This window comes from Halichoerus grypus, chromosome 1 (genome assembly GCF_964656455.1).
Source record: "Halichoerus grypus chromosome 1, mHalGry1.hap1.1, whole genome shotgun sequence".
Taxonomy (NCBI): domain Eukaryota; kingdom Metazoa; phylum Chordata; class Mammalia; order Carnivora; family Phocidae; genus Halichoerus; species Halichoerus grypus.
Window position 1 is genome coordinate 150,974,948 of NC_135712.1, and position 144,179 is coordinate 151,119,126.

At 35.7% G+C, this 144,179-nt stretch overlaps 1 non-coding gene across 1 annotated transcript; it reads left to right on the plus strand.

Moving 5' to 3' along the window:
• Nucleotides 1–22,929: 22,929 nt before the first annotated feature.
• Nucleotides 22,930–23,032, plus strand: LOC118542302 (U6 spliceosomal RNA). Its single transcript, XR_004920517.1, has one exon. It is a non-coding gene; the product is annotated as a U6 spliceosomal RNA (small nuclear RNA).
• The last annotated feature ends 121,147 nt before the right edge of the window (nt 23,033–144,179 follow it).

The following is a 144,179-nucleotide window of genomic DNA, read 5'->3' on the forward strand; positions in this document are numbered from 1 at the left end:
CTGGTTTCCAAGAAAAACAGGCCATTACTTATTTGTAAAGTATGGGTAATATATTTCACCTCACTAAAGTTCACCAGCAGTACACAGTCACAGACATGTTTTGAGTACCTACTATGTGTAAGTGTGCTAGACATTTTCACAAAGAGTATTTTCTTTTATTTTCCAATCTGTCTCCATATAAAATTGGATCAACATTATGTTCTCCAATCTCCTTTATATTATTATTTTCACCAAACGATTTCCCTCCCCACTTCTGTCTCTTTTTCTTTTTGTATACTATATACTAAATGTTATAATTTTTATCAAGCCTGGCAAATGACAATCGCCAATATTATTACTGAAAATCTGCATGCTGGATTCTTAATAGCACTTAGAGTTTGCAGGCTCTTGCAGATTACAAATTACTTTTCAGTAACATGGACACATGCTATACCAATAATTCTAAGCACCAAAATACCTGCTTTAAGCAAGAGTCTGTGATGTACCATGAGGACTACAGGGGGCCTATATTCAGAAGAGCTAGGTTTAAGAGCCTGCATTGGCATTTATCAGCAGAGTGAATCTGAGCAATTTCCTAGTGTCTCTGTGAGTTTCTGTTTGCATTCTATGGGATACCTATGCATCTCAGAAAGCTATTGTGCCAAGGAAGTATAGTGTATTTTAAAGTGTGTGGTGACACGGATTGTTTGTCTTCTCTTGAGATTCTACAGGAACCATAAATCACAGAGTCTCCCTGTATCCCTGTTCTCTGGCTTCAGAGGTGTGTAGATGGACCAGGTTTAGCCAATTAGACTGTCCCAGTTTGTTTGTTTTTCAGTGACGTGTTCAGGAATGAGGAACTCACTAGGGCTTTCTTCTACAACTACTTGTGAAGTCTGAAGTGCTCTATTTTTGCATCGCTCAACATGGTAACCACTAGCCAAATGTGGCTATTAAACAGTTGCAATGTGACATGTGACTACTGCAACTGAGAAACTGAATCTTAAATTAAATTAAAATTAATAAACCCACATGGGGCTAGTGGCTACCATATTGGGCAGTGCAGGTCTACATTTTACCACTTGTTATTTTGTTTATTTTGTTATTTGTTCCTTGTTGCCTTCCTAGAATTTTTTTTTCCAAGCTTTTTTTTTTTTCCTCTATGCCCTGTATAGATAACACTCAAAATACCTGCTCTTTGAAGGTTTTAATAATTCAACTGCGAAAACACCTAGGCCTGGCACTATTTTTAACTTCCTTAATATATTCTGTAATTATTGATCTAGTTATATTTTCTTTTTCTTCTTGAGTCATTTTTTTGTCACTGATGTTTTCTGAGAAACCATCTATTTTGTATAGACTTCCAAATGTATTTGCATGACTTGGAGAATACATCTCACTACTTATTTCCAAATCCCTGTCTGTAATTATTTCTGAATTCTCAGTTCTCATTCTATAAACTTTATCTTTCTTTTTATTTATCTAGTGACTTGTTTTCTTCTCTGTTTTCCAAAGAATTCTCTGCACTTTTAAATCACTTTGCTTGTTATTATATTATGATTATCTTGCTTATAAACAAATGAGTGTTTGTTTTTATATTTGCAAATTCCCTCCTCCTGGGTTTTTTCTTTTTCTTTTTTGTTTTTTAACTTAAACAAATTAAATTTACTATTTTAACACATTTCTATTCTTTCTTCTTCAATTATGTGAATGTTTGAGGCAAAAATTTCCTTTTTACACTGGCTTTACTTTCACTCTGTGGGTTTGGGTATATTTCACTTATATTAAAAAATAAATTGGGGGGCCTGGGTGGCTCAGATGGTTAAACGTCTGCCTTTGGCTCGGGTCATGATCCCAGAGTCCTGGGATCGAGCCCCACATCGAACTCCTGGCTCAGCGGGGAGCCTGCTTCTCCCTCTCCCTCTGCCTCTCCCCCCAGCTCATGCTCTCTCTCTCTCTGTATCTCTGTGTCTCAAATGAATAAATAAGACCTTTAAAAAAATAAAATAAAAAATAAATTGTATGAAAAGTAGAGAGGAAAAGGTTCAGCATGGAGGAATTTTAAGGCAGTGAAAGTACCTTGTATAGCATTATAATGATGAATATATATCATTCTACATTTGTCCAAACCTATAAGCTATACAACACTAAAAGCAAATCCTAACGTAGACTATGGATTTTGGGTGATTATGTTGTGTCAGTGTAGGTTCATCCTTGGTAAAAATGTAGCATTTTAGTGAGTGATGTGGATAATGGGGGAGGTTATGCATATGTGGGGTAAGAGGTGAGTGAGAAATCTCTGCACCTTTTTCTCATTTTTATTGTAAACCTAAGATTGCTCTAATAAATAAAGTTTTTAAAGATGTAATAAATAAATGATAAAAACAGTTCTTGTTTAACTCAAGAATTCTTTGAGAGAGATATTTTTAAATCGTATAGAGTTATTTCAATTTGTTACTACTTTTTCCTACTACTTTTCAGAGGGGGAGACGAACCATGAGACTATGGACTCTGAGAAACAAACTGAGGGTTCTGGGGGTGGGGTGGGGGGATGGGTTAGCCTGGTGATGGGTATTAAAGAGGGCACGTACTGAATGGAGCACTGGGTGTTATATGTAAACAATGAATCATGGAACACTACATCAAAAACTAACGATGTAATGTATGGTGATTAACATAACATAATAAAAAAAAAGATTGTAACATATGCTTTCAGATTTTGGAATTTGTTGTGATTTTTTTGTGGCTTAATATATAGCCATTTTAAATTATTTTAAGAATAAAAGAGCACATGTTTTATTTAAAGAATTATTAATCAAAGCCTCTATAGGCTTACTTATTTTAATTTTTTTCATCCACTATTGGTTGAAAGAATGATTGAGCTTTTAGTTATCCTTTAATTTCATCCAGTTTTGAATCTATATTTTTGATGCCAAGTTGTTTGGTGTATAAAAAGATTCATAACTGTTACATATTTCTGTAGATTTCATGTATTATAATTATAAGGCAGACACCACATTTGTCTCATACAGTGCATTTGGCCTTTAATTAAACTCTCACGTGATGTTAATGTCAGGACCCGTGCTTAATATTTCTTTGCATCTGCCTGTGTGTCTTTGCCAATACTTCTTATTTTCAATAATAATGTGTCACTTTCTTTTACATGTGTCTCTTTTATGAAACAAGAATAACTTTCCCTAAGAATATTTTTCCCATTTACTTTGCCAAATTTTCCAGTTTACTTTTATCATTGTTAGAAGTAACTTTATTTCCTTTGTATCTATCTTTTGTTATATGTATTATATTTGCTATATGGCCTTTGCTTTCCTTTTTATTTTCTCTTTAGTCACTTGAAATGTATAGAGCCTAAATTTTAATTTATTACTGCTTGCCTTTGTATTTTCTAATGAGACTAAAATCTCGATTTCTTAATTGATCAACTTTTTAGTATAATAATTTCCTACTATGAAAGGTAATGAAATTAGTACGTTTAAACTTAACATCCTATTTTTTTCTTCTTTCTGTCTCTCTCTCTTTTTTTTTTTTTTTTTTTTGAGAGACAGAGAGACAGAGGGAGGGGCAGAGGGAGAGAATCTCAAGCAGGCTCCATGCCCAGCCCAGAGCCCCACAGGGGGTTCGATCTCATGACCCTGAGATCACAAACTGAGCTGAAATCAAGTCAGATGCTTAACCCGCTTTGCCACCCTGGCACCCCGCATCCTGTTTTCTTCTATTTACATTGCTAGTACTCTATATTTTCTTACACACCCACATTTTTAAAATTTTTATTATGCCATGTAGCTTTTCTTTAAATATTTATGATACTTACATCATGTTTCTTCATAATTAGCAAATTTTATCTTCAATAAAAAACTTAGATAATAAACTTATCATTCTTCATTCAGGCATCTATCCATTCAGGACAAATTTATTGTGTAGCCTCTCTCTGTCAGACCCTACTGCTGGTGCTGGAGCACAACAGTGCAGTGCAGTAAGGCAGAGAAGACTTCTGTCATGGAGCTTACATTTGGGCAGAGGAGAAACTGGCAAGGACAAAATGAACAAAGGAAATGCCTGCTACTAATACATTCTACATAAAAAGTAACACATGGGAAAATACTAGTCAGCCATGATTCTTTAAATGGGTTGTTAAGGGAAGCTGTTTGGGATTATACAGAATTCTAAGACCCAGTTGATGAGAGAAAAAAGCATTTTAGTCAGCCATGCAAAATATGAGGAATGGGCATTTTATTTATTTATTTTTTTTTTTATTTTTTTTATTTTTTTTATTTTTATTTTTTTTTAAGATTTTATTTATTTGCGAGAGAGAGAATGAGAGACAGAGAGCACGAGAGGGAGGAGGGTCAGAGGGAGAAGCAGACTCCCTGCCGAGCAGGGAGCCCGATGTGGGACTCGATCCCGGGACTCCAGGATCATGACCCGAGCCGAAGGCAGTCGCTTAACCAACTGAGCCACCCAGGCGCCCCGAGGAATGGGCATTTTAAAGGGAAAACTAGTGTGGTATTTTATTGGTTCTATCAATACTTTAGTTAGGGATTGTGCATTTGTCTTTTTCCTTTTAGTTCCCTCACTTATGTTCCATATATTTTGAATGTTGTTACGTATGTACACTTTTGGGTAGATATATCTTCTTGACAAATTGATTCTCTTAGTGTTATAAAGTTCCCCTTGTTTCCTCTGGTAATACTAAGTGTCTAGAATTTTACCTTGATTAATATTAAGAACAACAAATGGTTTTTCATGCTTTTAAAAAATACATTCTTTTCCATCTTTTTACTTTTCAACTATGTGTCATTAAGGTGTGTATTCTATAACAAACCATATTGACTTTTTTCTTTTTAATCCAGTGTAACAATCCTTGCATTTATTTGGAATATTTAGCTCATTTACATTTAATGCATGATGTCTTTGTGATTTAATATAACATGTTGATTTTTTTTTTCCACTGGACCATTCTGTTTCCTGTTCCTTTTTCATTATTTTATTCCTACTTCTGGCTTAAACATGTTACTTTCAACATTTTAACACTTCTATTGACTTTTTTTAGTTGTTGTTATTGATCCTCTGTGTGTGTGTGTATATGTGTGTGTTTTAAGTGTCTTACCTGGGGACTATAATATGTAACCTAACTTACTTCTGTTTACTTAGAATTAATATTGTACCACGCTGTTTAAAGTGTAAGAAACATTCAATGGTATAATTCTATCCCTCTACCACTGTTTTTTTGTGGTAATGTTGCCATGAGCCTTTAATTTATATGTTGTATATAACAACTTACAAAGTTATGAATTTTTATTTAAAAATTTCAATTGTCATATACAGAAATCAAAAGAAAGAACAAGGTATAATATCTTATATTTACTTACATATTTGTCATGTTCTTTGTTTCTCATTTCTTTCTATAGACCCGTTTCCTTATGATGAATTTCCTCTCTCAGAAAAACTTTCTTTAGCATTTATTATAGAGCTTTTTTCTTAGAGAAGTGAGGTTTTTAGGTATAATCAAAGGATAAATAGCAATTTTTTAAACATACCCATTAATAAAGTTTATGTGTACTTACATTTACTGAAACTGAAACATGCACATGGCAAACCTATGATAAAATATGGTTTAAAACCCTGATATAAGATATTACCAATCTCTCTCTCTTTTTTTTTAAATTGAATGTGGCTGAGTGGAGAGATAGATTGATCAATCCAAAGATAGGTCTGGGTTGCAGGTAACCACTTTTTTAAATCTAGTTTAAGTGGTATTTTTACTTTTATCTATGTATCCCACTGTTTATTCGTTAGATCATGAATAAGCCTTGTAGTCAGAGTGAGAGCTTTTGTCAGGGGCAGCCTGAGGAGTATTGATGACCTTCAGATTTGGAAACTTTTCCTTTGATTTACCTATTCTTTTGGTTCACAATGGCAATGAGAAGGACAGAGGAGAGGCTTTAGGCTGATTTTTTATATTAATCACTTATGTATTTTCACACCAGTTGGTAGCAGTTGCTTTTCTCTTTCACCAAGGGTTTTATCTGTTATTAATCTGTCATTTTTACCTGGCTTGGTCATAAAACCAACAGTCAGGAACCAGTGATATTGTGGCTCTGATATAAATAGGGCTTTTAAAGATAAGGTCCCACATGTACCAGTTTGCTTGGGACATTACTGAGCTTTCACTTGTCCAAGAGTAATTAGTCCCCATTTTCAGTCTCAAATATGTCTATTCTGGACAATGAATGACTTGATCACTCTCATTATAGTGAATCCTAATGTTCAAGAAGAACTCAGCTGGAAATACTGATCTATCTCCAAGTACTTGAATTCAAATTCATCCTTTTATAACACACACAATACACTCAGGATGAATAGGGAGAAATAAAGTTCCATGGAGATTTCCATTTACTAAAAAAGGGACATTCTTCCTCTTAAATACACCTTTAGATGGAAACGCAAAAGTTATTACCAAGCACTTTTATTCCATGCCTTTCTAAGTAAAAACACTGAAAAATCAGGAATTTTCCCAATGTCACTCAACTAGACATGAATATATTATCAATTTTTGGCCAACAAAATGTAAGGGAAGGTCTTGTGGAACTATTTTTCTTTTCTGATAATAGAAAAGAAAATCATGTGATGATTCACTTTCTCTGTTCTCATTTCTGCCTTGTTTCTAGCCTTTGAGTGTGATCCAGATACCTGGAGCTATGGAAATAATCTTGAGACAGTGAGGACTTGTAGGCACAAAAAAGAAAAACTGATATCCTGAGGATAGTAGAGTAGAAGCCTAGGAAAAATCTTAGAGATACTCATTAGCTACTTTTCCAAATCTGAAAATCTCTAACTCCAGATTATCTCTTATATAAAATAATTTCATTCTTTTTGTTTTAAGTCACTTTTATGTGGGTGTTCTGTTGCTTGTCATGAAAATAAAATAACTGAAAGTGTTCTACGGGAATGAATCAAGTAGAATATATTAAGGGTCTATCGTATAGTTAAGTTTTAAATACATTTTAGCAACTCCACTTAAAATTTTAGTGTGGAAACCCTAAAAGAATTGTTATTCACTGTATATCTTGTTTTATGGCCCGCGCCCTAGGATAAAGCTATCCCTTTGCCTTTCTATTTCTTGTCTCCTTAATGCTGCTCTATTAAGAGCACAGGTATACTGACATCTGAGCTATACGCTATCAATTTTAGAAATGGATAGAGTGGGAAGAGAAATTTAATTGGCCAAACTGAGACCCATAAGTAATCAGTAGAGAGTGAAGCAAAGAATACCTGGCTAAAGAAACAAATGTATTATAATTAGACCAATTATCCTAGATGTAGTTCATCAGCTTGTAGTGATAAAGGCTGTTAATGAGCTTTGTCACTGACAGCATTACTTTCTAATCTTAATCCTTTTTAGGGTTATTAGCTTTAATGCTACTTGCACAGAGATAAGTTAATTTATACTGAAATTGAATTGAAAAATAACAAGTAATGATTGTTGCATTTGAGCAGAAACTTATAAAGTTTTCTTGCTGACAAAACACTGAGGGCAGTGCAAAAGTATTCAAAAGTTTTCGAGGAGGTGGAGGAGATTCAGAACAATAGAAACATTTGTTAAAGGAAAGACTCATAAATATTTCTGGGGACTGTCACTCGATTTATAATATCATCTAATGAAATGACTGGTAGCTATTTTATTTGCTCTTAAGTATCAGTACCCTATGTTCTATGTGCCACCAAGAAACTTCTTCAAAACGAACTGAGGGTTCTAGAGGGGAAGGGGTTGGGGAGATGGGTTAGCCTGGTGATGGGTATTAAAGAGGGCACGTATTGAATGGAGCACTGGGTGTTATACGCAAACAATGAATCATGGAACACTACATCAAAAACTAATGATGTAATGTATGGTGATTAACATAATAAAATCAAATTAAAAAAAAGTAAAGTAAACCTTAGAAGAGGAGTCACTGAACATAATAACTGCTCTACACCCACAGGTATAGTACAGATGGTCCTTGACTTACAATGGTTTTACTCACAGTTTTTCAACTCTATAATGGTGCCAAAGTGATACACATTCAGTAGAAACTATACTTTGAATTTTGTTCTTTTTCCAGGCTAGTGATATGTAATATGATCCTTTCTCATGATTCTGGGCAGTGGCAGGAAGTTTCAGCCCTCAATCATCCACCCAATCACAAGTATAAACCACTAATACACTTACAACCACTCTGTACCCACACAATCATTCTATTTTTCACTTCCACAATATTCAATACATTACATGAGATAGTCAACACTTTATTATGAAATACGCTTTGTGTTAGATGATTTTGCCCAACTTTAGGTTAATGTAAGTGTGTTGAGCATATTTAAGGTTGGCTGGGCCTAACTATGTTCTTTAGTTTGAGTGTATTAAATGCTTTGTCAACTTAGGATGGGTTTATCAGGATGTAACCCCATAGGGGCGCTTAGATGACTCAGTAGGTTAAGTGTCTGCCTTCGGCTCAGATCATGATCCCAGGGTCTTGGGATCGAGCCCCACATCGGGCTCCTTGCTCAGCAAGGAGTCTACTTCTCCCTCTCCCTCTGCCTGCTGCTCCCCTGCTTGTGCTCTCTCTCTCTCTCTCTCTGTGAGTTAAATAAATAAATAAAATCTTTTAAAAAAATGATGTAACCCCATAATAAGTCAAGGAAGAGCTGTACTAAGATATTTTCACAAATGTGTGAATAGAATCTTTAATCATGGTCTCTATCAACCTTACTCAACCTGAGTTCTTCATTTGAGCCTTAGAGCACAGAAAATGATTACAGTGACTACTTTCCAGGTTCTTCTAATAATGATATAGAACTAGTGCCCACCTAGATCCATGGAATTTCATTCATTGAACATAATAGATGACTTAGGGCATTAAAGCTTAGTCCTTTTAAGAACCACGGTTAAAGAGGTTCTTGGGTGGCTCAGTCGTTAAATGTCTGCCTTCAGCTCAGGTCATGATCCCAGGATGTTGGGATCGAGCCCCGCATCAGGCTCCCTGCTTAGCGGGAAGTCTGTTTCTCCCTCTCCCTCTGCCACTCCCCCTGCTTGTGTTCCCTCTCTCACTGTGTTTCTCTCTGTCAAATAAATAAATAAAATCTAAAACAAAACAAAACAAAATAAAAAACACAGTTAAAAAGGTTTGCTAGAGGTTAGAAGTATTCTTAGAAATATACTTTCTGACCCTTTATGCATTTATTTATTTATTTGTCAATATTTATTAAATCACTACTTTGTGTATAGGTTTAACTATATATAAGTTAACTAGTACTGTGTTTAATATATAATATATATAGCAATAGAGGGTGACCTTAACTCATTCTCAGGTTTTGAATACTCCATCACTAAACATCATGATAGCCATAGTTGTGCATGTGTATGTATGTATGCTATTTTCTACAACAGATTAAGAAATTTTCTATCAAGTTCTAATACACTAAAATCTTCTTTCACAAATGAATGTTAAAATTTATCAAATGAATTTTTGTATCCATTGTGATGATCTTGTGCATTATCTCCTTTACTTTGTTAAGTAATGAAACATGATGGCTCATTTTAAACCTTTATTGAGATATAGTTTACATATAGTAAATTTGGCCTGTTAAAAGCATATCATTTGAAAATTGTAACGTGTATACACTCTTGAGATCACCACTACAATCACAATGATGAACACATCTATCACTCTTGAAAGTTTTATTGTACCTCTTTATCATTTCTCCTTCTGAACATAATAATTGAAGACATAGTGGATGATTTTAACACACAGTAACTCATCAAATAAATGCAAAAAAACCCAAGTCATGTACCAGATTTGAGTAACATGAATAAATGTAACTGATATATAAATCACCAAACCTCAAAACTGTAGAATACATATTTTTTAAGCACACATAAAACACTTAGAAAATTTAACACTATGCTAGACCACAAAGCAGATTTTAACAAATTTCACATGATCGAAACTATACGGAGACACTCCCTTATGGAAATAGAACTAAGTTAAAAATTGATAACAAATAGAACAACATAAAAGTTCAGAACTAATTGGAAATTAGGTCCTATGCTTCTAAATGATGAATGGATAAACGATTAACTAATAATGAACATTAGGCAATATTTTAAACATTGAATTCAGTGAAAGAAACATAGCATATGTGAAAAAAATTGGAAAAGAGCTAAAGATGTGTGTACAAGGACATGTATAGCCTTACATGCATGTATTATAAGAAAAGGAAGGTTAAAAAAATCTATCATCTAGAGAAGTTAGAAATAAAATAGCAAATTAGAGGCACCTGGCCGAATGAGTCAGTGGAGTGTGTGACCCTTGATCTCAGGGTCGTGAGTTTGAGCTCCATTTTGTGTGTAGAGTTTACTTTAAAAAAGAAAAAAGAAAAGAATAGCAAAGTAAACTTAAAATAAATAAAAAGAAGAAAATAATAATTAGATATTAATAAAATATAGAACACTAGAGAAAACCATCAAAGCCAAATGATTATGCTCTAAAAGACTATTAAAAATAAAAAAAATTCTTATAAGACAGATTTTTTTTAAGTGACTGATATCAGGAAGAATAATAGAGACAGAAATATTAATCAACTAACATTTAAAATTTCATAAAAATATGAAATATGGCAATGCATTTGAAAATTGACCAAAAAACAGATAAATACTAAGAACTAATATAAGAAGAAATAAAATATCAACTTATTCTATAGCTATTTAATTGATTCTACAAGTGAGTCATTTGAACATGGAAATCTCAATGCTTACCTACTTTCAGTGGTAAATACTACCACACAGATCTGTGATGTCTTCTTAGGTAACTATGAGTAGAGCAGAACCTGATACCCAAATCCCGACAGAATATCTGAAAAGAAGAGGAATATAGACCAACTTCTCCCATGGATGTAGATAAATCTAATTTAACCATCTTACAGAAACAAATAGAACATTTGATAAAATTTATCAGAAATTTATGAAAAAATAACTCTCAGAAAACCAGAAACAAAAGAGTACTTTCTTAATCTCATATAGCGTTATCTGTAAATGACTAACAAAAACATCCTTTTGAATGGTCTGTTTATCAATGGACTAGAAATCTGTGCCAGTACAATGAAGTAAGTAGAATAATGAAGATGAGTGGATTGATAGGGATTGCATTAAATGTGTAGATTGTTTGGGGTAATATAGACATTTTAACATTTGTTCTTCCAATCCATGAGCATGAATGTTTTCCATTTCTTTGTGTCATCTTCAATTTAGTTCATAAGTATTCTCTAGTGTTCAGAATACAGATCTTTTACCTCTTTAGTTAGGTTTACTCTTAGGTATCTTATGGGTTTTGGTGCAATTGTAAATGGGATTGATTCCTTGATTTCTCTTTCTGCTGCTTCATTATTTGTGTATAGAAATGTAACAGATTTCTGTATGTTGATTTTGTATCCTGCAAATTTATTGAACTCGTGAAATACTTCTAACAATTTCTTGGTGGAGTCTTTTAGGTTTTCTGCATAGAATATCATGTCATCTACAAATAGTGAAAGTTTGACTTCTTCCTTGCTGATTTCCTGAATAGCCAAAGCACTCTTGAAAAAGAAAAGCAACACTGGGGCATCACAATTCCAGACTTCAAGCTATATTACAAAATTGTAGTCATCAAGACAGTATAGTCTGGCACAAAAACAGACATCAGTGGAACAGAATAGAAACCCATAAATGGACCCAAAACTATATAGTCAACTAAATTTTGACAAAGCAGGAAAGAATATCCAATGGTAAAAAGACAGTCTCTTCAAAAAACAGTGTTGGGAAAACTGGACAGCAACATGTGGAAGAATGAAACTGGATCACTTTCTTACACCTTACACAAAAATAAATTCAAAATGGATGAAAGACCTAAATGTGAGACAAAGAACCATTAAAATCCTAGAGGAGAACAGAGGCAGCAACCTCTTTGACATCAGTAGTCGTTTCTTACTAGACATGTCTCTGGACTCAAGGGAAACAAAAGCAAAAACGAACTCCTGGGACTTCATCAAGATAAAAAGCTTCTGCACACCAAAGGAAACAATCAACAAAACTAAAAGGCAACATTAGGAATGGGACAAGATATTTGTAAATGACATATCTGATGAAGGGTTAGTACCAAAAATCTATAAAGAACTTATCAAACTCAACAGCCATATAACAAATAATCCAGTCAAGAAATGGGTGGAAGACATGAATAGACACTTTCCCAAAGAAGACATCCAGATAAGCTAACAGACACATGAAAAGATTCTCAACCTTACTCATCATCAGGGAAATACAAATCAAAACCACAATAAGATCTAACCTCACACCTGTCAGATGGCTAAAATTAACAACTCAGGAAACAACAGATGTTGGCGAGGATATGGAGAAAGGGAAACCTCTTACACTATTGGTGGCATGCAAACTGGTACAGCCACTCTGGAAAACAGTATGGAGGTTTCTCAAAAAGTTAAAAACAGAACTACCTTATGAACCAGGATTGCACTACTAGGTACTTACCCAAAGAATACAAAAATACTGATTTGAAGGGATGCATGCCCCCTGATGTTTATAACAGCATTATCAACAATAGTCAAATTATGGAAAGAGCCCAAATGTTCATCAATTGATGAATGGATAAAGAAGAAATGGTGTATATATAATGGAATATTATGCAGCCATAAAATAGAACAAAATCTTGCCATTTGCAATGACATGTATGGAGTTAGAGAGTATTAATAGTAAGTGAAATAAGTCAGTCAAAGAAAGGCAAATACCATATGATTTTACTCATATGTGGGATTTAAGAAACAAAACAGATGAACATACAGGAAGGGGAAGAAAAGAGAGAGAGAGCTAGAGAGAAACAAAGCATAGAGAACAAACTGAAGGTTGATGGAGGGAGGTGGGTGGGGAATGGACTAAATGGGTTATGGGTATTAAGGAGGGCACTTGATGTGATGAAGTTGGTAATTCCCTGGGCGTTATATGTTAAGTGATGAATCACTAAATTCTACTCCTGCAACTAATATTACACTATATGTTAACTAGATATAATTTAAATAAAAACTTGAAACATTAAAAAAAATATGTGGATTGAAAACAAAACAAAAAGAATGGCATTAATTGCAAAGATTTTCTTTATATAGACAATAAAAAAATTTAGATACATTGTTATAGTTAATAAGTGAATTTTGCAATTTGATGAAATACAATGTCAATACACAAACACTATATTTTATCTTATAGTAATGATCATCAACTAAGTCTGAGAGATGATTAGATACAGCATAAAAATAATCAATATTTAGAACTAAATTTAAAAGGTTGTGTGTAATGTAAACCTTCTACACAAACATACAGCATTTTATTGAGAGAAATTAAAGATTTAAATTAATGGAAGAGTAATCCATATTCATGAAACTGAAAATTCAATATCATAAAGATGTTGATTATATTCAAATGATTTATAATGCAATAATGGAAACCAATTTTGTCCATCTATTGCCAAAATATTGTTGTGTGGGGTGGTACCTCCAAAATACAGTGACATAAAATAACAATGTCCTGTATAGCTCATAATTCTATATGTTGGTGTGTGGGTGTAGCTGGACACTCTTTATCTTAGCTAGGCTCTGTTATGCTTCACAATTAGGTAGCTTTATTTCTAGGGATTTGCTCACTGTTGGTGTTGCTCTTATATCCCTCCAAGAGACTAGTCTGGCAATTCTTTCATGGAAAGGAAGAGGTTCATAAGACTGACTAGAAGTAAGCAAGGCCTCCTGAGGCCCAGATTTGGACTGGTACAGTGTCACCTTTGCTACATTTTATTGGCCATGCAAATTATAAGGCTACCCCAGATTTAAGAAGAGTAGAAATAGACTATTTCTTGAGATAAACTGTGAAGTTACATTACATAGGATGGATTGAGGGAGATCAATAATTAGGGCCAATAAAGAAGTCAGTCTACCACAGAACCCACTCAAAATCCCAGCAACTATTTTTTTGTGTGTGTAAATTGAGTTTATTGTGATAGTTATATAGGTGTACACATATGTAAAATTTTATTAAGCTATACAGTTACTGATATGTGCATTTTACTCTGAGTAAATAATATTTCAACACATTCACAAAAAGAAATGAGCTATGAAAAGCTATGATAATCTTGAGGATGAATTATGTTGGAAGACTTATACTATATACTAAGATATAAAACATTTATATTAATTAAGACAGTATGTTGTCTGGTGAAGGATAAACAAACTGACAAATGAAACAATAGTGTTTGGTAGCAGACTCACACATGTATGAACTTTTGACTTATGATATAGTTGGTAAGTAAACAGTAAAAATGGCAGTCTTCTCACCAAATTGTGTTGGATTATTTGGATATGTACATAGAAAAACAATGTAATGTAACTAGGTCACCCTATATAAAAATCATTCCTGGTGAATTTTTTACTTAAATGTGAAAAATGAAACAATAAATCTTCAAGGACTTAACATAGAAGAATATACTAATGATCATGTAATAGGAAAAGGTATATATAACTAGACTCAAATATCACTAACTACTAAGAAAATAATTTACACATTTGAAGTAAATTGTAACTAGAAACTCATTATCAATTAACTGAGTAAAAAGCCAAGCTCTAAACCAGGAGAAGATATTTGCAACATCTATAAATGTCAAAGGAATCATTCACTATATTTTTTAAAATGCCTATCAATTAACAAGAACTGATATTAAAGAAAAAACAATAAAGTCTGGACAAGAGAAACTAAAAAGGATATCCAAATGGTCATAAATCTATGAAAATTTGCTCAACATCATTAGCCATCAAGGAAATTCAAGATTTCTAGGTAGGATGTAAAAGTTCATTGCAGAACAACAATTTTCCTGCAACAACTAGAAAAAAATATATAAATTTCATAATTTAAAGGCATTGTAGAGCAATGGAAGCAATGAACGTTAGAAATTAAAATTTCACAGGGTAGAGAACATCTCTGAGGCAAGCTAGAACTCTCTAACTTTCAAAAAATTATTCTCAGAAAATTTTCTGTTTCTGGATGCAAGTTGAGGATCCAGCTTGTTCAGGCAGGGAAACTCTAGTAGGAGTTACAGAAATTGCAAATTATTTAACAGTTAATGGTGCTAGCATGACAAATTAGAAATTTGAGAGAACTCAAATCATGGTCAGTTTTTCCTATGGGACATTTGATGGGTGCTATGGCTGCTTGGAAAGCTAGAGATTCAAGTTAAAAGTTTCTGAAAGACAGAGTATAATCTCTTTTGTGCTTCTAAGAAACAAAGACCTATAGCATTAGGATACCAGGAACCTGAGCTGGAAACTCTGAATGACAGATGACAGAACACTGTCTCCTATGGTTTTCCCCCTTCCCACACCCACCTCTGGTCCACCCCTTAAAGCTGAAGCAACTGAGACCCACAAGACACAAGGAGTGGGTTAAAATCCTGGTTGGGCTCATCCAAAGGTTGGTCAAACTCAAAAGATTGAGTCTTTTAAATTATACTGTACCCCTGCCTTAAGTTAATTTAAAATTGAACTAAGTGTATTAACTTCTTTCTCTTTTTTCCTAGCAAAAGTAAAGAGAATTTTCATTGATGAAATACAGAAATCTATAGCTTAGAGGGCTCTTTTGTTACAATGTCTGGCATAAAATTCAAAATTACTAGGTAGGTAAAGAAGGAAATAAATCATTTATGATCAATGAAAGGGCTGACAATATACCTAGCCCACTTAAAAATTACAATTATTAGGTAAAAGGAAATAGAAGAAAAGGTGGATAACAGGGTTGAATTTCAACACAGGATTGGGGTCTATATTAAAGAACTAAAGGGACATTCCAAAAATGAACAATACAATATCTAAGTTGGGAAATATGTTTAAAAATAGAATAGTCACAGTAAAAGGTGGGATTAAGAAATTTGAAAACACTTCAATAGGAAAATGTCCAAAACGAAACAGAGAGGAAAACAAATGTAAAGACAGATCAGAATTTACACATTTAGACAAGTCTAAAGTTCCAATAAAGATCTTAGATATCATTAATACTAATTGAATCCCTCCCTTATTTATGTTATAGGCTGCGTACATTTAAAATTTACCTTATTTTTTCTTTTTTTTAAAGATTTATTTATTCATTTTAGAGAGACAGAGAGCGGATGAGCAGGGGAGGGGCAGAGGGAGAGGGAGAAAATCCTCAAGCAGAACCCCTGCTAAGCATTGAGCCCTATGCTGGGTTTGATCCCAGGATCTGAGATCATGACCTGAGGAGAAATCGAGTTGGCTGCTTAACCAACTGAGCCACCCGGGTGCGCCTTACCTTGTTATTTTTTAACACTAAAAGACACTTAGTGCTGTTGTAAACATTTATTTAGATTTATTCACATATTTACTATCTCCTTTGTTTAACAAGCCTTCTTTCATCTCAGAAACACATTTTTAGATATTTCATCGAGTGTCTTTAAATACAAAAATATATTCAGTTTTTTAAAATGTCGACATTTTACCACAATGTAAGGTTAAATATATATGCAGATTTGCAATTTTTTTCTTTCCATATTTTGATGGTTTATCAGACTGATTTGGGCCTTCTTTTAATGTTTTTGAGAAGTCAACTTTCATTTTATTTATTGTTTTATGATAATCTATTTTTCTCTCTGGTTACTTATGGTTTCTGTTGCTTTGGTATTGTTACTTAAATTATGATATGTTGGTATAGGTATTTTTATTGTTTTATTTTAGTTGATTTTTTTAAAATGAGTTTAGGGGATTCTTTTGTTATCTTGAGTCTGATGATTTCTTTCTTTCAAAATTTGGGAAAATCTTCAGTTAAATATTAACTCTTCTTCCCACTGAGGTTTTCTCCTTAGAATTGCATTTGTCTGAAAGTTAGACTCCTCACTCATCAGTATCATTTAACATTTTTCTTTGTATTTTTGTCATGTCTTTAATGTCTGTAATCTGCTGCATTATCAGACATATCGGCACTTGGCTATTTCTCTCACTCTGTCTAATATGCTCTCTAAATTGTTCATTTCCCAGTTACATATATACTACATATATATAAACTGAAATGAAAATAAAAATTAAAACTATACATTTATCTCTATCTATATCCATGTACATATAATTGTTAGAAGATTTATTCTTTTTTACAAATACATCTGTTAATTCGATGTTATTTATTCCTTCTTCATACATATAATGGAATTTTAAATAGTCATACCAATATGTTTTAATTAAATATATTCTATCTGATAAATTCAAGATCTGCTGCTGCTGTCTTAATATATCTGATCTCATTGTTTTGTTTTTTTAATCTCTCACCAGAATCTCTATTCATAGTGGCTTGGTTTTTTGTATATTAGATATTTTTATTTATTATTACTATTGTTGCTATTGTGAAGTCACACTTACTGAAACCTCATCTGTAAAACATCTTTGGCTCCTGGGTGTTAAGTTCTAAGTTATGTTTCTCCAGGGTATTTTTATTTCCTTTTCTCTTCACTTAGGGGCATTTAACCAATGTGGAATGACCTTCTGTCTTTGAGAGGGGTTCATTACACAGATATTTAAATTTATCTCTATTTTTAGCAACTCTCAAAATAATTGTGTATGTGTGCGCATGTATATTTAATTATATTTACTTTATTATATATTACTATACCCTCCATTCAAAATCAAGGATGAGACACAGCTATCTTGTCCATCTCCCCCTATATTATTTTTTCTTCAGTTTACTATGCGTTTTGGCTTTCATAAATGCAGACTTACTATCAAGGTGTTGTATGAATCCCTCGTGCATTGCATGGATCTCTGGCTTTATCTCCAGTTAACACAGAAAGACTGACTTAAATACTTAGCTCTAGGCCATCAGAGATGATCAATGCTCCGGAAAATGTGCCATAGTCAATATTCAGCACTGTTTTAAATTTCCTTTCTTTCTCAATCTCTAGCCTCTATAGATTGTCTTATATCATACTACATCTTATATTTTATCCAGGACTTTTTATGTACTGTATTTCACAAGGATTGCTCTGGTCACCAAGACCACCATATTGCTAGAACTGAAAATCCAGCTTTGTTACTTTAAAAGTCATAGTTGTCAAAAACAGAATCTAACATATAATTTAAAAATACAGAAAAAACCCCACCCCACAACAACTTCTATTTCTGAGTTCCACACTTTCCCTTCACACAAACATAAACTATAGTTTAAATGAGTACTTAATTATACACTGGTAACGTTGCTAGAGAACTTGGCAGACATTCTACTTTTAGAAGCACTCCACACAGATTTATATATCACATTTTACATAATGAAGACTTCTTTCCCACCTCTTACTAAAGCAAAGTAATAATAATGATAATAATAAGCTTCTTAAAAGAAGGATGGGGATATATCAGGAAGGCTTAGTGAGCTGAGACAAGGAACAAGTTAAGGGTGTTGCAAGTTAAAGGGTGGGTGGTAGATACACTTCAGATACAAGGTAAACGGCTTAAGATTTTGTAGCCCCAATTAGATCATATTAGTGTTTAAAGCTTCCCAGATTCTCTGCATTGTTGAAGGAAAGGCACAAAAGCTAAACATATGCCTGAACTGAACAGCATTTCCCCTGGATTACACCCATGTGGGGTTTCATATATGGCTGTGCTCCATTTCTCAATTTCCAAAATAAGGTATAATTTAGAGTGCTGTTTGAGTAATTGTCTGAATACATGGGTGATATTTCTTATATTTTCTATTGTTTGAAATTAAATGATCAGAAAAACAGAATTTCACGCTTTCAAGCCTGGTTGCTATTTGGTTTCTGTTTCTGAAAATGCTGACTTGCTAAAGAAAGCATTGAGCCCTTTCATGAGCATATGCTAAACTGATTAATTCTGCCTGCAAGCTTGGACATGTGGCAAGATGTCCCCTTTACAAAACTATCTCCTATGCAAAATATAGGTAACAAGAATATTTCCTTTGCGTTGATTATGGCAGAAGTGATTCTATGCCAGTCTAGCCTTTAAGAAGACTGATAGTTTCTGTCTTTTTCTCTTGGAGACCTGAGCCACCTGGAAAATGTTCCATTATTCTGATAGAGAGATAATACAAAGGAACCCTATGATTCCATTGATAGGGAGAGGTTCTAGTTAAGATCAGCCTTGCAGACAACAGCCATATAAGTGAAGCCATCTTGGATGCTCCAGTCAAATCCACCTGCCAGTTAAACAGCACTGAATGACTCTGTTAAAACCACATGGAGCAGAAAAATTGCTCATCTGAGCCCTTCCCACATTCCTAAGCCATAAAATTATGTAACTAAATGAAATTGTTATTTGCAAATAATTTAATAGCAACAGATAAATGAAGTGCTTGTTAAGCAGAACTTATCTCCTTTGTCAATAGTTAGAAAATATAATTATTTTGGATATGGAACTTCCCTCCACAATTACATTGTTCAGGAGTGAACTAGAAATTGAACATTTAGAAGCTGTTTTTTGTTGTTGTTGTTGTTTGTTGTTGTTTTGTCTTGACAAAGACATTATGAGAATTTTTACTTCAATAAAGTGATCAGATTTGAGGTGTGCTATATTCAGGCCTCATCTCCTCAGGTAGCTGCTATTAAGTTGAGCTGTATAAGGAAACTGGAAAGCAAGTAAATGAAGACCATCTGAGATCTCTTTCAAAAATAAATTTTGGTGTGGTTACTCATACATAAAACTGACTGGAAGTAAAAAATAAGAAAATTAATAAGGTTTTGAAGAAATTAAGTTGCCAAAGAACATTAACCTCATCTGAAAATCCTGTTATTATTTTGGCAAGTCTTAAAACAGCTCTCAGTAAGAAGTGGGCTACAGAAGGTGCACAGGTCCCGAAGAAGATATATAACCCTACAGCCATGTCTGATATGCCTGGAAAATAAAAAATGTGGAGAGCCACTCAGGGATTTGTTGCTTTTCCTGCAAAAGTTTATAGCTTTTGATCTTTCAGAAGATTCTTTAAATGTCAATTAATTCAAGCTGATTATGTTGAGTCCATTATATTTGTACTGAATTGTTTTTTTAGTTGTTCTACCAATGACTGAAGGAGAGGAATGAAAATTAATAAGTTTAATTGCAGATTTTTCTATTTCTCCCTTTGATTCTGATAATTTTGCTGTTTGCATATTGAGGCTTTAGCATCAGTATATCTTCCTAATAAACTTCCCTTTTTATCATGATAGAATATTCCACCTTATTTTGGGTAATAAAACTTGTCTTAAAGTATACTTTGCTTAGTATTTTTTCTTCTTGTTATAGTGTGTATGCCATATTTTTTCTATTCTCTTGTTTTGAAGTTATCATGTAGACAGCATATAGTTCAGTCTTGACTTTTTTTTAACTTTTAATTTTAGTTTTTTTTTAAGCCAGTCTGAAGCTCTCTTCCTTTAATTGGAAAGTTTGGTCCATTTATACTTAATAAGATTACATAAACACTTAAATTTGTGTATCTCATCTTAGTATTGATATCTTTCAGCTCCATCTGTTCTTTTTTTCTCTCTTCCTTCTAGGAAGAGCTAGATTTGTTTATTTAAAAATATCCTGATCAGATGAGATTTAACTTTTTACTCCATCATGTCACCAACATTCTCTCATTTAACACATTTCCTCTAGTTTTATGTCAAAAACATCAATTTATCCATCCTGACATATCTGTCAATGGGATGTAGCTAGGGGAAGACATTGCCACCATTAGTCATCCTCCATCACATTGTTCTGCCCTTGTGTCAATATCCTTTGCCTACATTCATAAAACCAGGTATTAATGCCATATATTGTCAAAGTGAGTGGCTCAATTCATCCAATATAATATCAGGAAATATACCATCAAATGTCATGCTTAATCAAATGCAGCTATATGACTAGAGTCTAGTACTTCAGTTAAAGAAGAAAATGTAGTTAGTCTGACAGTTTATTTCTGAGGCTTTATGCTCTTCTTGTTCAATACATCCCCCAAGGGCCATTTCATCTTTTTCCCATAAATTCAGCTTTTCCATAAATTAACTCCTGTGTATGCTACTCTCCTGGATAATTCCCTCTCATTTGTGCCCTGCATATCATTTCCACAGCCTCTACCATCATACAGACCATTGCTCACCTGTATCACCTCACTCACATCTTCGCATGCATCTCCTCTCCGCTTTCCGACCTCTACCCCACCAGCATCAGCATCACCTGGAACTAGATAGAAACACAAATTCTCAGGCATCACCCCAGAGTTACTGGTCACTCTGTGGTGTAGTCGGGCAATCGCTGATGATTTGGAAGCACACTCAAATATGAGAACCACTGCTATACACTAAAGATGATTTCAAATATTCCCTCCTACCAACACGTTATCTTTAACATCAATTGCCCTTTCTCACTGAAGCTGCTGATTGAACAAGAATCATACTATTCCACAGAAAAATCGGGAATATTCTCTTAATCTTTATTTAATTATTACCTATAGTTTTGAAGTAAATCCAGTTTTATCTTTTTTTTATTAACATTTTTTTCAAACACTAGCCAAAATTAGCGAAAATGAATTAATTAACATCCAAGTGTGCTCTGACACCAAAATTGACAAGAGGTGATCTAGTTTAGCAGTCTGTACACTATGATCCATAGGCCAAATCTAGCCCATGCCTTGTTTCTGTGAATAAAATTTTACTGCAACACAGTCAAGCTTATTCTTTTTTTTTTTTTTTTTGTATTATTTAATGGCTGTTTTGATTTATAGTAGCAGATTTGAGCAGTTGTAACAGAGACCATATGCCCTACAAAGCCTAAAATATCTGGCCTTTTACATAAAAAGTTTTTGACCCCTAATTGACATTGTAACCAGGTATTCATTCAACACATATTTATTAAACATATGCTATTAATCAGGCACTGTGTCAGGCACTAAGGATCTAGAAGTGAACCAAGGACACAGACCTCTGCAATTATAGAACATATATCATAATGAGGGAGGGTGGCTGAAAATAAACAGCACACCAATAAATAATTAATAAGATAATTCCAGAAAATCATTTGTGCTGTGAATAAAAAATGGAGGCAACAATAGAAAGTGTCCAGGAAGCAGCACCATTGGGTTAGGTGTCAGGAGGCCTCTCCAAGGAGATGGCATTAAGCTAAAACCTCAATGAAATGATGAAATGAAAAAAAGAAACAAGATGTGCCTAGTTCATGGGAAGGAAATGACCTCAATTTGTCTTAAAAACATAAAGAAGGCCAGCATGGCTAGAGCAAAGTAAGTACTGGGAAGATATGGGGCCCTGGCTAAATGTTTGCAAGACACCTGATCAATGACAAATTGTATTCTTTCATTTCCACTGTGTCTCATAGAAGGAAGTGATATTGATTAAAGATTGCTTACTATTCTTTTTTGTGTTAGTGATTTATGTTGGTTGTGCTGCAAGCATAAATGATCTTTACATCAATGGTGAGAAAATTAGGAACTTCTGATTAAAAATTTTAAAAAAGAGCAAGATTAATATCCCCTTTAGATGCAAGGTTGAAATATTGCTCCTTTTCATCTCTACCTTGATCAGGCTGTTTAACGTGGCATCATTAAGTCAGACCTTTAAATTTTCTACTTCCCTAAACCTAGGGACATGAAAAAGTACAAAACAAAGCAAAACAAAACTCAAAGACTATCAGTAATCAATCAATGGAAAGAGGCAATAACTTGCACGTAAAAAGAAATAAGTTTAAGAATATATGCAAATCTTCTTTTATATTTTTTATGGAAAAAATTGTTGAGTGTAGGTGCATAGAGAGGGATGGTGGTTTGTTGGGAAGAGGAAAATGTGTTAATGAAACACTAAAATTTCAAATTAAGAATCAACAACTTAGGCGCTTGCTTTGGCAGCACATACACTAAAATTAGAAAGATACAGAGATTAACATGCTCTGGTGCAAAGACAACATGCAAACACATGAAATATTCCATATTTTTAAAAATGGGCAAAGGAGATGTATAGAGATTTCTCCAAAAATGATATACAAATGGCCAACAAGCCTGTGAAGATACTTAACATTAGTAATTATTAGGTAATTGCAAATCAAAACTATAATGAGCAGGCACCTCATGCCTCCTGTGTACTGTCAGTAGGAATGAAAAAAGGTGCAACCTCTTTTCTGGAAAATAGCATGGAGTTTTCTCAAAAAATTAAAATAGATCTACTAAATGATCCAGCAATTCTACTTCTATATCCAAAAACCTGAAAGGAGGATCTAGAAGAGATATTTATACAACAAAGTTCAGAGCAGTGACAATAGCCATGAGGTTGAAGCAATCCAAGGATCATCAATGGATAAATGGATACACAAAATGTGGTTTATACATACCGTAGAATATTATTTAGCTCTAAAAGAAAGGGAGGAAACTTTGATACATGCTTCAATGTGGGATGAACCTAGAGGACATAATGCTAAGTGAAATAAGTCAGTCACAAAAAGATAAATACTGCATGATTTCACTTATATGAGGTATTTGGAGTAGTCAAATTCAGAGACAGAAAGTAGAATGGTGCTTGTCAGGGACTGATGAGAGGGGAGAAGAGGAGCTTTTGTCTAATAGGTATAAAGTATTGATTTTGCAGAATGAAAGGGTTTATGGGGATGGACTGTGGTGATGGTTACACAATAATGTGAATGTATTTAACTGCACTGAACTATAAATTTATAAATAGTTGAGATGACAATATTATGTTATGTGTATTTTACCTAAATAAATGTTTTAAAAGGTATCAGTAACTTGTAGAAAAAAAAAAGAAGACATGGTGTCAACAGATTAGAACAGAACTTGGGGTATTATAGATCAGAGTAGGTATTGTTGGCTTGTTAATATCACATGAAAATGTCATGCAGATATAAAAGACTGAAAAAAACTAATTTAAAAATGATTTCACTGACTTTTAAGAAAGGACCAATGTGAAGTAATCATACACAGATTCTTGTTTTCTCCTTTTCATGTATGTTGAGAACCAGAAGCTAGAAATTAGCAAAAGGTGACCACAGCCATTTATGATTTGACTCTGTTTTATGGTTTCAAGTTAAGTTCATATTTATACTTATTTGAAACAACATTATCAGTATCACTTTAAAGATTAACAAACTGAGGGTGAGGCGAGACTGAAGAACTACAAGGGGTAGGCATTTCCAGTCGAGTTGAATAATTGCCTATTCCTGTCAGGGTCTAAAACGTGAGTACTTGGTAATGCAACACTATGTTTCTTTTCTGTAACTTCTATTAGAACCCAATTTCTCCATGCATCTACATGGACTTTGGAAATGCAGAGAATAAAAGACTCCAATTCATAGGAAGTAGCTATTTATAAACTCACTTAAACCATCTCCTTTCCATATGGCCCACCCAGAGAGTTTATTCCTTACCATTTTCCTCAGCATTGGCCATAATCAAAGTCTTCAGGATCAATGCTAATAGGAGACATAATAATCAATGCTACAGGAGACAAAGCCCTGCCTTGGGTTATAAGAAGATGTGGATTCATTACCTGGTTCTGCTATATGCCAAGTACATTAGTGTGGGCAAGATTCAATCACTGCCATTAAGTTTCCTCATCTGTAAAATGATTTCATGTACCTCATAATGTTGTTGTAACAGTTAAGGGAAATAACATGTGTGCAAGCACTTTAAACAATGAAATTGCATATAAGTGCAGGCTATAATTGTCATCTAAGTCCCTGTAAATCCAGGAGGAAGGATCTTAACCAAGAGTTAGAGATTGCAAAGAAAACCTTTTACAAATCCTAAAATCAGGGTCTTTCAATGCATTATCTATTGCAGTAAAACATTCAGATTAATAGAATATTCCTTTGATAACTTATTTTGAGAAGAGTAGGGAAATAAGAGCTTTTCTGTCCCAGAATATTTAATGTTCTAGGTCTTAATTTCTTATCAAGGAAATATATTTTCCTTTTTTTATGCATAAGAAATTATAATTTGGAATCATAGAATCTCACAGTGGGGTCTATAAATATTTTATTTGTCTGTAAAAATTAAATCATGAAACCCTTGATTCTGAGAGATTCAGTATTGTTTAATGCTGGAAGATTAGGGGCCAATCTGGATTCTAATAATTTCTGTAGATGATTTTGATCAAGTTCTTAAATGTTTATAAGCTCCTTTTTATATCTGTTAAAGTGCAGAACAATTTGTTTGGGTTAGTCTGGGTTCTCCACAAACAGTGCCTGAGACATGGATTTGGATACAGTTAATCTGGAAGGTAATCACAGAAAGCAGTGAGCAATGAAATAGTAAGAGAAGAAAAGGTAATGAAAGATGCATCTCTAAGCTAGTTTCCCTGGAGGACAACTAAAACTCAATTGTTCTGGGAATTGTGCAGGGGACTCCATAGAATGCATCTCAAAATGATTCCTCCAAAGGGAGGAAAGCTGAGGTATTTATCCACTGACTCCTGTCCCCCATTGGTTGAGGACTGCTCTGTGTCTGCATGCGGGTTGAGTGGCTCTAAGACTTCAGAGGAAGCCTGGGAGGCAGGAAAGCAGAGAGCCACCAAAGCAGGCATTTGTGGGAGGTGGGTGCTGGCCAAGTGCGCTGAATACAAGTGGGCCAATCGCATATGGTACAGGCACAAAAGAATGTCTTATTGATTGTTGTGAGTACTAAGTACTAAGTAAATTGATATGGATGTACTTAGAATGGTGCTCCAAACATTGTAAAAACCATAAATAGCAGCTGATGTTTTTATTAGACTAAGAGACTTGTTTATAGACACTACTAATTGGTAAGGATTTTGCTCTGGCCCCCCGGTGCTTACTCTTTTTTTTTTTTTTTTTACTATGCCTTCTCTTCTGTACTCTATTACTAAGCATATCTTTCCACGATTTGCATAGATATGTCTCTGTATGAATATGATCACTCTTCTCATTAGCGATTTATACAATTTATTATCTTATCTATGAAGTCTTATTTAAATGGCAACTCATTGAAAAACATGATCAAGTGCTTCATTCAATTTCGTGTAATTGTGAGGACCTACAACAACTTTATGAATAGGAAGATGTTTAATAAATATTATGCTTTTCAACATAGTTATAAGGTGAATGTCTTTCAATTGCCCTTGCCACTGAGTTTTACCACTGTTTAAAACCCATGGCCTTATTACTTCAATGAACATTCAAATTCATAGCTCCCATTAGCATTGCAGACAATTTCTGGCCTACTTTCCCTGGATATTAATGGAAGTTCAGATCTTTTAATGAGCTTGGTACAGGAAGAATTTTGGTAGTCACATAAACTCCTGTCCCTCTCTCAGCCTAGGGCTAGAGAGAAAACAGTCACTATGTTGGTCAGGTAACTTCAAAGATACTTAGCTGTCAGAAAAGCTACTATGTACTGCATAAACAACACATGCACAGTCACCTTTGGTGTATTTCAATGCCAAATTTAACTTCCTGAACACAACTTTTAGGTGGTCTCCTCTTACCTTACTGATAGATCCTTCTGATTCACTTTTCTGTTTCCTCTTTATTTCATTGTTTTTTAAATTTTCAGACATCAGGGATCAGCATTTGGAAAGAATCTTTTCATCAATCTCCATTCACTTGTCAGCCCAGTCTTCCCTCCTGAACTTCAGGAACTTGTGACTGATTATGTTTTCAATATCTCAACTTTGACGGTGTGATAGATTAGACTATTTTTAAAAAGCCACTGATTCTACCCTTGCTTTATATACATCTTTGCAATGTGATGCTGATGGTCCCATCAAGAGGTTGACTCTTCTCTGCCCCACTGAATCTTGGTTGAACCTGTGACTTCATTGACCAGTCGCATGCAGTATAAGTGACATTATATACGATGCGAGCCAAGAACTCAAAGGAACTTGCAGTTTCCATTCTCTTTTCTTGCCCTGAAATTTCCACATAAAAATCCCTGGGATCAGAGCGCCTGGGTGGCTCAGTCTGTTAAGCGTCTGCCTTCGGCTCAGGTCATGATCCCAGCGTCCTGGGATCCAGCCCCGCATCCGGCTCCCTGCTCCGCGGGGAGTCTGCTTTACCCTTTCCCTCTGCCCCTCCCCCTGCTTGTGCTCTCACTCACTCTTTCTGTCTCTCCCAAAGTAAATAAATAAAATCTTAAAAAAAAAAAAAAAAAGCCTGGGATAGTCTGTTGGAGGACAAGACCATGTGGAGGAGAATGATCCATCCCATCTGAGGTACCGTAGGTCAACCAGCCCCAATTAATCCACTAGCCTATTGCAGCTACAAGTGACCCCAAATGAAGCCTGTGAACCACTTGACTGAACTCAGACCCAGTTGATAACACAAAGATTCATAACTAAATAAACCACAAAGTTTTGTGGTTAGCAGTTTGTTACATATTTATAGGTATCTGATACAGATGTTGAGGAGATATTGCTAATTTAAGATATACAACGATGAACCTTTGTTTATATCCCCTAAACCTAGTACTTCACAAGTTCCCTTTTATAAAATATTGGTCAATATCTTCTAATTCCTTAAGCCAGATATTTTACAATCATCCTTACAACCTTTCTTTCCCTCATGTCTAAACCATCAACAAATCTTGATGGCTCTTCCTTAATACCCTAAATTGGAACACTTCTCTCTATTCTCCATTGCTTATATGCTGCTTCAAGGAAGATGACTGAAGTTAAATTCTGAATTGTTTCATTGCTTCTGCCTTGATCCTCTGAAAACTATTCTCCTCATAGCACTAAAAATAATCTTTTAAATCATAAATTATATCAGGTGCTTTCTCTGACCAAAAACCCTTCACTGAAAACAAGTTTTGGTTCCTTACAAAGTTAAATGCACAATTACATGTAACTAGGCAATTCTGCTCCTAGGTATATATCCACAATAATTGAAAACAGGTGTTCAAACAAAAATTGTAAATGAATGTTCATGGAAACAACCCAAATGTCCATCAACACATGAATGGATAAACTAATCGTTGTATATTCATATGTAATATTTTTCAGCCATAAAAAGAAATGAAGTGCTGATACCTGCTACAATATGGATGGACCTCAAAAACAGTATGCTAAGTGAAAAGTAAGTCACAAAATGTCACAGAAAGACTTTATGTATATGAACTATCTAGAATAGGTAAATCCATAGGACAGAAAGTGGATTGATGGTTACCAGGGGCTGAGGGTAGGAAGGCATGGGGAGTAATTCTATAATGTATTCGGGTCTTAGTTTGGACTGATGAAAATGTTTTGGACCTGCATTGAGGTGGTGGTTGCACAACACTGTAATGTATTAAATGAATTGTTCATTTTAAAATAGATAAAAGGGATTAAGAGTATGCTTATTGTGATGAGCACTGAGTAATATATAGAAATGTTGAGCCATTGTATTGTATACCAAAAACTAATATAACACTATATGTTCATTATACCTAAAAATTATTTTTTAAAATGGTTAATTTTAAGTTATGTGCATTTTACCTCAATTAAAAACGTTTTAATGGTTTCTCATGTCATGCAGAACAGCTGCCAAAAGCCTCACAAAGACATATGTGTCCCTGTGTGTTCTAGCTTCCACTCCCACTCTTCCTTTTGCTCTCTCTTCTCCTGCCAGACACATCACTGTGTTGTTTGTCAAACATTCCTTGTGCTCTCATCTTAAGATTCATGCATCCTTGATGTCTCTTGACTAGATTGCTTTTTCCCTAAATAGTAACACAACTCACTCTCCACTACCTTTCAGTTTATTCAGATAGTATAAAAGATTAATTTATTTAATTTCTTGTTTGGGTCTATTGAGTCTGTATAGAAGCAAGGACAGTAATATGTATAATGTCAAAATGTTGGTTGTATCTAGTTCCCTTTGGAACATTTTCCCAGATCCTAAGTTGGTGCATACTGATCTAAGTTGCCAAAACCTCTCAAGAGAAAGAATATGAGACCTCCAAAGGCAAACATCTACAAATCGAAGGTAAAGTTCACAAAGGAAGGCTGAGTTTCTCGATAGGCTACCAATGTCCCAGCTGCTTGAGTTATCTGTTGTTATGGTGATGGGAGGGATTGTGAAATATTGCATGGAGTATTTTAGTTTCATTTTAGTTCCACTCTTTTGACAAAGACTATAAACATTCTAGAACCTGATTTCATTGTACTGTCAGACATCACTGATTTTTTTTTTTCATTCATATGGTTTGCTACATGTTACTCTAGAAACTAAAAATAAGCATGGTCCCTAGTGGCAGTAACATCAACTGTTTCTCATGAAATAAGCCAAAGACAAGTCAAGGTTTAATATCTACAACCCAACGTATTATAAGAGGGGACTTACTAGAATATAGCCTAGAAAGAAACAAAAAAAAAAGCTGGGAGTTGGTTGTAGTTGGAATAGAGAATCTCATCTAAGTTTTAATCAGTGATAATCCAAATCTAGCTTAGCCTATGTATATATATATATATAGTATATATATGTATATACCCATATTAATACCTTTATAAGCATCCTTTCTCTCCACTTTTGTTCTTTTGTCCCTGTACTGATAAAGACACTACATAAATTCCTGGAAGATATTTACATGTTTCGTTGGATGAAAAACTGCTTGCTTCCACACCTTGGTAAGTATAGCAAGCATTATCAATAAGTCATTGTGGACAGGTAGTGAACAAACTCCAAACTCAGGGAGAATGGTGGCACTGGTGCCCAAAAGACACGGGATTTATAAGGAATGGAGGCTGGTATATTCAGAGATCCTTTTTCCATCTACACACCTTCCTCCATCTTCAAGACAATTTACTGTCTTTGACTAGATATCCAGAAGCTCATCTCTAATTTGAAATAAGCATTGCTCTTTGCATGTGCCTAGTTTTCCCTTGATTTTTTTTTTTTTAATTGCTTAAGTGAAACAAGATTTCAACTCTTGAAGTAATTCTTAGCATATGGTGAAGCTTACATAACATCCTGTATACCAACAGAGCTCTCCCTCAATCTCAGGGAGGTAGCTGATCTGGATGTTGATCACCATACTACTAATGAGATCTCCACACATAGAACAGAGCTAATTTCCCTATTCATTTGCAATCACTTATTTTGAATATGCATACACAGGTTAATTTTTCATGAAAAGTGCACATTGGGTCTAGTTTGACAATTATTCCCTTGCTTTAAAATTCCTTTGAAAGAAAAGAGAAAAAAATATTATCAAGCCTTTAGCATATGTGCTATATATATAACGGACAGGTTTTTTTTTAATGGTTTAGCTCATGATTCACTTCTAAAACACATGAAAAACAACAAATTATTGGAGCAAAGTAGCAAGGATACTTTATGACATAAATCATAAATAGTAAGCATCCAATAAGTGCTCAAATCAGTTTAAAAAAGGGGTTACTTTTGATATAACAGTATATATATTTTTGACATAACATTTAATAAATATTTGATGAATGAAGGACATAAGAATAACTTCAGTATGACTTTTGTATGTTTCTCTTGATCAGATACTGAGTTCATTTGATTTCATTCTTTTCATACCCAATAACTTTCTCTGGTATGACTCACATTCAGAAACTAGCAAAAAATATCTATATATCCATCAATTTACTAATTTTACCCCTTCCTCCATTCCATCTTTTATTTTTTCAACTAATGTAGTCACTCTGCAAATATTTATTGAACACTGATGATGCCAACCATTGTTCCAGGTGTTGGAAATCAAGGAACATGGAACAAACAGTGGCAGGATAACATGGCATGTATTAAAAAAAAAGGAAAATATAAATTTTATGTGAGCTCATATTAGAGGCATCTAATCTTCACTTGGTGAACAAGGTCAAGCTTTCAGAAACGAGTAACATCTTAGCTGCAATCTACAAAATGAGTAGGACTTAGCCAAGTGAGTAAAGGTATTGGATGGAAAAGGACATTTTCCATAAGAAAATGGGAAGGAATAACACAGATTTTAGCACATTGGGGAATTGGTGGGAATTCACTATGGCTACAGCACAAAACCCAATACTATGAGGACTCATTGTTCCAACTGGACCTCTTTGGAAGCAAGCTAGTGTTTGACAAACCTTTTTTGTGTATGTGGATGTTCATTTAACATTTATTTATACTTCAATTACAACAGATTTTACAGTGAATTGATATTAATAATTCATGCTTCCCTATCCTCCAAAACAAACCTTCTTAAGTACGAACTTCATACTGAAGTCATGAGATCCTAGAATAGAAGAGCATTAATGACTAACAATTATGATTCAAATCTGTTTACTTTTATTGCTTTTATAGAATATCTGATTTCTTAATTTCTAAACCCTCTCTGCCTACATAGGCTTTTCTAAATAGGTTGTTCCCATTGGCCTCCCTGATCTTCTGACTTGGGCTAAATATAAATTGTTTAAAAATCCAGAACTCTCGGGCGCCTGGGTGGCTCAGTTGGTTAAGCGACTGCCTTCGGCTCAGGTCATGATCCTGGAGTCCCTGGATCGAGTCCCGCATCAGGCTCCCTGCTCGGCAGAGAGTCTGCTTTGCCCTCTGGCCTTATCCCCTCTCATGTGTTCTCTCTCATTCTCTCTCTCTCAAATAAATAAATAAAATCTTTAAAAAAAAATAAAATAAAATAAAAAAATAAATAAAAATCCAGAACTCTCCCTTATGTAGCTTGCAAATCTGACCCATGACAAATTATCCAGGCTTCTCTAAGATAGGGGAGATGTGCAACTTGAGAAGGTGTACTTGGTAAAAGCCTTATTTCAGTTAACACGAATACACTCAGAGAAGGGGTTAAGAACTTATGAGAGAGAGAAAAAAAAAGAACCTATGAGAATTCTCTAGTTAAGGAGTAGAAGCCTCAAAGCACAGAAAAATATTTGAGAGTTGGAGAAGGCCTCAAAGGCTCTGGGTGGGGCAGAGCATCTGGAATGGTTTGGGTCGAGTTATGGTGGAGGACTGATGGCTTGAGAGTTTATACTTGGGACAGTGAATGAGGAACATGGGGGTGGGCATCAAGGTGGATTAGACTCAACTGTCCCTTGATGGGGAGAGAGTTTAGGGGCCAGGACTTACCTGACTCAGACTGAGAACTGACTCTCAGTGAACCTAGAAGCTGCTTTGCCCCAGATGATGGAGCTCATAATTTCAGTTTGAAAAGAAGCCTTATGAAAACAGTGGTATTTTGAAATTTTCTGTAGTTGTATGCAGGCTTGTCAATAACTATATCATGCAGTCCAAAATATGCTTAGCATGATTTTAAAATGCCCTCAGACACCCCTCCCAACTTAGCTCATTCCAGTGCTTTGCTCACAAATTTTGTGCTCCATTCAGACAAAACCACTGTTGAAATCCATGGCACCAATCCAGCTCCCTGTCCTAGGCTATTGCACTGGTAAAGTTCATCATCCTGATTCCTTTATTGTGGACCACTTCTAATTCCACCTTTCTAAGGAAACTGCCCAGTGTATTCTGTGTTCCTATAGTGCTTTGTATAACATAACATTTGTGGTTGTGTGTCATTCATACACACGTTTGTTCCTAATAACCAGTGTTTTTCAACTTTATGTTTTCTCTTTTAACCACAAGTTCACTTAAGCAATATGCTCCCAAGGGAATATTCAATATTCCTGAAATACTGTCAGAGCTTAGTACATATAAGCATAACAATTCTCTGAATGAATGAATGAACTATTTGGTTAATTGACATTATATTCTCATGTGAAGCTATGCTCAAGAAGATATTGAATTTCAAAGGAACCCAAGGACATCTAAGTCTCCATCAACACATGTTCTGAGTAATTGGATATCTGGCATAAACCCCCAAAACCTTGAATTAAGAATTTGAAATCATAGGCCATCAAGATGAATGCCTGTGTATTACAGTGTGTGTATAGACGGCCATGCAAGGGATATAAGGCAAAAACTCCCCTATCTCTTGCTGAATTTTGTTCAGGGAAAGCATAGCTATTGAGCACAGAAACTACAACTGAACTGCCATGGGAGTTACAGGCACTGGCTGTGTTTACAGAACTGCTGTGGATGCCTTGAATCAAGGCAAGTCATCAAAGGCCATGGTCAGAACTGTGACCACTGGACCAATATGACATAGACCTTTCAGGGGAGGGAAATGTCTTCATCACTAGCAATCCCTTTGAGGTCTTCCACTTGAGATCACTAACTCTGCCAAGAACACATTTCAGCTCCTTTGGATTAAGAACAATGTGAGAGGGACTCCTGGGTGGCTTAGTTGGTTAAGCATCGGCCTTCGGCTCAGGTCATGATCCTGGGGTCCTGAGATTGAGTCCCACATTAGGCTCCCTGCTCATCAGGGAGCCTGCTTCTCCCTCTGCCTGCCACTCCCCCTGCTTGTGCTCTCTCTCTCAAATAAATAAATAACATCTTAAAAAAAAAAAGAACACAATGTCAGAAAGTGTGATTTTACAGAGAGTGAGAGGAATAGAATATTCTGCACTTGAAGTTAGTCTCAGTGGGTGGAGCAAGAGCAGGGGTTCTGGAGTCTGTTACCTGGGTTCGCTGTCCACCTTCATCATCTCTTCACTATGTGACACTGGAAATGCTACTTAAAGGTGCTATCCCTCTCCTTACTGTGATACCTAGGTAACAATCCCTGCCCTAGAAGGGTGATGTGAATGCTAGTGATAATGGTCAGTGTGTCAGACATTGCAAGTGTTTGGTAGGGTGCAGCTTTTGTTAACACTGAGGGAGTGTTCGGGTTATATAAAATAGAAGGAAAATACATAGTGCATCTTCTTTGAGAAGTGATATCTTCTCATCAATAGCAGAGATTTAAATGCCTTGAACTGGGCAGTCAGAACACCTGCCTTTCTATCTCATAAGTGAAATACAAGAGGCATCGGAAAGCCCACCAGGTCACTCTATGGGTGACGTCACTGCTGTCACATCCTAGTTATCCCAGGTAACAGCAAGTGTTCATTAGAAGCTTTAGGAGTTATTTCTCCGCAATGCTAAATCATCACTGCTTACTCTATCCTTTTGCTTCATTTCAAATTTTGTGGCTTTATATTTTCCTGTTAATCTGTATTTATTTGCACCAACTCTCAGTCAGAAGTTTTCTCATCTGGTCCTCCTTTTCCTAGTCTTCTCACTTTCTAACTTGGGCACTTCTGCTAAATTTCCTCAAAAAAGCCTGGAGCCCAGAACTAACTAAGGTTCTCAAAGTTGTCTGATTTCTTAATGCATTCTTGCTCATCATCAGGTACTTTTGTGTCCATTTCTTTTTCTTTCAAAGGGCATTGCTATGAATCTACAGTTCTCAAGATGCAGTGTTTCCCATGCTTTTTATTGATGAGATGAGAAAAGACACTACTCTTTCCAGCATTAAGAGAATTTTAGCATAGTTAAGATGAAGGGGGGACAAGCAGGGATCTCTTTCATCATTGTTGCTGCCACAACTGTTGACCTTCTGCCTCATTTGAACTGCAGGATGTTGCATAATTCTCTAGCTCAGACCCTGAGTTCTAGAGACCTCCCACCCCGCCACACACACTTTAGCATAATCTCCACTTAGAGATTTACAGTCCTGCTTTGATCCTTTTGCCTCTTTGTGGTTTCTGCAAGTTTTCCCTGACTTTAAGAGAATAACACCATTTTAAAATCTTTTAAACAATTCATTAATCATTTTGCTAATCATATATAACAAAGCTTTTAAACAAAACAGAACCAATACTAGCCCAAACTGAGCCCCATTAGTCATTTATATAATTTGCCATATATTTTCATCACTCATGGTGATCTTTGACCTCTTTCCAAAACCATGATTAAATCACATTTCTTTGAATCACTCTGATTAATTTTTCATGCACAACTGGGTGACTCACCAAATCAAAGGTGATCCTAATGTCCAAATGTTTGACTTTTGTTTTTTTTTTATTTTCCCTTCGATTTCTTCTGTGGGTTTGTGATGGCAAAGCTATGAATTCATATGCCCTGCTTTATTCTTTTTGAAGGCAGACTGCCAGTTCCTCATCCTTAATATTTTTCAGAGGTATCATATGCCACACTTTACTGATGGTTACCTTCCTGGGCAAAAGTTTCCAAAACCTTCCAAGAGACCATTTTCTCCATATTCTCCAAAATGCTAACATTCTTTCATTTTTCTAAGAATAAACATGTGTGGATCAGTAAACATGCTGGCCAATCCCCTGAATAACTCAGGGTGATGTGGGCCTTTCAATGCCTGCCAAGTAAAGAATTCCCTTATCTTCATGCTGGCTAGAGCAATTTTTGCAATGTCTTCATTACTCCATACTTGTCTATATTTCTTTGCTTCATTTCTCTTGTTAAAGGCAGATTTAAAAAATGAGTTCAATAACTCAGCCGTTTTAGAGCCATCATTAATTTCATGCCCTTCCTCATTCATTAGTGGACCTATTTTCTTGTGGCTTTCTTTTCCCTCTGGGTCTTTTTTTTTTTTTTTTTTTTAATTCTTCTCATTTATTTTAACCCTTTGATCACACTCCATTATGACCATTATGTCTTCCCTAGCAACATGAATAACATCTCAGGGAGAAATTGATTTGGTTTTCTAGGTTCCCTATCATCTCTAAAATAAGTGTTCCTTTAGTTTTTGCTCTGAAAAGTTGGACTATTACTGACACAATTTTTAAAATCTTATTCAGAGGAAATTTATAGGTCATTTATTTAAAAGAATGATAAAATATGCTTTATAAGTGTTTTCTACATGAAGGCAGCATCTTTGAACTAAAATTTAAAAAAAAGACTAGATGTCTAAAAACAATTGACTTTTATAAAATTGTTTTCACTTCACCATATTTTAAATTTCTGTAGTTCAACAATCCTCCCCATGGCAGTCCAGGTTTAGTCTCATATTAGCAGTAGATACTTCTCCAGAATCCAATAAAAGCCATGACACCACTTCTTATCTCCTGCTTCCTGTGGCGTGCGAGTTCCTAAACATTAAGATAGTTCTTATAATAAACAAAAATGTGACTATGAAAAATTCAAATTAAACAAACATGCTTTTGTAATCTGATTGTTTGAATACAAATCAGGTGTTCAGATCAATTTTTTTTTCAGCTCAATTTTTTTTTCAGCTCAACATTTTTATCTGCATTTTTTATTTTCTGAGACTATATCCTCAGTTAAATAGATTTTATATTCACTTTGTCTTACCTGAGGGGTTACTAGTGGGTGCCCTGTATGTAGGTAGGTTCTCCTTAGATCTTTCATTCTTTGAAAATGCCATTTTCTTCCATTTCCTTTTCTTCATTCAACTTAAAATTGTTTGTTTCTATGCTAATACCAGCAAAATAACATGAAAAAGAAATGAAACTGAAATTAGCCTGACCTGGATTTGCATCTAAATGGTTCCACTTCTAGGGTAAACTCTGGAGCAGTTTACACAAACTCTTTGAGATTCAATCTCATCTGTAAATGGGAACTATTAGTATCCTGCCACAAGAAAAGGTACTATGAAGGTTAAGTAAAATAATCATAGTAACGTATTTAGAAGAATGCCTTGCACATAGCAGGTTTCAAAACATGTTATTCTTTTTTACTCTTTGTTATTGCTACTTTGTCCATTGATTTTGTGTGCTCCATCTCCTTTAATCTATGTTTTTTCTTAAACAGTTGAATATTGAAATACTAATGAAGAAAGTAAAGCATATAGAAAATGGGATTTTTTTTTTGGTTATTAATCTGTCAGTAACAGAGTTAGATCATTAAGACATCAGATTTAAAGCTTTAAAAGATCTTAGAAATAGTTTAGTCCAACTCTCTTTTTCTAGCTGAGGAAAAACTAGAGCCCTCAAACTCACCCAGCTTAACTATGATCTCTAATTTCCTACTGAATTCTGGAAGGAATAATTAGGGAGCTGGAATAAGGAAGGGGTTTCCATGCAGTAAAAGGCTTAAATTGGTGAGAAGGCTACTATAGACTCAAGTCATTATTATAGAAATCTATTCCAATGAATGATTCAGAATTTTCATGCAGAGTTGAATGTATCACAAATATTCCATACTGTAATTTAAAACAGCTTTTCCCATAGTTTGTTTCAGGGAATATCATTTCTATATGGTATTACACACTGAGAGACTGCCTTAACTACAAAACTATGGAGATGCTGAACTGAACTAAGTGAAACAAGTTTGTTCCCACAAACTTGTGGGAAAGCTGTGAACATCTTAAAAGAAAGGTATGTGTCTTTGTGCTTGTGAAGTGCATATGCTGAGCTATTAGAGCACTGTGTTGTGCACAAAGCTCATCCACCATACACTGAGAAACAAAGATTGCCTTTTGTCTTTAGGACTCTAAACATTGGCTTTCCTGTCAGTGGACTATTACAGTAGAAAAAAAATCAATAAAACAGAGTATTTGACATGAATACAAATAAGAACAAATAGAAGTTTTTGACCAGTTTTTAGACTTTTCTAGTAGACATTTTGGAATCATGAAGAAACTGTCACTGTCACCTAAAATAATCCAACCACATTAAACTTTTAAAAACCCATCTACAAAAAATGTGAAGCTAAAGCTTTCACCTTTAATCTCTTGACATTTATGGAGCAAGACAACATGGCTGTAATGAACCACCACTGATTGTTTCATGTAATGTGGGGAGGCATCATTAGTTTATGATAACAAGGGGTGGGTTGTCAAACTTTTCCTGAACTGATACGGTGAAATCTAATTAGTCATATAACTGTTTTATTTTCCTTGGTAATGAGCATATGCCAAGGGGCTTATTGCAAAAATGTACATTTTTCAGAAATCTAAAAAGTACATTGAATGTGAGATACTGGTGTTGTGTTTTCTTTTTTCCTTTCAAAATTTATTCTCCAAAGCACATGTTGATTTTCATACCATAAGAGCATAATTAGAAGAGTTTTTAATTCTGCAGCTCTTTTTACTTTTGGAGGTCTAAAAAAACTCTTATAATCTAACATATATTACCTTGTATGTGCCTCTTCCTTCTCAGGTTTGGATATTTGTAAATATAATATGAACTGCTGTACATTTCTACTAATCCCCAGCAAATGCTGTCTATGCCATAGAACTTTTTAAATACCCAATAATTGGATTCCTCATGAGTTGGTAGGTGGGTAAGTAAGTGGTAAGTATTGCTAGGTTTCATATTGTCTACATTTTTATAAGTGTCTAATATTCTGCCTCCACAAATAAAAAGATACATTATTAAATTCCTCTTTGGCAGCTCTTTTCTAGGATGAGTCCAACCGATTCCTTCACCCCTTTTTACAGGATCTAATTTCTATTCTTTTCAACAGTTCCACTGACCTCCTGTGCACTCTTTCCTATGCTGCAGAGTTTCACTTGACTGCTGATCTCCCCATCTCCATACATTAAAGATGCATTTATACTTTTTTTTACAGTGCTCTGAACATAATTACAAAAGCTTTGAATCCAGAATCAAAAATGAGCAGTTTGATCACATAAAAGCTAATTTCTGAAAACCACTACACACAGAGATTCAAAGTCAAAGGGAGGACAAATTTAGAACTCTTCAGGAGCAACCAGCACAAAAATATTTTCTAAGCAGACCCATGGAAAAGTTTATTACGTGCAGCAATTCACAATGCTGACCCCATCTACCTATTGTTTCCTAAACTCATTGAAGTCCTATTATCCAGTCTGTTGAGTTTTTTCATTACAGGTAACTAATGTGCCATTTCTATTTAATAACAGTCTCCTTCAATTTCCCTTTGTAATTAAGGTACATGATCAACCATTTAATTGTGAAATTTTAAAAAGTAAATATAGGATGATATTTAGCAGCCACTTTTAAAAAAAACAAAAGGTATGTCTAGAGTCCAAAAGCAAGTACAGGGTTCTCATGCTGTTGTTTATAAACATTTCCAATGTACAGTGTATGATAATCTTGCCTTTTGAGTTCAAATCCAACTATAAAAAGTGTAGGGAGAGTAACGGTTTGCTGTGTTTGCTCCCTCAAGTGAAGTTTCAATTTCCTTTAAACTCCAAACAGAAAATTTTGTACCTTTATTGCAGAAAGAAGAAACTCTGCTGGAGACGTTCTTCCCCACCATCACTTCCCCTAATGATGTGCCCTGTTCCTTCAACATTTGGTTCTGCTGTCACCTCTTATGGAAGTTTTCCCTCATCTTTCATTAAGGTCAGAGACACCACTGCTGTTCTTTAATATAGTCTGGGCTGCTCATGACCAAACCAGTCCAAATGACATTAGCTTCAGTTATTTCTTTGTCTGTTTCCCTAAAGAGCTTTGAGATTCTCAAATACATACACTATAGCTTTATCCCATCCTGTGAACACCAGTTTTCCGTATAACAGAAACCCAATATGTAATTTTTGAATGGAGGGTGATGTCCCAAAACCACACAGTGAAAAAGATGGCACTGGGAACCAGCTCTTCACACAGGCAATCCAATTTAATTGTGAAAATTTTAAAAGTAGTAGTAATTATTATATAGGACAGTATTTAGGAGCCATTTCGAAGAAATAAAAGGTATGTCTAGATTCCAAAAGAAAATAAAGAATCCTCTCACTGTTATGCATAAGCTTAAGCAGTGGAAAAATTATGTAAAGAAATATCTAAATTACAGCTTGTTAGGCAGGCTTCTCTCTCCCTGAATTCCTCTATATATGTTTGCAGGGGGTGGAGCCCTCCTAAAGGCCACCTAAACTAGCTGCAATGTCTTCCAATTTTTCCTTTGGTAATCAAATATATATCAAATATTCCAGGTATTAGGATCCATGCTAAATGTTGTAGACATACACCAATGCATGCTTATAATTTTCAGTTTCATAGGCAAAGTAGAATATGAACAAGCAATTTTAGTAATAATTCAGGATAGAAATCTGTTGAACCTACAAGGAAAGCACAAAGAGGGAATCATCAACATTATTGGGTCAAGAAAGGAGAATAAGAAATCCTTCATAGAGGAAGTAGTGGTTGAATTAAGATCTGAAACATAAGGTCACTAACAGACATTTAGGAAAGGGAATTCTTAGTAATGTGGCAGAGACATAGACATATAAAATTCCTTTGTTTAATAGAGAACTTGAAGGAGAAAGAGAGAAAAGGTGCTGTACTCCCCAAAGGCCAGGTGAGCACAAATCAAAAACATGGTTCTTTCCCAGTCTTATTTTTACCTTATATTTTGGTGAAGAATTTAGTGTCAACTTTCATATAAATATGAATATAGTATTGGATTTTGTGGTAGGAAGAATTTTTAAAAATATACTCCCAAAGATATTCTTCTTTAATCCACAGAACTTGTGAATATGATATCATTCCTGTGAATATATTATAATAATATGGTATCAGGTACAGTTAACCTTGAGACAGGGAGATTGTCTGAGTGGGCCTGATCTAAACATATCAATCTTTTTAAAGCACAGAGTTTCTTCTGGCTGAAGGCAGAGATGTCAGAGATATTCAAAGTGTGAAAAGAACTCAGCTCAGGGTTGCTGCTTTAAAGATGGAGAAACTGTATGAGAAGAGCACAGATGAGCCAAGTTGCTGAGGGAATCCCCCAGCTGAGAAACAGCAACCTCAGTCCTATCATCACAATGCACCGAACTCAGCAAACAACCTTAGTGAGAACATGGAAGTAAATTCTTCATCAAAGCATCCTGACAAAACACGAGCCCAGATAAAACTTGTTTTTTTTTTTTAATTTCTTTTCTTTTTTTTCTTTTCAAATTTTTATCTAAATTTTAGTTAGTTAACATATAGTATAATATTGTTTTCAGGAGTAGCATTTAGTGATTCAACACTTACATACAACACCCGGTGCTCATCATAACAAGTGCCCTCCTTAATGCCTATCACCCATTAGCTCATTCCCCACCCCCCTCCCTCCATTAACCCTAAGTTTGTTCTCTATTGTGGAGTCTCTTATGGTTTCTCTCTTTCTCTCCCTCTCTTTTCCCCTTCCCCATATGTTCATCTGTTTTGTTTCTTAAACCCCACATATGAGTGAAATCATATGGTATTTGTCTTTTCTTCCTGATTTATTTTGCTTAGCATAATAGACTCAGATGAAACCTTAATTTCAGCCCTGTGAAATCTTATGCAAAGAGCCGAGGCAAGCCCACCTAGATTTTGGTCTAAAAGATTATGAGCTAATTAATGGATATTGTTTTTATTCTAGTAAATTTTTGGTAATTTCTTATGAAGCAATAAAAAGTAATAATGATTTATTGTGTGTTTTTTTCTAATGAAAATTTGAGAATATATTAGGTGCTCAAAATTGATTAGGCTAAGAAAAAAAATAGGACACAAATTAGTAATATCAGAATGAAGAGGGGACATAACTACAGAATCCATGGACATTAAAAAGATAATGCAAAAACACTATGAACACTATACCCACATAATTGATAACCTAGGTGAAACGGAACATTTCTTGAAAGACACAGCTGCCAAAATTCACACAAGAAGAAACAGAAAATCTGAATAGACCTATATCTATTACGGAAATTGAATCAATAATTAATAACCATCCAAAAGAGAAAACACCAGACCCACATGGGTTCACTGGTGAATTTGACCAAACATTTAAAGAAGAAATTATACCAATTCTCCATAACCTCTTTCAGAGGATAAAAGCAAAGGGAATGTTTCCTAACTTGTTCTGTGATGTTGCATTACCCTAATACCAAAACCTGGAAGAGACATTACAAGAAAAAAAAAAAAGGTACACACCAATATCTCTCATGAACATAGATGCAAAAATCCTCAACAAAGCATTAACAAATTGAACCTAAGAATAGAAAAAGAATAACTATACACCACAACCCAGTGGGATGTAAAGCTGATTCAACATTCAAAAATCAAGCAATGTAATCCATCACATCCATAGGCTAAAAAGCAAAATCACATGATTATATTAATAAATTTAGAAACAATATTTGACAAAATCCAACACCCACTTATGATAAAAACTCAGTAAGCTAGGAGTGGAAGTGAACTTCTTCAACTTAATAAAGACAATATAGAAAAAATCTACAGCTAACATCACACTCAATAGTGAGAAACTTCCCCACTACGATCAGGTACAAGGCAAGAATTTCTTCTCCCACCATTACTTTTCAACATTGTACTAGAAGTTGTAGCAAATGCAGTAAGATGAGAAAAGAAAAAGTAAACAGACTGAAAAAAAATAAAACTCTCTTTGTTCACAGTTGACATGATTATTTATTTAGAGAATCCAAAAGAATCAACAATCAAAAACCTTCTAGAACTAATAAGTGATTATAACAAGGTTGCAGTATACAAGATTAATATATAAAAATCAATCACTTTCCTTTATATCAGAAATTTTAAAATAGAATTTGAAATTTAAAATGCAATACCATTTACATTAGCACCCCAAAAATGAAATATTTAGATATAAATCTAACATATACATATACATGATCTACATGAGGAAAACTACACAATACTGATGAATGAAATCAAAGGACTAAATAAATGGAGAGGTATTCCAGGTTTATAAATAAGTTTATAAACAGGAAGTCTCCATATTGTCAAAATGTCAGTTCTTCCCAAATTGATCCATAGATTCAATGCAATCCCAATAAAAATCCCAGCAAGTTGTTTTGTGGCAATTGACAAACTGATTCTAAAGTTATATAGAGAGGCAAAAGACTCAGCATAGCCAATAAAATTTGAAGGAGAAAAAGTTAGAGGACTGACACTACCAAACTTACTGTAAAGCTACAGTAATCAAGACATTTCCATGTTTAATGGACAAATAGACTAATGGAATAGAACTTACAGCCCAGAAACAGACCCCCCCCCCCCAAATATAATCAACCGATCTTTGACAAAAGAGAAAAGGCATTACAATGGAGCAAAGACAATCTTTTCAGTAAATAAATAAATAGATGATAGATAATGATAGATAGATGGATGATACATAGATGATAGATATAGATAGATAGGTAGATAGATAGATGATAGATAGATAGATAGATAGATAGATAGATAGATAGATAGATAGATGATAGATAGATAGATGATAGACAGATAGTCAGTCTGGACAGAGATCTTACATCCCTCACAAAAGTTAACACAAAATGGATCTTAGACTACATGCAAATTGCAAAACAGTAAAACTCCTAGAAGATAAGATAAGGGAAAACCTAGATGACCTGGGGTAGAGTGATGCTTTTTTTATATACAACATTAAAGGCATGATTCATTATAGAAATAATTGACAAATGGGAATTAATTCAAACTAAAAAATATCTATTCTGTGAAAAACAATTATAAATATAATGAAAAGACAGCCTCAGACTGGAAAAAAATATTTGCAAAGACATATCTTATTATATTCACATATATATTGATCCAAAATATACTAGAACTTTTAAAATTCAACAATAAGAAAATAACTCTTTTTAAAAAAATGGGTCAAAGACCTTAATAGACACATCAACCAAGAATATATACAGATGGCAAGTAAGTATATGAAAAGATGCTCCACATCATAGGTCATCACAAAGGGGCAAGTTAAAGCAATGTATCACTACACACCTATTAGAATTGCCAAAATTCAAAACACTGTCAACACCAAATTCTGATGAGGATGTTGAGCAACAGGGACTTTCATACATTCCTGGTAGGAATGCAAAATAGTACAGCCACTTTGGAAGGCAGTCTGGTGGTTTCTTACAAAACTAAACATCCTCTTATCATATGATGCAGCAATTGTGTTCCTTGGTATTTACCCAAAGTAATTGAAATCTTATTTCCACACAAAAACCTGCATATGGATGTTTATAGCAGCTTATTCATAATTCCCAAAACTTGGAAGCAGCCTTTCAGTAGATGAATGGATAAATATAAATAAATTGTGGTATATCCATACAATGAAATATTATTCAGCACTAAAAAATATGCCTATTGAGCCATGAGAACACATGGTGGAACCTTAAATGCATATTATTATGTGAAAAAAGCCAATGTAAAAAGGCTACTTACTGTATGATTCCAACAATACAACATTCTGAAATAGAAAAAAACTATACAGATAGTAAAAAGATCTCCAAAAGTGGTTGTCAAGGATTGATGTGGGGTTAGGGGGAGAATAGGTACAGCACACAGGATTTTAGAACAGTGAAAATACTTTATATAATGCCATAATGATGGATATGTATATATGTTGTATATATGTCATTATACATTTGTCAAAGCCCATAGAATGCACACCACCAAAAGTGAATCATAAAGTAGACTATGGACTTTGGGGGGTTATGATGTGTCGTTGTAAGTTCATCAACTGTAGCAAAGACACCACTGTGCTGGGGGATGTCATAATGAGGGAGGCTGTGCCTGTGGTGGCAGTGACCATATGGGAAATCTCTGTACCTTCTCAATTTTGCTGTGAAGTGTATTTGCCCTAAAAAATAAATTATCAAAAAATTAATGAGAAAAAATATTGATTATATTAATGAGAGAGTTGATAGGATGCATTACGCATGCTAGTTGTCTAACTCAACATCCATTCCTTTTCTTCTTTGGTAAAATAACTGAATCTGTTTGGTTGGCAATATGCCCAACCAAAAGATTACACTATCCAGTCCTTCTTGCAGCTAATGTGACCAAGTTTTGCCTATTTTTAAAAAGAAGTGTTATTCTGAGAAGTCTTTGTGAAGATAGGGATTATGTACTTTTTTGTCTTTTTCTCCTTTCTGCTGTGTGGCTTTCTGAAACATGATATGATGGCTTAAGTTCATCTTGCACCGTAAGGTGATACCATTGATACATTATCTACTAATGTATCTATGGTACACTGTATAAAATATCCCCAAAACTTAGTGGCTTAAAAAACAAACATGTCATTATACATCTCAATTCTGTGGATCAGATGATTTTTCTGTTCCATACAGCATTATTTGAGGTCTCTCATTGAAAATTAGCTGGGCAGCAGGGCTGGTTTGCAAGAACCATGATAGCTAACTTTCATTTCTGGCACTGTGATAAAAACGGCTCAAAGGTGAAACCCAGCTGGGTCCCTTATCTTCTCCATATACTCTCCGAGCCTGTCTGGATAATGTCTCCAACAGGGTAGTTGGATTTATTACATGACAGTTCAGGGCTCTAAGAGCAAATGTTTCAAGAACGAAGAAGTAGAAACTGACAGTACCTTGAGGCATGGGTCTGGAAATTGGTTCAGTGTCATTTCTGCCATATTCTATTATTCAAAGTAGTCACTTATTCTGCCCAGATGCAAGGAGAGAGACATAGACCTCATTTCTAAATAGGAGAAGTGTGAAGAATTCATGCCAATTTTATCTGCCATAGGTGACCTAAGGATGGCAAAGACTAGCTGGAACAGCCTGGGTCCCTGACATAAAGCTTCTAAGCTAGCTCTATGCTGCTTACATCTGAATTTATTCTATGTTACAGTGAAATAAATGTGCATCTGTTTTAAGCAACTATGGTTGGATTTTAGTTTTATGTAGCAGAAACTGATTTTGATAACTTCAATAAGAATTTTATAGAGAAGTGGAATCTAGATGCATGGTGATTTACTTAGTATGTCCAATTTCTGTCTTCCAGGGCTTCTCATGGCCTTTTATTATCACATATATAGTGATAACGAATACTCTATTTTATCCTGGAATATCTAACCTGCAACTTTCTTCTGATGGATATGTAAGAGTTATGTAATTTTGGAATTCATCTGCTCTATTCATGCTAAATACACTTAGTGACAAAATACAAAGAGTCACTGTATTAATCTAAAACAATGAGGTTTTCATGGATCATAAAAATAAGTGAAATGAAAAGCAAGGATCTTGAAAGAAGAAAAGAAGGTGTAAAATCCAATGAAATCATATGCAAATGGGAGAAAATGTTTGCATTAGCAGCTTGTCCTTCCCATTTCTTCTGATAATGTCTTAGCTGTTTTTTTATTTGTTGTAAGTTGTCATGGTGATAGGCAGAGGACCTGAAATCAATGCAGCAATGGGAAGTTGTGTTTTATTTGCTGCTTTGTTTTACTTAGCATTGTTTTACCTGATCACAATGCAATTCAAAAGAACACCCTGCTACACTCAGAATCTTTTGTACATCCATACCCTAGTCATTCAAATTCTTACGCATTCCCCACCCTTGTGCACACCCAGACTTATTCTCAAGTCCTCCCAACCACATCTTAAGACTTTCACAAAATATTCTGAGTGTATGCACATATACATTTGCATATTTTTGCACTTGCACTCTTGTGATTATTCAATCTTCTGCAAACTTACTCTTATAAATTCATACTCTGCCTAATGATGCTCTCACTTATATACTTGTCTGTTGTACACACACTTTTGATGCATTTTTGACAAGATAAATGAGTTTTCTTAAGTTTCTCTAAGTCCAACTGACCTCATTCTTCTCTACTCCAGACAAAAAGATCATGTCACATGAAAGGGGAGGAACCAGAGGCAGATGATTTGTGATGACGGTAAAGAACTAATGCTTCCAGAATCCTTTGCATGAATCCTTTTCAAGGCTCTGATAGGAGCCTTAGTGTTATGGTCACATGTGTGTTCACAGGTTTTTGAAAAAATATCAAAAGGATGATATTTTAAGATCATGGTCTTTTGGGCGCCTGGGTGGCTCAGTTGGTTAAGCGACTGCCTTCAGCTCAGGTCATGATCCTAGAGTCCTGGGATCGAGTCCCGTATCGGGCTCCCTGCTCAGCGGGGAGTCTGCTTCTCCCTCTGACTCTCCCCCTCTCATGCTCTCTCTCTCTCAAATAAATAAATAAATCTTAAAAAAAAAAAATCATGGTCTTTTTTCAGACTTTGCCACATGTTGGAGGTTATTGGAGGAGCACAGGACATTGTTGGGATCCCTTTCAGAAGAAGCTTATTTGGAATTACACTATTTTAACTAAAGTATGAAAAGCTGAATATTCCAATTAAAAAAAACTGGTAAATTGCAAACTTTTAGTTGGACTTAGAAGTTGAACTTTTCTCATTCTAATTAATCAACTAGAAGATTCAGATAAAAACAGATGATAAAGTAAAGCCATCAAATCAATGAAATCATACATATTTTCATGCAGAGAAGCAAATGTGACTCCTCCAAAAAATGATTAGACCACATGAAAGTAGCAGTTCAGTAAAAGGAAAAATTCCCTTTTAAAATAGAATGAATAGGGGCACCTGGGTGGCTCAGTCGTTAAGTGTCTGCCTTCGGCTCAGGTCATGATCACAGGGTCCTGGGATCAAGCCCCACATGGGGCTCCCTGCTTGGCGGGAAGCCTGCTTCTCCCTCTCCCAGTCCCCCTGCTTGTGTTCCCTCTCTAGCTCTCTCTCTCTGCCAAATAAATAAATAAAATCTTAAAAAAAAATAGAATGAATAGACCCTTGAGAAGTCTCTTTAATGAAGAAGTATGAAGCATAAGAACACATTGAAAAAAAATGAAATTTTTTGGTGACTTGATGCAAATGTTGACATCAATGCAGATAACATAAAATTTTTTATGTGCCACTAGGATGAGGATATTGGCAACAAACTGGTTATGTATGTGGTCATTTCAAAATATATTTAAGTCATTCATTCCATGAGAAAACTAGAAATGCTCTGCCATCTAATGACATATATATGAAAGAAATTTGATAATGTTTTTTGACATTTATAAAATGTGAAATTACCCATAATGAGCTGTAAAGTGGAAGGAAAATCCCCTAAATTTCTATATCTACTGCTACTTTACTACTGCTGCTAATATTAGCAACAATAGATTTTAAGCAACCATACTAAAGAAAGTACTGCATTACTTCCTAATCTCTCTATAGAAGATAGCATAAGGAAATTCCTATATGAAGAGTCAATCAAACAAAGAATATGCAGCCAAAAATACATGGAAAAGCATGATAGAGGAAGTTAATTAATAACAATACTATTTTGTACTTATGTTTGTGGTATTTGTCAACTTTTAAGCATGTATTTGCCATGGTTTATTATCTCATTCTAAATAAAGGATTAATTTCATATCTAATATTTTATTCATAATTTTATGTTCCATTTTTATAAGGAATTTTCCCCCAAATTATATCATCTGGCACCACCAAGGTTGAAACTACCTCAGGAAGAGGCTGATGTCAGTCACAGTGAGAACAAATGGATTAAAGTAAATCCAGGGACCAAGATATAGGACAATCATAAACCTATAAAAAAAAAAGATGCAATATTGAAGGAAAGGTGAGGTAGGAAATATGAATGCAGGGTAAAAGTAAACAGAACATGGGGGAAATCTCTGTGAAGAAATGTAATTTAATATCAGTTCTTGAAAGAGGTGAATAAAACGGAAGATGTGTGGGGTGCTTCCTGAAAGTGGCATGGGATGTGCCAACCTCTGAGCGTGAGGACTCTAAGAATGGTGGCTCAGATGAACATGAGAAAGGAATTCAGAGAAATGGGAATAGCATTCTTCATTACCATGTGGAGGAGGTAATATTAAATATATAATGATAAAGTTTTGCCCTGAAATGTGCAAGTTTTTAAAAATTTCATTCAAATATTTATTCAAGTTTTCTCATTCATACAGATCACCAGACTAAATAAATGATCACCAGAGAATCCAAACATTGCCTATCTTTAGCCTTAGACACTTGGAAAGAACCCACCACATTTTTTTAAGCTTCAGCAGCCAATGTCATTACATAAATGAAAACAACATAGGGATCATTTCCTTCAGATCCAGACTAAGTTCCACATGACAAGCCGACTGAGTCCAGTTGGCCCACTATAAACTTCTTATTTAGATTAAGAATATACTACACATCTGGGACATCCAAGGAGTTCAAGAACAATCCATTAGCAAACCTGCCACTAGAATACAAATATATAGCATCGATTTTAAAATGAGAAAAAAGTCAATAGGTTAATAGAAGCCCCAAATTTCAAAATACATCTTGATATTTCTCAAGGAAGGATGACAAAGATAATTTAGTTCTCCCATTAAAATAGTTAATACAGTACCCAACTATGCAAATTCTGTTCTCCATTCTCAATTTTCTCTACTCCCCTCCCCCAACTTTGATGAAGATACCTATGGGAGAACCCAAAACATTATTATTAGAAAGACTGCATATACATATAATAGTAAGTATCTTTCATAATAGCTTTTACATCATGCCCCATTAGGGTTTCTTTTTACACTAGCCTGGCATGACAGTGTAATTCCCTGTTAAATGCTATATTAGCAAGGATGAGTCATAACTCAACGTGGTGCTAACATAGCACAAGTTTAAATTGCTAATTCAATGAAGCCTTCATTTTGTTTTACATTGCTCTAATCATTGTAATTCTTGCAATAAAATATTAGAATCCCGTAAAGATAAAAAGAAACATGAATATAGTGCCCACGTTTCCTACTCTTGGCTAAATGTACATCTTCAGAAGGAAGTGGTTCTTTGGCTTTAGTATCAGCACTTATCAAAGGGGATGCTCAAGAATCTTTTCAAAAGCTTTTCAAAAAGCTTTTACTCCAGGTATGAACACTGTTGATTCTTCCCTCATTCCTCTGGTTCCTTTAATATGAGAATCAATAAATTACTAAGTCTGCTCTCATATTGTGAAACACCTTTCAGGTTTACTCTCTCATCCTTCCCAAATTTTATTATAATACTTCAGGTTACATGCCTAGCTCTGAACATACAGTTTGTAATACATTACCTTTTTTTTGTTGTTGTTTAAGTAAGCTCCACACCCAGACTGGAGCCCAGTGCAAGGCTTGAACTCACAACCCTGAGATCAAGACCTGAGCTTAGATCAAGAGTCAGATGCTTAACTGACTGAGCCACTCAGACACCCCCAGTTTGTAACACATCAAACTGTGTGCTCCCACCATATTAACCATCACACACACACACATATACACACAAACACACACACTTTAACCCTGTCACTCATCTACTCAAAAAATTTCGAAGCTTGCATTGCTTATAAGGTTATTTTCTGGCTTTCAAAGGATTATAGGACATCAGATGCAATATATTGTAGATGTTTCTATTTTAGGAAAAACTGACAAGTTTATAATATTTTTATTTGTCCAAAAATATTTTAATTTTTCCTATTTTTTTCTTTCGTTTCTGTCAGATAAATTAAAGTGTTTTGCTTTATTTGTTTGTTTTATGAGTCTTGTACATTTCTTTTTAATATTTTTACTGGGTATTTTATATTTTCAATGTTCGGTCAAATGGATTCTTTCATTTGATATGTTTAAACAGAGTCGTATATAGGAAAGTTAAAGATTGATATATTTTTAAACATTAAAATGTTAGACTTGTCACTGAATTCCATTATCATTTCAACTATTTTACCAGTTGACAGAAATATATGATTTCACTGTATTCAATTGTTTTCTGAAAATAATAATTATTCTTAAAAATGGTATTTGTATCTTTCATTGCATTCTTTTGTCTTATTGAGCATTTCCAACGTGAAAACATGGTTCTAAATTTATGTCCCCAATTTTGTGTGTTTTACAATTATTTATGATATTTTTACATATAAAATTTTTAATTTTTACATTATCAAATCTATCATTTTTCCTGTTTGTTCTATGATTAAAAGAGCCTCTTAAACATGATGATCTGACAATATTTTCCAATTTTTCAAACAGCTAAATAATTGTAACAACAGAATTTGTTGAATAATTTATTCTTAACCCAATGATTTCCAGAGTCATACTTTATATACATTAATTTATCTTATACTAATTTCAATATGCTATATACTGATTTCAATATATTGGCCAAAAACATGGTATATTTTACTCTCATTTTCCAAAAGCTATTAAAATGATAAATTCTTTACCATTTGTGTTGGAAAGCAAAATGCAGAGTACTCTGTTCCAGAAATTGTGCAAAATTCTTAAAAGATGGAAAAAATAGAATTTTGTTGACTAATGCATATAAGTATTTTCTTTCTACTTAGACATAAGTACCCAGAGTAGAAGGAACCACAGTGGTTTTTTTACAGGATTTTAGTTTGAACTCCCCTGAAGGTTGCCAAGTGAATTATCCCCCACATAATCTCCCTCTGGTCCCCTTGGTGGTAGTTAAGATACCTATAATTAAGAAAGATCAATAAATGGGGGCATTTGGGTCAGTTTTCCAGTGTTTGATAAGCTGTGTGTACAAATACACAGATAAGATCCATCAAGATAGTCCACATATCAGTATACCTTTTCCTTCTCCAGCACCATGGGAAACAGATCAGCAGCATGACCCATTCATTGCTCCCCAAATGGTGACTGTGTGAGCAGCTGTTGTTAGCATATACTGACAATCCAAAGCACATGAGGAGTGCTCAAACAAAAACAGCAGGGCACCTGGGTGGCTCAGTTGGCTAAGTGTCAGATTCTTGGTATTGGCTCAGGTCATGATCTCAGGGTGGTGAGATTGAGCCCTATGTCAAGTCCCCTGTTGGCCTCCACACTGAGTGTGGAGTCTGCTTGAGATTCTTTCCTTCTTGTTCTCCCTCCTCCTCTGTTCTTCTCCCTTCTAGATTCTCTCTCTCTTAAATAAATAAATAAATAAATAAATAAATAAATAAATAAATAATAAATAAATAAAATCTTAAAAAAAATCACCACCATTCCAGGAGAGTCATCCACATGAAAAGGAGAGATAACAAACATAATGACATAAGTATTTACACCCAAGAATACAGTGTCAAGGTGACAAGTAGGCCAGGACTTTTAAAAGATAATACTGCATTATATAAAATGTTTTTTACAGTATGAAATAGAAGTTAAATATTAGATATTTTAACAAGATATGCTTAAAGAACAAATTAGTAAAGCAAAAAAATTTGAATACAGATATTGCCCCCAAAATAAAAAAGAAATAAGTAAATATATGAGATATATAGTTATAAAAGAGTTAAGAGACATTGAAAACAGATTCAGTAGTTCCAATATTCATTTTAATATGATGTTTTAAAGAATGTGCTTTAAAAAAAACAGAAAGGAGGAAAGATTAAAGAAATAATACAATTTTCTGGTTTCTGATAATACGGCAGATTAGGTTATTTGCACCAGCATTCAAGATAAAATAATTACAAAATAGAACAAAATTAAAACAAAATAATAGAATATCTTAACACCATTAATAAGCTGATAAGAGGGAAGGCTAATCTCTACACAAATGCATAAATGAAAAAATTAAGCAAAGCCCTAAAACAGTTTTCTCCTGAGGACATTTGCCAAACCAGTGGAACACAAGATCTCTTAAACTTCAGGGACTACAGAGAGGAGAGGAAAATCTTACAGCCTATCCAAAGTGAGGAGTCTAATAAGAGACAGTTCCTCAAAAAATTTAGCTCCAAAGACTACACTTTTCAAGTCAGAGTAAACCAGAATTAAATATTCTCTACTTCTAAGATAGATATGAAAGGCTTTGTTCTTTTTGTATGCTCTATGGAAGAATCTGTTTCTTTTTTCCAACTTCTAGAGGCCACCTACATTTTTTACTCCATCTTCAAAGCCAGCAGCCTAGCATCTTCTCACTTATCTGACCTCTGCTTCTATCTTCACCATCGCTTTATGACTCTGACCCTCTTGCCTCACTCTAATAAGGGCCTCTGTGATTACACTGGGTCTACCCAGATAATTGAGAATAATGTTTCTATCTCAGAATTCTTAATTCAATTACATTTGCAAAGTCTCTTTTCCCATCTAATAAGATAACATATTCACAGTTTCCAGGGATTAAAACATTGACATCTTCAGGGGCCATCCCTCAGCCCACCATAGGAGGCCATCCAAAAAAATTCATGTATTAATTTAATTGAAAGTAGTTACCTCTCAGGAGGTACTTGTGTATTCCCTTAGGCACTTGGAAGACACTCATACAAACATTTCTGGAAAAACACAGCTTTATTGTAGCCCTCAAAGAATGCCTATAAATATGTTTGCAAAAAAACCAATGGCTTACATTAAAAATTCATCAAACATGCAAGAAAACAGGCACCATGAAGAAAACCCAACAGAAAAAAACATACAGAAGAAATAGATATCAAATTATGAGAGTACAATGTGAATGTCCTTAATGCCACTAAATGGTACATTTAAACAAAGTTAAAAAGGTAAATGTTTTGTTATGTATATTTTGCCACAAACAAATATGAGAGAGATTATAAAACAACTATAATGACCAAGTTTAAAGAAATTAGAAGCAAACTTCAAAATAAGTGCAGAGATTAGGAACTATAAGAAATTACCTAGATGTTTGAAAATGAGTTATAGAACTTCCAAAAATAAATCATTCAGCAATAGAAATTTAAAGATGTAAAGTATTGTACACAATTAAAGAGAGAATTAGGGAAATGAAAGACAAAGAGACGGGAAAGAGAATCTGCTTTTGAAATGATAGCATGAGGAACACCATAGACCCATTCCCCAGTGAAAAAATCATAACTGATTAAAACTATTTTAAAAAACAACTAAAGTCTCCAGAAATTGTCATCAGGGCAAAAAGCAGATGAATAACATTTATTCAAGAAAATCTACTGTATCTATGTCTGTGGCACATGAGCCTCAAGGTGCTATTCCTACCACCTCCAGCTCCACTCAAGGTGGGTGTGGTCAAGAACACCATTCTCATCCTATCTTCCCAGTAGAGATTAAATTCTAGATGAGCACAGCTGAGAGTAAGGGACTCTTGTCCTACACCCATCCTCCACCCATAAAGTGGAATTTTTACTCCAGGAGTGGCAGGCCAGAATATTAGGTCCTCAGTCACCCTCTCCTGAGCCCCCTCAGGGTAGGGATGCCATGCTGGGAAAGACATGCTAAGAAAAACAGAGGCCACTGTCCCCACTCAGCTCCTAAATCATAATGAACAGGTGTTACTCCAAGAGAAGCTAACCATTGATCATGCTCTGAAGTCCAGAGTAGTAAAATAGAGATTTTGCTCAGGATGAGAGACAGACCATAAGAACAGAGAACTCTGAAGCTCTCCCCATATGAACTGGCTAACTTTATTAGAATAGAGTATGAAGAAATTCAAGACTAAGAATGCCCTTGAAAATAATGGAGATTTTTGGCGTTAAACAATTAAAAGGAAGCTGGTAGCTTCAAGAGAATACCAAGCTAAACTATAGGCCAGCTATTTTACCAGAGAAAGCTAGGGAAAGAGGCAACTAAGAAGAGCCCTTTGGGATTGAGAAAAAAACTCAAAGACTGGCCTCAAAAATTACCACTGTGGAGGGGCCTTAATTTAATGGAACTCAAACTGTAGAGCAATGTATGCCCTGGAATACTGTCAAAATCAATATAGTAATCAGCTGGCAATTAGTGGAATCTAACAGCTTTCTGTGATACCAACAGAGTCAGACAGCTTAACAGAGAGATAAAGGAAAGGGATAACTAAAGACAGTACTGTTAAAACCAATCATCCCTGGGTAACTATGCACATGACAAGGCTGTGCTCTCAGAGGAGTGACTTTTCAATAAAACAGTAGGGCAAAAATCAAACAAACAAACAACATGAAGTTCCAGAGGAATGGGAAACATTACTCAGAGTTGCCACAACATTTTGTTTAAAACCTCCAGTTTTCAACAACAAAAAACACAAGACATTCAAAGAAACAGGAACATTTGACCAATGCATGAGGGAAAAAAGGTAGGGGACAAAATTTGACTATGAGAGTACCCCTGTGTAGGATTCAACAGACAAAACTTAAAAGCAGCTTACCATAAATATGTTCAAAGAACTAAAGAAAACCATGTTTAAGAATTAAAGAAAGGTATAGTGACAATGTCTCATTGAATAGAGAGCTTCAATAAAGTAATAGAAATTACAAAAAGTGTATTTAAAATAGTAGAGAAAGAATTAGTGAACTTAGAGATCAATAATCATGTGACTTAAATAAAGAAAAGAATGAAAATGAATAAACAGAACTCAGAGAAATGTAGGACTTCATTGAGCTTACAGATATATGCATACTAGGAATAGCAGGAGAGGAGAGAGAAAGGAACAGATAAAATATTCAAGAAATAATAGTAAGAAAGCATTCCAAATAGAATAAAAAACATTAACCTACAAATAAAAGAAGCAAGAGAAATATCAACAATGGAATCCACACCCAGACCTATCATGGTATAGATGTTGAAAGACAAAGAGAACATCTTGAAAGCGGTGAGAGATGACTTTAGTACATCAACAAAATCACAGTAAGATTAACAGCTGACTTCACATCAGAAACAATGTAGACCATAGGTAGTAGAATTACATATTCAAACTCCAGAAAGAAAAAAAATGGCTACTAAAATTCTTTTTTTAAAGATTTTATTTATTTATTTGAGAGAGAGTGAGTGAAAGAGAGAGAGAGAGTGAGCACTAGTGAGGGGAGGGGCAGAAGGAGAGGGAGAAGCAGGATCCGTGCTGAAGAAGGAGCCCAACATGGAGCTCAATCCCAGGACTCCAGGATCATGACCTGAGCCGAAGACAGTTGCTTAACCAATTGAGCCCCCCAGGCGGCCCATAAAAATGGCTACTAAAATTCTTATATTCAATAAAACTATCTCAAAAATGAAGACAAAGGGCGGAGCAAGATGGCAGAGGAGTAGGAGACCTGGCTTTCGTCTGGTCTCAGGAATTCAGCTGGATAGGGATCAAACCATTCTGAACACCTACAAACTCAACAGGAGATCGAAGAAAAGAATAGCAACAACTCTCTGAACAGAAAAGTGACCACTTTCTGGAAGGTAGGACATGCGGAGAAGTGAATCTGAGGCAATATTCGGGAGGATAGACTGCAGGGGAGGGGGCCTCCGTTGGCCACTTCTGGCAAGTGATAGAGCCATGGAGCACAAAATCGGAACTTTTAGAAGTCTGCTCCGCTGAGAGACGTCGCTCCAGTGGCTAAGCGGGGGGTGGAACCCTCTCGGGACAGTGTGGTCTCAGGACCCTCGGGGTCACAGAAAGACCGGGGATGCCTGAGTGCGGCAGAGCTCCCAGGTATCGGAGCGGGGAAGCCAGCTGCAGAGACAGAGCAGAGGAGAGGGCTCTCAGGTCAGGGTTGCCATAAACTGTGATCCGCGGCACAGTTGGGCCACTGCTCTTCCAGCAGGGACCAAACAAGCAGCAGATCTGGGGAGACTCCCTTCCTCCCCTGGGAGGAGCGGCACAGGAGTGCACGGCAGGGATCTGTGGGGTTTGGAGACTCAACACGGGGTCGTGTGCCAGAGATAGAAATGCTCGGTCACAGGCTGGGTGAGCACGGAGTGCGGCCAGAGACCACGGAGATGGGGGTGACTGACTGCTTTTCTGTGGGGGCACACTGAGGAGTGGAGCCCTGAGTTCTCGGCTCCTTCCGGGATGGAGATTGGGAGGCTGCCATTTTCACTCTCGTCCTCCAAAGCTGTACCAAAAGCTTTCAGGGAATAAAAGCTGCCGAGAGCAAACCGAGCAGATTACTTAGCCCGGACTGGCAAGGGCAGGGCAATTCCGCCTCCGACAAAGACATTTAGGAACCATGGCAAGAGGCCCCTCTCCCAGAAGATCAGCAAGAACAGCCAGCCAAAACCAAGTTTACCAATCAATGAGAACAGCAGAACTCCAGCGCTAAGGGAATAATGCACATAGAATCCATGGCTTTTTTAACATGATTCTTTAGTCTTTCAAAGTTAATTTTTTTTTAACTTTTTTTTTTGAATTTTTCTTTTTCCCTTTTTCAACAAACATCTTATAAATCCCTTTTTTAAAAAACATATTTATTTTTCATTTTTAGAGTCATATTCTATCCCTTCGTAGTAGTTACCCTTATTTTTGGTATATATATATATATATATAAGTAGTTCTCTCTTTAAAATTTTGAGATACAGTTTCTTCTAACAGTACAAAATATACCCTAAATCTTTAGTGTATGGCTTTGTTCTACTCTCCTGCCTGATCACATTCTTACCCTTTGTTTTTTTAATCCTCTTCTTTCTTTTTTCAAACAACTTCTTATCAATTCCTTTTATAAATTTTTTTTATACTTTTCATCTTTACAGTCATATTCCATTCCTTCATCATATCAACCCTTATTTTTGTACATGTATAAGTTATTCTTTCTTTAAAATTTTGGGAGGCACTTTCTTCTAAAAAACCAAAATACACCCAAAATCTAGTGTGTGGCACTGATCTATGCAGCAGCCTGATCATATTTGAACATATTCTAGTTTTTTTTGTTTTGTTCTGTATTTGTTTGTTTTTATCGTTTTCTTTTTTTTTTTTTCCTTTTATTCTTTCTTTCCCTTTCTTTTCCCCCAGCTTCAGGTCTTTTCTGATTTGTTTAGAGTATATTTTCTGGGACGTTGTTACCCTGTTAGAATTTTGTTCTCTCATTCATCAATTCTCCTCTGGACAAAATGACAAGATGGAAAAAATCACCTCAACAAAATGAACAAGAGGTAGTACCAACTGCCAGGGACCTACTAAATACAGACATTAGTAGGATGTCGGATCTAGAGTTCAGAATCATGACTTTAAAGATACTAGCTGGGCTTGAAAAAAGCATGGAAGTTATTAGAGAAACCCTTTCTGGAGACATAAAAGAACTAAAATCTAACCAAGTCGAAATCAAAAAGGCTATTAATGAGGTGCAATCAAAAATGGGGCCACTAACTGCTAGGATAAATGAGGCAGAAGAGTAAATCAGTGATGTAGAAGACCAAATGATGGAAAATAAAGAAGCTGAGAAAAAGAGAGATAAACAACTACTGGATCACGAGGGCAGAATTCAAGAGATAAGCGATACCATAAGATGAAACAACATTAGAATAAATGGGATCCCAGAAGAAGAAGAAAGAGGGAGAGGGCAAAAGGTATATTGGAGCAAATGATAGCAGAGAACTTCCCCTAATTTGGGGAAGGAAACAGGCATCAAAATCCAGGAGGCACAGAGAACCGCCCTCAAAATCAACAAAAATAGGTCAACACCCCAACATCTAGTAGTAAAACTTATGAGTCTCAGAGACAAAGAGAAAATTCTGAGGCAGCTGAGGAGAAGAGATATGTAACCTACAATGTTAGAAACATTAGAGTGGCAACAGACCTATCCACAGAGACCTGGCAGGCCAGAAAGGACTGGCAGGATATATTCAGAGCAGTAAATGAGAAAAATATGCATCCAAGAATACTATATCCTGCTAGGCTGTCATTGAAAATTGAAGGAGAGATAAAAAGCTTCCAGGACAAACAAAAACTAAAGGAATTTGCAAACACGAAACCAGCCCTACAAGAAATATTGAAAGGGGTCCTCCAAGTAAAGAGAGAGCCTAAAAGCAACATAGACCAGAAAGGAACACAGACAATATACAGTAACAGTCACCTTACAGGCAATACAATGGCACTAAATTCCTATCTTTCAGTAGTTACCCTGAATGTAAATGGGCTAAATGCCCCAATCAAAAGACACAGGCTATCAGATTGGATTAAAAAAAAAAGATATGCTGTCTGCAAGAGACTCATTTTAGACCCAAAGACACCCCCAGATTGAAAGTGAGGGGGTGGAAAACCATTTACCATGCTAATGGACACCAAAAGAAAGCTGGGGTGGCAATCCTTATATCAGACAAATTAGATTTTAAACCAAAGACTGTAATAAGAGATGAGGAAGGACACTCTATCCTACTTAAAGGGTCTATCCAACAAGAAGATCTAACAATTGTAAATATCTATGCCCCTAACATGGGAGCAGCCAATTATATAAGGCAATTAATAACAAAAGCAAAGAAACACATTGACAACAATACAATAATAGTGGGGGACTTTAACACCCCCCTCACTGAAAGGGACACATCATCTAAACAAAAGATCAACAAGGAAATAAAGACTTTAAATGACACACTGGAACAAATGGACTTCACAGACATATTCAGAACATTCCATCCCAAAGCAGCGGAATACACATTCTTCTCTAGTGCCCATGGCTCATTCTCCAGAATCAATCACATCCTAGGTCACAAATCAGGTCTCAACTGGTACCAAAAGATTAGGATCATTCTCTGCATATTTTCAGACCACAATGCTTTGAAACTAGAACTCAATCACAAGAGGAAAGTTGGAAAAAACTCAAATACATGGAGGCTAAAGAGCATCCTACTAAAGAATGAATGGGTCAACCAGGAAATTAAAGAAGAATTAAAAAAATTCATGGAAACCAATGAAAATGAAAACACAACTTTTCAAAATCTTTGGGATGCAGCAAAGGCAGTCCTAAGAGGCAAATATATAGCAATACAAGCCTTTCTCAAGAAACAAGAAAGGCCTCAAGTACACAACCTAACCCTACACCTAAAGGAGCTGGAGAAAGAACAGCAAATAAAGCCTAAACCCATCAGGAGAAGAGAAATAATAAAGATCAGAGCAGAAATCAATGAAATAGAAACCAAAAGAACAGTAGAACAGATTAACGAAAATAGGAGCTGGTTCTTTGAAAGAATTAACAAGATTGATAAACCCCTGGCCAGACTTATCAAAAAGAAAAGAGAAATGACCCAAATCAACAAAATCATGAATGAAAGAGGAGAGATCACAACCAACACCAAAGAAATACAAACAATTCTAAGAACATATTATGAGAAACTCTATACCAGCAAATTAGATAACCTGGAAGAAATGGATGCATTCCTAGAGATGTATCAACTACCAAAACTGAACCAGGAAGAAACAGAACACCTGAACAGACCTAAAACCACTAAGGAAATTGAAGCAGTCATCAAATTATCCCAACAAAAAAAAGCCCAGGGCCAGATGGCTTCCCAGGGGAATTCTACCAAACATTTAAAGAAGAATTAATACGTATTTGTCTGAAACTGTTCCAAAAAATAGAAATGGAAGGAAAACTTCCAAACTCGTTTTATGAGGCCACCATTACCTTGATCCTAAAACCAGACAAAGACCCCATCAAAAAGGAGAATTACAGACCAATATCCTTGATGAACATGGATGCCAAAATTCTCACCAAAATACTAGCCAATAGGATCCAACAGTACATTAAAAGGATTATTCACCACGACCAAGTGGGATTTATCCCTGGGCTGCAAGGTTGGTTCAACATCCACAAATCAATCAACGTGATACAATACATTAACAAAAGAAAGAACAAGAAACATATGATCCTCTCAATCGATGCAGAAAAAGCATTTGACAAAGTACAGCATCCATTCTTGATCAAAACTCTTCAGAGTATAGGGATAGAGGGTACATACCTCAATATCATAAAAGCCCTCTATGAAAAACCTACAACGAATATCATTCTCAATGAGGAAAAACTGAGAGCTTTTCCCCTAAGGTCAGGAACGCGTCAGGGATGTCCACTATCACCACTGCTATTCAACATAGTATAAGAAGTCCTAGCCACAGCAATCAGACAACAAAGAGAAATCAAAGGCATCCAAATCGACAAAGAAGAAGTCAAACTCTCACTCTTTGCAGATGATATGATACTTTATGTGGAAAACCCAAAAGACTCCACCCCAAAACTGCTAGAACTCATACAGGAATTCAGTAAAGTGACAGGATATAAAATCAATGCACAGAAATCAGTGGCATTCCTATACACCAACAACAAGACAGAAGAAAGAGAAATTAAGGAGTCGATCCCATTTACAATGGCACCCCAAACCATAAGATACCTAGGAATAAATCTAACCAAAGAGGCAAAGAATCTGTACTCAGAAAACTATAAAATACTCATGAAAGAAATTGAGGAAGACACAAAGAAATGGAAAAACGTTCCATGCTCATGGATTAGAAGAACAAATATAGTGAAGATGTCAATGCTACCTAGAGCAATCTACACATTCAATGCAATCCCCATCAAAATACCATCCACTTTTTTCAAAGACATGGAACAAATAATCCTAAAATTTGTATGGAACCAGAAAAGACCCCGAATAGCCAGAGGAATGTTGAAAAAGAAAAGCAAAGCTGGCGGCATCACAATTCCGGACTTCCAGCTCTATTACAAAGCTGTCATCATCAAGACAGTATGGTATACTGGCACAAAAACAGACACATAGATCAATGGAACAGAATAGAGAGCCCAGAAATGGACCCTCAACTCTATGGTCAACTCATCTTCAACAAAGCAGGAAAGAATGTCCAATGGAAAAAAGACAGTCTCTTCAACAAATGGTGTTGGGAAAATTGGACAGCCACATGCAGAAGAATGAAACTGGACCATTTCCTTACACCACACACAAAAATTGACTTAAAATGGATGAAAGACCTAAATGTGAGACAGGAGTCCATCAAAATCCTAAAGGAGAACACAGGCAGCAACCTCTTTGACCTCAGCCGCAGCAACTTCTTCCTAGAAACATCACCAAAGGCAAGGGAAGCAGGGGAAACATGAACTACTGGGACTTCACCAAGATAAAAAGCTTTTGCACAGCAAAAGAAACAGTCAACAAAACCAAAAGACAACCGACAGAATGGGAGAAGATATTTGCATATGACATGTCAGATAAAGGGCTAGTTTCCAAAATGTATAGAGAATTTCTTAAACTCAACACCCAAAGAACAAATGATCCAATCAAGAAATGGGCAGAAGACACGAACAGACATTTTTCCAAAGAAGACATCCAAATGGCCAACAGACACATGAAAAAGTGCTCAGCATTGCTCAGTATCAGGGAAATCCAAATCAAAACATCAATGAGATACCACCTCACACCAGTCAGAATGGCTGAAATTAAGAAGTCAGGAAATGACAGATGTTGGCGGGGATGCGGAGAAAGGGGGACCCTCCCACACTGTTGGTGGGAATGCAAGCTGGTATAGCCACTCTGGAAAACAGTATGGAGGTTCCTCAAAAAGTTGAAAATAAAGCTACCCTATGACCCAGCAATTGCACTACTGGGTATTTACCCCAAAGATACAAATGGAGGGATCCAAAGGGGTACGTGAACCCTGATGTTTATAGCAGCAATGTCCACAATAGCCAAACTGTGGAAAGAGCCAAGATGTCCATCAACAGATGAATGGATAAAGAAGAAGTGGTATATATATACAATAGAATATTATGCAGCCATCAAAAGGAATGAGATCTTGCCATTTGCAACAACTTGATGGAACTGGAGGGTGTTATGCTGAGCGAAATAAGTCAATCAGAGAAAGACATGTATCATATGACCTCACTGATATGAGGAATCCTTAATCTCAGGAAACAAACTGAGGGTTGCTGTAGTGGGGGTTGGGGTGAGAGGGATCTGGTGGCTGGGTGATAGACATTGGGGAGGGTATGTGGTATGGTGTGCGCTGTGAATTGTGCAAGACTGTTGAATCACAGATCTGTACCTCTGAAACAAATAATGCAATATATGTTAAGAAAAAAAAAGAAGAAGAAGAAGATAGCAGGACTGGAAGAATGAAGTGGGGGAAATCAGAGGGGTAGACGAACCCTCTGAAAGATGATGGACTCTGAAAAACAAACTGAGGGTTCTGGCTGGTAGTAGGGTGGGAGGATGGGTTAGCCTGGTGATGGGTATTAAAGAGGGCACGTTCTGCTTGGAGCACTGGGTGTTATGCACAAACAATGAATCATGGAACACTACATCAAAAACTAATGATATAATGTATGGTGATTAACATAACAATTAAAAAAGTCTAGAAAAAATGAAGACAAAATATGTAACTCTAGTCTAATCATGCGTAAAACATCAGACTAATTCCAATAGAGGTACATCCCTTGACACATCTGATGATTACTTCCCCGTACTGTCATGGTCATCAAAAATAAAAAAATAAAAATTCTGATAAATAGTAACCACTAAGAAGAGCCTAAGGAGACATGAAAATTTATGTAATATAATATACTGAATGGGATTCTGGGCAGAAAAAAGAACATTTGGTTAAAAACTAAGAAAATCTTCATAAATTATGGAATTTAGTTAATATCTATATAGGTAATATATATTAATATTGGTTTATTAATTGTAAAGAAAATATCATACTAACGTCTGACATTAACAAAACAAACTGAAAAACATAACGGCAGAATGAATCCATTCCCAGATGAAACCAATAGCACTCACTGCTAGCAGACCCATTGCATGAAAAATGAAAAAGGAAATACTTCAGAATGAAATCAAGTAACACCAGACAGCAATTGAAATCTCTATATAAAAACAAACAAACAAAAAGAACAAAAACAAAAATTATGTTCATACAAATGTTATAACATACCTGTATACGGATGTTTATAACAGCTTTATTGATAATTACCAAGCCTTGAAAGCAACAAATATGTCCTTCAGTGGGTATATGGATAAAAAAATTTTCTACATCTATACAAGGAGTATCATTCAGTGCTAAAAAAAAAAAAAATGAGCTATCAAGCCATGGAAAGCCATGGAGGAAACTTAAAAGCATATTACTAAGTGCAACAAGTTACTATGAAATCCGTACACTATATGGTTCCAATTATATGACATTCTGGAGAAAGCAAAATTATAGAAACAGTAAAAAGATCAGTGATTGTCAGGTGTTGGTGATAGAGGAATGACTAGATAAAGCACACAAAATTTTTAGAGCAGTGAAAATACTCTATGATACCATAATGATGAATACATGTTATTATATGTTTACCTATACCCATAAAATACACAACACCAAGAGTGAACTGGATGTAAACTATGGAATTTGGGTGATTATGATGAAGGTTTATCAGTTGTAACAAATATACCTCTCTGGGGGTGAATATTGATGAAGGGGGATCTGTACATTTTGGGGAGGGGTCAGTAGGTATATGGGAAATCTCTGTAACTTCCCCTCAGTTTTATTTATTTATTTTTTTTAAGATTTTATTTATTTGACAGAGAGAGCACAAGCAGAGGGAGAAAGGGAGAAGCAGGTTCCCTGCTGAGCAAGGAGCCTGATGTGGGACTCGATCCCAGGACCCTGGGATCATGACCTGGGCCGAAGGCAGCCGCTTAACCAACTGAACCACTCAGGCGTCCCTCCTCTCAGTTTTAAAAGTGAACCAAAAACTGCTCTAAAAATAAAGTCTTAGTTAAAAAAAATAAATTAAATCATACACACACACTTATGAGATCCAGCTAAGGCAGTGCTTACAAGGAATTGAAAAGCTCTAAATACCTATAATAAAAAGAAGGAAGAACTCCAATCAATAATTTAACCTTCTACCACAAGACACTGAAAAAGCAGAGGAGGCTATACCTAATGCAAGCAGAAAGAAGCCAGTAATAAAGAGTAGAGTGGAAATTAATAAAGTAGAAAATTGAAAAAAAACAGTAGGGAAAATCAACAAAATCAAAAATTGGGTCTTTGAAAAGAACAACAAAATTGATAAACCTTCAGCTAGACTCTCCAGAAAAGGGGGGGGGGGGACTCAGATGACTAAAATGGGACATTAATACCTAACTTAAGGAAATAAAATTTAAATTTTAAAAGTAATAAAGGAATGCCATGAACAAAGGCCCCAAAAAATGGAAAAATTAGTTAAAAAAACAAATTCCTAGAAAGATGCAAATGATCAATCCGATTCAAGAAATAATACAAAACATAAATAGTTCTATAACAAGTACAGACCTTTTAAATTCTTGAGAAAAACAAACAAAAAGAAGCCCAGACTCAGATGGTGTTACTGGTGACTTCCACCAAATATGTAAAGAATTAATAACTTCTTCACAAATTTTTACAAAAAGAAATAGAAGAGGAGGCAAAATTTCTCAACTCATTTGATGAGTGCAGTCTTATCCTGATACCAAACAAGACAAAGACATTATTATAACAAAAGAAAACTACAGATCAGTATCTGCCATCAGTATAGAGGAAAAAGTCCTCAACAAAGTATTAGCAAACCAAATCCAGCAACATAAAAAATGACAACATTAAGAAAGTGAAAAGGAAACCCACAGAATGGAAAAAATACTTGGATAATATATACCTGATAAAGGACTTGTATCTAGAGAATATAAGACAAATTTTAATCAATTATAATAGGATACATAACCCAATCATAAAAAATGGGCAAAGACTTGAGAATAGAGATTTCTCCAAAGAAGATATACAAACAACAGTAAGCACATAAAAAAGTGCTCAACATCATTAGCCATAATGGAAATGCAAATCAAAATGATAATGAGATACCACTTCACATTTACTGGGATGTCTACAATAATTTAAAAAGACAGAAAAGAGCAAGTTTTGTTGATGATGTGGAGAAATTGGAATCCTTTTACACTACTGATGGGGATTTAAATGGTACAGTCATGTTGAAAAACAGTCTGTCCATACATTAAAAGCTTAAGCACAGGATTGTCATAGGACCAAACAATTTCACTCTAAGGTATGTATGTAACCAAAAGACATGAAACATATGGACACAAAAACTTATATATGTATATTATATTCATTTTCTAAGGATGCTATAACAAATACTAAAACTAACTGACTTACCTAATAGAAATTTATTTTCTTACAGGTCTGGAAGCTAAAAATCTGAGAGTGAGGTATAAGTCAGATTGTTTCTGAAGCCCCTATTCTTGGTTCATAGCTGATCATCTTCTTCGGGAATTTTCATATAGTATTGCTAATCCCTCTGCATTGTCTGTGTCCTAATCTTCTCTTCTTGCAAGGACACCAGGAACGCACCCTAAGGATCCCATTTTAACATGTTTACTTCTTTATAGGCCCCATCTCCAAATGGAGTCACATTCTGAGATACTGGGTGCTAGGGCTTCAACATATGAATTGGGGGGCACAATTCAACCCATACCAAATATTCATAATAGCATTATTCATAATAGCCAAAAGTGGAAACAATCCAAAGGTCCAACAACTGATGAACGGATAAATAAAAGTGGTATATCCATACGATGGGATCCTATTTGGCAATAACAAGGAATGAAAAATTCATGCATGATACAACATGGATGAACACTGAAAACATTATGCTTAGTGAAAGAAGAAGTCACAAAGGCCTCATATTGCCTAATTTCATTTTTATTGGATGTCCAGGATAGGGAAATCTATGGAGACAAAAAGTTGATTACTGATTGCCTGTGACTGGGGGTCAGTTTGGAGGGAATGAGGAGTGATGATTAATAATTACAGGTTTTCTTTTTGGTTTGAAGAAAATATTTTAAAATAAATTATGGTAATGTTTGCACAACTCTGTAAATGTACTAAAAAACTATGGAATTACACACTTTAAATTAGCAACATTTGTGGTATGTGAATTTTATTTCAATAAAGTTGTATATATGAAAACAAAAAGAAAGCTGATAGAATGACCAAGAATACCCGAGTAAAGGAGAGTGATAGACAGTTACGTATAAATCCAAATAGATTTCTAGCAGGGAATAAGAAATAAAATGTGATCAAAGCAATATTTTAAGAGCAAAAGGCAAAGAAGTTTCCAAAAACAAATGACAACACCAGTAGAAAGACTTCATAAGGCCAACAAATCCCACATTGAATGCAAAAAAAAAGAAAACCATAGCTAGACCCATCATAATGAAACTGCAGTTACCAAAGACAAGAACATTTTGAAAGAAGTTAGAAGAGAGAAAAATACAGATTATTTTGAAGGCATGATATTCAACTTTTAATTGTTTTGTATAATATGCAAGCTTTTAGTTGTTGAGAAAACCTTGACCCAAAAGACATGAATAACTTCCAGTGTCTCATAGCCATCAAAATTTTCAGGCACAGTTCACAGTTATATTATTTTCATCCAGTTATCTATCTATCATAACTCATTGCCTAAAAAGTTATTTCTTGAATAAAAAAACATGAAGTGGAAGTTCAAATGTATGGCTGGTTTATTCAGTCTGAGTGTTAAGTACCGATTACAATGGTAGTTATTTTCCTATTCTTCCTTGTGAAATGGAATACTTTCAAAGTATGGGCCCAGGGGCACCTGGGTGGCTCAGTCATTAAGTGTCTGCCTTCGGCTCAGGTCATGATCTCAGGGTCCTGGGATGGAGCCCTGCATCAGGCTTCCTGCTCAGTGGGAAGCCGGCTTCTCCCTCTCACACTCCCCCTGCTTGTGTTCCCTCTCTCACTGTCTCTGTCTCTCTGTCAAATAAATAAATAAAATCTTTAAAAAACAAAAAGTATGGGCCCAGTTTGTACTTTCAAATCATATGTTCAGATATTGAATGTTCATGGTAGTATCAGGAATATTCTGGGTGTACCTATTTATCCACCTTGTCTCTACTTCCATTTCTTTTGGCTGTAAAAAGGAAAGAATAATTCACCTGTATATCTTCTAATAATGTAAAGTAGAAATGAATTAAATATTGAGATCCAAAGAGTTATGCTTATTATTTACAAAGCACTTTTATCAATTTACCATATTCTTCCTGTGTGAGTGAGGTTCCTTTAAGTTATTCTAAACCTAGGGGTGCCTGGGTGACTCAGTCAGTTAAATGTCTGCCTTCTGCTCAGGTCATGATCCCAGGGTCCTGGGATCCGCCCCATGTAGGGCTTCCTGCTCAGCGTGGAGCCTGCTTCTCTCTCTCTCATTCCCCCCTGCTTGTGCTCTCTGTCAAATAAATAAATAAATAAATAAATAAATAAATAAATAATCTTTAAAAAATAAATTATTCTAAACCTAAACATTACTGAAATGCATCATTTATTAATAACACCAGTGTCAAATAGATCAGTCTTCCATCTTATATAACTTCCTGATGGGCTTTGGAATGTGGAATAAAAAGATGTCTAATAGAAATATTCTCTCAGGCTAACAGACATGCATGCGTCTGGTCTAGGGCTTCCCCATTCTAATTTTCATTTCTGTTCTTTCAAACTCATCAGAGTAAACCATAATTAAAAGAACAACAGACGGTTAGTAGACGCTGCGGTTTCTATGAGGATACTAAGCTATGGGCCTTACTTGACAATTACTGGAAAAGCAAATGCAAAAGACTGGTCTAGATAATTTCCCAAGTTGAAAAAAGAAAACAAAAAGAAATAAAAGGGAAATGTACAAATTACCTCTTACCAGAATTCTCTAGAACATGCTAATTTTTTAGCCTACTGTTTATTCTACTTGGCATGACCTCCACTGTGACAAAAATGTCTTCTCTATGCTTTCAAATTATTTGGAACATCAGTGGCTAACAATAATAGCAGGCATGGCTATTATAGTATATATCAAGGTTGATTAGGGTTTCAACAAAATTTTCTTTTTCTTAATATACAGCTTTTCAAATGTCATTTAAAAGAGAACCGGTTTTGATAATATCAAGGATGTGGAAAAAATTGCAATTTACTGTATATCTATCAATAATTTCAAATCACATAAAATTCAGTCATAATAAATCTTTTTATATTCATATTTCATTCAGTCTCCTACAATTTGATGTGGTGTGTTTGTTAACTATATCTCTACTTCAAACAAATCTAAAGAGTGTTTTAATGCACTTGATTTAAAATTGTCAAATGAGAAAAATGAACTTCTCAAAAAGATATGAAATAATATTTAGGCTGTAGCTTAGCTTAGTAAAATTCAGCCGTCACTAACTAAAGACAAAAACCATTAGAATAAGGAAGACACTCAGTATTTTTTATGTCAAAGTCCCCTGGCTATTTATGTAAGTCTCCCAACCTTGGTGGATTAGTAAGACTTTGTTTGTTTTTAACAGAAAGAAATATTACACCAGATAATCAGGGGGATACATGTTCATGTCTCTCACTGTGAATAGAAGCCCCAGCTGCTATAGATCTTAGATATAGGTGAGAAGGAGCTGCTTTCTAGTGAACTAGCTTATTTTTGGGGGGGATAGGCATCTTCTTACTTTTTACATGGAGGAAAAGTGGAGAAGGAACATGGAGTCAGGGGAGAGAGAGACGGAGAGCTGCAATTCTGTTACTTACTTCAGTTTTTCAAGCACACCTGCCTACCTTTCATAAAAGTTGCTCCTTCTTGCTCAATTGCTCTTTTCTTTGCTTTCTACCTGGCATACACCTCAGCCCAAAGGTCAACTTAAGTATCACTTATTCAGAGATGTCTTTTTATGACCCTGGGCGTAGTTTCTACTCCCACCACAGTCATATTATATTAATCAATAATCTCCCTTAATATTAGTTATAATACTATATAAGTTTACAGGTGCATATATGATTATTCATTTTAATGTATGCTTCCTACCCTTAAGTGCCTGTTTTATTTACCGGTATGTTCCACGATGTAACACAGTGCTTTACATATAGGCAATAAATAAATAGTTGTTCTTTTTTCTTCAAATATTTTTGGGTACTTAATATGAGCAAAGCCTCATGGCTGTTTTGTACCCATAAAGGGTATAAAGATGTATAATGCCATGCTCTTGCTTTAAAGATCATTTAATTTAGAAGGTGAGATTATATAAATTGTCATAAAACAAAGCAAAAATTGAAGTCACAGGAGAGGGAGAGATCGAGACCTTGAACTGAAACAAAGGTCACAGTCATTGGAATATTTTCCTTGAGGGATTTTAAGGACCCTAATTAACTAACTGCTCTTTGTCCTTAGGGTGAACAGGTAGCTCTCTTGGAAAAAGGCAAGTAATGAGTCAGTAGACACATCTCTGTATCTGAGCAACCAACTTTCCTCCCACAGGCTTCCTACACATCCAAATTATTTTTTTTAATCTTCTTACATCAGTCCCTCCTTGCCTTTTTAGCAGAGCTAAAGTTCAAGCATGTTTAGGAGAGAATAGGGAAGTATCATAGAGAAAGGTGTAAGGCAATTTGAAGATGTTAATCGCAATGAAGTCTAGTCTTCACAATGACACAGAAGTCATGAGGCAGTGTTAACTACCACTGCCTGGACTTAACAATTAAAAGATGTTTAACTACCAAACTAAGTTCTACATTTCAAACCTCCAAATACATGCTTGTCACTCTTTGATCTACTTAAGAGTCTCTTCGTAAAACATAACATTTACAAAATAAGAATGCTTAATACTGACATAAAATATGACTTCTACTAAAGAACTATAGTCTGGGAAAGAGAGGTATATAAACAACTAAATACAATATTATGTCTACTAATATAGAGCTAATTTTCAAAATCTAAGTCCTGTGCATGTTTTATTAGATTTACATCTAATATTTTAAATAATATTGCATTTTTAATTTCAGTTTCCACATGCATATTGTGAGTATATAGAAATACAATTGAGTTTTTTTTATTATGTTATGTTAATCACCGTACATTACATCATTAGTTATTGATGTAGTGTTCCATGATTCATTGTTTGCATATAACACCCAGTGGTCCGTTCAGTACGTGCCCTCTTTAATACCCATCACCAGGCTAACCCATCCCCCGACCCCCTCGCCTCTAGAACCCTCAGTTTGTTTCTAAGAGTCCATAGTCTCTTATGGTTTGTCTCCCCCTCTGATTTCCTCCCCTTCATTTTTCCCTTCCTGCTATCTTCTTTTTTTTTTTTAACATATAATGTATTATTTGTTTCAGAGGTACAGGTCTGTGATTCAAAAGTCTTACACAATTCACAGCACTCACCATAGCACATACCCTCCCCAATGTCTATCACCCAGCCACCCCATCCCTCCCACCCCCACCACTCCAGCAACCCTCAGTTTGTTTCCTGAGATTAAGAATTCCTCATATCTGTGAGGTCATATAATACATTTCTTTCTCTGATTGACTTATTTCGCTCAGGAAATATCCTCCAGTTTCATCCACGTTGTTGCAAATGTCAAGATCTCATTCCTTTTGATGGTTGCATAATATTCCATTGTATATCTATACCACTTCTTCTTTATCCATTCATCTGTCGATGGACATCTTGGCTCTTTCCACAGTTTGGCTATTGCGGACATTGCTGCTATAAACATCGGGGTGCACGTACCCCTGCGGATCCCTACATTTGTATCTTTGGGGTAAATACACAGTAGTGCAATTGCTGGGTCATAGGGTAGCTTTATTTTCAACTTTTTGAGGAACCTCCATACTGTTTTCCAGAGTGGCTATACCAGCTTGCATTCCCACCAACAGTGTGGGAGGGTTTCCCTTTCTCTGCATCCCCGCCAACATCTGTCCTTTCCTGACTTGTTAATTTTAGCCATTCTGACTGGTGTGAGGTGGTATCTCATTGAGGTTTTGATTTGGATTTCCCTGATGCCAAGCAATGTTGAGCACTGTTTCATGTGTCTGTTGACCATATGGATGTCTTCTTTGGAAAAATGTCTGTTCATGTCCTCTGTCCATTTCTTGATTGGATCATTTGTTCTTTGGGTGTTGAGTTTGATAAGTTCTTTATAGATTTTGGACACTAGCCCTTTATCTGATATGTCATTTGCAAATATCTTCTCCCATTCCATTGGCTGTCTTTTGGTTTTATTGACTGCTTCTTAGGCTATGCAAAAACTTTTTATCTTGATGAAATCCCAATAGTTCATTTTTGCCCCTGCTTCCCTTGCCTTTGGTGATGTTTCTAGGAAGAAGTTGCTGCGGCTGAGGTCGAAGAGGTTGCTGCCTGTGTTCTCCTTTAGGATTTTGATGGATTCCTGTCTCACATTTAGGTCTTTCATCCATTTTGAGTCAATTTTTGTGTGTGGTGTAAGGAAATGGTCCAGTTTCATTCTTCTGCATGTGGCTGTCCAATTTTCCCAACACCATTTGTTGAAGAGACTGTCTTTTTTCCATTGGACATTCTTTCCTGCTTTGTCGAAGATGAGTTGACCATAGAGTTGAGGGTCCATTTCTGGGTTCTCTATTCTGTTCCATTGATCTATGTGTCTGTTTCTGTGCCAGTATACCATACTGTCTTGATGATGACAGCTTTGTAATAGAGCTGGAAGTCCGGAATTGTGATGCCGCCAGCTTTGCTTTTCTTTTTCAACATTCCTCTGGCTATTCAGGGTCTTTTCTGGTTCCATACAAATTTTTAGGATTATTTGTTCCATGTCTTTGAAAAAAGTGGATGGTATTTTGATGGGGATTGCATTGACTGTGTAGATTGCTCTAGGTAGCATTGACATCTTCACCATATTTGTTCTTCCAATCCATGAGCATGGAACGCTTTTCCATTTCTTTGTGTCTTCCTCAATTTCTTTCATGAGTATTTTATAGTTTTCTGAGTACAGATTCTTTGCCTCTTTGGTTAGATTTATTCCTAGGTATCTTACGGTTTTGGGTGCCATTGTAAATGGGATCAACTCCGTAATTTCTCTTTCTTCTGTCTTGTTGTTGGTGTATAGGAATGCCACTGATTTCTGTGCATTGATTTTATATCCTGTCACTTTACTGAATTCCTGTATGAGTTCTAGCAGTTTTGGGGTGGAGTCTTTTGGGTTTTCCACATAAAGTATCATATCATCTGCAAAGAGTGAGAGTTTGACTTCTTCTTTGCTGATTTGGATGCCTTTGATTTCTCTTTGTTGTCTGATTGCTGTGGCTAGGACTTCTAATACTATGCTGAATTAGCAGTGGTGATAGTGGACATCCCTGCCATGTTCCTGACCTTAGGGGGAAAGCTCTCCGTTTTTCCTCATTGATAATGATATACACTGTGGGTTTTTCATAGATGGCTTTTATGATATTGAGATTATGTAACCTCTATCCCTATACTTTGAAGGGTTTTGATCAAGAAAGGATGCTGTACTTTGTCAAATGCTTTTTCTGCATCTATTGAGAGGATCATATGGTTCTTGTTCTTTCTTTTATTAAGGTATTGTATCACATTGATTGATTTATGGATGTTGAACCAACCTTGCAGCCCAGGGATAAATTCCACTTGGTCATGGTGAATAATCCTTTTTATGTACTGTTGGATACTATTGGCTAGTATTTTGGTGAGAATTTTGGCATCCATGTTCATCAAGGATATTGGTCTGTAATTCTCCGTTTTGATGGGGTCTCTGTCTGGTTTTGGGATCAAGGTAATGGTGGCCTCATAAAACGAGTTTGGAAGTTTTCCTTCCATTTCTATTTTTTTGGAACAGTTTCAGAAGAATAGATATTAATTCTTCTTGATGTTTGGTAGAATTCCCCTGGGAAGCCATCTGGCCCTGGACTTTTGTTTGTTGGGAGATTTTTGATTACTGCTTCCTACTAAAGTGGTTAGTGGTTATAGGTCTGTTCAGGTTTTCTATTTCTTCCTGGTTCAGTTTTGGTATTTTATACATCTCTAGGAATGCATCCATTTCTTCCAGATTATCTAATTTGCTGGCATACAGTTGCTCATAATATGTTCTTAGAATTGTTTGTATTTCTTTGGTGTTCGTTGTGATCTCTCCTCTTTCGTTCATGATTTTATTTATTTGGGTCATTTCTCTCTTTTTTTTTTTATTTGTCTGGCCAGGGGTTTATCAATTTTATTAACTCTTTCAAAGAACCAGCTCCTAGTTTCGTTGATCTGTTCTACTCTTCTTTTGGCTTCTCTTTCATTGATTTCTGCTCTGATCTTTACTATTTCTCTTCTCCTGATGGGTTTAGGCTTTATTTGCTGTTCTTTCTCCAGCTCCTGTAGGTGTAGGGTTAGGTTGTGTATTTGAGACCTTTCTTGTTTCTTGAGAAAGGCTTGTATTGCTATATACTTTCCTCTTAGGACTGCCTTTGCTGCATCTCAAAGATTTTGAACAGTGTGTTTTCATTTTCATTTGTTTCCATGATTTTTTTTAAAATTCTTCTTTAATTTCCTGGTTGACCCATTCATTCTTTAATAGGATGCTCTTTAGCCTCCATGTATTTGAGTTCTTTCCAGCTCTCCTCTTGTGATTGAGTTCTAGTTTCAAAGCATTGTGGTCTGAAAATATGCAGAGAATGATCCTAATCTTTTGGTACCAGTTGAGACTTGATTTGTGACCTAGGATGTGATCTATTCTGGAGAGTGTTCCATGGGCACTAGAGAAGAATGTGTATTCTGTTGCTTTGGGATGGAATGTTCTGAATATATCTGTGAAGTCCATTTGTTCCAGTGTGTCATTTAAAGTCTTTATTTCCTTGTTGGTCTTTTGCTTAGATGATCTGTCCCTTTCAGTGAGGGGGGTGTTAAAGTCCCCCACTATTATTGTATTGTTGTCGATGTGTTTCTTTGCTTTTGTTACTAACTGACTTATATAATTGGCTGCTACCAGGTTAGTGGCATAGATATTTACAATTGTTAGATCTTCCTGCTGGATAGACCCTTTAAGTAGGATAGTGTCCTTCCTCTCCTCTTATTATATTCTTTGGTTTAAAATCTAATTTGTCTGATATAAGGATTGCCTCCCCAGCTTTCTTTTGGTGTCCATTAGCATGGTAAATGGTTTTCCACCCCCTCACTTTCAATCTGGAGGTGTCTTTGGGTTTAAAATGAGTCTCCTGCAGACAGCATATATATTTTTTTTTTTATCCAATCTGATAGCCTGTGTCTTTTGATTGGGGCATTTAGCCCATTTACATTCAGGGTAACTCTTGAAAGATAGGAATTTAGTGCCATTGTATTGCCTGTAAGGTGACTGTTACTGTATATTGTCTGTGTTCCTTTCTGGTCTATGTTGCTTTTATGCTCTCTCTTTGCTTAGAGGACCCCTCTCAATATTTTTTGTAGGGCTGGTTTCGTGTTTGCAAATTCCTTTAGTTTTTGTTTGTCCTGGAAGCTTTTTATCTCTCCTTCAATTTTCAATGACAGCCTAGCTGGATATAGTATTCTTGGATGCATATTTTTCTCATTTACTGCTCTGAATATATCATGCCCGTCCTTTCTGACCTGCCAGGTCTCTGTGGATAGGTGTGTTGCTAATCTAATGTTGCTACCATTGAAGGTTTCAGATCTCTTATCCTGTGGTGCTTTCAGGATTTCCTCTTTGTCTCTGAGACTCGTAAGTTTTACTATTAGATGTCGGGTGTTGACCTATTTTTATTGATTTTGAGGGGGGTTCTCTGTGCCTCCTGGATTTTGATGCCTGTTTCCTTCCCCAAATTAGGGAAGTTCTCTGCTATCATTTGCTCCATTGTACCTTCTGCCCCTCTCTCTCTTTCTTCTTCTTCTGGGATCTCAATTATTCTAATATTGTTTCATCTTATGGTATCACTTATCTCTTGAATTCTGCCCTCGTGATCCAGTAGTTATCTCTCTTTTCCTCAGCTTCTTTATTTTCCATCATTTGGTCTTCTATGTCACTGATTCTCTCTTCTGCCTCATTTATCCTAGCAGTTGGAGCCTCCATTTTTATTGCACCTCATTAATAGCCTTTTAGATTTTGACTTGGTTAGATTTTAGTTCTTTTATTTCTCCAGAAAGCGTTTCTCTAATATCTTCCATGCTATTCTCAAGCCCAGCTAGTATCTTTGAAATCGTCCTTCTGAACTCTAGTTCCAACATCTTACTAATGTCTGTATTGATTAGGTTCCTGGCAGTCGGTACTGCCTCTTGTTCTTTTTTTGTGGTGAGTTTTTCCGTCTTTTCATTTTGTCCAGAGGAGAATAGATGAATGAGAGAACAAAATGCTAACAGGGTAACAATGATGCCAGAAAAATAGACACTAAACAAATCAGAAGAGACCTGAAACCGGGGGAAAAGAAAGGGAAAGAAAGAAAAAAGAAAAAGAAAAAGTTAAACAAACAAACAAACAAAAAACAGAATATGATCAAATATGATCAGGCTGGTGCATAGATCAGTGCCACACACTAGATTTTGGGTATATTTTGGTCTGTTAGAAGAAAGTGCCTCCCAAAATTTTAAAGAAAGAAAAACTTATATATGTACAAAAATAAGGGTAAATACAATGAAGGAATGGAATATGACTGTAAAGATGTAAATTATAAAAGATTTTATAAAAGGAATTGATAAGATAAGAAGTTGGTTGAAAAAAGAAAGAAGAGGATTTAAAAAAAAAAAAAGGGAGAGACTTTGATCAGGCAGGAGACTAGAACAAAGCCATACACTAGAGATTTAGGGTACGTTTTGGTCTGTTAGAAGCAACCGTATTCCAAAATTTTAAAGAGAGAAAACTTATATATATATATACCAAAAATAAGGTTAACTACTATGAAGGGATAGAATATGACTCTAAAAATGAAAAATAAAAAATATTTTTTTAAAAAAGGGATTGATAAGATGTTGGTTGAAAAAGAGAAAAAGAAAAATTCAAAAAAAAAAAGAAGAGAAGAAAAAGAAAAAAAAAAGAAAATTAAAAAGGTTAACTTTGAAAGACTAAAGAATCAGGGGGAAAAAAGCCACGCATTCTATGTGTTGTATTTCCCTAGTGCTGGACTTCTGCCATTCTCATTGATCAGTAAACTTGGTCTTGGCTGGCTGTTCTTGCTGATCTTCTGGGGGAGGGGTCTGTCGCAGTTGCTCTCAAATGTCTTTGCCAGAGGTGGAATTGCTCTGCCCTTGCTGGGGCCGGGCTAAATAATCTGCTCGGGTTTGCTCTCAGGGGTTTTTGTTCCTTGCAAGCTTTCCATACAGATTTGGAGGACGAAATTGAAAATGGCAGCCTCCCAATCTCCACCCAGAGGAGCCGAGAACTCGGGGCCCCACTCCTCAGTGCGCCCCAGAGAACAGCAGTCAGTCACTCCCATCTCCCCAGTCTCCGGCTTCACTCCGTGGTCACCTCACCGAGCATTTCTATCTCTGGCATACAACTCTGTGTGGAATCTCCAAACCCAGCAGATTCCTGTGGTGCGCTCCCATGCCACTCCTCCTGGGGGAGGAATGGGTGTCTCCCCAGATCTGTCTCTTGTTGGGTCCTGGCTGGAAGAGCAGTGGCCCGACTGTGCCGCGGATTTATGGCAACCCTGAGCTGAGAGCCCATTCCTTGGCTCCATCTTTGCAGCTGGCTTCCCCACTCTGATACCTGGGAGCTCTGCTGCATTCAAGCACCCCCGGTCTTTCTGTGACCCTGAGGGTCCTGAGAACACACTGTCCCAGTGAGGGTTCCACCCCCCGCTTAGCCACTGGAGTGACTTCTCTCAGCGGAGCAGACTTCTAAAAGTTCTGCTTTTGTGCTCTGCTGCTCTACCTCTTGCCAGTGGCAGCTGACAGAGGCCCCCTCCCCCACATCTATCTTCCCGAATATCACCTTGGATTCACTTATCCGCACGTCTTACCTTCCAGAAAGTGGTCGCTTTTCTGTTCAGAGAGTTGCTGCTATTCTTTTCTTTGATCTCCCATTGAGTTTGTAGGTGTTCAGAATGGTTTGATCCCTATCTAGCTGAATTCCTGGGACCAGAGGAAATTTAGGTCTCCTACTCCTCCACCATCTTGCTCCTCCTCCAATACAATTGAGTTTTATGTGTTGATCTTATATAGTACACTATTTCTTTGCTGAACTAAATTATTAGTTCTAGCAGTTTTTTTTTTTGTTGTTGTTGCTGTTGTTGTTAGATTCTTGGGATGTTCTGTGAAGATTTTTATGTCATCTGCAAATAGAGAAAGTGTCATTCTTTTTCCTTTCTGATCTATGTGCATTTTGTTTCCTTTTCTTGTCTTATTGTTCTATCTAAAACCTCCAATATGATGTCAAATACAAGTGGTGAGAGTGGACATCCTTGCTTTGTTTCTAATCTTGGGTGTAAAATGTTCAGTCTTCCATTATTAAGTATTATATTAGCTATAGGTTATTTGAAGATTTCCCTTTTCAAATTGAAGAAGTTCTCTATTTCTAGTGTCCTGAGACGAAGTCCTACTTGGTCATGATATACACTTCTTCTTTTTTTTTATGTATAGCTGAATTATATTTGGTGATATTTTCTTAAGAATTTTTGATTCATGTTCATGTGTGATATGTAGGTTTTGTTTTGCTTTTTTCTTTCTTTTTCTTTTTGTATCAAATTTCTCTGGTTTTGGTGTCAAGGTAGTAACAAAAGGTCTCATAAAATGATGGGAAATATCCTTTGTTCCTCTATTTTTTGGAAGAAATGATGTAGTATTGACAATTCTTTTTAAATATTTGATAGAATTCTACAGTAAAAACATTTAATCCTAGAGATTTCTTTTTCATAGGATTTTCAATTGAATGTAAAGGAAGGGAAGGAAAAGTAAAATAAGATGGAAATTGAGAGGGAGGCAAGCCATAAGAGACACTGAACTCTAGAAAACAAGCTGAGGGTTGCTGAAGGGGAGGTGAGTAGGAGGAAGGGATAATTGGGTGATGGGCATCAAGGAGGGCACTTGATGTAATGAGCACTGGGTGTTATATGCAACTGATGAATCACTAAATTCTTCCTCTGAAACTAATTAAAAAAAAGAAAAAATATGCATATATTTGCATAAAGCAGCTGGAAAGATAAATAAGAAAGCAATTTGAATGGTTGCCTACAGAAAGAAGGGAAATGGGATGGATGAAGCAGAGAGGAGGATCTCTGTGTTTGTCTATTTTTGTTTTTTAGAGAAAGTGGGGAGGGGCAAAGGGAGAGGAAGAGAGAGAATCTTAAGCAGGCTCCATGCCCAGCACAGAGCCCAACACAGGACCATCTCATGACCTTGAGATCATGACCTGAGCCAAAATCAAGAGTCAGACACTTAAACGCCTGAGCCAACCAGGCACCCTGTGTTTGTCTTATTAAATAGTTTTAACTTTCAGATCATAATAAATATTGATAAATGTAAAAAAAATTCAATTTCCTTCACCTGAAACTAATATTACACTATATGTTAACTAACTGGAATTTAAATAAAAACTTTAAAAAAGGAAAAACAATTCAATTCCCTTAACAGTTGTAGAACTATTCAAATTATCTATTTTAACCATGTGGTAGTACTTTGTGGTTTTTGATGTTTAGATCCATTTTATCTAAGTTGCCAAATTTACGTGTGTAGCGTTGTTTGTAGTAGCACCTTATAATCTTTTTGACTTCTGTAGAGTTTTTAATATACTCCAATTAATTCCTGATATTAGTAATTTTTGTCTTCTCTCTCTTTCCTTTGGTCAGTCTCAATTTTAATTGCTTATGTATGTATGCATGTGTATATCATAGTAATAACACTTAACATAAGATGTAGCCTTTTATCAAAATTTTAAGTGCACAATACAACATTAACTACAGGCACAATGTCATGTAGCAGATCTTTAGAACTTACTCATCTTGCATAATCATTGAACATCAACTTCCCACTCCCCCTTCCCCCTATCCCCTGGCTATCATTACTCTAGTCTCTGTTTCTATGAGTTTGACTATTTTAGATCTCTCATCTAAGAGGAATCATGCAGTGTTTGTTCTTCTGTAACTGGTTTGTTTCATTTAGCGTGATGTCCTTCAGGTTCATCCAAGTTGTTGCATATGGCAGTATTTCTGTTTGTTTTAAGGCTGAAAAAAATATATATATACACAAAACAATTTTTTCAACCATATATATATATATATATATATATATATATATATATCTCACATATATATATATCACATATATATCATATATATATATCACATTTTCCTTATCCGTTCACCTATTGATGGACATTCTGGTTCCTTCCATATATTGGTTATTGTGGATAATGCTTCATGGGAATGCAGATATTCCTCATGGGAATGCAGATATCTCTTCAAGATCCTGATTTCAGGTTTTTTGGATAAATACCCCAATGTGGGATTACTAGATCATATGGTAGCTCTATTTTCAATTTTTGTAGAACCTCCATACTGTTTTCCATAGCAGCTACACCATTTTACATTCCTACCAATAGTGTACAAGGGTTCTAATTTCTCCACATTCTCTCCAATGCTTGTTTTGTTTTGTTTTGTTCTAATACTAGCCATTATAACAGGTGAGAAGTAATATCTCATCATGGTTTTGATCTGCATTTCCCTGATGATAAGTGTTGCTGACCACCCTTCAAAGACCTATTGGCCATTTATATGTCTTCTTTTGAGAAATATTTTTATTCAAGTCCTCCATCCACTTTTAAAATTGGATTATTTGTTTTTCTGCTATAGAGCTATAGAAACTCCTTATATATTTTGGATATTAACACCTTATCAGATATATAGTTTACAAATATTTTCTCCCATTCCATAGGGTGCCTTTTCATTCTGTTGATTGTTCCTTTTTCTGTACAGAAGCTTTTAAGTTTGAGGTAGTCCCATTTGTCTATTTTTGTTTTTCTTGTTTGTGCTTTTGATGTCATATTCAAGAAATAATTGCCAAGACCAATGTCATGAAGTTTTCCACCTATGTTTTCTTCAAGGCATTTCATAGTTTCAAGTTTCATGTTTAAGTCCTTAATTCATTTTGAATGTTTTTTTTGTGTGTGTGTATTGCATGAGATAAGGGTCCAATTTTATTCTTTTGCATATGGATATCCATTTTTCTCAACACTATCCTTTCTCTATTGTGTATTCAGTTAACATTATATACATATCCTGTCTTCATTGTATATTCTGGGTACCTCTGTTGAAGATCAATTGAACATATTTACATAGGTTTATTTCTGAGCTAGATCCTTTGTCACTGGTTTGTTTGTCTTTACATTGAAAACCACTATACATGTATACTAGGATTGAACAATTAATTAAATGGATGGTGGATAGTGGTAGCTGGCTTTTTTATCATTGGAATGGAATTCACATGTAAGCAAGGACCAGAAGCAAGAATGAGTCATATGTTAATGGTTTAGAGTTAGAGACATCAGTAAAAAATTATGTTTTGTTTACTATAGAGATAATTAAACATAGAAATATTAATAAATATTTGTATATACACAGATTAGTGTAAACACATATATTTATTTTCTCTGCTCACTGAAAAAGCTGAAAAAGAATGGGCCCAGAAGCCAACTGAAAAAGCTTCCAATGGCCCAATCTTGAACAATTTGAGCAACAAAATAAATAAAGTATTATTGGATCATAATCCAAAGCAAAAAATCAATATTCATATTGATATAAATCAATGATTTAATAAATTAATAAAAGAGACAAATCTCACTTGCAGAAGAATTCAAAATAATTTATGTAGATACTCTGGTAAGAAACCATAAGTCTCCACTCTTTATGTCTCAGTTTTGCATATAACATTTCTAGAGTATGGAAAGGGGAACGAGTAACCTTACAGTGGAGATATCAAACATGATCTCTGCCAATTAATCAAAGTCAATACTAAAGGCAATACATCATGTAGATAGTAGGTATTCTTGTAACAATGTGATGAAAATGGCACCTTACCTCTGTGAACTTCCTCTCAGAAAGTCATAGCACCAGTCAGAAAAACATGAGGCAGAGTCCAATAGAGGGGAATCCTACAAAACACTGACCAGAATTCCTTGAAATGGTCAAGGTCATCAAAAATAAGCCTGAAAAAGTGTCACTGAGAAGAGGTGCTTAAAGAGATACAAAAACCAAATGTAATGTGGAATCCTAGAAAGTATACTGAAAAAGAAAAAGACATCAGGCAAAGTATAAGAACATTGGATTAAAGTATGGATTTCAGTTAATAACAATGTAATAGTAATGGTTCATTTATTATGGCAAATATACCATACTAATATAATAATAATAGGAGAAACTGGAGGTGGGATATATTAGAACTCCTTATACTGTATTAATTTTTCTGTAAATCAAAAAGTGCTCTAAAGTCTTCTAAAAAAGATCCTTGTCAGAGAATTCTAATATTCTTATCATCTTTCTTTTGGTGTCTGTTAATTGTCTTTTTCTCAATCAAGTTATTTTCACAGTTCTTGATATGACAGGTGATTGTTTTTTAATTTGAACCTGGAATTTTGGGTATTACCGGAATCTTATTTAAATCTTTTTTTAAGTGGTACTCCTTTGATACTACTGCATTAGGAAAAGAATAATGCTATCTCATTACTGCCAGCTAAAGGTGAAAGTCTAGATTTCCCAAGCAAACTCTGTTAATATGCAGGTAAAGAGCTTTGTTATTACTGCTGATAGGACTGGGGATACTGGGTTTCCATGTGGGATCAGGACGTTTGGTATATCATGTTGTGAATGTTCTAGTTACTGCAGAGTGACTATAAAACTCCTAACTCTCCACTAGAACCCCTCTGACATCAACCCATTGGGGAAAGGAAGAAGCAACTCAATACTCATTACCACCAGCTGGGGATAGAAGCCTCCACTGTCATGCGCATGTGGGGGATAGAGAACTGGAAGGGGTGGAATTGCAAGTGGGTTCATTATTACCCAGCATGGATGGCAATCCCAGCTCCCCATTTTTTCCCTACTCTATCATCCCCCTGATGAGAGTGGGGTGGAGATGGAGTGCCTTGTTATAGCCTAATGATGATGGAATTCCAGGCTCCTTATGAGAAATTTTCAGGATACTTTTTTTTTTTTTTTCAGGACACTTGAACTAGAACATGGAGAAAAAAAAAATTTGTATCAGAAATCTGGTGAATATAAACATGTCACATTTGATTTGGATTTGAAGTCTTTCAAGTTTTATAGATAGGAAAAATAAAGCAGCTATTCCTTGTAAAAGAAAATGAAAGGTGACTTACAAGTGATTAAGAATGGCTACCAGATGGGGAGAGGTTAGCTTTCCATTGTTTGGTTGGACACTTGCTTGGGCAAAGGACCCATAAATCCACTGAGTCTTTTTGAGGACATAAGAAGAGAATTAGAGTGAACTGGGACGTGGACAACGGGCACCTCGGAGGAATATATGAGTTTCCCATGAGTCAAATGGCAGCTGAGCTTGAGTTATCTGGTCCCATTTAAGATCTCCAAACTCAGGAGCAGGGAGAGGTAAAAAAGGGGAGACCTCACAATGTGATAAGTTAAACATACATCACATGAGATGCATGAGAAAAGCAAGACTTGCAAGTCTGCCATTTAGAAGACAACTAGGATCAGCCAGTATTGGCTAAGCAACAGGAGTGGTCCATACAAGAGCATTAAAACTTTGTCTGGTGAATAAAGGAGAAATTTTACTTATGCCTCCCCTCTCCTCTGCAGCTCTCTGGATGAGCTGGACTAGAAGAGGTGTGTGGGTCTCAGAGTCAGAAATCTTACCCTCTTTCTACAGCCAGCATCCCAGCTCAAGCTTGCATTGGCCGCCAGTGATGCTGGGAAGAGAATGGGGGATTACGTAGAGTACAGTGAGGAAATGAATTTTAAATTGAGTTTGACTTTGAAGCTTTAAAATGGACCAAATTTTAATAACTGCCAGTGAATTGGTTTGGTTTTTAGAGCTTTAACATGGTCCAAATTCTAATAACTATGAGTGAATGGAAAGCTGTGGAATTCACATATCTTTAATGGATAGCAATGTGAAATTCGACAAAGCCGTGATGGAAAAAATAAAGCCATTTCACCTTTAAACCCCACCAAACTGAGCCTTCTTGAAAAACTGGTTACTGAATAAATGATATTTAAGACACTGACTATTTTTCTTATTCATCATTGGGTTTGTGACTGCATGACTATGTTGGCTGTAATAAAAGGGAGGCATGAATATACCTAATGCCATTTATTAATATAGAAAAAAAATTTTTTCATGTTCAGCAGGGCCATTGAACATAATGCTTCTACTTTCTATCCATCTTCCTGTTTACAAAGCAGACTAGAATACAATTCAGAGCTTTTACTGCTGTTCTCCTTGACATTTCACTTACCTGTTTTTCTCCCCCATTAACCTGCCTTTGAGAGAGTGTGGGCACTGGGTAGTAGATCAACTTAATAGCTGGGACATCTGGTACAGCCTGACAGACAGATTGCCTGCCTACTTAGACCCTTTGCATGAGTATAAAAAAATCATAAGAACTTGGCCTTTCTAAAGTTGAGTTGACCTGATAAAAATCTTCCCACATAAGGCAATGTCACCTCCTTCCCAGTAGTAAAAACAAAACAAAACAAAACAAAAAACAAAAAACTGTGTTAGAGAGGAAACATGAGAAATTAGAATTGATGTGACTTGATTGCCATTTGATTTTGTAAAATAATAAGATATTTTTAATGTGAAGTTTTATGTTTTGAAGTAATTTCAAATTTAAAAATGTTGCAAAAATTAAAATAGTAAAAAAAGTAAAAAGAACACCTGTTTTTACTTCTGTTTACTTATTTTTAATATTTTATGGCATGTCTTATGTGTATGTTTACATAATTTTTTCTGAACCATTTGAAAGTAAGCTGTATACATGTCCCTGATACCCTTAATATTCAGTGAGTATTTATAAATTTACATTGATACAGTATTTTTTTCTAATCTAAGACCCACATAAAAATTTTGTCAGTTGGCTTAGTAATGTCCCTTATGTCATTTTCTTTTTTTTTTTAAGATTGTTATTTATTTATTTAACAGAGAGGGAGCACAAGTAGGCAGAGCGGCAGACAAGGGGAGAGGAAGAAGCAGACTTTCCACTGAGCAGGGAGCCCGATGCGGGGCTCGATCCCAGGACCCTGGGATCATGACCTGAGCTGAAGGCAGCCGCTTAACCAACTGAGCCACCAAGGCGCCCCTCCTTATGTCATTTTCAAAAGAACAAAGTCGTTTGAAATTTAAGTTTAGTGAGGAGTACATCATCTGAACAAACATATATGAGAAACTGCAGGGAATTGTTTTCTTAATGTTCCAGTGCACCAAAAGAAATTGACAATAACAAAGATGCTATGTTACCAGTCACTTATGCCTTTTCATGAAACTGATGCAGCCATGTAAGAAGACAAAAAAAAAAAAGTAGAGAAATAGAATATGACCTTAGGAAACTTCCTGGTCGAATCTGTCTTCTAGGAGGTCTTTATGCTAATAGGGCAACTATGCAAGTTTCTGCTTTGTAATTGTCCAGTCAAAATGTCCAATTGAGATCTAAATTTCAGTTCATTCTCAGCAAGAGGCTGTATTTCTGGTCTGTGAATCCAAGAACCTAGATGCACAACTCAAGCTGGTCTTTTTATCAATCAAATAATGTCCTTAGCATTTTCAAAAGAACATGCCCCTTAGGGGCATACTTGAGCCATATGCTAGATTGTGGACATGGTGTAGGAGCCACATCTCAAGTGTGCAGAGGTGAAATGAAAAAAAAAGCCAGATGTTATCCTCATATGTGCCCATGGCTCTTTGCAGTGTGACTTATAGCTCCTCCTATCAAGAACTGGAGACTATTTTTCATTCCTTCACTCTGGTTAGCCATATGACTTACTTTGGCCTATGAGATGCTAGCAAATGTGACTCAAAGACTTAGAAAGCACTTGTACATTAGGTTTACTTACCTTTTCTCTTATTGGAATCCTGAAATCACCATGTATTAGTTTCCTGGAGCTTCCATAACAAAGTGCCACAAATTGGCACTGAAAACAAAAAACATTTATTTTCTCACACATCTGGAAGCTAGAGGTCTAGAATCACAGTGATACAGGGTTAGCTCCTTCTGATGGTCATGAAGGGAAATCTGTTCTATGCTTCCCCTAACTTCTGGTGTCCCCGAGCAATCCTTGGCTTACCTTGACTTATAGCTGTATCACTACAATCTCTACCTCCATTTTCACACGGCCTTCTCTGTGTGTGTCTCTGTGTCCTCTTGCCTTCTTATAAGGACACCAGTTATTGCTTCTAGGGCCTACCCATAATCCATTATAACCTCATCTTAACTAATTGTGTCTGCAAAGATCCTATTTCCAAATAAGGTTATATTCTGAGGTCCCAGGTGGACACAAATTTTGAAGGAGCGTAGTTGAACACAGTACACCATGTAAAGAACTTTAGGATTACCTGCTGGAAGACAAGAGACCATGTGAGACCCCTATAGACCAATCAGACTTCCAACCACCAAACTTCCAAATGAGGTCATATAGATGGATTACCCAACCACCAGCCAATTCACCAGATGACCAGAGATGTATGAGGAGAAACATCAAGCCAACTCACAACGGAACTAAAGAAAATGGTTGTTGCTTTAAGCCACTGTTTTGAGATGTTTGTTTGTTCATAGCAAAAGCTAATGCTGCCTTCCATATTCATTATCTTGGGAGCAAGTCTGATGTCAAATCAACTTAAATCAACAGATAAAACATAACTCTAGTCTGTTTCTCTTTGCAAGATCATTAACATCCTCCTTACAGAGCACAGAGAGAAGAATATAATAAAAGCCGGTGCTGAAGATACTGCAGTATTGCTAATTAACCCTTCAGAAGAATCACATGGGAGCAAAGGATACATAGAGGAAATATAATACCTGAGATCATTAGGCATCTTTGAACATGAATCCGGACTGATGTATGAAATATCTAATCCTTTGAATTTAGTTCCACAGAAGCTCCTGGCTACATGCTGTCTCTGGACAAAGAACTATTATTACCTGTTCTCTGTTCCAAAACTCCTCAAAATCAGAATCATTATGACTCTAGATGCAGACTCAAAGGTTATAACTTACATCTACTCAGTTTTTAACTCAAATTCTGGACTCCCAAATGCTGAGAAGGAAGAAGCATGAGAATAGGACTCATTGCAATGGTCATGCATTTTATGGGACAAGGTTAAAGGAGTTTTCCTCTAATATTCCCCAGAACAGACTCTTTCAATTATTTTACAATTTTTTTTTTCAAAAGAACATAACCGCACTAGATTAAAACAAAACACAAAAACATGATCACTTTTATTTTGAACAATTTATTTTTATTATCTTTAAAATGTTTAGGGGAATGTTTAAAAGGTGATAAATATGAGGGCCTAAAGAGAATCTGAACAATAAAAGTCATTGTTCAAAATGTAATTTATGGCCAGTAGTAGGAATGAGGCAGTATTCCCAACATGTCTCTTTTTCCTTTTTCTACTCCCTGGAGTGTTTCCTGAGTGCATCATTATCCATCTTACAGTATTTCAGCTTATATCTTCAAAATAGAAACAGATTTTTAAAGACATGCTACCTTTCCAAAAATAAGTTCTAGATTTAATGAAGTATGCTTTTGACATAGTGTATTATCTTTAAGAAATTGGAGAAGGTCCTGGAAAAGAATGAAAAATGAGGAAGTATATATATATATTTTATTCTTCTGGGTAATTATAGCCCAGAAGACACAGAAAAAGAAATAATGAAAGAGAGAGAAAGAAAAAAAAAAATGAAACCTACATGGTGGAACAAAAACATTAGGAGGGTACCCATCTGTCTGCATGGCTTAGAAGCATCCCTGACAGGTGGCAGATACATGGAATGATGACCTCTGGAGGGCCCCTTCCAGAACTGTGAATAAATGAAACTGAGTAAAACCAAAGTTAATAGAGTAATTAATTCCTCCTCTGATTGTGCCTCCTTAGTTTTTCTCCCTAGATATTTAAAATAATTATATTAAAAAGGAGAGCAAGGAGGTTTTAGAACAATTATCTCTGTATTTTGATTGGCTGTTCTTCAATACAAGAAGGAAAAAGACCCTTGTTCTTGAAAGAACGTGATTATGAGAGATGTTATTAGAGTAATTAATTCATTGCCGTGATTGTTTCTTGTTCGTTAGCACAAATGTGGGAAGAAAGAAGTTCAAAAAACGACTTCATTGAATTTTTTTTTCTGAAATGCATTTTACTAAGAAACTATTGAAAGCTAACTAACTGCAAAATGGAAAAGTCCATGAATTTCTTCAGTTTGATTTACATTATAAAACGGAAAGAAAAGGACCATTCTTACAATATATTCCCCATCTCCAGATGAATGTTCATATTTGATGTTTTACAAAGTGCTTAAATTAAAACTAACAAAATGCTCACTTCCAATTTGAGTCTAACCTTTCCATACACAGTGGGGGAAACACAGGATCTCACTTTGGGAATACAGGCATTGCTGAAAGCAAAAGTGATTTTAGCTGTCATTAAAATCAGGAAAGAAAATGAGACCCTTATCTTAGGTCCGGGGATAATTTTAAGTCCTTAACCAAGGGAAGATCTCCAAAATTCTTGACAAGCTATATATGTGGTGTTAGCAATCCTTTGTGGGGAAAAAAGGGAATTTTAAGCCTAATAATATAATAATAAAATGATGATCTTAGGAGAAGTTGACTTCACTTGGAAAAAAAGAGTTCCTTCTCCTTCAGCAAAGGTGGGATAGAGAATTCCTAAGGCTGTCTTTATGCATAAGGGTGTGAGTTGCAGAACTGTTGCTAGATTCATCCAAAACCATTCCAAGGACAGTTTGGCTCTCATGTAATATGAAATCTCTGAATAATGCTGAGGCTAAAGATAAATCATTCCAGTCCAACAGATGTAATTGTAACTCTGAACAACTCAGATGCCACTGTTCAGATGCTTGCTGTTTATTATAAATGACTCACTTTTCAAAATTTGAATTGGTATATCTAAGCAAGATCTGTATAATTTTTTTCAAAGTTATGAAGTCTTCTAAATAGTAGCATACCTTAGAAGCTGCATTCTGATAGCAACTTCTCCAGACCCAAGGAATACACAGAGACCCAGAACTAAGCATGTAGAACCCATAGCAGAAGTACTATGCTACCCAAGAAAAATCAGCTTCTTGGCTTCAGCTTTTTCATCTCAGATGCAGGGATAGAATTGCCATGGTCTTGTGAGAACTGGATAAGGTAAAGAACTGGAAAACATTTGTAACCATGCTGAGAGGTGAAACAGTTGGTGAAGATCCTTTTTCTGCCTCTCTGAGCTGATTCCTTGACCATGTGTGCTGTCATAGGCAAAGCCTTGGGCCATTTCCTAAACATTCATTTAAAAACACCAAGTATGGAGAGAAAAAAAAAAGTACTGGATATAAATCAGTTTGACCTTGAACAAAATGCAGTGATTGATTGATAGGCTAAGATGTTAACCTTAAGAAAAGGTGACTTCAAGGAGAAAATAAGTAATGGAAATTGTAACAAATAATTTACCAGATATCTTTTGTTTGTGTCTACAGATTGCCCCTCTCCATACTCCACCCTTTTTTTTTTTTTTTTTTTGTCTAGGAGGTTGACTTGTAACCTACAGAAGTAGCATTGGAATTCTTTGCTCTCTGGTTTCCAGTTCTGGTTAGCCAATGGGGAGCTCCAATAGATGTGAGGAAGGGAGGAGAAGAGGTACATCTATGTTCCTCTAGCTTCCTCCTTGAGATACAGCTGAGGCTAGCCATGTCCCTATGACCAAAAGCCACTCCTTCTCTCAAAGTAGCTCTTGTATAGCTCTCTAGTTCTAGATTCCAATAACCACTCAATTCACTCAGTTCTAGGGTGGTAAGAATAGCAAGTTTTCCCAAGATCAGTGCAGGCTCCTTTTTGTTTTACCTTTTACAATTCACTTACAAACAAACTTTTCTCAAATTACTCTAATTTGAGTATAGCTTTTGTTTTCTATTTGGATTCTGATTGATCAAGGAAAGGCATATATAGAAAAGCCCCATTCTCTACTGTTGGAGAAATCACTCAGGGCTTCCCACAGATAATCACTGAGCACACTCCATGTATACTTCAGATATGCTGTTGTCTTTGTCTTCTCTAAGAAAGACCTATGGTTTCGATGGCTTATCCTATAATGAAAAAATAAACTGGTTTCTCTCATTAGTGCTTGAATGTATTCTATGAAAATAAAATTGGCTGGTAGTTATTCAGGCTTTCGGATATTCTTTTTATATCACCTACAGCACACTGCAGCCCATTTGTAAAACTGCTCTCTCCTTTCCTGTGAGGCTTCCAAAAACCTCTGCAGTAAAGTCATCTGTTATTGTAGGAAAGCTTGATGCATAGGGAAAAGAACAACAGCAGCACAGGAAATCTGTATCCTGACTATGGCTGAACAATAGAACAGACGGTGAACTCTGAACAATGGGCATATAAAGGATAATTTCAGCTGCAGAGCTAAGCAGTTTGGATTGACAACAACATAAATCAGCTTTGACAACGCATCCCCTCAGCCAAGCTCACTCATTCATCCAAATTAGAAAACAGAAGCTTAGAAGCATGGTACTAGTTATTGAAGGATAGAAAACATGATTGGGGAAATTACTTGTAGGTAACATGCTAGACAGGCTATAAAATGATGTAGGACATATCTGAGCAATTAGCACAGTCTCCAGTACTCTTTAGATATATGATTCAATTGCTTCTCTCTCTTTTTTTTTTCCAAATTGTAACATGTATCATTATTTTATTTTATTTATTTTTTTAAGTGAGCTCTATACCCAGTGTGGGGCTTGAACTCATGACCCCAAGGTCAAGCGTCATATGCTCTATCAACTGAGCCAGCCAAGTGCCCCTTTTTTTCTTAATATACATGTTTTCTGAGATGAAACTTAGAAGAAACAGCAACAAAAAAAAGATGTTTGGGTTGTTAGGGATGATAGTGGAGTTGAGAAGTTTTATATATTTGACAGTAGGGAGAGAAGGAGATAGGGGACAAGTAAACAATCTGGCACAGATGCTGGGGATGGGTACTTTATAGTAACTGTTGCAGTAGAAATAGCAGTCATGGATCTGTCTAACCCAGCCAAAGTTCTGCCAATAGAACAAGAAGAGATGTAAAGCCAACCTTCTCTCCCACAAATGGGAATGGAAGATGAAACATCAACTATCTACGTTCTTAGCATCTTATAAATAGTCACCACCATGTCACTGTAGAATTACACAAATAATCAGATCTGTAAAGAATGGAATATTGTAAGGCTTCTCAAGTCTCATACATGTGAACATTTAAATAATTTCCATTGTGTTCATGTCCAACTTCTCTCAACCCTTTATAGTGATATTCCTCAGGTCTTACCTAGAAATTACTACCACTTTCTTACTGATTGTCCCAACTCTAATCATATTCTTTCCACCAGTTCTGGAATTATTTTTCTAAACCCCAAGCTAGGCTGTGTTACTCTTTTGACCTCTGACTACTTAAGCGTAAGTCTAACTGTTGTAGAATTCAAGGTGCTTCATGATCTGACTCCTTAACATTTTTCAGATGTCACAATACCTAGCTGCTAATAATGTGACCTTAGATAAATCCCTTCTCCTTCTTTGAATCAGCTTACTGATCTGTTAAAAAGAAAATTAAGGAAGGAAGGAAGGGAGGGAGGGAGGAAGAAGGAAGTGAGGGAGGAAGGGAAGGAGGAAGGAAGGAAGGAAGGAGAAAGGAGGGAAGGAGGAAGGGAGGGAGGGAGGAGGGAAGAAGGAGGGAGGGAAGAAGGAAGGAAGGAAGGGAGCGTGGAGGAAGGAGGGAGGGAGGGAGAAGGAAAGGAGAAAGGGAGGGAGAAAGGGAGGAAAGAAAGGGAGGGAGAAGGAAGGAAAAACGAAGGAGGGAGGGAGGGAGAAAGAAAGGAAGATGGGAGAAAGGAGGGAGGGAGGGAGGAAGGAAGGGAAGGAGGATGAAGGAGAAAGTAAGGAGGAAGGGGGGGGAGGGAGGGAAAGAGGGAGGGAGGGAGGGAGGAAGGAAGAAAAATAACTAGTTCTCTCTAAGTCTTCCTCCAGTTAACACTATGGATCTACCACTGCACTTCTCTGTTTTAACTTTTTGATTTATAACTCCATGTGTTTCTATTATTCTTCTCTCAACTGGGAATGCACCACCCTCACTTTCTGCACCCATTAAACCCTGCACATATTTTGAAGCTCAGCTCAAAGGCCATTTTCCCATTGACATCTTAGCTCCCTAGATAAACAAAATTTTCCTTCATCTGCACTTTAATAACACTTTAGTAGCAATTTTTCTATTATTTACACCATAGCTAATGATTTCCCAGCCAGTTTTTTCTGGCAGTCCATGTATACATTATTTTGTATGGAATATTTCTTTATGAATAGTTGTAGAATGGAGAAAATGTTGTCTCCATTGGGAAACTGACAAAGTACTTGATAATGACATTTTTAGTAGCACTCCTTACAGTACAGGTGCACAGAAATGCAGTGTTCTTTCCTGCTGCCAGATGAACTGATTCAAAACCATGCTGGAGAGCAAATGGGAGCAACTGATCTGCAGCTCATTCCATACCTCGATTATTGCAAAGCATTTTGGCCCCTCTCCAAAGTCATCAGATCTACATTAAAATTCAGATTCCCAGAATAATTTTTCAGGCAAGGAATTTGGAGCTAATCTGGCATAATGCCTTGATTTAACACAAGTAGAAACTGTGACCAAGAGACATGATGTCACCTTCTTATTGTGGCAGGATAGGATCTGGTATTCAGTTTTGATTCTTTCTGAGACTGTACTCTTCTTTTCCTTGTATGCCAATATCAGCTTCCATTTTGTCAAGAAACCTCTTCCTCTAGTCCATCTTAGGAAGGATGGAGCAGTCTCCGCCCTTGGACTGCCTACCTAACTGCAACCTCTTCATAATCATTCCTTCCTGCGAGCCACCTCAGACTTGAACACCAGGCACTTACTTGCACAGTTCCTTTGGGAGATCACTGCTAATTCATCCCAAATGTCGGCAGGCAGTAGGGTACAAGACTTGCAATGGACCAGGATTCCTTTTACTGTTTCAGGACTTTATCCCCCACACCATCTGATTAGGTCCTCTGAGTGCTTAATACTTTAAGGATATATAGGATAGAGTAAAGAAAACTAAGAGGGTTAAAAAAAAAAGTTAAATAGTGCACCTACTCTGCTCCTCCTCACAATTCAAGAGGGGAAAAAATGCCCCAAAATTTAAGACCATCTCAAATGGTTTCCTTTGTAGATATGTTTCAGTTCTAAGACTGGATACTCTGCCATACTTTTTAGTTTACACCTACAGTGTGGGAATAGTCCCATCGTTTTTAGGGGAACACCATCCCTCACCTAGAGAGGGTGATCCCTATCTTTCCCTTCACAATTCAGTCCATGGACAGAGCTTTACTTATCATTGTATTTACCAAAGTCTGAATTATTCTACTTGGACAATATTTCCATTACACCTTCATCAGATCTGTAAGAGATCTAAAAATCTTTCTGGGGAAGCTGGCTTTGAAGTGCCTGTAGGCATCTGTGTCAAAAATTGCTAGGTGCCCACTAATAACCACTTTCCATTGTCCACTTGCTAACAAAATTCCACTGTTATTTGGTAAAGCAATATGCTTGTCTTACAAAAAGACAACAAACAACAAAATGTATAGGCATTGTCATGTGACATGAGCAGAAGTTGACTGGCCAGGACATGCAAGAAGGCTGTTTTTGCACATATAAATAGTGGCAGGTTCGGGTGCCATGCCTTTGCTTCCTGCCTCACCCCTTCCTTCAGCCTACAATGCAGACTCAATGCCCAGAAGTTCCACAGCCATTCTGTGACAGGATGGCAGAGCAGAATGATAAATGGAGTATTATTGAAGCTACTGTACTAATCCTAGACCTCCTACCTTTGGATGCTTTGTAATGTGAGGGAAAAAAATCAATGAAATCTGAACATAGTTGAACCACATGTGTTGATTTCTTTTCCATGTGGCTGAATCCTAAAGGTGCAACATTTAAGAAGAGGTTAATCCCTCATTTAGTATAAAATGCTCATACAGTAAGTCTCTGTTAGAGCATATTAATAGCAGCAGAGTCACTGGTTAACTTCTGTGAAGATGATAAAGGGAGAAAGGAGAAGAGTTTCTCTCACTTAGACTTAAAAATACAAAATAACATAGTTTCCAGTAATTGAAAAACATCCCAGACACATATGTATTTCTTTTTTAATTTTCCCAACAGTATAATGAGACACAAATTTTTATTTCCATTTTGCAGATGTGGTAATGGAGACTTAGAACATGTAAGTGTCTTATATAAGCCTTACCCAGCTATATGTTATGGAACTGGGATTCAGAGTCAGCTGTGTTTGCCCAAAAAACTCACCTTTCAGTTTACCCTTAAAGTGAAAAGATTGTAAAAGTGAAAATGAAAATGAGCCAGTGCCCCCTAACATAGGACATGGAATGCTATCAGAGTAAGACCTCTGAGTTTTTGTACCAATGATAGAGGGGTACAAAACTATAGAAATGGGCATGGAGTACCCACTGATCTTTTTTGCTAAAAAGATAGTCAAATGCAGATATTCCCCCTCCTCCCCACCCAGCAAGTCATATGTACTGAGTAAGTAGAAGGAGAAGGTATCCCTGTTTTCTTACAGAAACAAGACACCCTAGATAAATACTTTATAATTTAAAGTTACATAATGTGGTTTGCTAATACATTTAGAAACTGAGGATAGTAATATGTGGCCAAAGGAATAGGAGAGTAGAAAGCAGATACTGAGGGGGGCCTGGGTGGCTCAGTTGGTTAAGCATTTGCCTTCAATTCAGGTCATGATTCCAGGGTCCTGGGATCTAGCCCTGCATTGGACTCTCTACTCAACGGGGAGTCTGCTTTGCCCTCTCCCTCTGCCCCTCCCCCTCACTCATGCTCTTTCTCTCTCTCTCTCAAATAAATAAATAAAATCTTAAAAAAAAAGAGCAGATACTGATTTCTCAGCACCAGTGGGAAGGGGATAAATAGAGCATGGATCATCAAGAAGAGTAGAATTTGGACAATAAAGAAAATCTATACTGATTATATAGCTTCTTTTCTTACTCAGAACTAATTAAATGATTTCATTAGTTGAAAATTCATAACAGATTTCATAGCCTGTTTTAATTATATGCAATTATGCTTGAGTAAACTGTCTAGTAAATTTTACATAGTTTTCATTGCAAAGTGTTATCTAGTAATATTTACCTCATCTTTGTGTTATTTTATTAAATTTCCCAGGCATTATATCCCTCCAGATAGTGAGGTAATGATACATGGGTTGAGAAAACCTATTTAAAAATTTACATCAATATTCAGACATCCACTGAGAAAAAGTTATGAAAGCAAAAGCTTTTTCTTTAATCAGCTTATTATAGACTAGGTAAGGCATATGTTATTTTTATATAATATACAGCAGAGATAGAAATGTATTCTTGTGTTATTTACAATCTCTAGGTAAATATAAAATAAAGATCAGCCTTCTTCCAATTTCCAGCACAAAATATATTCATGAGTCCAAGCCATTCTTTTTTTCTTTTCATTCTTTTTTTTATTATGTTATGTTAGTCACCATACATTACATCATTAGTTTTTGATGTAGTATTCCATGATTCATTGTTTGCGTATAACACCCAGTGCTCCATTCAATACGTGCCCTCTTTAATACCCATCACCAGGCTAACCCTAATCATTTCCTCTCTGCATCCTCTTTTAAAAATTTGACCAGTCCTATTTCTCAGAGCTTGTACTGATGCCTTCTCCCAGGGTAGGTGCTGGGACACAGGATGCCACTAGTCACCTGTGAGTTACAAATAGTCAGGCCAGGAAAGTATTTGAAACAAGACATAGTCAGATTCTCTCTGGAGTCAGTCTCAGTTGATCCTCAAAGTGAGCAGACACACAGGCCTCTGAAACCAGGCTGCGACGAGGGCTGCTGAAAATGAGTTTGTAGGTTTTACCCATGAAATGACATTGCTTGAAATCCAACCTGTGCTTCACTTGCCAAGTGTGTTTGACAGAGAAAAGGATACCTTTTCCTATTTATCCTAGAAGTGCTACATGAGCTCATGGTGGCTGGGATACACACATTTGGCATCTATGTAAAGAGAAGCAGAGAAGGTCACAGAAGGCTAAGAATGAAGCAGGCATGGAGACCATACCAGAGAGAAGAGACCAAGATATAAAAAGACAGAGAAAGCGAAATGGGAATCTGAAAGCAAGAGAGCCCCAAGATGGAGGTCACAGTGTAGGTGGCTGATAGCTCTCCACTTCCTCATTACAGTTCCAAGTAAAGTTCCACTGCTCTTGAAGCCCTTGTTTTCTGTGTGTGGTAGTTTATAAACACAGCTACACACCACCCCCCCACACCCCCAGTCTTGTGACTTACTTTGGCCTATAGAATGTGAAGGAGAAGCCTTGTGTACTTCTGTACTCCCTCTTGGAGCCACCATGTGAATAAGTCTGGGTTACCTAGTGGATGATAAGCCTGGGTTACTCCCAACTCCCCTATCAACAGCCATTAATCCCACAAGCAGAGCCTCTTAACTGACAGGTTGCTGACCACAGGTGAGTGACAGAGCCTAGTGAAGACCAAAAACAAACAAACAAACAAACAAAAAAACAAAAAACCACACTGCTGAGCCCAGAGTAAGTTTCCGACCAACAGAAGCATGATATAAATCAGAGGTGGGCACAGTTTTTCTAGAAAGGGCCAGATAATAAATACTTTAGGCTTTGTGAGCCATATGCCTTCTCTGTCTCATATTCTTCTTTGTTTATAATCCTTTAAAAATGTGGAAACCATTCCTATCTCTTGAATTGTACTAAAACTGGCTCCTGGTCAGACATGGCCCATGAGCCATAATTGGTTGACCCTTGGTTGTCTATAAATGTTTCTTGTTTTAAGTCTGCTAAAGACTGAATGTTTGTGTCCTCCCCAAATTCACATGTCGAAACCTAATCTCCAATGTGATGGTATTTGGAGGTGGGGCCTTGGGAGATGATTAGGTCAAGAGGGTGGAGCCCTCTTGAATGGGATTTGTGCCCTTATAAAAGAGACCCCAGGGAGCTCCTTGCTCCTTCCTTCATGTGAGGACCAGAAAGAAAATAGTCATCTATGAACCAGGAAGTAGGCTGTCACCAGACACTGAATTTGCTAGCACCTTGAATTTGGACTTCCAGGCTCCAGAACTGTGAGAAATAAATGCTTCTTGTTTAAGCTATCCAGAATATTTTTTGTTGTTGTTGTTATAGCAGTCTAAACAGACTAAGACAAAGGCACTATGTTTGGGATGGTGTGCTTTTCGGTAGAAGCCAGTAGATACACTGTGAGATACTTCTATCTCTTAGAACAAATACACTTTTCCTCAAAATGGTGTTTTTGCAATACAAATTACTTTGACTTGGATTGCAACTTTCAAACCACATGGTCCATGAGGGAAGAAGTCAGTATTACATTGAAATAATCTGAAACAACAAGGTTGGGATCCCACAAGAATTTGTGGCCTTTGCTTAGAAAGAGTTTGCATATCCCATAGAAAAAGGCCCTTTATTTTAGCCTTGAAAATCTGACATACTCAGAAAGCAAACCATTCTTTGCATTATTTCTTGGCACTTAATGTAGCTTACTTTTGTTCTAAATGTGATTCTTTACAACATATGCTCTGATGGAAGAAATTAGCAAAGGATTATTGCTTTCCCTAAATCAATTAGGCTGAAAAGAATGAGTTGTTTTTTCTTTTGCTGTCATTCCAGCTTTATTTCTAAGACAATATGTGCAGAGATTGGATTCTATTAATGGAAAGATTACTGCACAATTTGCCATCTTAGGTTCTACTCACACCTTGTTTCAATCTTATTAGAATTGAACTCTGAATCTATATTCTGATGTAAATAAAATCAGGAAAACTTATAAATACAAGAAAGCCTTATGTAATGAGGTAAAGGGGTTTGTGTTGGGGGGAGTTTTTTCTTTCTTTCTTTTTCTTTTCTTTCTTTTCTTTCCTTTCTTTTCTTTTCCTTTCTTTAACACAAGAGATAGTTTTAAAGGAAAAGCAACTAGAAAACCTAAATATTTCACTGCAAGGCACATTTCTTTCAGGAAGAACCCTATCTGTATATAGACGTGGCTTTAAAAAGAAGCTAATGGGGGCAACTGGGTGGCTCAGTTGTTAAGCAGCTGCCTTAGGCTCGGGTCATGATCTCGGGGTCCTGGGATTGAGCTCCACATCGGGCTCTCTGCTCAGCTGGAAGCCTGCTTCTCCCTCTCCCACTCCCCCGCTTGTGTTCCCTCTCTTGCTGTCTCTCTCTCTCTGTCAAACAAATAAAAAAAATAAAAAATAAGAAATATTAAAAAAAAAAGAAGCTCATGTAGCAGCACAACCCTTCATCCTCTAAAACTGCATTTGGTTTATCAACAAGGAACATGATCAAAAAACAAAGGAGATAATTTGTTTTTCAAGGAAGCCAAGTGAATATCATGGATGGCGTTGCTGAACAAGCATGGTTTTTTGTAAACCAATACTTTAGAAATTAATGGAAATAATTTCTCTATAACATATTTGAAACAGCTCAGACAATGGTTTTCATCACAGAGGTAATAGTGAAGAGCTAAGAGTCTTCAGGTAATTGAACAAGTAATGGATACTTGAGCAATACACTGTTGATAAGATTAAGTTCAATCAGAGTCATAATAAATATCAGATATTAATAAATTCTATTTATATTAAGTGAAATTAAAGTTTCATTTTCAAAACCTTAACATTTTTCCCAGAGCATTACCTATAAGTATATTGATTAGAATCCTGTAAATAGAAGTAATTCTCTTGATAGATGATGATAGATGATAGATAGATGATAGATATCTCTCTACATATGATTTACTTGATATATATATATCTCATATATATCTCATATATATATATGATTATTATATTATATATATATATATATATATATATATATATATATATATATATACAGAAAAAAAATAGTATAGGGACCTGGTGCAAGAAGACTAGGGGCACAGGAGTGAAGAAGATGGCTGAAAGAAAAGTATTGATGTGTCTGAATCAGAGTCCAAAACGTATCATGTATTGCTGTGGAACTGAAGATGCCTTTTTTAAGACTGCTTCCTCCTGGGCAGCTAGAATCTGGGATTACACTTTTTCCACGTTGTTCCTAGAATTGTTAATAACTGCTACCCTGTTGATGCCAGAAACAGGAAGGCTTAGTTTTCATTGTTTTTAATTTTATTCCCATATTCTGATCTCTTTTGTGAGCTCTGTACTGGAAGGGACTGACCTGGAGTTGGCAGGCAAGGAAATAAGAAATATGTAGTCCCAGCAGAAAAGAGCAGGGCATAAAGTTGGGTGTGCACATGAAAAAATAACAGATATATAAACTATCACGGAATTATAAAGATAGTAGGACCCCCTTTTTAAACTTTTAATAGTTTTTTGTGTTTTTTTTTAAGATTTTATTTATTTATTTGAGAGAGAGCACATGAGAGGGGTTAGGGTCAGAGGGAGAAACAAACTCCTTGCCAAGCAGGGAGCCCAATGCAGGACTCGATCCAGGGACTCCAGGATCATGACCTGAGCTGAAGGCAGTCGCTTAACCAACTGAGCCACCCAGGCGCTCTCCTTTTTAAATTTTTTAAGTTAATAGTTACAGAAAATCTCATCTCCTACTTGGAAATTCATTTGTATAATCCTTCCTCTCCAATTTTGCTTTCTGGGTTGGGCCACAGATGCCTACTAGTGGATATCCTTAGATCTAAGTTCAAGTGAGTACTAGAACCAATGCAGTTATGTCTGTGGGTGAAGACTGTAAGAGACCAAATACACAAACTGATGATGGCCAGACTATATATAAAGATAGCCTTCACTTGTTTTCATTTGGGTGGCCTTTGTTTATTGCTACAAGTGAGAAAAGGAAATCATAAAATCTGCATCAAGGAGGTAGGCATTGTTTAGGTCTGATTCTATAAATAACTTGAAGATGCTGATATTAATTATTCAGATGGCTCCAGATCACCTCAAAGAAAATCCAAAATCTCTAGGGTAGATTTCTCAACTTGGCACTATTGACCTTTTGGATGGGGTAATTCTTCATTGTGGGGGGCTTTCCTGCATAATGTGGAATATTTAGCAGCATCCTGGCTTCTATTTACTAGGTACTAGTAGTATGCCACCCCCCCGAGTTGTGACAATCAAAAAATATCTACAGATGTTGCTAAATATCTCCCAGGAGGAACAAAATCACACACTAGGTGAGAACAACTGTCTTATAAGAATTCTGAACTTATTTCCTCTTTAAGGTGCTTTAATTCTATAAGAGTGTTTTACACTCTAAGCTAATATGATTATAGGTCTCAAATTTTCTAATATAGTATCAATTTTGTGTAATTTATTTCTTTATAATAAGGGTAATTTAGAATTTGCATAAAGACATGTTATATTTTTCATATAATTTAAGAATACTTTTCATATATATGAATTCACAATTTAGGGAAAAAAGACAGTTTTTCTGATTCATATGTCTTCCATATATCCAGCAATCATGGTTTTTATACTCTGTGTAAATACAACATAACGTGTGCAGGCAGGATCCCTGGATAACTTCACAATTCTTTCCAGGTGGCTAGCCAGACCAAGATTCCAACTCTCTATTGCAAACTGGCTTTCCATATGGGACACCACTGAATTATCCCATAGACCTAATCCCCTAGAGATTTCTGTGATTTCTTTTTCTTTTGCAAGGTTCTTTGAGTAGTTATTTAGAAACTTCATCTACTTTTTCCACATATGAACAGAAAAAATTTTTAATGGCCAGCATATACAACATGTCAACACAGTGTAGAACAGAATTTTTTAAACCATTTTATGTTAAACCTACTCTCATATAACCTGAACAAATCTAATCACTTGCCCTTTTATTCTAAATATATATATGATTTTCCATATCACCCAGTATCCATCCCATTTTTTTCTTTCTTATGAAATCTCATTCTTTCATTCTTTGACAACTTGCTATGTGCTAAACTCTCTCTAATATCTAGGAATACAAAGATGATAAGATAGGGTTTTTGTCTTGTTAGAATTTTCCAGAAAAACAGAACCCACAGGAAATCATATCTATATCTATCTCTATATCTATATCATCTCTCTATCTGCCTATGTGCCTATCTATCTGCCTATCTATCTTGAGAGATTTATTTTATGAAATTGGCTAATGTAATTGTGGAGACTGCCAAGTCCAAAATACACAGGAGAGGCCAGCATGCTGGAGGCCAGGAAAGAGCTGATACTGCAGTTCTAGTGTAAACTGTTAGCGACATTTTCTTCTCATCAGGGGAGGCCGTCTTTTTCTATTAAGGCCTTCAACTGATTGGATGAGGCCCACCAGCATGGAAGATAATCTGCTTTACTCAAAGTCTGGTGATTTAAAGTTAATCTCATACAAAAATTATTTCATCTAGAAAAATCTAGAATAATATTTGGCCAAATATCTTCATCTCAGGGCCTAGTCAGTTTGTCACATAAAAGCAACCATCACAACTCTCAAATAACTCTGAGTTAATACAAAGGTAAATTATACCTGGAATGAAAGCACTTGGGATGTGCTATGGGAATACTGAAGAGAAAACCTTAAGTCCTTGCAAGGTAGTTGAGGAAGATATCAAGGAGGAAAAAGATCTTAATCTAAGATTTAGAGTTTAAATAGGCACTCAGTAGACAGATGAGTATTATAACCAGATCATGAATTACATCATAGCAGTTGAAAGTATGTAAAAACAAAGAAATAGGAGAGAACATATATGCTCTAAAGGCCAGAAGTAATTAATTATATGGAGAGGTAATGATAAGTAGCAACAATAGAATGAAGTGAAGTGACAGAGAAGCTGGAGACTTCTCAAACTCTTGTGTCCTTTCTGACACATCTCCATTTATTTTGGAATACATTCTTATTTTTTGTCACAAGATTTTCCAGCCTCATTCTGTTTGCTTGCTTGTTGATTGGTTGGTTTGGTTTGATTTTTGACTATGCTATGTTGAATGATTTCAATCTAAGATGAAGCATGATGTAATGAAAAGAGATGTTAGAGTCAGAGAGGAGAGACTGCCCCCTGTTAAATTTTGACCTTGAATAAACCACTAATGTCTCTGGGCTTCAGCTTACTCATCTGTAAAATTAGAATAAGATTAACTTACAGGCTTGGCATTTAGAAGATTGGCTGCTACTAGAAAAACTACTAAGCAAATGGTAGCCATACTCCTGATTGTTATTACTGCCTTTTGGATTAAGAGACCTGAGGGTTTTCTTGGTGAAGACGAGAAATTTGAAGAAAGGACAGAGAAAAAATGCCACTGAATAGTTCATCATTGACATAAATAAGGTCGGGGAGTTAGATCAAATTTGATGAAGTCTTGTCTAACTCTATCTTGCTCTGATTTAAAGACTGTAGAGAACATAAAGTAGAAAAGACAATTCACAGGCGCTTCCAGGAGTTTCATGATGCGCTCCCTCAGCACTCTCCCATGCCTAGAACATTCCCCTTTCTTCTATCTCAGTCTGCTGGACACCTAAGGAACATGATTCTGAGAGAGCTGCATTTTGAATACCAATCTGTCATCAGCACACGAGTTCTTCTCTCACCTTCGTGCCCTCCTTTGTTAAATGTAGGTAATAATTTCAAACTCAGAGTTTGCTGTGATGGCTAGTTGACAGGATGTTTGTAAATCTGGGTGGTTCTGTCGTTAAGCTTCTGCCTTTGGCTCAGGTCATGATCCCAGGGTCCTGGGATTGAGCCCTGCATTGGGCTCCCTGCTCAGCGGGAAGCCTGCTTCTCCCTCTCCCACTCCCCCCTGCTTGTATTCCCTCTCTCGCTGTGTCTCTCTCTGTCAAATAAATAAATAAAATCTTTTAAAAAATGTAGGTAATAATTTCAAACTCAGAGTTTGCTGTGATGGCTAGTGGACAGGATGTTTGTAAATCAAATAATGTTGTAACAGGAATGGAGTTGACTCTCGATATATATCAGCATACATCTCTAATTGACATTGGTCACATATAGGGAATGAACTCATTTAGTCTTGACCTGTGTGCAAATGCACGGCCACCACTACCGTCTTCCACCAATGAAAAACTCCTTTTAACTAAATGAGCAGCTCTCTTTTCTTCTTTGCATTCCTGCTATAATAATCTTAATCCTTTCTGAGACCATGGATGTTCCTGGACAAATTCAGAGATACTCATATGCAAGAAAGTGCCAAAAAGAAAATCATATTAATTTATTTCAAAAATATAACTCTTAATTCTCTGATACACTATTTATATTTTAGATGTGGAATTTCATATTTTGTGTGAGGTATCTGTTTCACATTAGAAATATGGGTTAGATAGTATTATCTCCATCTTATAGCTGAGGACACAAGCTTTTCATAGCTTGCCCAAGATTTTATTCATTTATCAATTATTTATTGAGCTCCTTAAGTGTGTCAGATAATGCACCAAGTATTAGGAATACAAAAATGAAGGAGGAATGGCCCTGATTTCAGATGCTAAACAGAAAGTAAATAACTAATCAGTGTGCAATGCTAGCACAGGGGCACAAAGTTCATTATGGGTGTAAGGCTGGTGTATTGTAAAGTGTGTGTGTGGGGGGGGGTGGTTAGAGACAGGGAGGGTATTGCATGGAACCACAAATACAGTTCATAGGTTCATAGTCTAGCAGTGGCCAGAACACAGGAACAACTGTATTTTATTTAAAAATAATAATCTTATAGGTGATTTGAAGTCTATTCCTCAAGCTCTGTTGCAGATTAGGTACTGAGTTTTTTAAACAACTTCGAAGTAAATAGCACATATTACAATTATCCCTCTGCAGCTTAAATAATTCTGATATCAGGACATTTAGGACACTACTTGACTTCATTTCAAACTCTGGATCATTCCAGACAAGAAAATATGATGGCTGCTGTTCAACGCTTCCACCAAACACTGTGTGAGATGAACCTAGAACTTACTAAAATACCTCCAAATTAATATTATGTTAAATGCACCTGGAAAATGTGCTCATTAAAAGAACCTTCAAGGGGCACCTGGGTGGCTCAGTCGTTAAGCGTCTGCCTTCGGCTCAGGTCGTGATCTCAGGACCCTGGGATCGAGCCCCACATCGGGCTCCCTGCTCTGCGGGGAAGCCTGTTTCTCCCTCTCCTACTCCCCCTGCTTGTGTTCCCTCTCTCGCTGTGCCTCTCTCTGTCAAATGAATAAATAAAATCTTTAAAAAAAAAAAAAAAAAAAGAACCTTCAAGATGAGCCAAGATCATCAGTGCCTCTGGACTATCCAGAACAAAAAAAAATCAATTAAAACTGATAGGCATCTTCACCTAGCAGATGTCTCTTGCATTTTTCATATAGTATCTGTGCTAATTAGGAAACAAACAATGTAGGACTATTGGCTTTGGAGAGAGATCTATGTACTGTATAAGCAAGATTTTTAACCTATGTCAGCAATAAACACATATTGGATTTCAATTAAAAGAAGAGACTTTGAAGCTAAAAATGTTAACGAAAATATGCAATCATGCTGATGAAGCACATACTTGCAGTGAGGGCTTAACTTTCTTAATATAGCTTTAAGTGATGGATGATTTCCTCCTTCCACACTTCCATCCCAGATAAACTCTACCTAACAAGCTACTTGACCTGAACTTGACAGTATAACTGCCTCTTTTTGAAAAGAGATAGATAAATGACTATGGGTTGATTATTAATTTTACCTAGCATAACTTGAAATATCCAAGAGAGATTTTATTTCCTGAATTAGGATGTATTTAGCTAATAAATGCTTCTTCTTGCTGCCCATGGCAGTCACTTGTTTTTTTAGCATTTTTGAACTACTGCTCTCCCGAGCCAGCTTTGTGATACATCCAGGCAAACCTCTGCCATACTAGTCCTTCATATTACTTTCTACTTCACCAAACTATAGAAATAACCAGTCTTTTAAATCAATGATACACATATTCACTCAGCAAACACTCACTGAATACATGGCAAAGTACAAAAATGAAATTGTCATTGATGGAGGAGACAGAAAAGCATCTGTCTCTCTCTGTCAAATAAATAAATAAATAAATAAAATCTAAAAAAAAAAACAAAATAAAAAACAAAAACAAAATATAACTGTATCAACCTATTTTTCAGCCCAGAGCTCTCTTCCTAATTCCAGCAAATAGAAGGGAGCTCTGGGTTCCAAAACAGTTGATGTGACATAAAACTTACATACACAAATACAAAATACACAAATCCTAACTCTATATGGTCTGATGCCTTTTTCACAAAATACCATCCATGTTACACCATCCAAATCAAGGTATAGATCATTTACAGTATCCACATAAATATACCTCAAGGGTAATTACAATTCTAAGTCTTATAACCTTAGATTAGTTTTCTGTTTTTGAACATTGTATAAATGGAATCATATAGAATGTACTATTTTTATGTTCGATTTATTTCACTCAATATTATGTCTATGAAATGTATCCATGATGTTCAGTGTATCAGGAGCTGATTCTTTTCCATTGCTCTGTAATATTCTCTCAATATGTCACAATGTATTTACCTATTCTACTGTCAGTGGGTATGTGGGGTTTTTTATTGCCTTTAGCTGTTATTATTAAAGCATCTAAGAAAATTCTTGTACATGTTTATTTTTTTATATATATACATAAGCATGCAATTCCTTTTGGTTATATGCTCAGGGGTAGAATTTTTGGGTCAAAGGGAATTTATATATTTAGCATTAGTAGAAACTGCCAAAGGTTTCTTCCAAAGTGTTTTTTTTTAAGTTTTTATTTTAATTCCAGTTAGTTAACATACAGTGGTATATTAGTTTCAGATGTACAATATAGTGATTTGATAATTCTATACATTACTCAGTGCTCATCAAGATTAGTATATTCTTTGCATAATACTCTCTAGCTCCATCCATGTCATTGCAAATGGGAATAAGATTTCATTCTTTTGTTATGGCTGAATAATATTCCATTGTGTGTGTGTGTGTGTGTGTGTACATCTTATTTATCCATTCATCAATTGATGGACACTTGGGCTGCTTCCATATCTTGGCTAAATAATTCTGCTATAAACATATAAACATAGGGGCCAAAGTGTTTTTTATTTTTACCAATTCACCAATTTTTTTTTTACCAATTTACAGTCGTACCAGCAATGTATGAGCATTCCTTTATAGTTGTATGTTCACCAACACACAGTAATATTAGTCTTTTTAATTTATCCATTCTGATGAGTTTAGAGTTAATAAGTTTTTATAAGTCCAGATATAGATTCAGTGTTGTATCTAATGACTTCCCAGGGTAAAGAATGAAATCTGACATACCTTATAGACATTTGAAGGCACCTATCTGCATTCAGCTTTTAGATTTCTGGTGTGAAGTGAACTGTGTTGACCATGACTGATTCTTGGGACAGTTCTTTTCATCATGGTCAGTTTATGCTGAACAGGCCTGAATTTGAGTACACAAAAAGATAAAAAGAAAGATACCCAAAACTTCCAAGCTGGGTTTCTTTGCTATTATTTTGCTGGAGGTAAGCAAAATGGATGTATAATGATTATTTCCCATATTTTGAGTGTTTCAAAAATAGATCCTTTACACTTTTCAAGTGATATTAGGCACTACTTTGAATGCCAGGTACAAGATCCATGTAAGGATTCATCATTTAGAGATGACTTTAGGAATATTTATCCACATGATATTCTTGATTATACCCTGCTGTTTCCAGACCTGGCTTTAGGAAACTATTCACTGTCCTCATGGCTCTTTCTAGAAATAAATTGAGAGAACTTGGAATCACACTTCATAGGAGTTATTACAAATCTTACTATTAGCTCAGCTAAAACAGTGTAGGAAGGAATACAGGGTTTAAAGTTCAAAACTAAATTGGTCACTCATACTTTCACGGAGGAAAGCAAGCAAGCAAGCAGAAAAGGAAGGAAGGAAGGAAGGAAGAGGAAAGAAAGAAAGAAGAAAGAAAGAAAAGATAAATTTACATTATATATACATGTATGTGAAGGGAATCATATTAAGCCATTCTTATTTGATTACCATCAGGGAAAAAATGTGTCTATATTTTTATTCATGCAAGTTTGCACTGAGATATTTATTCATATCAGTGGTATGTTTTGCCTAGACAATATATTTTTGTTAATGCTAGGTAATATTTTTAGTGAGTAATCAACATGTTCTGGCATAAGTTATTTGAGTCTGTACTAACATGATTAATTTTAGGAGCCATATTTTGGAGTTAATTTTACCTTTGCCCAGGTTAACAAGACATGGAAGGAAGTGAAAGCATGATACACATTTACCAACAGAAGCCTTCTGGCTATAATTATTAGAATACCATTTCATAGCATTAACCAACAAGACTATATAACTATACCTGAAAATACTGAAATAAAGAAAAACAAGAGGGTAAGTTTTACCTGAAACATTTTATTAACAAAAATATTAAAGTATCACAGCTACTTTGTTTTTTGCCTGACATTACTTTTTAAGGATCCTTATCTGTGTAATTTAAAAACTCAAGTACTTCAAACAAAGAATAGTGTTGGCAGTTTGGAAGCGCAAGCACTCAGGAAAGCATAGGACATATTTTGAATACATAAGAAATATTGCTCTCATATTAGAGGCTAATCAACTGCCTAATCTCCTTCATAAGTGGGTTTTTTGTTGTTGTTTTTTTTTTACTCTGAGATACATGTGTCAAAGAGTGAAACTAATCATACCAACGCAACTTATTTTGCTTTCCTTGATTTTCAGAAGATTTTTCTCAGTGGTTAGATTTCCCCTTTTTGTGTATTTTTTGTTTCTAATGCTAATGAAGTAAACTCAGAATCATTTTTTAAAAATATGATCTTTTTTTTTTTTAAAGATTTTTATTTATTTATTTAATAGAGCGTGAGGGGAAACACAAGTAGAGGGAGTGGGAGAGGGAGAAGCAGGCTTCCGGCTGAGCAGGGAACCTGATGCGGGGCTCGATCCCAGGACCCCAGGATCATGACCTGAGCCGAAGGCAGTCGCTTAACCAAATGAGCCACCCAGGCGCCCCTAAAAATATGATCTTATCCCCATGTTCGGAGTGAAAACATTACAAAGCAAGATTATTGTGATTTTTGAGGTTAAAGTAATCGTGGTAATCATTTTCGAGGCCGAATGAATTTTTGTTTATTCACAAGTATTTGTGCCAAGACTTGAGCTGGATATAGGGAAAATATATGTAAATAAGACAAAGTCCTTGCACTTAAAAAGATATATAGAGAGAGGTAGGCAGACCAGCATTTAATACATGGTGTGATTATAAGTGGTAAGAGTTAGGCACAATGTAATATGGTAGCACATGGAGGCATGCCTAACCAATTCTAGGGAGAAGGAAGATCTAACGATTATACATTTAAGCTCTTGAGGAAGTATAGTGTTGGGGCTAAAGTGAGGGAAAATAGGAAAACATCTGAGCAAAGGAATTTCTTTGTGAAAATCTTGGAGGCTGGAAAGAACACGAACACTATGGAGGAAGGATAGCAAGAATTCAATAAGCTCAGAGCATGGATAGATGGCAGGATATCTCCCTGATATCTCAGAAGATAATTGGAAGAAACTGAGCTAGTAAGGTAAGATGAGGCTAGTTTCCATGGTAAGATGGAAGCTTCATTTTAACCCTTTTAAACAGAAGCATTTGGGATGGTAATGAATGCATTTTAGAAATGACTCCATGATATTAAAAAAAAAAAAAATACCTCTCTGGTTTTACGTTTGAGCTGTACTACTTTCCCTTCATTCACTTACTTATGGCCACATTATTCTCCATGTGGCTTGTAAAACACAGCAAGTAAGTGCTCTCCCTCCTGATGGACCTATGACTTGCTCCCCTTGCCCCCACTGGCTCTACTCAAACATCAGCTACTCCACAAGGAATTGTCCAGTGCCCAGTATAAAATCATGGTTCTCTGACACTATCTCCCACTTCCTTGCTTTATTTTTCTCCATAGCACTGGCCACTTCCATAATCTACATATTTTGTAGTTAATATTTCATTATTTTCTCTCACACTGGAACCTAAGTCCCTGAAAAACATAGATTCTTACCTATTTTGCTCTCTGCTCCTTCATTAGCATGTAGAACAGGAGCTTGTAATAGTAGATAACTTAATAAATGTTTCCTGAATAAATGAATCAATTAATAAATGTTCGCTATTGGATTTTCTCCCTCATGAAGACTTCAATTGGAATATCCAGACCTACTACTTGCTCTTTTTCACGTTCTTTTCTTTAATAAGACCTTTTTTCTTCCATACAGAAAATATTAGATACATCTATTTTTGCTTTTCATTATAATGCACATCTATATTCAACTATAGCTGTAACAAAGCTCCAGCTATTAATAAAAATTTACATTACTCATTCCACTTTCTAAGTTTCACTACTAAGGCTAATAAAAGCCAAAAAGAAAGTGTGAAACTAAATTAACAGTTGAACCGGGATAGCAGAAATCTTGTTAGAAATTTCTATTGCAATTTTCTATTTTGTTTTTTCTTTTACTCCTTTTCCCTCTGAAAACTACTATGGGTACACAGTAGAGTAGTGAAACATTTTCACAAACAAATTATTTTGAGTTTTTAGCTTAAGGAGTCTGTCATTTGATGCAGCTACTAAACAAAACAAATGCAAATATAACATTAAACTCACTGAGACGTGTCCTGCAAGAAAGTGAGTCCTTTGTACTCTGAACACATCTGACTGGAGGTAATATTTATCTTCACAATGGCATTTACATAGTACTGTGATGATCTATTCCTCTATCTACCTCCACTACTAGATTTTGAGCAAGTCTAGGAGAGAAAATGTCTTTTGCCCATGTGTAGGGGGATATCAGAGACATATCAGCGTACTGCTGACCTGTAGAGATTTGTCAAAATAACCCTTGTTTGCATTCCAGTACATATATAGAGTTTGACACACTTTCTGAGATAAGAATTTCAATTATGTAAAAATTGCTCTGAAACAAACAAGCACATCTTTTGATCTGAGGTTTTGAAGGGTGGGGGGCACAAATGTTCATTTGCAGTGAGTTTTCCATAGCCTCTGAGAATAAGGCCAAATTGAGCAAGAGAGTGAATGTTTCAAAGGTTAATAGTAATCTTGGACTGAGCATGATAGGTGTTAATTGAAAGTTTTGTGACCTAGGAATCTTCAAGAAATTCCATATGTGTTTCTTGGAGAAAAAAAAAATGTCTTTCTGTGAAATTGAAAATAGAATTTATTATAACATCATGAGACACCCATGATAATGTGAACTGGGAAAGTATCACTGTCAGAGGGGTCTACATATAACTGAATCCATGTTTGACATTATCAGAAGGGGTTGCAGAGCCTCTATGTCTGGCAGTAATGGTGGTGGTCATGGCAGAAGGGAAATGGTGCTGATGCTGAATGTCATTGACCATGGAGGTAATACCAGCGAACTTGTACTCAGAGTTGCAGACTCAGTATAGGGATAATAATAGGGCAGCACAGGTTGGACTGATGTACCCACCAAGACAACCCCCAAGGCTCCCAAGGAATATCTGAAGAGGTCGCCAAGAAAGAGATGACAACCCTTACAAACATAAGAATTGGTATTCTGAGCTCTTGAAATAATAACACAATCTGAAAGAGAGTTTCAGATAATCAAGAGGTAAAACATAAAGATGATCAAAAGCAAGAATAGAAGGGTAAGGCATAGAAGGGTATAGGCATATCCTAAGAAGTACCAAATAGAAACTCTAGACATGAAAAATCATCTTTCAAATTGAAAACACAAGCACATGAGCTCAAAGTATAGGAGAAAATATTAAAAGTTATCAGTAAAAAAACCCAAACTTTCTATAAAAGAAAGATCATGAATCAAAGGCCACAAAAACAGAAATCCATTATACTGTTGTTTAAAACATTTAGAGAAAATATAAACCTAGAATTCTATGCACAACTACACTGTCATCCAAGAGTGAGGGTGAAAAAGAAAATACATTCAGACTTACAAAGACTGGGAGTGCTTACCAATCATAGACTAACTAAATAAATACTAAAGCATTTTTCTTAGAACAAAAGGAGACACACAAGAAGGGAATGAGACTCAAGAAATAATGGTAAGCAGAACAAGAGGCAACATATTGCTAAATCTAAATGAAATGTTATTGTAAACATAGTGATGACTACATTGGGGAGTTTAAATTCAAAATAGAGCTAAAATATTGATAAAGGGTAACATAGAAGATGATGGGTGTAGGAGACTCTAATCAAAACATTTTTTTTGTCCGTGTTACTACAGAAGCAGGATGAAGATTCAGGTGTCTAACCTTTGTTGGGATATTCTGAAATATGAAAAATTATGAAAGTTATTTTTTAAATATTTCCCCTCAATTTGAAATAAAACTAATTTGACAGCAAAATGTGACCTGAATTAATGTGTGAGGATATGTAAAGTCTTATTTGCCTCCTCAGTATCAACAACCACATGATTCAATGCAGACAGATTTATGTGCAATTAAGATATGCTGCTCCAGGACGCCTGGGTGACTCAGTCAGTTAAGCATCTGCCTTCAGCTCAGGTCATGATCCCAGGGTCCTGGGATCTAGCCCCACATCAGGCTCTCTGCACAACAGGAAGCCTGCTTCTCCCTCTCCCACTCCCCTTGCTTGTGTTTCCTCTCTCCCTGTCTCTCTCTCTCTGTCAAATAAATAAATAAAATCTTTTTTTTTTGGCATTTTTTTTATTGTTATGTTAATCCCCATACATTACATCATTAGTTTTAGATGTAGTGTTCCATGATTCATTGTTTGTGCATAACACCCAGTGCTCCATGCAGAACGTGCCCTCCTCAATACCCATCACCAGGCTAACCCATCCTCCCACCCCCCTCCCTTCTAGAACCCTCAGTTTGTTTTTCAGAGTCTATCATCTCTCATGGTTCATCTACCCCTCCGATTCCCCCCCTTCATTCTACCCCTCCTGCTATCTTCTTCTTCTTTTTTTTTTTCTTAACATATATTTCATTATTTGTTTCAGAGGTACAGATCTGAGATTCAACAGTCTTGCACAATTCACAGTGCTTACCAGAGCACATACCCTCCCCAGTGTCCATCACCCAGTCACCACATCCCTCCCACCCCACCCCCCACTCCAGCAACCCTCAGTTTATTTCCTGAGATTAAGGATTCCTCATATCAGTGAGGTCATATGATACACGTCTTTCTCTGTTTGACTTATTTCACTCAGCATAATACCCTCCAGTTTCATCCACATCATTGCAAATGGCAAGATCTCACTCCTTTTGATGGCTGCATAATATTCCATTGTATATATATACCACTTCTTTATCCATTCATCTGTCGATGGACATCTTGGCTCTTTCCACAGTTTGGCTATTGTGGACATTGCTGCTATAAACATCGGGGTGCACGTACCCTTTCGGATCCCTACTTTTGTATCTTTGGGGTAAATACCCAGTAGTGCAATTGTTGGATCATATGGTAGCTTTATTTTCAACTTTTTGAGGAACCTCCATACTGTTTTCCAGAGTGGCTGCACCAGCTTGCATTCCCTTCTTGATCTATCAGTTGCTGAAAAAAGACTGTGGAAAACTCCAGTTCTAATAGTAGATTTGTCTATTCCTCCTTTCAATTCTACCAGTTTTTGCCCCATGTATTTTGAAGTTTTGTCAAGTTTATACACATTAAGGATTCTTTCGTCTTCTTAGAGAATGACTCCTACATAATGACATTTGTCTTTAAATAAATTTAGTGGTTGCCCTGGAGTTTACAATATACATTTTTTAAAATGGCCCAACTCTGATTCAAAGAGCATTATATAATTCCACTCCAAGTGCAGGTACCTTATGACAGATTATTTCCAATTCCTCCTTCCCATCACTTGTGATATTATGATCATTCATTTCACTTATCCACATGCTACATATGCTACTCAATATAATATTATTATTATTGTTTAAACAGATAGTTATCTTTTATATCAGTGAAAAATAAGAAACACAGAAAATCTTATTTTATATTCACTTATTCCTTCTCCTGCACTTTTCCTTTCTTATTAAGATACCAGTTTCTGACCTATATCATTTTACATCCATCTTAAGAATTTCTTTTAACATTTCTTTTAAAGCAGATCTACTGACAATGAATTCCTTCAATTTTTGATTTTCAAGAAAGCCTTTTTTTCTTCCTCACTTTTAAAGGAGGATTTTCACTTGATATAGAATTCTAGGATTTTTCTGTCTTCCTTCAAGTTTTTCTATTCAGTTTTCTGTAGTTTGAATATGATATATCTAGTTGGTTTTTGTTTGCTTAGTTGGTTTGAATTTATCTTGTTTGGTGTTTTCTGTGTTTCTAGATCTCTGGTTTGCTTTTCATAATTAATGTTGGAAGTTTTCAGCTACTAATCCTTCAAATAGTCCTGTTTCATTCTCTTTCTTATCCTTTGTTATTCAAATTATATATACCTTACACTTTTTGATACTGTCCCATAGCTATTGTTTGGTATTTTTTTAATCTTTTTTTTTTTTTTTTTTTGCTTTGCTTTTCGATGTGAGAAATTTCTTTTGACCTATCTTCAAGTCCTCTGATTCTTTCTTGAGTGTACTGATGAGCCCATCAAAGGCATTCTTTATTTCTGTTACAGTGGTTTTTTTTTTTTTTTTTTTTCCTGACACTTCCTTTTGGTTCTTTCTTGGAGTTCCCATCTCTCTGCTTTCAGTACCCATCTATTCTTGCATGTTTTCTACTTTCTCTATTGATCCCTAAACATATTAATCCTAGTTATTTCAAATACCCAGATAATCCAGTATTTGTGTCATATCTGAGACTGGTTCTGATGCCTGCTTTAACTTTTTAGATTATGTTTGTCTTTTTGCATGTATTTTCTTTTGTTGTTGTTGTTGACAAAAATCCTGTACTGAGAAATGTGAACTAGTGTAAACAGATCTTTAGTGGGTTGATTTATTTTAATCTAGCTAGGAGTTGAGCTGTGTTTAATGTTAGTTATAGCAATAGTTATTAGAGGCTTCAAGTTCATCTATTATCCTTGCCGTTGCCTCCCTTCTTGGTATGAGGAATTCTCAAGGTAGTGCTCCCTGGAGAAAGTCTATGTGTTGTGGTTCTTTCACTGCCACCTACTGTCGTTACAGTGGGGATTTCTGGTGTAGTTGTAGGATGCAGCACAGGGGGAGTGCTCTATAATCTTCCTAGTCTGTGTCTTTTGGTTTTTTTAGCCAAGTCTCACGGCTATGGCCTTCTCAAGTGTTCTGTTTCTCTTATATTTGTGATATGGCCTATTTTTCTCTTTCCTGCTATTCCTTTCCCTGGTTAAAGCACCCCTAACCTATTTCCTTGAAGCCTGTCTCTGTTGATTTTTTTTTCTCTCTCTAGGTGAGACCAAAAGCCTGGAAGGAAATGGAAGAGTAAAGGTATTTGAGAAGATTTTTAATTTTCACCATGAGAACTTGGTTGAGTTCTGGATGGAAAGTTCCAGAGAATGTAGAAACACTCCCCAAAGACCATGGCACCCAAGAGTTTCTCCCTCTTTTGCTAGTCCTCCCTCAGCCTCCAGAAATTTATCAACATCACTATTGAAGTGTTCCTACTACTTTATGGCTTCAGCAGCTTCTGCTCCTGGTGAGCAATCTTAGTTCCTGAGTCCCTGAATACACCAGGGTGATAGCTTATCCTACAGCTTAACTTCTCTGATGGTCCAGAAAAATTAGTTTGATTTTTAGTTTTTACAGATTTTTCTGGTTGATAAAAATTATAATATCCAAGACTTTTTCGGTGGATCTGAAATGAGAAATTTAAACTCTATAAAAAATATTTTTAAAAGAACTACCAGAAGCTCGGGAAAATGTAAAAAGCAGGTAAACATTGTAGAAGGTTGACATTAAGGATAAAGGAGTGCCACAAAATGATTTTCCAGTATCCTATAGGTTTTGCTCTAAGGATAGAATGCACTTAGTGCAAAAAGCTGCTGGAACTTTAATGGAAATTATGCTTTCTGACCTGAAAAACAAGAAGAAATAATGCATAGCAAGTCTAGATATTTGAAAAGTGATATGTAATTCCATGAAGGAGAGCCACAGAAGGAGATCTTTTAATTCTGTGCATAGGTCTAAGTACCTGGATGACCACTAAATAATGCCTAAGCCAGATAGATTCAAAGCATCCTTTAAAGAATAAATGACCTGCGCTAAGAATTTTATTGTGATTCAAGAGTCAGAGTGTTCAGCTTAAATGAAAATAAATTAATTGCCCAATAAAACAACAATCAAAAAGAATTAAATTGTTTGATAGAATGTAAGAGAATTCAGAATATTCACATCAGAGCATTAATAATATCCAGGAACAACCCCAAAATTACTCAACATGCAAAGAACCAGGAAAATTTGTGTGACCCACTCTCAACAGAAAATACAATCAGAGGAATACAACCACAAAATAATCCAGATGTTGCAATTGACAAAGACTTGAAAATATCTCTTATAACAATGTTCAGTAAAATAAAAGGAAATGCACTAAAAGTAAATAAAATCATGAGAAATCTGAGCAAATAAAGAGAAACGACAATTTTACAGCTGAAAATTAGTATATTCAATAAAACATTCACTGGGATTACTAGTAGCATATAAACAAAGGAAGCTAATCAATGGGAATTATACAATCTGCAGAAGAAAGAAAAAGAAAGAAAAGAAAGAAAAGAAAGAAAGAAAGAAAGAAAGAAAGAGAAAGAAAAAGAAAGAAAGAAAGAAAAAGAAAAAAGAAACTGAAAATAAATGAATAAGCTAAGGACAGGGTGGGGGCAACATTAAAGTTTTAACACGTGCAACTGTTATACTAGAAAGAAAAGGAGAAAGAGTAGGACAGGAAAAATATTTGAAGACATTTTGGTCAAAAATTGTTGAATTTGTTGAAAGACATCAATTCTCAGAATAAAGAATTTCAGCAAATTCCAGATAGGATAAATACACAGAAAGATTAGAAAAAGAGAGAGAGAGAGAGATAAAGAGAGAAAAAGTAAGAAAGAAAGAGAGAGGCAGGAAGGAAGGGGCCAAATTCATGGTACTTAAACTTAAAAAAAAAACTAAAAAATAAAGAAAATTTTTTTTCATTTTTTTATTTTTATTTTTATTTTTATTTTACTTTTATTTTTTTATTGGGTTATGTTAATCACCATACATTACATCATTAGATTTTGATGTAGTGTTCCATGATTCATTGTTTGCATATAACACCAAGCGCTCCATGCAGAACGTACCCTCCTTAATACTCATCACCGGGCTAACACATCCTTCCACCCCCCCCCTCTAGAACCCTCAGTTTGTTTTTCAGAGTCCATAGTCTCTCATGGTTTGTCTCCCCTTCCGATTTCCCCCCTTCAAAATTTTTAAATGCAGGTATAAAAATAATGAAAAATATTTACAGAGCAACAATAAATCTAATGAACATGGATGTTTCATAAGAAATCACAGAGTCCAGAAGACAGTGGAACACAAACTTTAAAGTGCTTAAATAAAAAGGAAAAACTGTCTTCTGCCCATTTCTTGATTGGATTATTTGTTCTTTGGGTGTTGAATTTGATAAGTTCTTTATAGATTTTGGATACTAGCCCTTTATCTGCTATGTCATTTGCAAATATCTTCTCCCATTCTGTTGGCTGTCTTTTGGTTCTGTTGACTGTTTCCTTTGCTGTGCAAAAGCTTTTTATCTTGAACAGATATTCCTGCAAAGAAGACATCCAAATGGCCAACAGACACATGAAAAAGTGCTCAACATCGCTTGGCATCAGGGAAATCCAAATCAAAACCTCAATGAGATACCACCTCACACCAGTCAGAATGGCTAAAATTAACAAGTCAGGAAATGACAGATGTTGGCGAGGATGCAGAGAAAGGGGAACCCTCCTACTCTGTTGGTGGGAATGCAAGCTGGTGCAGCCACTCTGGAAAACAGTATGGAGGTTCCTCAAAAAGTTGAAAATAGAGCTATCATACGATCCCGCAATTGCACTACTGGGTATTTACCCCAAAGATACAAATGTAGTGATTCAAAAGGGCACCTGCACCCCATTGTTTATAGCAGCAATGTCCACAATAGCCAAACTATGGAAAGAGCCTAAATGTCCATCAACTGACGAATGGATAAAGAAGATGTGATATATATATATATATATACACACACACACAATGGATTATTATGCAGCCATCAAAAAATGAAATCTTGCCATTTGCAATGACATGGATGCAACTAGAGGGTATTATGCTAAGCGAAATAAGTCAATCAGGGAAAGACAAGTATAATATGATCTCACTGATATGAGGAATTTGAGAAACAAGACAGAGGAGCATAGGGGAAGGGAGGGAAAAATGAAACAAGATGAAACCAGAGAGGGAGACAAACCATAAGAGACTCTTAATCTCAGGAAACAAACTGAGGGTTGCTGGAGTGGTGGGGGATAGAAGGGATGGGGTGGCTGGGTGATGGACATTGGGGAAGGTAGGTACTATGGTGAGCACTGTGAATTGTGTAAGACTGATGAATCAGAGACCTGTACCCCTGAGACAAATAATACATTATATATTAACAAAAAAATTTTAAAAAAGGTCATCACCATTATAAGGCAAAAATTAAAATAGCTGTATTTGATTGTGATGGGTACTTCTATCATAACTTTAGTCACCTGTATTACATTCTGAGGCCATTTAGCACAATTAAAATCCATCAGTTAGTACTGTACCCCTTAGCCTCAGGCAGTACCCAATTTCATTTCACATTGACTTAGATACTCTCATGAATCTTAGTATCCTTGGAGATTATAGCAGATTTATTTTATAGATAGGAAACTTAGGACCATATAATTTGAATAATTGTTCAGCATCATGTTAGTTGGTTATAGGATAAGAACTAGAAAACAGAACATCTTGACAGCCCACTTGTATGTTAGATTTTTTTTGTGATTGATCACCAAGTCTTGTTAAAATGTAAGCTCTACAAGGCAGGGATAATGTATGTGTGTTTGTGCTGTACTCTATATATTTAGTGCCTGAAATATAGATGCTTAATAAATATTGGTTCAAAGATTGCATGGGGGTTGATATTCAAGATAAGAATATTTTGTCAAAATTGGGATTTGTTTACTTAAAAAAACAGTGAGATTAATTTTGCTTCTTTTTTTGTATGGTGGCAATTCCTATATACCTGTTTTGAAAGAGCTTCAGAAATATAAGTATTATTGAATTAAGTTGTGACCTTGCAGATATCCTTAAGAATAAAACAGTTGATATGTTAAAATAAATAAATAAATAATAAATAAATAAATAAAATGAAAAGGAAAAACTGGCAAGTCAGAATTCTGTATCTAGTAAAAATATCTTTCAGGGATAAAAGCCAAATAAAGACACTTTAAATTAAAGAACATCAAGACACTTTTCAACCATCAGATCTATATTAGGAGGATAAAAGTGTTAAGAGAAGTTCCTCAGGCTGAAGTGAAATTACCAGAAAGAAATATTTTTTAGAAAGAAATGCATTATCTATAACAGCCAAATTATGGAAACAACCAAAGTATCCATCAACTGACAAATGGATAAAGAAGATGTGATATATATTTACAATAGAATACTATTCAGCCATCGAAAAGAATGAAATCTTGTTATTTGCAAGGATGTGGATGGCGTTAGAGTGCATTATGCAAAGTGGAAGACATCAGTCAGGGAAAGACAAATACCATATGATCTCATTCATATGTGGAATTTAGGAAACAAAACAAACAAGCAAAGGGAAAAAATAGAGAGAGAGAGAGAGAGAGACAAACCAAGAAACAGACTCAACCTTAGAGAACAAACTGATGGTTACCAGAGGAGTGGGGGGGGGGGGGAATGGGTTAAATAAGGGATGGAGATTGAGGAGTGTTCTTGTCGTGATGAGCAGTGGGTGCTGTATGGAGGTGTTGAATCACTATATTGTACACCTGAAACTAATATAACACTGTATGTTAACAATACTGGAATTTAAAGGAAGACCTTAAAAAGAGAGAAATGAAAACAAATTAAGAACATCAGAAATAGTAAATATCTCAGTAAATGTAAAATATTATCTTCTTCATTTTGTTCTTTAAGATATAAATAATTATGTAAGACAAAAATTATAACATGGTCTTGTTGAATGTTTACTGTAAGTAAATGTAAGACATATGACAACTATTATATAAAGGGTATCAGGAGGTAGCTAAAGGAACATGTATGGCTATAGGTTTATTGCATGTTTTTGTAAAATGGTATGATAGTTACTGATAGAGGACTTTGAAAGTTCAGGAAAGCATATTTTAATTCCTAGAGAAAACTACTGAAAAAGTAATATAAAGGTATATAGCCAAAAAGCCAAGAGGTAAATTAAAATGGAACAAAGTGAATAATTTAAATCATGACAAAGAAGTTAAGAAATGGAGAACAGAGGGACAAAAACCAGAGGGGAATAAAGAGAAAAATATAAGATGACATCCTAATTCCAACCAAATGAATAATTACATTGTATATTAATGGTCCAAACACTCCAATTTAAAGACAGAGATTGTCAGTGTGTAAGACAAGATCCAGTAATGGGATGTCTATAAAAGATACATTCTAAATATAAAGACACATATTGGCTAAAAACAATGGAAGAAAAAAGACAGCTGAATTGGGTCCTCAGGTATACTTTGTTTTATTGCTCTTTGCTTTACTGCACTTGGCAGATATTACATGTTTTACAAATTGAAGGTTTGTGGCACCCCGCTTCAAGTCTGATGACGCCATTTTTCCAACATCATTTGCTCACTTAGTGTCTCTGTGTCACAATTTGGTAATTCTTGCAATATTTCAATTTTTTTCATTATTATTTTATTTGAATTGCTGCTATTTCATGATGAGAAGTTGTTCTTTATGGATGAGCAAAGAAAGTGGTTTCTTGAGATGGAATCTATTCCTGGTGAAGATGCTCTGAAGATTGTTGAAATGACAACAAAGGATTTAAAATATTATATAAATGTAGTTGACAAAGCAGTAGCAGGGCTTGAGAGGATTGATTAATTTTGAAAAAAATTTCCACCGTGGGTAAAATGCTATCAAACAGCATCTCATACTACAGAGAAATCATTTGTAAAAGGAAGAGCAAATCGACGCAGCAAACTTTATTGTTGTCTTATTTTAAGAAATTTCCACAGCTACCCCAGCCTTCAGCAACGAGACCACCTTGATGGGTCAGCAACCACTAGCATCGCGGCAAGATTCTCTTCCTGCAAAAAGATTATGACTTGCGGAAAGCTCAGGTGATGGCTAACATTTTTAAAAAACAAAATATTTTTAAATTAAAGTATGTACATTATTTTTTCAGACATAATGCTATTGCACACTTAATGGACTATAGTATAGTGTACACATGACTTTTATATGCACTGGGAAACCAAAAAACCTCATTTGACTCACTTTATTGTGATATTTGCTTTATTATGGTCGTCTGGAACCAAACTAGAACTATCTACGAGGTATGCCAGATAAAATATACTTCTAGGCAAAGAATATTATCAGATAAAGAGGAGTATTTCAAAACAATAAAAAGGTAATTTTTATCAGAAAGTCATAACAATGTAAATGAATATGTGCCTGAAAAAACAAAGCCTCCAAATACATGAAGCAAAAAGCAATTCCACAGATCAGATTTTACCACCCAATATCAGCATGTCCGGTGTCTGCTGTCTGGGGGCCACCTTCTGGTGTGCTTAAATTATGCTTAAATTATTACATCTTTGACTAGTGAGAGATTTTCAAATCAGTTCTTGTGTCCTTTGGATATAGTCCCAGTAGTCTTTGCTAGTTTTCTTGCCTTTCAAAACAAGTTTTCCTCAGTTAATCGTACAACAATCAACACATTGCATTTACCTGGCTCAAGAACCGGTTCTAATTATGTACCTAGTTTAAGTCAATAATCACTGTGGCAAGAATTATGGGGACTTTGCAAACATGGATTTCTGCTATTCTGGAATACCTGTGAGAAGTCGGGGCATCTCTTCTAGATTTCAATTAGAGATACTTTAATCCAGATGTTTGGGCAGAGAAGAGAGACACAAAGCCTCAGATGACTGATGATTTAGTTGAAATACGTAGTCAGTCTACAAATGCACCACCTCTAAACTTCCAGTTTTATATACTGTTGCATCAGTTTTATTCATTAGGACAAAGTTCATTGCATTTAAACACAACTCAACGTCTACTATGTGAAGAACATCATAAGATAAATATTAGAACTAGATGGAGATTTTGCCTAATCCAGCAGACCTTTCCACAGAGAATGATGATGGTAAGACCATGTAAGGGACTGGCCTAAAGTCTCATAGCAGGAACTGCAAATTTTAGGTGAAAATTATAATTTAGAACACCCAATCAGAGTTCAGTGATCCTAGCAGTTTCCAATAATTGTGATGTAATGCGAATGGAAGTTTTAATTATGCCATTAATATATACAAAACTGAACTATAACCCTGTGTACTAAATATTAATTAAGCAGTTTTCTTTGACACCAATGCCACCATTTCTTACTAAATGAAAGAATATCAAAATGGAGAGTCCAAACTCCAAACTCCACTTCAGTGATAAATCCTTTGAGTCATTATGTGAAATAAATTGAGTTAAGCAGTTATTAAGTAAAAAACATAATTGAGAGGCTCTGAGACATTGAATCATAATTAAAATGTGAGCAAAATTATATTTGTTGAACTTCAGATAGCTAAAACAGGACATATAAATGCAAGAATCACATAAAATCCTGCTGCTGTTTTGAAACCAGTTTTCGAAGAAAAAAAAAAAAAAGAAATGTCTTTGCTATAAGAGCTGAACTTGTTCACCTTCTCTTGTTCACGATCATCTTGCAGACCACCAATCTTCCTCTACTAAAATGAACACCTATATTTTTCTACATTGTGAGCCTTCAGATATGCTTATCAACTCCTCATATTTATAAATCACTATTTAAATAAAATTCTTTTCTGAAGCTGTGCCACCAGAATCCTGGTGTGAAAAAGTTGGAGGCAGGGAGTTGAAGAGCTCCTAGAAAAATGCTACATGAATATAGCACATACTTAAAAAGTAATTAATTCATAATGGAATTACTGGATAAAAAAGAAAATAAAACTACACATGAAAGTGTGTAAACCGTAATACCTCAATCAATTCAAAATTTCTGTCAGCAAAATCACAATATCATTGAAAACCAAGAGCAGTGAAACAAACCAATAAGACATTTTCTTTACAGTTGCTTACAGAAATACACATACCCAGTCAACTGTCCCATATAATTAGAATGTTAATACTGTATGATGTATTGAAAGCTGGATGTGTGTCTGATTACTTTATTACTTTAAAGTAGTTTATGTGTGATTTGGAGGTATCCAAAGGAAAAAAAATAAAAGAGGAAAGAGAGTAGTTTCACATGTAATTAGCCTGTAATATAAACCCTGCCTCAACTTTGGGGGCTATTAATTTCATAATAATCTTTTCAATCTCCTTTACAGTGTTTGATATTTAGAAAGTGCATTGGAAATGTGAGTGCTTCTCCAAGGTCACCCGTGGTTTAGAAGGAAGGAAATAGGAGCATTTATAGAGAATTTCTTCTTACACCCAAAGAAGGACACACTCAGAAATGCTGATCATCATTTCCAAAAGATGCTGCAATGCTCTGTGGAGATCTTCTTCACAAGAGCAGGGTATCCATCCCCCAGGAGCTGCTGAGTATTGTCTTCTTTTTAAAAATTTTTTTCTTTATTTTTTTAACTTAAAGTTACTTAACATATAGTGTAGTATTGGTTTTAGGAGTAGAATTTAGTGATTCATCGCTTACATACAAAACCCAGTCCTCATCCCAAGTGCCCTCCTTAATGTCCATCACCCATTTAGCCCAACCTCCCAACCCACCTCCCCTCCAGCAACCCTCAATTTGTTCTCTATATTTAAGTCTCTTATGGTTTACCTCCCTCTGTTTTTATCTTATTTTATTTTTCCTTCCCTTCCCCTATGTTCATCTGTTTTGTTTCTTAAATTCCACCTATGATATTTGTCTTTCTCAGACTGACACATTTTGCTTGGTATAATACACTCTAGTTCCATCCATGTTATTGTAAATGCAAGATTTCATTCTTTTTGATCACCGAGTAATATTCCAGTGTGTGTGTGTGTGTGTGTGTGTGTGTGTGTGTGTGTGTGTATTTTCATCCATTCATCTTCTTTATCCATTCATCAGTCCGTGGACATTTGGGCTCTTTCCATAATTTGGCTATTTGGCTATTGTCTTCTAAAGGCTCAAAGTTGCCCACAGAAACTCTCCCTAGGAATGAAAGGCAGGGTGGGTGTTTCCCTTAGCTCCAGCAGGGGTAGACAGCAATCAATGGATGGCTGACATGAGGGTGTAAAAAACATGCCCCATGTCAAGAAGGGACAACTCTATGGTACAATTCATGCTCTAGGGCTCCTGTGAGATCAAGGTGAAGGTGACTGCACAGTCAAGAACATGCCCTTAGCTGATTCCCAAACTCATCTTGTTTCCCTCCCTTCCCTTCTGAGAACAACCCATCCCCCAAATTAATCACTTCATAAGAATTCCTATTTCAGGTTATGTTCTGAGGAACCCAATCTAATACAATCTTTGGTGGAAAAGCTGATGTGTACTTGAGGCAAGGCTTCACCTCTAGCAAGCCTCCATATCCTAAATACTATGAGACTAAAGGAGATGTCATTCTGTCTTCTAGAAGCTTCCAGCCAGGTTCCCCAGGCTCCCACAGTGACCATAACTTAGCAGATGTTCACAGAGAAAAACCAGCCAGGCTTTTGGACCCTTCCAGTTTCCAAATTTTTGCACCAGTTCTGCAAGATGGCCAAATGCAGTGCTGATTTCTCTTTATCCAGAAGAGGCCCTATGCTAGGCATAAACCTAATCCCCACCCAAAAACAAATTTGAAAAACCGTTTGCTTGTTTGTTTGTTTTTTTGTAATTTATACAGCTGTTGCTACTTGTCTTCTACAAGCCTTGTCATTTTACCTAGAAACAGAGGCTTTTAGGCTACAGTAGTATATTATATCAACATATAATGTAAATCCCACAAGGCAATATTAAATGTTTGCTTTAAATAGTCATGTAAATCTGAAAATGTCTAATAGAAAAAAGATAGTCTTTTATATTCACCCAATTTAAAAAAAAATCATAGCTGATATTTTTCATTGCTACCTGAAGAACCAAATTTCCATCTGGCAGCAAGTTTCTTCAAATGGATTTGAAGTGTCTTAAAACGTAATTGTATATAATGAGCATCTCTTTCTCTCTCTCTCTCTCTCTCACACACACACACACACACAATGACACACACAAACATATCCAATCCAAACTGCAGAAGTCAAATCCAGTCATCTTCTAAGCAAATCTAGTTAATGTGAATGAATATTAAATCTAGTTCTAAGTTTTCTGGAAGACATTGTAAAGAAAGTAACCTAAATTTCATTTCAAAGAAAAAATAAAACAACAAATCAGGGAGCTATCTTCTTCTTGATACAAAATTTCAAAGTAAGTTTATCATATGGAACTTTAAAGTGACCACTGATTAGGATTTCTAGAAGGGAGGAGGGTGGGACGATGGGTTAGCCTGGTGATGGGTATTAAAGAGGCATGTTCTGCATGGAGCACTGGGTGTTATACACAAACAATGAATCATAGAACACTACATCAAAAACTAATGATGTAATGTATGGTGATTAACATAACAAAAAATTTTAAAAAATGGAATTCTAGTACACCTAAAGCCCATAATATGTTTGAATTAAATGAGTTAATGCTTGTGCAAAAAAAAAAAAAAAAGTGACCACTGATTAATAAAATTGAAATACTTTGAAATGAAGATACTGTTTTCTGTGGCTTTATTTATTTATTATTGTTTGATTTCTGTATATCAAGCCTTAATATAAAAATGTCTTATAGGATCATATTATTTAAACATTCACAAGTCCCATTTATCTCTTTTTTATGTGCCTATTTATCTACCTATGATTCCCAGATTCTGCTCCAATCAGTGCTCTGTGGAAAGATTTCTACAGAGTTTGTCAAATACTGCATTATCCCTTCTTTAATTATACCAAAAATATCGCAATATTTAGATGTTGTACACTCTTGAATTAAAGAACCCTTTATGTCCTGTTTGAGTTTATTAATCCAAGAGCTTGTCAAAGTAATTTGACTTTTGAAGCTTCTTTTCATAATTAATTTTCCATAAAACCTAATAAATTACTTTGGGGAATGATAGCATAAATAATTCATATCAGTTGCTTTATAGACACTTTTTTTAATAATCACAGTTTAACATTGATCAATATCTTCTTTTATTGTTTGTTAATTGCCCTGCCCTAGAGGAGAGTCACCATGCTTAACATTTTTTCTACTGTCTCACAGCATAGAATAAATCAATCTTGGAAATATACTAAATCCCTAAAAATACACACATACATAAATATGTGCATACATACACACGTACATAACCCTGTTGAGGGGATCATTGAAATACATGTATATTCCTCAACCATAAAAAGTTATTGGCCAGGGGCGTCTGAGTGGCTCAGTCGGTTAAGCGTCTGCCTTCTGCTCAGGTCATGATCCCAGGGTCCTGGGTTCCAGCCCCACATCAGGCTCCCTGCTCCAAGGGGAGTCTGCCTCTCCCCCTCCCTGCTTGTGCTCTCTCTCTCTCAAATGAATAAATAAAATCTTTTTTAAAAAAGTTATTGGCCAAAACAATCTGTCTACAGCAGAAGTCAGTGAAAATATTTGTAAAAATGTTTTACCCAACCAACAATTTAGGAATTTTAAACTTTGAGAAAGTCAATTCTGTTGATTAGGGTTAACCTCACTGGCCCCCTTTCAATGTATAGATAAACACATTCCTCTGGCAAGAGCTATACATAATATAATATCTCAAATTGTAAAATTCCAAAATAGTTTTATTTTGTAATAGTTCTTGTTGGTTAATTTTTATTCCCAAAGACTTTAAGATTCTCTTTTGAAAATGAACTATTACCCCTCCATCCAAAAGGAGAGCTAAGTAGAAGGTTAGCCACATAATAATTCTTAAGAATTACATTCTACAAAATAAATAGGTGACCTTGTCACTTTCACAAAGCAGGTGGGAACAATTGAAATTCCACTGACACGTCTAAATAAACTGAAATGTTTTTAGAAAGAAGATTTTAAGTGTGTTTTAAAGGACAGAGTCCACCTTTCTTGCTGCCTCAGAATGGAGAGGAAAAGTAACTCATATTTTTAAATTAGCTTTGAGTAATGGTGAAGAGAGACCTGAATGAAAGTAATTATCGGGTGCATAATCTCATTAATTTGAAATAAAATTGAACTGGGGACCTGTAGTTCTGAGTATTAGATTCCCAAGTCTGTTCATAAAAGCATATATATTGTCCAACTTTTCTCCTATATAACTAGCTATATACTCAGAGGAAATAATTCTGTAATGAGTAATGCAAGATTTGGACAACATTTTGAAAAGGCTAGAGAAAAATTAATTTTGGACAAAAGGTGGTTGATGCATCCAAAGAGTATACATTGGGATGTTTCAGAGATTCCACAAAATAATTTTACTTTAAATTAAAATTCTTTAGCACAAATTATTCCTCCTTATTTATTGTTTTCAAGTTTATAAAATACCAAATATGAACAAATTTTAAAAATTCAAGTAATTAGAAAATATGTAAGGTAGAAAGTTGAATTCTTCTCTTAACTTTGTTAACCTCTATTAGTATATTGCTTATGAGCTTGTAAGTAATATCCATTGGATGTATAATTATATAAATTTATGTATTTACATTTACAAATATATATTATATTTACATTTATAACATAAAGAAAAATATATCCTGCACATTTGCTGCAACTTATTTTTTCATTTAAAATACGTCATGTCTCGGGGTGCCTGGGTGGCCCAGTCGGTGAAGCATCTGACTCTTGATTTCAGCTCACAGCATAATGTCAGGGTCCTGAGATCCAGCCCCTGCCTCAGGCTCTGTGCTGGGCATGGAGGCTGTTTAAGATTTTCTCTCTACCTTTCCTTCTGCCCCTCCACTGGCACCCCCTTACCCCAGCTCTCTCTCTCCAAAATTAATTAATTAATTTAATGTGTCATATCCCTTTTCTTGACAATTCATATTTCCTACCTGTGAAACTTTGCAGAGTATTCCATAATATAATATGAGTATAGTATAATTTATTTATTGAAAGATATTTAGGTGATTTCCATTGATTTTCTATTATATATGGTGCCCTAAAAAACTCTTTGTACAATCTATTCTGTGTACACATAGGAGTTTTCTCTGGGACATAAAACTAAAAGTAAAATTACTGGGTCAATATGCATGTTATTTTGATTTTTGATAGATATCTCAAATTTTCCTCCTAGAGAAACACTAATTTACATTTCCATCAGCTCTAAGAATTTCCTCTAGGGTTGGAGTTATTCAATGTAATTCCAAAATGCAATTATATTAACAGGGCCCATGAGAAAAAAATGGACATTTATATAAACAATCCTTATTTTAATAATATATATATTTCAAATATATTTTTATCTTTTTATTTTTTTTTAAAGATTTTATTTATTTATTCATGAGAGACAGAGAGAGAGAGAGAGAGAGAGGCAGAGGGAGAAGCAGGCTCCCAAGGAGCAGGGAGCCCGATGCGGGACTCGATCCCAGGACCCTGAGATCATGACCTGAGCCGAAGGCAGATGCTTAACCATCTGAGCCACCCAGGCGCCCATATTTTTATCTTTTTACCAACAGCATTCCAATTCTTCTCCAGTAATGTTGATTTAATGTTATTAATCCTTTACATTTATAGCTTGGAAAATTTCAGAAACACAATATAATCAATAATTTGTATACATACTTTCTCCATACCTGTCATTCCTTACCCCCATCCCCTAGGTGTGAGGGCAGGGAATGGATCTTGCTCAGGACTTTATCCTTAGCACTATGAAAAAGTTTATAATCTTTTATGTTATGTTATATAACATTATGTTATATTTTAGCTTATGTTTGTATTTTCTATACATTCAATAAGTATTTCCTGAGGGAATGGCTGCATGAATTCTCATGCATAACTGTTGCATTAGTTTGGAGGTCCCTATCTGGTTCCATTTCAAAAGATATGAGAATGTAAAGAAACACAAAAATACTGCTTACCTTACCTCATGGGATTGTTGTCAGGATTAAGTGAAGTCTTTAATGCAGTCCTTGGACCCAGAATAAAGTCTCAATGAATAGTGAATAACTATATATGTAGATAGATATAGTGGTATACAGGGATTGCAGCTAAGGTCAGTTTTTCTAGAAACAGAGGCTAAAACAGGAATTTGCTTATAAATGATTTATTGATGAGCTGCGCCTCAGAAAAACTCCAAGAAAGGTTTAGGATAGAAACAAGGCAAGGACTGAACAAGGGCATCTCGGATTAAATCTATCCCTGGCCTAATCCAGGAAGCACTCTGAACATAAATTTTGCCACATGTTGTCCTTGCCTTTAGGTAGAGAGAAAGGCTTCTGTACACACGAGGCAGGTACTGGCTTCCCAGGTGAATGAGGGCCATGATACATTTCCATTCACATGAGAACAAGTCTCAAAAAAAAAAAAAAAAAGGTAGGAGCTGAGGGGAGTCATCAGCAGTCCACCACACACAGTAGGAGAGGGATGGGTGCATTGGTCAAGTAAAAGGGATTAAACAGGCCACCAATCACATCTACTACAGATAAAACCCATAATATTAAAATACAGCATACCACTAAAATATAATATAAAAATATAATGTAAGATAGAAATATACATTTACAATGTAACTTATTTCTAAATACTGTAGGCTAAGCATATCAAACTGTGGGAGAAGGAGATAAAAAACTGGCAAGAAAAAAACAGTAACATAGAGCTAGTCAGAGAAAACAAACTAAAGATTCCATCCCCTACCAAACACCACACACACATACACACATATGAACAGACACACACACACACACAACAGAAGCACAAAACCTTCAAAATATGTACAGACAACACCTTTGAAGTGAAAGTTTTGAAATATGTAAAGGATAATGTACTTTTAATATTCCACTGAGTGCAATCACAGCTAGTGTTCATCTGTGGATGTCTGCGTGAGCTGTGAAATAAACTCGCAGAAAACTTTTACAGATTGTTTTTGACCTTGTGCTTGGGATTTCATTATTACTGGGAATAATTTTTAAATATGTTTGCATCAAGATGTTAGGTGTCTTTGAACACTGCAGCCCAAAAAGGTTTGAAATATGCTTTTATGACAGGAGAGAGGAATAAAAACTGAAGCACTACCATTAGGCGCTCTTACAAAGGCAAGCACAGACATCATCTATTTATTATAAAGGAGCTTCTCTTGGAATTGCTGCAGAATTTTATATTTTGAGTAGTCACAGGAGGGGAATTACAATATTATTCTGCTGCAAAAGAAATCTTTGCAATGCATATCTCAATGAATATTTGATACCAACACTTATTTTTCATTCTTTGCCTCTCTAAATGCATCAAAAACTATACACTTTTGGTCCAAAATATTTAGAAATAACCCTGATTTTCCGTAGAGTTCCAGCTAGTCATTTAAAAAAATGATTTGTTCCTTATGACAATTCAGGGTGTTTACAGTTCAAAAACACTCAGATTTATTATTACACCTTCTACAATTGAATATATTTTGCAGGTTTCCCCCCGCTATCTGAAAATGTGGGGCCCCTGTGAAACCTTTCATAAGCCGAAATGGCATAAAGCAAAGAAGCAATTGACATTAATTTATATGGAAATATTTTAGCATTCCCAGACCCCCAAAAATAACTTCTCTTGAGCTATTCTGATACCTTAGGACACCTCTCGTTAAGAGATGCACAAAATAAATCGAGATACAACACAGATGCTCACACGCACCAGTCAAAGCTATGGGGGCCTGATGCTGAGATGCTGAGCGCAGATCCCGGGAAAGGAGTTTGGTGATGTCACTCTCACTGCTCAGGGGTCACACTGCCTCCATACCTGCTCAGGACAAAACACATGCTGAGTGCTATTTTTGCTTTTTCTCTTTTTTCATATATGTGAAAATCCTTTTCAGATTTATTTCAATTAAAAAAACAGGGACTAATGTAGGTCTTTCACATAAGCAAAGTGCCATAGCATGAACCTTCAGAAAGGGGAAGATGCCTGTACTTCACTGACACATTTTATTCTAATCATGAATATGTTTGTCTTGCTGGATACAGAACCAGACACGGTTCCTGCTCTGAGACTCACGGTCTCACTGGAGATATAGTAGTAGGATCCGAGAGAGAACATACGGCGAGGACTACTAACCCTGACTGAAATGGGATAACTTGAGAATCTGGATACTGGGGGGCTTGGGGTCGTGAATGACAGCTAATTCCACCTATAGAAACTTAGGAAATTACTTTTCCATTTTTCACGGTAAAGATGCTTCAGATGTGGAGTCAAAAGTCTGTGGTCATGTCTCACCTTGCCACATACCAGCTGGGGCACTTTGATCTGTCATTTACCCTCCTAAGCCTCAGTTTACTTGCCTCTAAAATTGAAATGTACAACCATGAATATCTATCACACACTTCCACTCCATTGCTCTGGGAGAAATAGGCCCCTTGTACTTTACTTTTCATCTCCCTCTCCATGTCCCAACCAGTCTCTCCTGGTAAAATCCTTAGCATTCTTCAACCCATCTCGGAGCTCGTTCCCCTTGGAAACACTCCTAGTCCCCACTTGGCAGTTGTTCTTGCCTTTCATGTGATTCCATGGCACTTCTAATGGGACTCCACTATAATAGAACAAGGAGGTGGAATTGGAAATTTATACATTTGGGGAGATCTTGCTGTGTGCCAGGCACTGTGCAAATGATACTCACACATTTTCTCAATTAATTCTAAAAACAACTTTTAAAGTAGGTGATGATATCTCTATTATCCAAATGAGACAACAGCCTCTGGTGCTCAAAATCATAGAGGTAGTGAGCAGGGGAGTTCACAAGAGAGCTCATTTAAGATGCTAGGATTTGTACTCTTTAACTAAATAGCACTTGTATTGATTTAGTTTTTTTTTCTTTATATTAAATATCATTCTTGTTTTTTTCCCTGAAGATTTCATTTACATGACATCCTTTTTTTTAACAGCTTGAGATATAATTCACACAACATACAATTTACTAAAGTGAATAATTCAATGGCTTTTAGTTATTCACAGATATATGCAGTAAAAAATATAATTTTAGAATATTTTCATCACTTCAGAAAGAAGCCCTTTGACTATCACCTTCTTCCAGTCCTAACTAACCACTAATCTACTTTCTGTCTCTATATATTTTCTTATTCTGGACATTTATTAATTTAATCACATAATATATGGACTAACGTAACTGCCTTTCACTTAGGATACTATTTCATTTTAAGGACAGATCACATTTTGTTTGCCTATTCAACAGTTGATGGCATTTGGGTTGTTTCTACCGTTCAGCTCTTATTTTAGCTATGGATAATGCTGCTATAAAGATTCGTACACAAGTTTTTGTTCAGGCATATGTTGTAATTTATCTTGGCATATACCAAGGAATGGGACTGCTAGGTCATAAGGTAGCTCTAAGTTCCATCATTGGAAGAACCTCCAGACTGTTTTTTAAAGCATCTTCATCATTCCACATTCCCACCAGCAATATATGAGGGTTCCAACTTCTCCACATTCTTATAAACACTTGTTATTATCTGACTTTTTGATCCTAGCCACCCTTGTTAGTATGAAGTGGTATCTCATTGTGGTTTTGATTTGCATTACCCTGATAACTAATGATGATGTTGAACATCTTTTCATGTACTTATTTGCCATTTGTATATCTCCCTTGGAGAAATGTTTATTCAAGTCCTTTACCCATTTTTAAATTGGATTATTTGTCTTTTTTATATTATCAAGTTGTAAGCATTTTTTTATATCTTGTAGACATAAGTACTTAATGAGATATATAATTTGCAAATATTTTCTCCCATTCTGTGTGTTATCTTTTCATTTTCTTTAGAGTGTACTTTAAAGAAAAAAATTAATTTTCATTGTTAAATTATTCATCTCTTTGGCTTGCTTCCTGACCCCTTCCCTGCTGATAACAAGTATCTTAGGAGCTCAGTGCTGGCACATTAGGTGATAAGCAAGCACTCATATTGAATTGAACTGAATTGTGGGGTTTTTTTGTTTGTTTGCTTGTTTCAAGTTTTTATTTAAATTCTAGTTGGTTAACATACAGTGTAATATTAGTTTCAGGAGTAGAATTTAGTGATTCATCACTTACATATAACACCCAGTGCTCATCACAAGTGCCCTCCTTAATCCCCATCACTCATTTAGCCCATCCCCCACCCACCTCCCTCCATCAACCCTGTTTGTTTCCTATAGTTAAGAGTCTCTTATGGTTTGCCTCCCTCTCTTTTTTTCTCCCCCTTCCCCTATGTTCATCTGTTTTGTTTCTTAAATTCCACATATGAACTGGACAAACTTGCATGAATGCTGTGATGATTCTGTGGGATAGGCCAATGAGGCCTCTGACATTTGAGGCAACCAAAGAACTGAGCAAAGATCAAAGATCACATAGTATGCATAGTATGAGCTTGCAACTCCACCAGAATAAAGAGGAATTTCAAGGGGCCTGAGGTGTTACATAAATAAGATTTTTTTTCATTTTAATTTTACCACTTTGCTAGGAGTTTTATCATGAATTGGTGTTGAATTATATAAATCTTAGTCTGAACCGTGAGATAATTATATTTATTTTTCTTTTATTCTGTTAATATGGTAAATTCCATTGATTGCTTTTCAAATGTTAAATCAATCTTGAATTCCTAGAATAAATGTCACTTGAGTCATGATATATTTTTATATATAGCTTTTATAATATTTTGCTTAAATTTCATTATAACTTGATAAATTGTTTTAGTGTATTTGCATCTGTCTTCCTCAGATTTATCAGCCTATACATTTTTTCTCTGCATTATCCTTGCATTTTGTTGGATTTACAAAGTAAGTTGGAAAGTGTGCTCTCTCCAGCTATTCCCTGAGTTTATGAGATATTTGGTATTACTTCTTTTTAAATGTCTGGAAATATTCTTTGTAGGCAAAATAAAAAGAAATATAAGAATATTCATATTTTCTATTTCTTCTTGTGTCCATAATGGTATAAGTTCAGTTTTTTCAAAGATTTTTTAATTCATTAAATTTTTGAATAATAAATACAAATGCTTTATAGTATATGCTAATTATCGTTGTTAACGTCTGGAAGATCTGCAGTATGATGTTTTCTTTTTTATTCCTGATACTGGAAAATTGTGCTTTTTTTTTTCTTCATCAATTTTGCCAGGTACTTATTTTATTATTTTTCAAGGAACCAGCTTTAATCTTTGTTGACTAAATTGCATGTCTGTGTTCTGCTCTTATCTTTCTTATTTCTTCCCTTCAGTTTTAGGGGTTCAGTTTGCTCTTATTTTTCCAGCTTCCTAAATTGGAATCTTCATCATTAGTTTCCACTTTTCTAATATATGCATTTATAGTTATGAATTTATTTGCACTCCTCAAGTTTTGATACATAGTTTTAAAAAGTTTCCCTTATTCAATATTTAAAAGAATTCCCTATGAACTTTTCTTTGATCAAGAGACTTTTTAGAAATGTTTCTTACTCTCCAAACTTACTTTCAGTTACAGATCTCTAGTTTAATTTCGCTGTGGTCAGAGAAAATGCTCAGCATGATTTCCCCCTAGAGGACTTATCATTTCCTCCATTGAGTGGAGAGGATTGGTGGTGGTTCACCTCCATCCATTCCACAGTTTAGCCACATGATGTGAGGTTGCAGGTTTATTTGGACTCACTTCACCTTTGATTTTATCTCTCCAGAGAAAAACTGTGATATGTTAGTTTAGATTCCTCTTTCTACTGAAGCTTGGTGTCCTTCATACCGGGACTCTGAGAAAGACTTTGCTCTGTATTTCTATTCTAGGCCCCTGATTCCAGCAAAAAAACTTTTTAGGAAAACTGACCATCTTCTAAAAGATGTTCAATATCACTAATCATCAGGGAAATGCAAATCAAAACCATACTGAGATGCCACTTCATACCTGTCAGAATGGCTAGTATCTGAAAAACAAGAAATAACAAGTTGTCAGGGATGTAGAGAAAAAGGAGTCCTCGTGCACTGTTCATAGGAATGTGAATGGGTGCAGTCACTGTGGAAAAAGTTTAGAGGTTCCTCAAAAGATAAAAATAGAGATACCATATGATCCAGTAATTCCACTACTGGCTATTTACCCAAAGAAAACAAAAACACTAATTTGAAAAGATATATGTACCCCTATAGTTTATTGCAGTATTATTTACTATAGCTAAGATATGAAAGCAATCCAACTGTCCATAGATAGATGAGTGGATAAAGAAGATGTGGTGTGTATATATGCAATGGAATATTACTCAGCCATAAAAAAGAATGAGATCTTCCATTTGTGACAACATGGATTGACATAGTAGGCATTATGCTAAGTAAAATGAGTCAGAGAAAGACAAATACCATATGATTTCACTTATATGTGGAACCTAAAAAAAAATAAAACAAAACAAATAAACAAATAAGAAACCAGACTCAAATACACAGAACAAACTGGTGGTTGCCAAGGGGAATGATACATTATATTTAAAATTTGCTCACCCTTCATCTGTTATAAGACCTCACGTCCTGTAACATACCTTCTTGAGTCTAAAAATTCCACCCATCCTCATAATCCTTATAATAACAGGAGTTCCCAACCAGTCAAACCAGTGAAGCCTAAGCCAAATCCCACTGTACCCCATCTAACTCAATGATATGCATTGTCTGCTACCCCAGTTTTTTCAGTCACCTTGTCTTATAATTAAGGCTCAAAATTATTTGGAGTACAAAATGAAACAAATACCACTGTCTGACTACAACTTATTTTTTAACCCAAAGTTTCTCAATCCAGTTGGTAAATAGAGGAGTGATATGATAATAACATGAAAATTATATTGGTTCATATAAGATTTCCCTCAATACATTAATGATTTGAAACATTCTGGGCTAAGTGTTCTCACATGTAAAGAGTAAGACTTAGCAATAAACGAAGGCAAATTTTAAAAGGTGAAGGTCTTATAAAAATACCTTTGTTTAGTGTAAGTAGTGGTTGGCTGGTGTGGCTGATACACCCTAAGACGGCCCCTGATAACTTACACCTTTATATAATCCTTTCCTCTTGAATGTGGTTGGAACCTGCAACTTTCTTCAAACAAACCTAATATCATGAAGGTGATGGGAATGGTACTGCAGGGATTAAGTTATATTACTTTAGACTTCGTCTCAGCAGACTGGACTAGAGACTATCCTAATAGCCTAGAAGTAGCAGCAGTGCTATGAGAGGGTTAAGTGAGAGCCTGTGAGAAGGTCACATGGCGAGGAGCTATGGGTAGCTCTAGAAGCTGAGAATAGCTCCCACTAACAGCCAGCAAGAAGAGGGGGATCTCAGTCCTGCAATATAGCAAGAGACTACATTCCACCAGCAACCATGTGAGCTTGGGAGAGGACTGCAAGCTCCGAAAAGGAATGCAGTCTGGCTGACATCTGGATTGCAGGTTTATGAGACTCTGACCAGAGGACCCAGCTTAGCTGGTCAGACTTGGACCCACAGAAACTGTGAGATAATAAATGTGCCTTACTTTAAGTCCCTAAGCTTGTGATAATTTATTATACAGCAATAGAAAAATAATACAATTGTTTTAGTCGATTGAAAAACTGCCATATTTCCATCATGTTAAATTATATGGGGAACCTGGGGATATAGATGAAAGAGCTACAAAGACATTTCCCCCAAGATTAAAATAATTGAATGTGAAGACTTCTACACTCTAGATTAGATTTTCAGTTTTAAAGAACCTTTCTCTCTTATAAGCAAATGACCTCAAGAGCCTCGTTTGGAAGGAAGGAGCACATGATCCAGTTTAAGGCTGTAAAGAATCAGCTGGCTAAGATATTTGTGATAATGATGTTGATGACAATGGAGATTTAACCATGCTCATCTTTTTTTTCCGTTTGCTTGTTTTGATTTTTAATATTTTTCCAGTGTTATGGTTATAAAGTTTCATAAGTTTTTAATGATTTCCTCTACTCTATTTTCCCCATAAGCCCTGTAATTTTTGGTGTGCTATGTTACTGAAATTTTTCTGGAACCCACACACACACACACACAAATATATAGATATAGATACACATACACTCATACATGCATATATGGCATTATAGCAGAAATATATATATTCTGAGCATCTCCATCCCCACAACAAAGTCACAGATGACACCACGAGCCTGGAAACAGTGGTACCTTCTCCTTTGGACCTTCCCTCCAAGAGACACTGAGTCCACTAGAGAATTAATATCTTGTGCATCCTGTCCTAAGGCCCATCACAAATATAGGTTAAGTGTGAACCCAGTAGGGGATAAGGGGTATGCTCAGTGTTTGAGTCTCCAATAACCCTCTTAACCACCTTGACATACATTGCTACATTGCACTTAGTGCTAGTAAAGAAACCATACTTTCATACAAACTCTCATTTTGTAAGTTGAAGTTAATGATTTTTTTTTTTACTAAGAAACTTTATACCTACATCATTAAAGCTTCTCTGTATTTCCAACTAGATTCATTTCGTTACTTATTGCCTGTTTCCTGTGGTGAAAAATAATAACTACTTTTTTTTTTAGCAGAGAAACAAGAGACATGCCCGTAGGACAGAGCAGAGGTGAGCAAACTTTGACCTACGGGCTAAATCCTGCCCATCCCCTGTTTTTGTAAATAAAGTTTCATTGGAACACAACCATATCCATTCATTATATATTGCCTATGACTTCCTTGGAGCTACAAGGGCAGAGTTGAGTAGATGTGGCTGATACTATGGCCGATAGAACCAAAAACATTTACTATTTGTCACTTTAGATAAAAAGTTGCCAGACCCTGAGAGAGAAGATTGACCGTCTAAGGACTCTGAAAACTTTTAGAGTCTCTGTTTCTTTTGACTGATTTTTTATTATTATTATGTTATGTTAATCACCATACATATTCCCAAGTAAGGAATCAAGTGGGTACCTGTACCACCTACTAACTAGTATCTCCCTAAAGGTATTTTAAGAAACAGTAAATTTGCTACTCTTTTCCCAACCAATAAGAAGAGGTTTTGAAGGATTAAATAAATGTTCTTATTTTGGGAAAAGAAACCAATTTTATGTTTGGGAAAAAGAATGATAAATGGCTACATTTTGGCCCTTGCATCCACATTTGTGTTGATTTTGCATACTTTATATTGCACATTGGAATCCATATGTCATATATGCACACATATACAAGCATCTCATAAAATATATGACATAGTTGTCTCTCTTATCCCCTCCTAAAATAAATCAACCAGATACAAACAATCTTCAGGTTTTGATTGGTTATCTTTTAACCTAAATAAAAATTTGTTTAATTTGTATCCTTGTAGATGTACCTCCTCCCACCCCCAACCAAATGCACAAATTGAAAGAAGTTAGCCACCTTTTCTCTGAGCAATTTAAAGTAAATTCTGTTGAAAGATATTAGGTGAGAAAGGTTAATGCTAAAATAATGCAGGCACATGGTGGCTAATACAATTGAAATGATGAATGATCACTTGAATTTTGTCTCCAGTGGAGATGCAGGGTGCTGATGAGCTCAATGTGTGGTGCTGCTGTCTCCTATTTGTCATAATTACAGAATAGATTTCAGGTCATTTACCTAGAAAGAGTATCTGGAGTTTATTGTTTAAATGGAAACATTTCTCTGCCTGGAAATGATCTTGTGATCTTTTATCATCTGAGATAGATGAACGCTCATCCCTGACAAATTGAATGAACCTGTTATTAGCTGGGAAATTGTATGCTCTGGAAAGTTTCATACTTGTTCTCATGCTATTAAACACTGTGTGGCTGGCTATTTTCTCTCTCCTGTCTCTGTAAATGTGAGGGGATGTATACGTGCTGGAAAATGCATTACTGGGTTTGAATGTTTCCTGGTGTCTTCTGCCTGGTAGGTCCAGTCTTCAGTCATCATAAACAAACAAACAAACAAACAAACAAACAAACTTTCCCAAGCTGATATGTACGTATTCGCTCAGTCTAAGAACAGCGGAATCTGAAGAAGACTTTTACAAAAGCAGAAATGCTCTCTTGAAAAGTATCAATCACATCTCACACATCTGAGTTTTATTAATAGGTAGCTTTTCCAAGACACAATATATTTAAAGACAAATCTAAAACAAACAAAAATACACATTAAAACACCACTACTTCCTCTCCATCTTAATTACCAGCAGATGCCCTTGTTTACATTTTATTGAAAAGCTAGAAGTAATCAAAGTAACATATCCACAAGTTCCCACCATATAAACTCAGCCACTTATATTGGGGTCCACATGCTTCACCTTCTCCTCCATCACCAAGAGGAGTATCAGTGTTCCTACTGAAGGCCAGTTCATTTATTTGAGCACTAGGTCTGAAATATGATTTTCTTCACTATTAAATAACTCCTATCAGCATTAAAACCAGTTCTTATTTCTCCATTTGAACAAACCTTCAAACATGCAAACACAAACCCCTCTTGACTTACTTCACCCTCAATATGGCATCATTTCTCTCCTTACCCTTACAACTAATTCCTTGAAAGAAATCATGACTGTCTTCCATTTCTCTTTTCCCATTCTCTTTCGAAGCCACTTCAATCAGGTTTGCATCTTCAATTCTATTGAAATTTATTCTATTAAGGCCAGGCCATGAATGAACACTATTTTGCTAGATTAAATAGTAAATGTTTGGTTCTAATGTTTTTTCACCTAGCAAAAGCATATTGAGCAGAATATGCCCCTTCTCCCACTCATACCATGAAACTAGCATTACCCTAATACCAAAGACACTAAAGAATAAAACTACCAACTAATATCCCTTATGAACATTGGTACAAAACTCTTAACAAAATAGCAGCGTATTGAATTCAGAAGCATATCAAATAGATTGTACATCATGATCAAGTGGTATTTACTCCTGAAATGCAAGGATGGTTCAACATATAAAAATAAATCCACAGAATACACTATATTGGTAAAACAGAGGGAAAAAAACATGATCATCTTAATTGATGCAGAAAAATCATTTGACAAGATTCAACATCTTTTCATATTATTAGTATTTAGAATAAAAGGAACTAGGGATAGAGGGAAACTACCTCAACATAATAAATTCTACATGTGAAAAATACACAAAGAACATTATATTCAGTGATAAAAGACTGAAGGCTTTTCTTCTAATATCGAGAACAAGGAAAGGATGCCTGCTTTCACCACTTTTATTCAACGTCATACTGGAAGTACTAGCCAGAACAATTAGGCAAGAAAAAAAAAAAAAAAAACTCAAGAGGCTTCCAAATTACATAGAAAAAGGTTTTTCTGTTTACAAATGTTATGATCTTATACATAGAAAAACCTAAATAGTGCACAAAATTTGTTAAAAGTAATAAAAAATTCATCAAAATGCAAAATTAAAAATCAACACACTAAAATCAGTTGTATTTCTATATACTAACAACCTGAAAAGGAAATTTAAAAGCCATGTCATTCACAGTAGCATCAAAAGAATAACACACTTAGGAATTAACTTAGTCAAGAAGGTGAAAGACTTATTTAATGAAAACTATCAAAAATTGCTGAAAGAATTTTAAGAAGACATAAATAACTGGAAAGACATCCCATGCTCATGGATTGGAAGTCAATATTGTTAAAATGGCAATATTACCCAGAACAATCTACAGAGTCAATGCAGTCTCTATCAAAATTTTCAAGTCTCACATTTATAGAAAATCTTTCCTAAAATCCACATGGAATCACAAGGGACTCCAGATCACCGAAACAATCCTGAAAAAGAAAACAACACTGCAGGACTCAGACTGACTTTTCAAATTTCAAAACTGACTGACAAAAGTTTCAGTAATCAGAACCATATGGTATTGGCATAAAGACAGACATAGAGATCAATGGACTAGAATAAAAAGCCCAGAAATAAACCCTCGTATATATGGTTAAATAATTTTCAGCAAGGAGGCCAAGGCCATTCAGTGGGGGATGGACAGTCTTTTCAACAAATGGTGCTAGTAAAACTGGATAACCACGTGCAAAAGAATAAACATAGATCCTACCTAACACCACATAAAAAAAATTAACTCAAAATGGATCAAAGATCTAAATACAGGGTGTAAAACTAATAATCTCTTAAAAGAAAACATAGGGAAAAGCTTAAGCACATTGGATTTGGCAATAATTTCTTGGCTATAACAACAAAGGCATAGTCAATAAAAGAAAAATAAACAGAAAAATTGAGCTTCATTAATTTTTTAAATTGTGCATCAGAATATACTATCAACAAAGTAAAAGGGCAACCTACAGGAGAAAATATTACAAATTGTGCATCTGATAAGGATTAATATCCTGTACATATAGGGAACTCATAAAACTCAATAACAAAAAAAATTCAAAAATGACCAAAGAGCTTGAATAGACATATTTTCAAAGAAGATACACAAATAGTCAATAATCACATGAAAAGACATTCAAGATTACTAATCATTAAGGGATGCCAATCAAAACTACTACAGTCAATGAGATACCACCCCACACTCATGTGGGTAGTTACTATCAGAAAAAAGAAAGAAACACACAGACACACAGACACACAGACACACACACACACACACAGAAAATGACAAGCATTGGTGAGAATGTGGAGAAACTGAAACCCTTGTGCACTACTGGCAGGAATATAAAATGGTACAGCCTCTGTGGAAATCGGTATGGTGCTCCTCAAAAAAATTAAAGACATAATTACTATATGACTAAGCATTTCTACTTCTAGATGAATACCTGAAAGGAGTGAAAATAGGGTCTTAAAGAGATATTTGTACACCCACATTCATAGCAACATTATTCACAATTAGCTAATATGTGGAAGCAACTCAAGTGTCCCTTGACAGAAGAATGAATAAGCAAATGGGGTGTGTGTGTGTATATATATATATATATATATATATATATATATATATATATATATATGCAATGGAGTATTATTCAAGCTCAAAAAAGGAAGGAAATTACTGACATATGCTACAAACATGGATGAACCTTGAACACATTATACTAAGTCAAGTAAGCTAATCATAAAAAATATACATTCTATGGTTTCACTTATATGAGGTACTTAGAGCAGCCAAATTCCTAAAGCAGAATGGTGGTTGCCGGGAGCTGAGAGAAGGGGAAAATTGCCATTATCTAATTGGTATAGAGATTCAGTTTTTCTAGATGAGAAGAGTTCTGGAAATGGATAGTGATGACAATTACAGAATAATATGAATGTAGTTAATACCATTGAACTGTACACTTAAAAATGGTTAAGATAATCAACTTTATTAATCTTTGTATAATTTACTACAATAAATATATTCTTAAATTAACATCTCCTTTAATTCCAATCTCAGTTTTACAGGAGTAAAATATGAAGTCAGAGGTATCAGTTGAATTCTTTCTAATGTCCATGGACCAAACATGACTTAACTGATGCTCAGAAGACAGACATGTCCAGGGGCACCTGTGTGGCTCAGTCTGTTAAGTGTCTGCCTTCAGCTCAGGTCATAATCCTGGGTCCTGGGATCCAGCCATGTTGGACTCCCTGCTCAGCGGGGAGCCTGCTTCTCCTTCTCCCTCTGCTCCTCCGCACTGCTTGTGCTCTCTCTCTCTATATATATCAAATAAAGAAATAAAATCTTAAAAAAAAAGACAGACATGTCCTTACCAATTATTCAGACAAGTCAAAAAAAACAAAACAAAACACTAAACAAACATCAAGTAAACAGTCATGGTCCAAATAAAGTGCCCCAAATCACAGTTTATCTTTTTTGTTGTTAATGAATAGACACCAGCTTTGTTTGTACTAATGTTAGAATATATCAGTCCATATTCTTTTGCTGGTTAATGCCTGCTTCAGTTTTGCTTCATCTCTCTTCCAAAATATCTTCTTCTTTCCCTAGAATTTTACCTAGGGACTGTCACTCCCTCTAATCACCTACAATTCTCCAATCATGACTTCCTTAAGAAGAGAGATGTTTTCTTTCAATCTGTATGTGTGTGTTATTTTTTAAGAAAAATGAAAAACTGTGGGCATTCCTTTTTTTTTTTTAACTCTTATGAGCAGCATGAAAAGATTTAGAGACTGGTAACTAAGCAACTGAAACAAAAATCTAAATAATGTCATCTTGTTAGTAAGATTTAGAACACACTGAGCTCCCCTACTGCCTCACTAATGGTCATTAATGCTAGGTGGTGACATATCTTCTAATATAGCCTTCATTACAGTTATTTGGGCATTTGTCAGCCATCCTGAATTCTTTGATAAACCAACAGTTCCAAGTATGCAAATTGTGCAGTACAGATATTAACTTTTACAAAATACACACTAGACAGAAAATAGAGTATCAATATCAAAGTAGTTTCCCCAAGTACTTATGCTGGGCAATTTGAAGAAATTGGTAATGAAAGACAATTGACTCCTGTACTTTTCATGGAAGGAAATGTTCTTGCAAGTTATGCATATTTCCCCAATATTTAGGCAATGTGTAAGCACATTAACATGTATTGACCATTTACAATCTCCAGGTACTGTGATTTGTGTGTTCACATACATTATTTTATTTAATTGTAAGATCACTTCGGTATTATTATTCCAATTTATGTATGAGAAAGAAGAGTGCCTAGTGAGAGAAAAAGTTGATATTAAATTTATGTCTGTTTGATTGAAAAGATAATACAGTTTCTACTGGTATATATTAGTTCATTCATCAAATATTTATTGACATTCTTCTTGGTACAATAGTTCTTGGTATAGCTGTTTGAAATACAGTGTCTCTCATGGACAAGTTTGCTCTCTCATTGAAGAGTTACAGTAAAAATTCATGCAAGTATAATACAGGGAGGGGTGTGATAAATATGATGAGAGCTGTATAAACTAAATGTAGTAGAAGCACAAAAGACCAAGGCTCTGCATCTATCTGATCAATCTGGTATGACAAAGTTCAGCATTATAGAGTCCCTATAAGGCTTTAAGCATTAAAAGAAAAATCAATGAGGAAGAGTGTAAGCACAGCCCAGTGGTTTTACTTCCTCTCTCTTTCAACATGCACCAAAACATTATTTAGATGCTGCCACCCCCCTCCAACTACCCAATCCCTCTCTTGAGCTCATATTTGTTAAATGAATATCTAAATAAATACATAGTTTTTCTTTTGAATGGCATGATAGGAATGAGCTTTGGTAGTGGTATGTGTGTTTTTCCAAGTGGCATCAGAAGAGGAACTCATCTTCTCAGCTTTTGAGAAGAAAGATAATGGAAGAACAGATATTGGCCAGACTGTGGTCATTAATGTTGATAGAAGCTAAGTTCGAGTTCAGTGTGAATAAGCCTACTAACTGAACTTCATAACTAGACTAACACACCCAGCCAGTCCTACAACCCTGAATAAGGGCAGGTTAGTTGTCAGCTCATTGCAAAAGAGGAGTGGTTGATCTGAGTCTCCAAGATGGGTTTATCTGTGTGTTTTTCAGTAAGATAATTCATATCACCTACCTACACTGAAATAGGCACAGATAAGTGAAAAGGAAGGCTCCAGGCACATGGAAAGAAATTTCAGGAATTAAAAATAATTATCCTTCCCTAAAAATATATAGCAAATTTGTATAGGTCTTCATTTTGGAGGAAAAAAAAAAAAAAACTAATAAAGATTGCCTGAGCAGTAATAAAACTTAATTTTTACTGAGTCCTGCCAAGTGGTTTATACACATGAATTCATTTGATTTTTCAGCCATCTTATGAAATTTTATTATCCCAATTGTCTAGATTAAGTGATTTATGTAATCTCATACACCAATAAGTGGCAGAACTAAGATCCAAGATCAGGTGGTCAATCCCAACTTCTGCCTCCTAAAAGTAATACCTATGGCATCTCAAGCAATACAACATTTCAGGAATAAATTTATCAAAGAATGCCTCTTAAGTGCAGGTGGAAATGTCAAAGGAGAGAAAGAAACCGAGATAAATCTGAAGTTTCAAGATGGGATGACATGAGTCATTTTATTGCCATTAACAATAGAGATATTGGGGAACTGTAAGGGGGAGGAGGATAAGTCCTGTTTAGGGTACTTTTGATCTGAACTGTCAGAGAGATATCTAGGAGGACAACCACTGCAACTGTGAAACTGGAGATTAAGATGTGCAGTGAGGTTTGGTTATGGTTTCTGGAGTGAGGGAAAAGCCAATCAGAATTTGTTATGTATCATTTTATTATCAGAAGTATGGAGCCATCTCAAGGGATTTAAGAGTCATACAGATAGCAGAGACAATATAGTAGCCAGAGGAATAGAAGGAACTTGTGTGTGGTGATAGTGTAAGGGAGGAAAAGGAAAGTAGAGACAGGGGAATAGGAAACACCCATGTTGCAAGGAAGGGAGGGAAAAAAAATGTCTAAGAAGAAGACAGGAAAGTTA